This window comes from Pleurodeles waltl, chromosome 9 (genome assembly GCF_031143425.1).
Source record: "Pleurodeles waltl isolate 20211129_DDA chromosome 9, aPleWal1.hap1.20221129, whole genome shotgun sequence".
NCBI classification, from domain to species: Eukaryota; Metazoa; Chordata; class Amphibia; order Caudata; family Salamandridae; genus Pleurodeles; species Pleurodeles waltl.
This window is the reverse complement of record NC_090448.1, coordinates 630,048,454-630,192,632: the sequence shown is the minus strand read 5'-3', so window position 1 is coordinate 630,192,632 and position 144,179 is coordinate 630,048,454. Positions and strand designations below refer to the sequence as shown.

General features: G+C 44.3%; 1 long non-coding RNA gene across 1 annotated transcript; it reads right to left on the bottom strand.

Annotated features, from left to right (window-relative positions):
• Positions 1–60,725: 60,725 nt before the first annotated feature.
• LOC138258687 (uncharacterized) lies at positions 60,726–114,839 on the bottom strand. The gene is made up of 4 exons (XR_011198501.1): positions 114,777–114,839; positions 113,948–114,075; positions 81,982–82,169; positions 60,726–61,493 (listed from the first exon to the last, which is right to left on the bottom strand). It is a non-coding gene; the product is annotated as an uncharacterized lncRNA (long non-coding RNA).
• Positions 114,840–144,179: the final 29,340 nt, after the last annotated feature.

Here is a 144,179-nt window from a genome sequence, read left to right as displayed (position 1 = left end):
TTTGGATTGGGTGGATTGGATTGGGATGGGGCAGTTTTGATTGGTGTGAATGGACAGGTTCGGAATGGAATGGATTGGATTAGAGTGGAGTGGGTGGTTGAAATGGGGTGAATTGGGATGGAATGTGGTGGATTGAATTGGGGTGAGGTGAAGTGGACTGAATTGGAGTGAGGTGGGTAAAAGTGGGCAGATTGGCGTGGGCCGTATTGGAGTGGGGCAGATTGCTTTGGTTTGGAGTGGGGTTGATTGTTGTGGGGTAGATTGTTTTGGATTAGGGTGGGGAAGATTGGAGTGGGGCATATTGTTTTGGATTGGATTGGGGCAGATTGTTTTGGGTTGGAGTGGGGTGGATTGTTTTAGATTGGAGTGGGGCAGATTGTTTTGGACTGGAGTGGGGCAGATAGGATTGGGCTGGATTGTAGTGGGGTAGATTGTTTTTGATTGGAGTGGGGCAGATTGGAGTTGGGCACATTGTTTTGGACTGGAGTGGGGCAGATAGTAATGGGGTGGATTGTAACGGGGTAGATTGTTTTGGATTGGAGTGGGGCAGATTGTAATGGGATAGATTGTTTTGTTTTGGGATGGGGCAGATTGGAGTGGAGTATATTGTTTTGGATTGGAGTGGGGCAGTTTGTTTTGGACTGGAATGGGATGGATTGTTTTAGATTGAAGTGCAGCAGATTGTTTTGGACTGGAGTGGGGTAGATTGGATTGGGGTGGATTGCAGTGGAGTCAGATAGATTGTTTTGGATTGAAATGGGGCAGTCTGGCGTGGGGCCGACTTTTTATAATTGGAGTGAGGCAGATTGGGGTGGGGCAGATTGTTTTTGATTGGAGTGCGGCAGATTACAGTGGGGCAGATTTTTGCGGATTGGAGTGGGGCTCATTGTTTTGGATTTGAGTGAGGCAGTATGTTTTGGATTGGACTGGTACAGACTGGAGTGAGGGGGATTTGAGTGATGAAAATTGTTTTAGATTGGAGTGGGCAGATTGGAGTGGGGCAGATTGTTTTGGAATGGGGCACAGTGGATTGGAGTAGGGCAGACTGATTTGGACTGGGGCAGATTGTTTTGTATTGGAGTGGAGCAGATTGAAGTGGAGCAGATTCTTTTGGACTGGGGTATGGCAGATTGTTTTGGATTGGAGTGGGGCAGATTGATTTGGATTGGAATGGGGTAGATTGAAGAGGCAGACTTTTTTGGATTGGAGTGTGGTGAACTAGAGTGGATTGGATTTGTCTGAGTGGTTTGGATTTGAGTAGGATGGATTGGATTGGAGTGTATTGGTTTGGGGGAGTGGATTGGATTGAGTGGGGTTGATTTGTATGTGGTAAATAGATGTGGATTGGTGTGGAGTGGAACAGAGTGGTGTGGACTGGAGTGGGTTGGAATGGGGTGTACTACACCATTATTATTAAAGCATAATTTCAGAAATTACACATAAGAAAAATACAATGTCACTTTGCAATATTATTCGCCATCTTTTGAGAAAAGTGCCCATGAGCACAAAAAAAAAAACATGAGTGCAAAGTGAGAAAAGAAGACTGCAAAATTAAAGAAAGTTAACTATAGGAAATAACACTACAATTTTGGTTGTCCTGGTCAGCACTTTTTTGCCAGTCTCTGCCAGTCACATGCCTTCTGTTTGCAGGGCACTAGAAGTTAAAAAGAACAAAATAGTACCTCAAGCATGTCAGGAGCAGCAGATGGGCCCTGATTAAGTTGAATCAATCAGTGCTTGGTCCCTGCTCCATGGAAAGGAACGGAAATTATGGTAGGCCTTCAGTGACCAATTATGAGGCTGTAAAGGGGCGTGCCAAGCAGGCAAACAAATGTAAAACAACGGGCGAGCTCAAATCCCTTATTGTTAACAACAGTGTCTCACAAGCGAAATGCATGTGCTAGCACATGCAATCGCAGACTTGACCCTAAAAAAAGGCAGTGGACTGGTACAATGTGCTGCATTAGCGTCGATTTGGCATGAGAGTGGCTAGTGAGTCCACAAGCAAACATGTGGTCCGACCCCTAGGAGGAAGTGAACAAATGAGCATCTGGTCTGAAAAAAGGGAATTAGTTATACAGAAACAGATGGTGATTTGAGAAAAAGAAGAGCACAACAAACTATTGATCTTAAATCAAAAAGTCAAGGTGTAACAATGTATCAGAATAGCATGAGTGAGACACTTAGTAAACACAGTTTTACAATTTTTTAAAACAGCGGGGCATCATGCCACAGTGCAACTCGGTACAAGTATGGCTTACTGATAGACTTTCCAGTAGTCATGCTCCATGTTATTGACGCCCAACACAAAGCATTCGGATGTATTATAAGGTATTCCAAACAAATTATTTTATCTCCAGTTTTATCTTAGTTTGTCCACATCTATTTAATTATTTTTGAATAAAATGTATTGCTTCATTATTTTGTCAATAAAAAATAGGCTCTGAATTTTTTTTAGCATTATATTATACTTATGTACTCTTTTATATATTTTTATTTATGTTTCTAACACCATTTTCCAATGGTGTTTTATTTTGAGTCCCTACCTCCATTATTTACAATGGGAGGGTGTTACAGGACCAAAGGTTGGCCAGGTCAGGTGCTGGACTTATTACTGTTCTTTTTTAGTAGTAAATTGCACTCAGAGTTTGTGAATGCTGAAAAGTATCAATTTTACTCAAAAGAGTAAACTTATTTAAAGAAGTCAGTTACCTTTCCAGATCAGGCCCTGAATATCCATTTTCCTTTCTTAATCTCAATACATGCTATTCAATATTCCGATTTCTTTTCTATCACTCAGTAATGGTTTATCCTTTTACCATAAGTCATCGCATGATTTTTCAATTCTACAGCTCAACATAAATTGATCCTTAATTCTCTCTTCCATTGCCATCCAAATAAATGCAGCGCCTGCCAATACCATGCATCAGCTTCATTCTGAAGCAAAAAGACACTAAAGAGATGTGTCACCACAATCAATTGCCCAATTTATGTTTATATTTATGTTTTTTTGTAACCTGGACTCCCCATTTAGGGTTCAGTTTATCTGCCCTATTTTAAAGCACAAGCACTTTATGATATATAAAGATGGTCTCGTATACCTGCAACCTTTAGCCACTCCAGATATTTACCTTTCTGTTGTGAGCTATATTAAGGCTGCAATAAAATTACGGAAAACATATGGCACCTAACTGACTATTAAGATTGTCCTAATATATGATGTGTTTTAAAAGTCGTATTTATGGTCTATCTATTGGTGTTGGGTTGGGGGCTGAAACTGTGGTGTATAACATTTGTATAACATTTGCTTCATAAATGTTGTTTTGATTCAATTTTATTATTCGTTGTGAAGATGTTTTATTGTTTGTGCTTTTATGGTCGACAATTGGACCAAAGAAATATTTTACGATGATGATGACATTGAAGAGAATCTCACCTTTCAATCTTGAAGTATTATTTCACTTAGAAATGAGATTCCATAACATATCCTTCGCCTATCCCAGGAATACTATGTGGGTTTAGGCATGCCAGTGGCGCAAAATGGCAATCACATTCCACAAAGCACTCGGCTGCAATACAAAGGGCCTCATTCCGAGTTTGGCAGTCTTACAGTAAGACCGCCGCAGTGGTGGCTACAAAAGACCGCCATGTTGGCGGTCATACAGACAGCCGTATTATGAGTTACACGTGGAGGAAGCTGAAACCCCGCCAAAACTCCGACACTGCCAGGACTCTGGAGGGTGGGAAAAAGGCGGTTGCACCACCAGCACAGCCAGCCCATCAAAAATCCTCCGAACCAATTACAACCCACAAATCACAATAGTGGTACTCCCATGGCGGAAAACCAATGGCGGTGCAAACCGCGGCGGTCGGTGGTCTATACAGTAATACACTACACAACATTGGATAGTTAGAATTCCACACACCTGACACACATCCACACATCCGACACACCTACAAACTGCACTATAAAACACACCCCTTCACACCCCACAATACTTTGCGTCAAAAACGCCATACATAGCTAGACATAGGCCACACACCAAAACTTAGGAACCATAGAATAGGCACTCTTCACCAGTCCAAATACCACCCATCCCACAGCTGCACATCAAACTTAGCAAACCAAATTTCACCACACATCACAAACCATCCGTCACCCACTCTCAACTCAGCACCCACACCTCATTACCCGTTGATATACCTTTTCATGTCGTCCACCACAACCATGTCCCCACAAAAACATCCCCGCTTTATAGACAAGGAGTTGAGGGTTGTGGTGGACGAAATCATCAGAGTAGAGCCACACCTATTTGGATCCCAAGTCCAATAAACCTCAATTGCCAGGGAAATGTAGATGTGGCAAAACATAGTCGACAGGGTGAATTCTGTAGATAGGTATCCACACACAAGGGAGGATATCAGGAAGAGGTGGAATGACCTCAGGGGGAAGGTATGTTCCATGGCCGCTAGGCACCAGCTGGCGGTCCGCAAGACTGGAGGTGGGCCCCCACCTTCTCCCTTAACGTTCACATCATGGAAGGAGAAGGTCTTGGACATCCTGCATCCTGAGGGCTTGACAGGAATACCTGGGGGAGTCGAGTGGGGTAAGTCATAACACTGGAAATGTCACCCTAAAGTTCTGTCTTGCATGCTCACTGATCACCTTTTGACATCTTAACAGCCAACACCCTCACCGCCCCTGTGTCCAACTGTCCAAATAGCTCTCTCTGCCACACCACATGTCAACTAAACTCACCTGGGGGCACAGTGTCTGTGTATGGCCTGGTTAGTACAGGAACTGACATCACTACAACTCCCAGCAGTCACTGTTCTACCATTAAGAAAACCAGAATAGTTTACTATAATTAAAATAGCCGTGCATGTCAACTACACAATCAACTCCTGAATGATACACAAGTTCACAGTCTAGGGCAATGACAGCAATGCTATGGGCATCTTCAATTACAATACCGCCAACACACAGCTACTGCTGTGTACCCTGATATAATGGCCTTTTTACTTCCCATCACCTATTGACAGATACCCACCTGGGGGGAAAACACATATCTGTTGTGTTCTGTACTAGGTATAATCATATATATATGGCCAGGTACAATGGTCACTCCGAAGCTGATGGACAGGTCAGTGTACTATTTCATTCATCAGCTGTCTGGTGACTCAATACTGAACTACTGCTAACTGGGAGGTAACATGAACAATATCAGGCTACACAGCAGACAAGATATGAGTCATCAGCATACCTCCAACTACCAAGCTAAACTAATAGCCTGTAGTAAGGTCTATGACATAGGAAAAACCTGGATTCCATACAGGTGTAATCCAGATTAGAAAACAGGTGTCACTGTCATTTTAGGGGATCAAGTAAAGCCTTTCTATACATGGCTCAACGCATATCTACCTGTCAAAGTATGATATCACATGTTGCATTACAATCTTTAACAGTCTGTTCCACTTCTTTCACAGGTCAACTACCCATTGTGACCATGGAGAAGACACCTGAGACAGCCACCTCTTCCCTGGATGAAGCCCTCAATGAGGACAACACCCCTGGGTGTGAGGACAATGAGGACGACTCTGGCCCATCTGGGATACATGGTCAGTCTATACCTTTCATCCTCACCCTGCCACAACTACTCCTCCTAACCATGTTGCTTCGACATCCCAGGCAACTATCCGCCCCTAAACCTTTATCACAAGGACAGTTATTACCATCATAAGCCCCCAGTGCAGGTACCAGAGTCAACACTAGAGAACCCAGACAATGAAGGACCTTGCACCAGTGGGAGTGGGCAAACTTTGCCAAGGACACAGGCTTGTGGGGGTAGGGTGCATGGGAGAGATGGTGTGGTCCAGCAGATTGAGGCTGCTAGGGATACAAATGGCCAGGACACCATGTCTTGGGAGCCTACCAACAGTCCCAAGGTGTGATGGGCCAGGAACTTTGCCACGATGGGGGGAGATAAAGCAGCTGACTGCAGAGAGACAACCACCAGGAAGTCATGCAACAGTGGGAGGCCCACAATGCCAACAAGGTCTCCCTAACACTGGTGACGAGAGACATCAATAACAAATTGAGTAGGTTACGTTCACTACAGCAGACCTTTTCCATTGGCCATGTTCCATCAGGCCACTCTACATCTGTGGCAGCCAATGGAATGGAGGCTCTTCAAGTAGTTTATGTTCTCTACAGCAGACCTCTTCCATTGGCCATGTTCCATCAGGCCACTCTACATCTGTGACAGTCAATAGAATGGAGGCTCTTCAAGGGTAAGGACATGCCTCAGACACCCCTGTCTCTGTAGCTGAAGAACCCCCACAAACATGGACATCCACCCAAATATCCAGGAGGAGCAGATGCCAAGACCTCAGCCACTGCCAGGAAGTGACCGTTTAATCATTGGTTCCCCTGGTGTATGACAGATAGACCCGGTTGACCGTTATTCCACCACTCTTCATTTTCTAAAGGCACAAGGACACTGGACTTGAGACTCCAAATGTTGTTGCAGTTACTCTGATGATTACATCCACCATGATTCAACCCTTCACTGTTTGCACTTTATGATTTCATTCAAACCCTTATACTTACCTGTGCACTAAATTAAACACAACGAAAACACATATCATCCTAGAAAGTCATTTCTTAACTATACTGAACTGTTAACTGTGGGAAATGTTGCATGCACATGATATTCACATATTTTCCAAATCAATTAAGTCCCATCTCACATGTACTGTTGAGTCATGGTCTGATATATGTATACTTGTAAAAATGAACACACTCCTTTTCCCATTTAGTGCACTTTCCAGCACATTGGTTGATAACATGCCATGTATAACACCGTCCAGTATAGCTTCACAATGTAAAACTAGGGCAAGTGCCCATTAGACACTGACTGTAGGAGGCTAGACTGGCTTGTAGTGGGTACCAAGGGGTACTTGCACCTTGCATCAGGCCCAGTTATCCCTTATTAGTGTATAGGGTGTCTAGCAGCATAGGCTGATAGATAATGGTAGCTTAGCAGAGCAGCTTAGGCTGAACTAGGAGACAAGTGAAGCTCCTACAGTACCACTAGTGTCATATGCACAATATCATAAGAAAACACAATACACAGATATACTAAAAATAAAGGTACTTTATTTTTATGACCATATGCCAAAAGTATCTCAGTGAGTACCCTCAGTATGAGGATAGCAAATATACACAAGATATATGTACACAATACCAAAATATGCAGTAATAGTATTAGAAAACAGTGCAAACAATGTATAGTTACAATAGGATGCAATGGAGACACATAGGGATAGGGGCAACACAAACCATATACTCCAAAAGTGGAATGCGAACCACGATTGGATCCCAAACCTATGTGACCTTGTAGAGGGTCGCTGGGACTATTAGAAAATAGTAAGGGTTAGAAAAATAGCCCACCCCAAGACCCTGAAAAGTGAGTGCAAAGTGCACTAAAGTTCCCCAAAGGACATAGAAGTCGTGATAGGGGAATTCTGCAGGAAAGACACAAATCAGCAATACAACAACGATGGATTTCCAGTCGAGGGTACCTGTGAAACAAGGGGACCAAGTCCAAAAGTCACAAGCAAGTCGGAGATGGGCAGATGCCCAGGAAATGCCAGCTGTGGGTGCAAAGAAGCTGCTACTGGACAGTAGAAGCTGAAGATTCTGCAGGAACGACAAGGGCTAGGAACTTCCCCTTTGGAGGACGGATCTCGCACGCCTTGGAAAGTCGTGCAGAAGTGTTTTCCTGAAGAAAGACCGCCAACAAGCCTTGCTAGCTGCAAATCGTGCGATTAGGGTTTTTGGATGCTGCTGTAGCCCAGGAGGGACCAGGATGTCGCCAATTGTGTCTGGGGACAGAAGGGGCGTCAAGCAAGACAAGGAGCCCTCTCAAAAGCAGGCAGCTCCCGCAGAAGTGCCAGAACAGGCACTACAAAGTGGAGTGAAACAGTGCTCACCCGAAGTCGCACAAAGGAGTCCCACGTCGCCGGAGGACAACTTAGGAGTTCGTGCAATGCAGGTTAGAGTGCCGTGGACCCAGGCTGGACTGTGCACAAAGGATTTCCGCCGGAAGTGCACGGAGGCCGGAGTAGCTGCAAAAGTCACGGTTCCCAGCAATGCAGTCTGGCGTGGGGAGGCAAGGACTTACCTCCACCAAACTTGGACTGAAGAGTCACTGGACTGAGGGAGTCACTTGGACAGAGTTGCTGGATTCAAGGGACCTTGCTCGTCGTGCTGAGAGGAGACCCAGGGTACCGGTGATGCAGTTCTTTGGTGCCTGCGGTTGCAGGGGGACGATTCCGTCGACCCATGGGAGATTTCTTCGGAGCTTCTAGTGCAGAGAGGAGGCAGACTACCCCCACAGCATGCACCACCAGGAAAACAGTCGAGAAGGTGGCAGGATCAGCGTTACAGAGTTTCAGTAGTCGTCTTCGCTACTTTGTTGCAGTTTTGCAGGCTTCCAGCGCGGTCAGCAGTCGATTCCTTGGCAGAAGGTGAAGAGAGAGATGCAGAGGAACTCGGATGAGCTCTTGCATTCGTTATCTAAGGAAATCCCCAAAGCAGAGACCCTAAGGCCCATATTTATACTTTTTGACGCTAAACTGCGCTAACGCAGTTTAGCGTCAAAAAATTTTGCGCCGTCTAACGCCATTCTGAAGCGCCATGCGGGCTCCGTATTTATGGAATGGCGTTAGCCGGCGCAAGCGGACCGGCGCTGCCTGGTGTGCGTGGAAAAAAACCACGTACACCAGACAGCGCCGGCGTAGGGGGAAAATGGCGTATGGGCGTCTTAAAATGGGGCAAGTCAGGTTACGTCGAAAAAATCGTCGTAACCCGACTTGCGCCATTTTTTTTCTACGCCCATCCCCCATCAACATGACTCCTATCATTGTAAAGATAGGAGTCATGCCCCCTTGCCCAATGGCCATGCCCAGGGGACTTCTGTCCCCTGGGCATGGTCATTGGGCATAGTGGCATGTAGGGGGGCACAAATCAGGCCCCCCTATGCCACCCAAAAAAAAAAATATATATAAAAAATAATACTTACCTGAACTTACCGGAATGTCCCTGGGGTGGGTCCCTCCATCCTTGGGTGTCCTCCTGGGGTGGGCAGGGGTGGCAGAGGGGGGTCCCTGGGGGCAGGGGAGGGCACTGTGGGCTCATTTTGAGCCCACTTGTCCCTTAACGCCATCCCTGACCCAGGTGTTAAAAAGCGGCGCAAATGCGCCGTTTTTGGCCACGCCCACTCCCGGGCGTCATTTTTGCCCGGGAGTATAAATACCACGTAAAGGCCTGGGAGTCATTTTTTAAGACGGGAACGCCTCCCTTGCATCTCATTAACGCAAGGAAGGGGTTCACGCTAAAAAATGACGCACACTCCGGGCACTTTGGCGCCCGAAGCGTCTAACGCCATAGTATAAATATGGCGTTAGTTGGCGTTGGTTTTGCGTCGAATTTGCGTCGAAAAAAACGACGCAAATTCGGCGCAAACGGAGTATAAATACGGGCCCAAATAGCCAGAAAAGAGGGTTTGGCTACTTAGGAGAGAAGATAGGCTAGCAACACCTGAAGGAGCCTATCAGAAGGAGTCTCTGACGTCACCTGATGGCACTGGCCACTCAGAGCAGTCCAGTGTGTCAGCAGCACCTCTGTTTCCAAGATGGCAGAGGTTTGGAGCACACTGGAGGAGCTCTGGGCACCTCCCAGGGGAGGAACAGGTCAGGGGAGTGGTCACTCCCCTTTCCTTTGTCCAGTTTCGCGCCAGAGCAGGGCTAAGGGGTCCCTGAACCGGTGTAGACTGGCTTATTCAGAAATGGGCACCATGTGTGCCCATGAAAGCATTTCCAGAGGCTGGGGGAGGCTACTCCTCCCCTGCCTTCACACCATTTTCCAAAGGGAGAGGGTGTAACACCCTCTCTCAGAGGAAGTCCTTTGTTCTGCCATCCTGGGCCAGGCCTGGCTGGACCCCAGGAGGGCAGAAGCCTGTCTGAGGGGCTGGCAGCAGCAGCAGCTGCAGTGAAACCCCGGGAAAGGCAGTTTGGCAGTACCAGGGTCTGTGCTACAGACCACTGGGATCATGGGATTGTGCCAACTATGCCAGGATGGCATAGAGGGGGCAATTCCATGATCATAGACATGTTACATGGCCATATTCGGAGGTACCATTGTGAAGCTACATATAGGTAGTGACCTATATGTAGTGCACGCGTGTAATGATGTCCCCGCACTCACAAAGTCCGGGGAATTGGCCCTGAACAATGTGGGGGCACCTTGGCTAGTGCCAGGGTGCCCACACACTAAGTAACTTAGCACCCAACCTTTACCAGGTAAAGGTTAGACATATAGGTGACTTATAAGTTACTGAAGTGCAGTGTAAAATGGCTGTGAAATAACGTGGACGTTATTTCACTCAGGCTGCAGTGGCAGGCCTGTGTAAGAATTGTCAGAGCTCCCTATGGGTGGCAAAAGAAATGCTGCAGCCCATAGGGATCTCCTGGAACCCCAATACCCTGGGTACCTCAGTACCATATACTAGGGAATTATAAGGGTGTTCCAGTAAGCCAATGTAAATTGGTAAAATTGATCACTAGCCTGTTAGTGACAATTTGAAAGAAATGAGAGAGCATAACCACTGAGGTTCTGGTTAGCAGAGCCTCAGTGAGACAGTTAGTCATAACACAGGTAACACATTCAGGCACACTTTTGAGCACTGGGGCCCTGGCTGGCAGGGTCCCAATGACACATACAACTAAAACAACATATATACAGTGAAAAATGGGGGTAACATGCCAGGCAAGATGGTACTTTCCTACACAACCCCCCCCCCCAAACGAAGGACAATAAGACTAGCCATGACCTGATGAGTCTTCATTGTCTAAGTGGAAATATCTGGAGAGTCCATCTGCATTGGAGTGGCTACTCCCAGGTCTATGTTCCACTGTATAGTCCATTCCCTGTAGGGATATGGACCACCTCAACAATTTAGGATTTTCACCTTTCATTTGTTTTAGCCAAAGTAGAGGTTTGTGGTCTGTCTGAACAATGAAGTGAGTGCCAAACAGGTATGGCCTCAACTTCTTCAGTGCCCAGATCACAGCAAAGGCCTCCCTCTCAATGGCAGACCAACGCTTTTCTCTAGGGGTCAACCTCCTACTAATAAAAGCAACAGGTTGATCCTGGCCCTCAGAATTAAGTTGTGATAGGACTGCCCCTACTCCTAATTCAGATGCATCAGTTTGGACATAGAATTTCTTAGAGTAACAAGGGCTTTTCAGGACAGGTGCAGAGCACATGGCCTGCTTCAGCTCCTCAAAGCTTTCTGACAGTTTGCTGTCCATAATACCTTTTTAGGCATTTTCTTGGATGTGAGGTCATTAAGAGGGGCTGCAATGGAGCCATAGTTCTCAATGAACCTCCTGTAATACCCAGTGAGGCCTAGGAAGGCTCTCACTTGAGTCTGAGTAGTAGGGGGAACCCAATCTATAATAGTTTGGATTTTCCCCTGAAGTGGTGCAATCTGTTCCCCACCAACAAGGTGTCCCAGATAAACCACCTCCCCCTGCCCTATCTGGCACTTTGAAGCCTTGATAGTGAGGCCTGCCTTTTGCAGGGCCTCTAAAACTTTCCATAGGTGGACCAGGTGATCATCCCAGCTGGAGCTAAAGACAGCTATATCGTCCAAATATGCTGCACTAAAAGCTTCCAGCCCTTGCAGGACTGTGTTCACCAACCTCTGAAAAGTGGCAGGTGCATTTTTCAATCCAAAAGGCATTACCGTGAATTGGTAATGGCCTCCAATGGTTGAAAATGCAGTTTTAGGTTTAGCATCTTCTGATAATTTGATCTGCCAATACCCTGCAGTCAAATCAAAAGTGCTTAGATACTTGGCAGATGCCAGTGTGTCTATGAGCTCATCTGCCCTGGGTATAGGGAGAGCATCAGTTTTGGTTACCTGGTTGAGACCTCTGTAGTCTACACAAAACCGCATTTCTTTCTTTCCATCCTTGGAATGAGGTTTTGGTACAAGTACCACAGGAGAAGCCCATGGACTTTCAGAGTGCTCAACCACTCCCAGTTCTAACATTTTCTGCACCTCTTGCTTTATGCAGTCTCTGACATGGTCAGGCTGCCTATAGATCTTACTTTTGACAGGCAAGCTGTCTCCAGTATCTATAGTGTGCTCACACCAAGAAGTGGTACCTGCCACAGTAGAGAAGAGTTCAGAAAACTGACCCAAGAGATTTATGCAATGGTCTTTCTGCTCATCAGTAAGACAATCAGCCAAAACTACACCTTCCACTAGAGCATCTTGTTCTGTGGAAGAGAAGAGATCAGGTAGAGGATCACTGTCTTCTTCCTGTCCCTCATCAGTTGCCATGAGCAGGGTGAGATCAGCCCTGTCATAGTAGGGTTTAAGGCGATTGACATGGAGCACCCTGAGGGGACTCCTGGTAGTGCCTAAGTCAACTAAGTAGGTGACTTCACCCTTTTTCTCAACAATTGTGTGGGGTCCACTCCATTTATCTTGGAGTGCTCTTGGGGCCACAGGCTCCAAGACCCACACTTTCTGCCCTGGTTTGTACTGAACCAAAACAGCCTTCTGGTCATGCCATTGCTTTTGGAGCTCTTGGCTGGCCTGAAGGTTTTTACTGGCCTTTTTCATGTACTCAGCCATCCTTTATCTGAGGCCAAGTACATAATCCACAATATCTTGCTTTGGAGCTTTTAAAGGTTGTTCCCAACCCTCCTTGACAAGTGTTAGTGTACCCCTAACAGGGTGTCCAAAGAGGAGTTCAAAGGGGCTGAAGCCCACTCCTTTCTGGGGTACCTCCCTGTAGGCAAAAAGGAGGCATGGTAAAAGGATATCCCATCTCCTGCGGAGTTTTTCAGGGAGTCCCATAATCATGCCTTTGAGAGTTTTGTTAAATCTCTCCACCAGTCCATTTGTTTGTGGATGATAGGGTGTAGTGAACTTGTAAGTCACACCACACTCCTTCCACATGGCCTTTAAGTAAGCAGACATGAAATTGCTTCCCCTGTCTGATACCACCTCTTTTGGGAAGCCCACCCTGGAAAATATTCCCAGGAGGGCCTTTGCCACTGCAGGTGCTGTAGTGGTCCTTAGAGGAATTGCTTCAGGATATCTTGTGGCATGGTCTACTACCACCAAGATAAACCTATTGCCTGAAGCAGTAGGAGGGTCAAGGGGGCCAACTATGTCAACCCCTACCCTTTCAAAGGGAACCCCAAACACAGGCAGTGGAATAAGGGGTGCCTTTGGAGTGCCACCTGTCTTGCCACTGGCTTGACAGGTTTCACAGGACTTACACAATTCTTTTGTGTCCTCTGACATTCTAGGCCAATGAAACAAGGGAACAAGTCTGTCCCAAGTTTTCATTTGTCCTAAATGTCCAGCTGGGGGAATGTCGTGGGCTAGAGTTAGGAGGAACTTTCTGTACTCCTGAGGAATCACTAACCTCCTGGCAGTTCCAGGTTTAGGATCCCTTGCTTCAGTGTACAAGAGGTTGTCCTCCCAGTAAACTCTGTGAGAGTCACTGACATCCCCATTAGCTTGTTTGACAGCTTGCTGTCTTAGACCCTCTAGTGTGGGACAGGCCTGCTGTGCCACACTCAGCTCCTCCCTGGCAGGCCCCCCTTCACCCAAAAGCTCAGCAGTGTCTGCTTCCAGCTCCTCTGGTGTAGGTTCTGCACAGGGTGGAAATTCTTCTTCCTCAGAAGTAGAATCCACTGTAGAGGGAGGGATAGTAGGTAGTGCTTTACTTCTACTAGCCCTAGCTTTAGGGAGCACTTGGTCCATTGTTCCAGGATCCAAGTCACCCTGTCCTTTTTGCTTTTTGGCCTGAGCCCTGGTTAAAGCAAAAATATGCCCTGGGATGCCCAGCATTGCTGCATGGGCCTCCAACTCCACATCTGACCAAGCTGATGTCTCCAAATCATTTCCTAGTAGACAGTCTACAGGTAAATCTGAGGCTACCACAACTTTCTTTGGACCAGTAACCCCCCCCCCAGTTGAGATTTACAACAGCCATGGGGTGGCTAAGTGTGTTGTTGTGAGCATCGATTACTTGGTACTGGTGACCAAGTAGGTGTTGTTCAGGGTGGACCAGTTTCTCTATCACCATTGTGACACTGGCACCTGTGTCCCTTTAGGCTTGAACCTCAACACCATTTATTAGGGGTAGCTGCTTGTACTTATCCATATTAAGGGGACAAGCAACCAAGGTGGCTAAATCAATAGCCCCCTCAGAGACTAACACAGCCTCTGTGGTCTCCCTAATCAGACCAACCCCAACTAAGTTACCAAAAGTGAGCCCAGCTACTCCCTTGGATTGGCTATTAGTAGGTTTGCTCCCACCACCACTGCTATTAGTAGGGACACTAGGTGTAGCAGTAGGGGTTGTAGTGGTAGGAGGCTTGGTGCTTTTCTTTGGACAACTGGGATCTGTTGTCCAATGGCCTTTTATTTTACATAAATAGCACCATGGTTTCTTTTCTTTGTTTTGATTAGAAGAGGATTTGGGCCCACCACCCCCACCAGAGTGTTTTTGTGGGCCTGATGAAGACTCATTTTTAGATTTGTCCCCACCCTTGTCAGAAGACTTACCATCCTTCTTCTTGTTGCCATCTTTGTCACCCCCTGTATGAACTTTTCTGTTCACCCTTGTTCTGACCCATTTGTCTGCCTTCTTTCCCAATTCTTGGGGAGAGGTCAGATCAGAGTCCACCAGGTACTGGTGCAACAAATCAGACACACAATTATTAAGAATATGCTCTCTCAGGATCAAGTTATACAGGCTGTCATAATCAGTAACTTTACTGCCATGTAACCACCCCTCCAAGGCCTTCACTGAATGGTCAATGAAATCAACCCAGTCTTGTGAAGACTCCTTTTTGGTCTCTCTGAACTTTATCCTGTATTGTTCAGTGGTTAAGCCATAACCATCTAGGAGTGCATTCTTAAGAACTGTAAAATTATTGGCATCACTTTCTTTCAAAGTAAGGAGCCTATCTCTACCCTTTCCACTAAATGATTGCCATAGGATAGCAGCCCACTGCCTTTGAGGGACATCCTGTACAACACAGGCCCTCTCAAGTGCAGCAAACCACTTGTTAATGTCATCCCCCTCCTTATAAGGGGGAACTATCTTGTGCAGATTCCTGGAATCATGCTCTTTTGCAGGATGACTATGGGGAATACTGCTGCTGCCACCATGGGTTTCAAAACCCAACTTCTGTCTTTCCTTCTCTAGTTCTAAGGACTGTCTCTCCAAATCCAGCTGTTGCTTCTTAAGCTTCAGTCTGGTTTGTTCCACTCTCAACTTATTGAGTTCCCTTTCTAACATTCTGTCATCAGGGTTGGTGGGAGGGACATGTCTTGAAACAGAGGTATGATGAGAATTGACAGAAGGAGACCTATCCCTTACAGAGGGCACCCTAACAGCTTGGTTAACAGAAACATCACTTCTACTGTGGTGAGAAACAATACTCTTGCTATGATGTGAGATAACACTATCTGTATGGTGTACCTCTACATCAATACCAACTATGCTAGACTGTCTAGTAATGGGCAGGCTAGGAAGTTTCTTTCCTGAATCTTTTCCTAGGGGAGTCCCTGGATCAGATTGGGAACCATTGGCTACTTTTTCAACAGATGGGCCCTTCTGGCCTTATCTTGTTCTCTAAGCATGTTAAGCAATAATTCCAAAAGAAGGATTCTTCCCTACACTCAAACCTCTCTTTATGCAGAGACTCCTTGCTCCTTTCCAGCTAAGGTGATCATATGCAAGTTTGGACAGATCAACATTTTGGCCTGTGCCAGACATTTTTAGAGAGAGTTAAAGTGATAGAAAAAGAGAAAAAAGTTTTCAGAACTTTTGGAAAGACAGAAAAAAAAACTTTTTAAACTTTTAAGAACTTTTTAGAAAGTTTAGAGGTACTTTTCAGCACTTTAGAAAAGAGGTGAGAAAAGAAATGCAAAACTTTTGGTTAGGTGTACATACACTGAACTTGTTTTGTATATTTTTCTCTTATGAAAAGTACAATGACAAAAGTGGTAAGTAGTCTCAAAGCACTTATCCCACCGCTGCACAACCAATGTAGGAGGCTGGACTGGCTTGTAGTGGGTACCAAGGGGTACTTGCACCTTGCACCAGGCCCAGTTATCCCTTATTAGTGATATACTAAAAATAAAGGTACTTTATTTTTATGACCATATGCCAAAAGTATCTCAGTGAGTACCCTCAGTATGAGGATAGCAAATATACACAAGATATATGTACACAATACCAAAATATGCAGTAATAGTATTAGAAAACAGTGCAAACAATGTATAGTTACAATAGGATGCAATGGAGACACATAGGGATAGGGGCAACACAAACCATATACTCCAAAAGTGGAATGCGAACCACGAATGGACCCCAAACCTATGTGACCTTGTAGAGGGTCGCTGGGACTATTAGAAAATAGTAAGGGTTAGAAAAATAGCCCACCCCAAGACCCTGAAAAGTGAGTGCAAAGTGCACTAAAGTTCCCCAAAGGACATAGAAGTCGTGATAGGGGAATTCTGCAGGAAAGACACAAATCAGCAATACAACAACGATGGATTTCCAGTCGAGGGTACCTGTGGAACAAGGGGACCAAGTCCAAAAGTCACAAGCAAGTCGGAGATGGGCAGATGCCCAGGAAATGCCAGCTGTGGGTGCAAAGAAGCTGCTACTGGACAGTAGAAGCTGAAGATTCTGCAGGAACGACAAGGGCTAGGAACTTCTCCTTTGGAGGACGGATCCCCCACGCCGTGAAGAGTCGTGCAGAAGTATTTTCCTGAAGAAAGATTGCCAACAAGCCTTGCTAGCTGCAAATCGTGTGGTTAGGGTTTTTGGATGCTGCTGTGGCCCAGGAAGGACCAGGATGTCGCCAATTGTGTCTGGGGACAGAGGGGGCGTCGAGCAAGACAAGGAGCCCCCTCAGAAGCAGGCAGCTCCCGCAGAAGTGCTGGAACAGGCACTACAAAGTAGAGTGAAATGGTGCTCACCCGAAGTTGCACAAAGGAGTCCCACGTCGCCGGAGGACAACTTAGGAGGTCGTGCAATGCAGGTTAGAGTGCTGTGGACCCAGGCTGGACTGTGCACAAAGGATTTCTGCCGGAAGTGCACGGAGGCCGGAGTAGCTGCAAAAGTCGTGGTTCCCAGCAATGCAGTCTGGCGTGGGGAGGCAAGGACTTACCTCCACCAAACTTGGACTGAAGAGTCACTGGACTGAGGGAGTCACTTGGACAGAGTTGCTGGATTCAAGGGACCTCGCTCGTCATGCTGAGAGGAGACCCAGGGTACCAGTGATGCAGTTCTTTGGTGCCTGCGGTTGCAGGGGGACGATTCCGTCGACCCACGGGAGATTTCTTCGGAGCTTCTAGTGCAGAGAGGAGGCAGACTACCCCCACAGCATGCACCACCAGGAAAACAGTTGAGAAGGTGGCAGGATCAGCGTTACAGAGTTGCAGTAGTCGTCTTCGCTACTTTGTTGCAGTTTTGCAGGCTTCCAGCGCGGTCAGCAGTCGATTCCTTGGCAGAAGGTGATGAGAGAGATGCAGAGGAACTCGGATGAGCTCTTGCATTCGTTATCTAAGGAAATCCCCAAAGCAGAGACCCTAAATAGCCAGAAAAGAGGGTTTGGCTACTTAGGAGAGAAGATAGGCTAGCAACACCTGAAGGAGCCTATCAGAAGGAGTCTCTGACGTCACCTGATGGCACTGGCCACTCAGAGCAGTCCAGTGTGTCAGCAGCACCTCTGTTTCCAAGATGGCAGAGGTTTGGAGCACACTGGAGGAGCTCTGGGCACCTCCCAGGGGAGGTACAGGTCAGGGGAGTGGTCACTCCCCTTTCCTTTGTCCAGTTTCGCGCCAGAGCAGGGCTAAGGGGTCCCTGAACTGGTGTAGACTGGCTTATGCAGAAATGGGCACCATGTGTGCCCATGAAAGCATTTCCAGAGGCTGGGGGAGGCTACTCCTCCCCTGCCTTCACACCATTTTCCAAAGGGAGAGGGTGTAACACCCTCTCTCAGAGGAAGTCCTTTGTTCTGCCATCCTGGGCCAGGCCTGGCTGGACCCCAGGAGGGCAGAAGCCTGTCTGAGGGGCTGGCAGCAGCAGCAGCTGCAGTGAAACCCCGGGAAAGGCAGTTTGGCAGTACCAGGGTCTGTGCTACAGACCACTGGGATCATGGGATTGTGCCAACTATGCCAGGATGGCATAGAGGGGGCAATTCCATGATCATAGACATGTTACATGGCCATATTCGGAGTTAACATTGTGAAACTACATATAGGTAGTGACCTATATGTAGTGCACGCGTGTAATGGTGTCCCCGCACTCACAAAGTCCGGGGAATTGGCCCTGAACAATGTGGGGGCACCTTGGCTAGTGCCAGGGTGCCCACACACTAAGTAACTTAGCACCCAACCTTTACCAGGTAAAGGTTAGACATATAGGTGACTTATAAGTTACTGAAGTGCAGTGTAAAATGGCTGTGAAATAACGTGGACGTTATTTCACTCAGGCTGCAGTGGCAGGCCTGTGTAAGAATTGTCAGAGCTCCCTATGGGTGGCAAAAGAAATGCTGCAGCCCATAGGGATCTCCTGGAACCCCAATACCCTGGGTACCTCAGTACCATACACTAGGGAATTATAAGGGTGTTCCAGTAAGCCAATGTAAATTGGTAAAATTGATCACTAGCCTGTTAGTGACAATTTTAAAGAAATGAGAGAGCATAACCGCTGAGGTTCTGGTTAGCAGAGCCTCAGTGAGACAGTTAGTCATAACACAGGTAACACATTCAGGCATACTTATGAGCACTGGGGCCCTGGCTGGCAGGGTCCCAGTGACACATACAACTAAAACAACATATATACAGTGAAAAATGGGGGTAACATGCCAGGCAAGATGGTACTTTCCTACACTGACCCCGCTAGTGACTTACCCTGAGTTGGATGGGTGTTTGAAGGAAGCACAACAGCCACAAAGAGATAAGTATAGGCCTAAGTCATGTTTGTCACTGTTCCAGGTGATTTAGTGAGGGAACTGGATGTTGGCTCTGACAATGTGGTAAGTGCAAAGTGTCACAGATTTCCTGTGTGCACATTGATGTACTGTACCCATCTATGGCACACAGGTGTGCACATACAAACAAATTTAGAGGCATGTTACTCAACTATGTTGTTCCCTCAGTACAACTGCATTTAATGGTGCACATATGACTGTGTCATATGTGTACCAATGTACTGCATTTTCTACATTGGTGATTGTAGTTACCCACCAACAGGCAAATCCTCCCAATGTAATGGTGATAAGGTGTGTAGGTCCTTGAACTCTGTCCTCTGAAATGTCTCAATATTCATGTTTATGTGCAACATAGAGTCAGACATATACCATTCATCACTAGTTTTCTAATGCTTTCTGAAAAGTAACAGCAGCATGTGTGGCTGTGATGGGCATCTGACATGTCACATGACGTACATTGTTAACATCTTCACACAAGTTACACAGTATTTTCCCTTGGTAAGTGTGGGGTGTACATAGACATTTGTGATGCCTCATCAGAGTAGACAACATATATGTTGAATACCATTGATGTGTTCCAATATTTCTATGGGCATACCTATATAGATATCAGAAGCTAGGAATGTTAAAACCTTGCTAATGTTCTGTGAGTGGAAAGTGGCCACACAGCATTATCCTTGGGCATACAGTTGTAAGCATTACACATAGGCAATGGTAGCCTATTAACAGGTAAATACTTGACAGATATGTATCAGCATCATGTATCATTTGAAAGGTTCGGGGAATATTTAACAGTGCAAACAGTTATGTATAGGTGCATTTGCTATGAAGGATGTGGCAAATGAGTTCTGGCTGTTCAGGAGCCTAATGTTGGCATTGATACATATGTGGTGCTGGTGTGGTAGTTCACATACACATGTGAGTGGTGATGTAAGTGTATCTGGACTTGGGCCTTGCATCATGATAGGTGTACCTGTCATGTTAGCAACACATGTGCCTTGGTACACAGAATCCCCCACAGATAGATGTAAGGCTTGGCATATCTGATGCATGTACCCGCTCAGCGATGTACCCGCTCAGCCAGTGGCCCAAAGATGAACTAATTGCTGAACAGGAAGGTCTGATTGTCATCTCACAGCACACTTTAGTTGTCCATATTTCTAGTGCACTCTTTTTGACATCTTGAGGTTGTATGTGGGACATATGTTATAGCTAACTTGCCCCTTACTTGACTTATGATGTTAGTTGTCTGAAGACCAATGACCTAGATGACTTGGTCCACATAGCTTTTTCAATCCTTGATATATCATTGTTGGTGCATGTCTGTGTGATGTGTTCTGACTCCTTTATCTTCACTTGCAATATATGGCCATTTTAGGTCTTATAGGTTTGCATATGTCCATTGTGTATGTTTATAAGTATGGGAAATTAAGTGGGTATGGTTTGTCTACACAAGGCTTGCTTGCCTCTACTTTACAACAGGTGTCATAGCCTGGTACATGACATCAGGTTAAAATATTTGTATGTGTTGATGATCAGTGTTAAGCAATTTCACGTATCTAAACTATTGCTTCGTTAGTGCCTGGCCATGTTGTTGTGGATAGAGTGCCAGTATAATGTGGCAAAGTGACCTTGTAATGGTATGGTTAGTGTGATTGGTCTACTTCATTCATGGTATCATAGGTGTCAGTTCGGTAGCTGAGCTGGTGTTTGACAATGTTCATATTGAGGGTGATACATCAAATTTTGTAGTGTCATGATGTTGGCACTTTACTGGCAATACCTCGGGGTACTGGTCACCGGGATGTAATATGACTTATGTGTACTGTATGATGGAAGTGTCATCTTGTGAATGTGATGACCATACCTGACTTTCTATTTATCAGCATCAACACCGGCAGGCAATGAGACGGGGCACAGCCAAGTGGGGAAGCTTCTGGCCATGGCACCTCCAGTCAAAAGAACACCAACAGCGTGGGACCCAGTGGCCTGGAGGTGCGAGGGGAGTGCCACGCGAAAGACCAGCTCCAGTACATCTTCTTCAGAATCCTCCTCCAGTAGCCACTCCCTAGTGGTGGCTGACCCATCGGGGACCACCACAGCACCAAATCTGTCCGCCAACCTGCATTCCATCACAGCCCTCCCCATAGTTCCCACCCAGTTGGCTATGCCCGCTCATCCAAGAGGTTGATCTTCTCCTTCACCGCAGGCACCTCTGCCCCAGGCCCAACCCCACCCCCTGTTAGCCCTGCTGTCCTCAGTGAGGAGGCTATTGACCTCCTGAGGTCGATCTCTGTGTGTCAGTCGACCATCGTGAATGCCATCCAGCGACTGACAACTCAAATCCAACAGAGCAATGTGTTCCTGGAGGGCATTTACAGTGCACTGGCTGGCCTACAGAGATTATTTCAGGCTCTGACCTTCATAATGACGGCAACCACTCACCCTTTGTCTACTGGCCCCCTCCACCTTCCTCTTTCCGGTCTGAATCCCTCATTCCCTGATGCAGCCAAAGCACATAAAAAGAGAGGCATGCATCCACCTCAACATCCAAGGGTAGCACAGACAAACATAAGCACCACAAGACACACCACCAGCACACACACAGAAAACATCCACCTGCAGACACAGCAACAGTCACGACCTGCCCTGACACCCCCACCCTCCCCAGCATCACAGACACAACACCTGGCACACCTGCAGACACTACCCCAACATTAAGTGATCTAGCCACCACACCTAACCTACCTGCAGACATCACCACAGCAGACCCTCAGACATCCACCCCAGTCACCACACCCGTGGATACCACTACCACTGACATGCCTACATGCAGCACATCCACCTTACCTGAAGTCACCACCCAAACAGACAGCCACCCACCCACCATGGCATCCCCCAGTACCTGCCCCCCACAGCCCGAGACACATAAAAGCCCTCACTCACCCATCCTACAGACACACACCACCCACAAGCATATCTCCCTCAAACATGCACCAAAAACATATACACTGACACATTATACAACTACTCCCTCACCCTCCACACCCAAACCCCCTTCAGACGACTGTACCGTGTGTCCAAGAAATCTTTCCTTTCAAGTTTGACCTTTTCCCTCCTCCTCCTCCCTCTGTAACACCCCTAAAAGGTCTGATTCCCTTTTCAAGTCCATCCCTTCCACCTCTGAGGCCGCCCCTATCCCCGCTAGCCCCCATGCCCCTCCCCGCACCAAGAAGAAGTCCAGCCCTCCCAAACAGATCTACCCCTTCACCAGACTAAGCCTACCCCCTTCTGAAGTCCAAACCTAAACCCCCTCCCAAGCCTAAGCCCAAACCCACCTCCCCCACCACCACTACTCCCAAGAATCCCTGAGGTGCCTTTTTGCCCCCTTGATACCCCTACCTATGGAGGTCAGATGGCAGTCAGGAGTCAAGTTGGGGCACTATTTAGTGCCTTTGGTGCTATTTTTCAACAGCTGTGGACTGGCCTATGGCCTTGGACAATGATGTTAACAAAATTGTTCATATAAAGTTTGAACCAACCAGTTGTTGGTTTCAACGTTCCATCTTTGTCCTGCATTTCCTTTCCTAGCTTTGAGTTGTTCCTGGCTGACATTGGTTGTGTGGCAGTATTTGTGTGTGTGTGCTGCTTGAGCCTTCCGGTGTTGTCAGAGCAGTCTGTGAGGTTGTGTGCAGTGTTTTTATTACCCAGGGCCTGTGTGTTTTGTGTGATGGCTATGTGTATGTAGCTGATTTGTTGTGTTCATGGTGGTGTGTTGTGTTAGTATTCATTTGTGTTTGTTGTTGTGCTGTTTGGCTTTGTGCATTTGGCCTATTTGAATCTGCGTGTATTGTGCATGGCATAATAAGGTTTGGGGTACTGTGTGAGGGTGTGATGTGTATGTCGATTGCTAGTTTGTATGATTGGGTAATTGTGTGTGTTTGATCACACATGGTTATATATTGTGTTGTATGTGTGTGGAGTTCCTGGCCAGCATCAGTAGTGAGTGTTTGACATGTTTCTATTTGTGCAGTTGTGGTGTTGTTGTTACAAATTGGTTGTATGTGAATTGGTGGGGCTGGCCCTGTGCTGTAATGCCGTGCATCAGTGTGTGTTCTTGACGTGTGGGGTGTGTGTGTGCTGGCTGCACTGTGCGTGCTTTGTATGTGTGTGTGTGTTTGCGGTATGTGTGTGTCACTGTACTGTTACTTGTGAGTATTGCCCTCACACCCCCTCCTCCCTCTGGTATGTTTTAAGACTGCACAAAGGTTAACAAATAGCAAATGTGACAGGTGAATGTGTGTACTTGCGGTTGTTGTCTTTCAGCGAGCAGGAGCAGCGGGTTGACGTCTAGCTGTGGTTCCATGGTGGCTCCGCATTAGTATGGCTTCCTGGAGGTGAGTATCTCCTTTTATCCTGTTCATTTCCACAGGTGTTCCGTAGTAGTCCGACAGCAGCGGTTCTGTTGGTGCTGAGCAACCTCATAAACATAGTCTCTGCCGGACTGATGGGGGCTCTAATCAACCGCGGCAGTCTGACTGCACTGGTGGTGCCGGTGGGATTCTGTATGCATCACCGCCAGTGTCATAATTTGGCTGTCCTCTCCGCCAGCGTGTTGGCAGTAATGCCGCCAACATGGCGGTCCTTAGACCACCAAACTCGTAATGAGGCCCAAAGCATTCATAGAAATGTGGGCCTCATTTAGAAGAGGTGTGCACCACCAGAGCGCTTCCATATGAGTATGGCTTCCTGGAGGTGAGTATCTCCTTTTATCCTGTTCGTTTCCGCCTGGTGTTACGTGGCAGTCTGACCGCAGCAGTTATGTTGGCGGTATGCAACCTTGTAATCAGTCCAAGGGAAACATGGTCTCTGCCAGACTGATGGTAGCTCTAATAAACCGCGACAGTCTAACCGTACTGGTGGTGCCAGCGGTGTTTTGATGGGATTCTGTACACATCGCTGCCAATGTCATAATTTGGCTGTCCTCTCCGCAAGCCTGTTGGCAGTTGGACCGCCATCGAGGCCCAAAGTATTCATAGAAATTAGGACCTCATTTACAATAGGTGTGCACCACTAGAGTGTCACTTTTTATGATAGTCCGGTGGCGTGGGCCTCTCAATCATATCTATATGTCAATGCAAATCCACCCTTGTGTGGCTTTGCATGGCCTCATAGATATGGAGTAAGGCAAGGCAGCACAAAGCACTGCCTTGCCTTACTCTACGTCAAGGAGGTGTTCCATGAGAGATGCGCAATACCCATGGGTTTTGACGCATTCCCAGATTTACAAGAATCTGAAAACCTTGGAATGAGTCAAAACTATGCACCTCCCCAGGGGAGGCATAAGGAGAAGAAATAACTTTATTTCTCCTTGTTTTATCCACTTTCTATCTGTGCTGCATTGTGCAACACATGTAGAAAGCGGAAAATGCCTCCATTGTACCTTCTGCACAAAACAATCACGGCCCAAATGCACCACGATGCAAGAGTGCCTGCATCAAGGCTAGGGACCAGTTTGTGCACCGGTGCATACAGACGGGACAGGAATGTGCTGTATTTCATTATTATGGTGCATTCCTGCCCTTTCCTTTTGATGTCGGCAGTGCAACAAAGTGAGTTGCTGCACAGCCCTGTGGCAAAAACTAGTAAATGAGGCCCTCAGTGTTTTTTTCACTGAAATCCTAAACCACCATTCATATCTCCCCTTTTTGTGTGGTCTCTCTTTCTACTTTTTGAAAGATGCTCTCAGAGACATTCCATTGACACCACCACCACTTTCTATGCAGATTGTTCAGGTTCAGAATACCATATAAGGCCTAGGGTAGGGGCTGAAGTGCAACTGCTGAGGGGAGGAAAATACCAGAATTGTCCTGTTTATGATTGGCTGCAATGATAGGAAGGGTGTAAGCCTATGGCCAAATTTAAGGGAAAATTATGGTGCACTTCGCTGCGCCAAATTTGGCAGCAGTGAGCACCGTCATTTTCAAAATGCCGGGATGCGCCATGTTTACAATAATATGGCACACCCCTGTGTTTCCCCCTGTGCCGGCGCAAAGTTTGCTGCTGCACGCCAACGTAACCACCCTTTCACCATAGTGCAGGGATGGCTGCGTTGAGGGGGAGATGCAAAATGCGCACACATAGAAAGGGCAAAAAAAAAGGAGAAATGAAAGCATTTCTCCTCGTGCCACTCTAACTCCACCACTAGGAAGGTGTTAGATTTTGGCGCTGCCTCAACTTTACAAAAACACATAAATCTGGGGCAGCGTAAAAATGCAATGGGGTTTTGCTGTGGCACACCCACAGCAACCGATTTGCAAACCCCTTCCACGCAAAGTGCTGCGTGTGAAGGAGCCGCATTTACAAGGTGGCATTAAGCCACAAAAAGTGGCTTAATCGCTACCTTGTAAATACTGTGCAGTGCATAGCACCACCGGAGCATCACTAAAAGTGACGTTCCTGTGGCGCTAGGGGCTCTTAAATATGCCCCTATGTGTCAGAGGTAGATGGATATCTTAACATCCCCCAAGTTACTGGCTGCAGATAAAATTAATACAGAAGTGGGATTAAGGATAGGTTTAGGGGGAGCTCTGTATAACTGGGAATGCAACAAAATATTGCATCATAAATATCGAGCTACATAAATATTGAGTTTTAATATCGTGACACATAAAAATCATGTTGCAGAAATACTGTTCAAAAGAATATTGTTTTTAAGTAAGTAATATCATGTTCAATATTATCTGCATGGTTAATATAATTTTCAATAATATCTGTATTGTTAATATTGTTTTCAATTATATAGTTGCATATAATATTGTTTTCTATTATCTTTATCGTTTACATTTAAATTGTATATGTTATATATTGCTTGTATAATTGTTAATAATTTTAAATATAGTTTGTAATTTATCATTTTAAATTTAATTGTTACTAGTAATTTATAGTGTCAGCAGGTTGTGAGGTTTGCAGGGGTACAGGTTGGGAAGTTAATTAAGTATAATTAATTATATTTTTATTATTATTAACTATTTAATTGAAAATCAATTATTCAATTAATTGATCAAAATGTAACTAGTGTAATTATTATATTTGAAGGTTATATTTTAGGTCAGGTTGTTGGATTTGTAGGGATAAAGGGCGGGAGATTATTTAATTAAAAATGATTATTAATTTATTATTCATTATTCAATTGATGATTAATAAGTAAATAGTGTAATTAATATTTTTACATTATATTTTAGGGTTGGGTTTTTGGGTTTCTAGGTGTATAGGATGAGGCGTTAATTAATTATTAATTGATTAATAATTCCCTATTATGAATGTATTATTAATTATGTAGTTGATAATTACTTCTGCAAATTACGTAACTAATATATTTTTAAGTTATAATTTAGGTGCCGGTTGTTGGTTTTGTAAGGGGTATAGGGTGGGAAGTTAATTAAATAATAATGAATGAACAATTATTTTATTTTTATTAACATATTAAATTGATTTAGCATTATGTAAACTGTTTAATAAATATATTGTCATGTTATATATTAGTTGCAGGTTGTTTATGTTTGAAATAGGGTGGGAAGTTGTCACGGCAGTAATTAGTTAACAAATAATTATAAATTTATTAATAATATATATTTTTGTGATAAACCAGTTTTATTGATTATTGTAATATGAACATCACTAGCACAGGCTGTCTTAGGAACATTACAACATTACAGATTCACAAATAACACTTTATCAGTAAGCATCAAACACACTGCAATAGGATACTTTATTCTCTGGACTCCAACCTGAGAAGTGTTTATGGGAGTTGTTTCAACCATTTCACCCATATGTGTTTGTGTTTACGAGGGCAGCCCCGGGCCTCATAAACAGTTTTTTCTTGTTTTGCACACCAATCCACCCCTTGGTGCCATTTCACTATGGATGGAGATGTGGCAGATCTCCAGTGGGTTGCAATGTCTCACTATGCCACCAATAAGGCTATACCCATAAAAGTATGTTCAGCTTGTGTTTCTCCAACCCCCTCCAGGACTCCTAGTAAAATCACGAAGGGGGACAGTGGTATTTCCTCTCCCAATACCTCAGTAAGCTCACATGTTATTGCTGTCCAATATCTCTGAATGTGAGGGCAGGTCCGGGTCATACAGTAGAAATTGGCGGTAGATCTTTTACATCTGGGACATGCAGGATCTGGAAGGAGCCCGGCACGTTATAACCTGGCTGGTGACAGATATGCTCTGTAAAGGTAGTACCTCTGAAGGTAGTACCTCTGTAGTATCGCAAACGAGAGGACATAGTTGCACTTGTGGGTGCCATCAATGTATCGCGCCAATCACTGTCATCGATGGGGCCTATCCATTGTTCCCATTAATCTCTAATGTGGGTCAGGTCCCCTGAGGTGTTAATTATCAGTGTTTTTTAGTTTTGGGATACACCGCCCTATCCCAGTGCCCCCATGAGAATTTTAGCTTCTAATGGACTGTATTCTAATAGTGCTTCTACATGTGTGAGATGTGTATGGAGACCATGGCATAGTTGGAGATATTTGTAGAATTGGGTATGCAATAATTGATACTCTGTGCGGACGTCATAAAAGGAGCCCATCTGGGAGCCGGCCAACACATCTCCCACCTAGGATCTGCCCACCAGATCCCATTTATCAAAACCTTGCAGCTTGGCCACTTCCCACAACCATGTACTATGCCAAAGGGGTGTTTGCTGTGTCAAGGTATGGGTCCAGTGGGTGTACCTTAAGGTTACTCTCCAAGCTAAGAAGACCAATCTGGTCACCGGGGCCATGTCACTAGAGAGTGTGCAGCAGCACAGTAGGCCCTGGATACGGGGAAAAGAAAGTTAGGTGAGTTTGAGTCGGGGAGCCAGTCGGACCATCCCCCGTTAAACCAATCGCGTAGAACCAGGAGTTGGGAGGCCAAATAGTAGTAATAGAGACTGGACATGCCTAATCTGCGTTGTACAGGCCCAGTTAACAATGTTGTAGTGCAATGAAATGTCGAGCTCCATGCCAGAGGAATGTTGCGGCTGATTTATTCAGGGCTAGAGACCATGTATATGGTTTGGGAATTGAGATGTTTTGGAACCCATACAAGAAACATGGCATGACCATCATTTTATATAGGGCTATTCAGCCAAGAACTATGATTGCTTATTTATTATGTTAATTTTGTTATTTTTTTAGTTTAATTTTATTTTAAATTTGGGCTGCTAGGTTTGTTGGAGTAGAGTGTGGGGATTTAATTATTCAATCAATTAACAATATTTTTATTATTTCATATTAATTTTTAACAATTATGTAAATAAAATGTATGTGTATAATTTTTATTTTAACAGTTTTATATTGTTGGTGAACCTAATGGAGTTTTTAAAATATGTTATGTGTTAGAGGTGAACTTCTTTCTTTACTGTTGCACAGAGTGAAGTGGTAACAGTAAATATTATCCCTCTGGAGTCCAACGTTTTCCCAACTGTTGCACAGACTTGAGTAGGAATAGTACATTTTACCCCTTCAGAGTCCAAGGCTTTCCATACTGTTGCACAGTCTGGAGTGGGAATAGAATGATTTACTCCTCCGGAGTACAGTGCTTTCCTTACTGTTGCAAAGGCTGGGGTTGGAATAGTAAATTTTACCCTTCCAAAGTCCAACGCTTTCCCTACTGTTGCACTTCTGGAGTGGAGATGCTACACTTTTCCCTCCTGGAGTCCAACTCTTTCCTTAATGTCGCCCAGACTGGAGAGGGAATAGTAAATTTTTCCCCTCCGGAGTCCAACGCTTTCCCCACTATTGCACAGACTGGAGTGAGAATAGTACATTTTACCCCTCTGGAGCCCAATGCTTTCCTTACTGTTTAACAGACTGGAGTGGGAATAGTACATTTTATCCCACCAGAGTCCAAAACCTTCCCTACTGTTGTACAGACTGGTGTTAGAATAGTAAATTTTACCCATCCGAAATCCAACGCTTTCCCTACTGTTGCACAGACTGGAGTGGAAATAGTAAATTTTACCCCTCTGGAGTCCAATGGTTTTTCTACTGTTGCACAAACTGGAGTGGGAATAGTAAATTTTATCCCTGCAGAGTCCAACGTTTTCTCTACTGTTGCACAGACTGGAGTGGGAATAATATTTTTCACCCTCTGGAGTCCAACCCTTCCCTTACTGTTGCGCATACTGGAGTGGATTAGTGAGCGTTATGTAATTCTTTCCCTATTGTTGCTCAGACTGTAGTGGGAATAGTACATTTTACCCCTGCCCCCCCCAGGCCAACTCTTTCCCTACTGTTGCACAGTTTGGAGTAGGAATGGTACATTTTACCTCTCTGATTCCAAAGCTTTCCCTACTGTTGTACACATTGGAGTGGAAATAGCATATCCATTTTTCTCTGCCTTTACTTCCTTTTAATATTGTTTATAAGTATAGCTTCTTTTTTTTTAGTAAATGCCCCTTTATTTCAAATTTGTTAATTTATTTCAAATTTTGCATTTGATTTGTCATTTTTATGTTTTATAATATATATAATATATATAATATATATATTTTATAGTAGTAAATTAGAAAAACACAAACAATTGAATATGTTGTATAATATATTTTAGTATGTGTTATGTTATATATATGTATATATAAACATTAAAAACATATATTTTTGTGTACATGTTTATATGAGTATATATGTATATATATATATATATATATATATATATATATATATTTATATATATATATATATATTATTAAATGTTGCTTAAATTTTGTTATTTTACATTATATTAATGTTATATTTTCACATATTTAAGATTTACTATATTAAATTGCATATTTATAGTAAAAATCGATATTTGTGTGTTATTTTTATGATATTGGTGTGACACAAAAATGTATTTTCGATATTTTTGCACTCACCATCATGAAGATAGGGAAACGATGTCTGTGTCAATGTTTTTTGACATGATATTTGTGTGTCACAATATTTGTGTAATCAATATTATGTCCGTGATCTGTGTAACTAGCTGAACCTTGCTCACTTCCCTTTCTGTTGAGGGGAAAATATTCTTAGTAGGTGAAAGCAGGCCAGCTTTAGGTTGAGAAACTTTGGGGGTCATTAAGAGTCTGGCAGTCGACTTGACTTGCGGTGAGTAGACCGCTGCGGAGCTGATGGTCTCCCCACCAGCCCCATTGCAAGGTTTCCACCAGGCTGACCTGCGGAAAATTAAGGTTTCAGCTGATCAGCCCAATGGAAACCTTGAGGCGACATTGGTCTCGGCTCCACATGGAGTCCAGCACCCTTAGAATGCTCACTGTCTGCAAAGCCATGGGTACGGGTCAGCCCTGTGGAAACTGTGTGGTGGCATTGGTTTGGCTCCACATGGAGCTGAGGCAAATGCCATTGCACGGGGGGGCCCTAGCAGTCTTGGAATGTGCACTGACTGCCCATTTGTAGGGGCCCTCTGTGGCCCCCAGCACTGGCTTACCACCAGCCTTTCATGACAGTCAGGCCGCCATAGAAAGACTGGCGGTAGGTAGAGCTGTAATCAAGTGGCGTGTGTGAGAGAAACTTGCACTGCAGCTTGTATGCTCTGCCTCCTCTGCATGTGAAAGGAGCTTGAAGTGCTGCTGAGTGGGCTGTTCCTGCCTTAGGTTAGTAAGGAAACATATATTGCTGCTGCCTATGGGGTATAATTGTGTCTGTATGTTGGTCACTTTGTCATTTTGCACTGTTGCCGCCAATCCTGTGTAGCTGTAGCATGTCAGGGACCCTCACACTACTGTTATCCAAGCTGTACCTTTCTGTGAGCCTAATGTCTCCTGGCTTGCTACCACCTGGTTCTGATCTGGTGTATGAGTGAGGAAAGCATACACTGCTGTTGTCCATGCTGCTCCTGTTCTGTGTGTGAAAGTACTTGCACCTGTATCTGCAAAGTGGCTTTCCTGTGAGTGGGAAGGTTGATGAATGTATTGCTTTAAATATTCTGTGCAGTGCACTGATACTCTTTTTGGATAACTTTATGTTTTGGGGGAAATTAACTTAACTTAAAAAAAATGGCATCTGTAAAAGAAGACGGACATTACAAACGGGATGAGAAATAGAAGGAGCCCACCAGGACCAAGTAATGGTCCACCATATGGCAATTGTTTAGCATATTGATTGGTAAAAAAAGTTTTGTTTAAAGTTGTCACATGCAACCTGCATTGGAAGGAGTTCAAAAGAGGTACTGGGAAAGAGTACTTATTTGGCATGACAGGGATGATGAAGCTTCTTTGTTCCTGGTGTGGAAAATAACTTGCTTGTTCTAACTGAAGATGTGACAAGGAGAAGGATTCTATGACAGGTGAATGAGTGAGAAACGTATACACTGCTGTTGCCCGTGCTGTACCCGTTCTATGTGTGGAAAACCTTGCACTTGTATCTGCAAAGTGGCTTTTCTGTGAGTGGAGAAGTTAATGAATGTATTGTGCACTAACACTCCTTTTAGATAACTTTATATTTAGGGGACGTTAACTAAACCTTTTAAAAAATGGCATCTGGAGAAGAAGACAGATATTACAAACTGGATGAGGAGCATAAGGAGCCCACCAGGACCAAGCAGCAGTCTACCATATAGCAATTCTTTAGCAGATTGATTGGTTAAAAAAGTGTTGTTTACAGTTGTCACATGCAACCTGCATTGGAAGGTGCTCAAAAGAGGCACTGAAAAGAAGTACTTATGTGGCTTGTCAGGGATGATGAAGCTCCTTAGTGTCTGGCATGGAAAATAGCTTGCTTGTACCAAGTGAAGATGTGACAAAGAGGAGGATTCTATGACAGGTGCAGGACCCTGAGTGCAAACTTCTTGTCACTGACCAGAGTGCAATATCTTTTTTAATCTATGTTTAGATTCCCTGTTATTTAAATTGAATCCCCAAAAAATAAATACAACTCCAAAACATTTTTTAAAAAATATAAAATCTCAAAAGGTTCTTTTTAGAACCACCTTTATTGTTTAAAGAATAGAAAATAATTTTATGTTGTTTGCTATGTTTGTTTCTTACCGTTGTTATAGCCCTACCGCCTGCTGTAAAGGCCCAGTTCACTGTTATAGGCCCAACCTAAAGGAAGTAGCACTTTAATGGCCACAATAGCCAGCATCATACGGCTATAACTCTATTAGAACATTCTGGCCCAGGGCAACAGAATGTCCTAATATAGATTTATACCCTCTCGTACCAGGCTGGATCAGCCATTAAAGGTCGTGTCCAATGTTGTAGAACGGTGCAAAAAGTGAAGGTCTATACCAAGTGAGTGGGACTTTTGTGGCAGTAAGACCCACCTAACGTGGAACAGAATACTATGAGAACATTGTATGCCATAAAGGCAGAACATCCTAATGCCCCCTTATAACCTACTGTAGCAGACTATAGTCTGCCCCAACATTATCAGCCCATGCTTAAGGCAAAGGACTATAACAAGGAAATGGGACTGGAGTGACCTGTATAACCTACTAATGCAAGCTATAAGGCATTGGAAATTCTGCCCTATAAGAATGGAGTGTCTTAATTAAGGACAGAGGGTAAACCCAGATTAGGGGTGTTTCCTAAAAAGGATAAGGGTCATCACTCACTGAAATGACAAACTTCATCATCTAGCCCCTCCTCACTGTGGTTAGCTAATGATGGTTTCCCAGTTAGATCTTCAAAAGGAGGAAAACATGCCTTCCTAACGGTGAGGTGTATAGGACCTGGGAAAGTAAAAATGCCTGAGAGAAGAAACATTTTAAAGAAATATATTGGTATTTCTGTCTTCTGGCTAAAGTCAGTGTGCTTGAAGATTTGTGCAATAGTATTGATACCTTGCTTATCACCTCCTATATCTTTAGACATTCACAATTAAGAATCAAGATTGAAGGGATTGATTTTGTCCTTATGGTTTTTCCTTCCTAACAGGGACCATTCTTAGGGAGACACTTGACCCATTTTGTGTGTGTTTTAAAAGTGGGGTGGATCGTGGCTGCAGGGAAATGGCGCTCCTTCTGTGGGCATTCGGTATGGAAACTTGAGAGACCTTTGAAATGTCCAGTCCTTTGCAGAGCACAAACCTAACAAACTGATCTGCAAGATACGAACCCAGCACACAACATGGCATTCTTGGAACACTAGCACACTACTGTGGTCTCCAGTTTATTTTACTTTAATTATTGCTGCATACTTCCATGCAGTAGCCTACGTGCACTGGAGGCACTAACCCAGTGCAATGCATCTAAAGGACACTCAGTGACCAAATTAGTTGCATCTTTAAGACTAAAATCCACTGAACTGCACTACATCATGTGAACCACAATTCTCTACTTTGCTCTGCTTGTCACTTCTTTGACAACAACTATATCTCACCCCTTCCCCCTAAGAACTCTAACAATCACAGTGTATTACATCCAAGGGATACTAACCTATCACACGTCACCACATCCTAAGAATGCAAACAAACTTTTCTGCAACAGATGCTACATACACTAATCCACCACAATTCCCAGAAAGGTTTCCAGGGGAAGCTAAGCAACTACTGCATACTTCGGATAAATATCCAACCTACTGTACTGTACACCCTGGATTTACACATGTAACATTGTTCTGCTTCCATGACACCCAAAACCACTGTGATATACAGTACTCTCAGGGCCTTATAGGTGCAATAGTAGTTCATACATCTCGCACTACACCACTACACCATACTGTATCCCAGGGGCTCTAATCCACCGCACTGGAACCTAGTGATCCTACCAGACCGTATTGCACTTCACCTCATTCATACTAACTTGCTACACTAAACTTAATTCTAGGAATGATGTACCACCATACTGCATTGTATGCACACCAGCCCACTAGACCTTAACCCAGTATACTTAATGCCATCTCAAAGGTTTTTACGAACTGCACCTCACGAGTCCCAACCCCGCAGACCACTGCCTACTCTCAAAAAAATAAAACTGAAACGTTTCATTTTTTGCTTTTTAAATGCATCCTATTTTCCTTTAAGGAAAACGGGCTGCACTTAAAACAAAAAAAAGACTGCTTTATTTAAAAGCAATTACAGACATTGTGGTCTGCTGCCACTAGCAGGCCACCATCCTTGTGATTTTGCGATTCCCAGAAGGTTGCAAATTTCGACCTTCCTATTAATATTAAGGAGGTAGGTCTATTTGCGACCCACTGGGAATCACAAAAGAAACTCAATGGAGTTTTGTACATTTGGATTTGCAATTTCCTAATTGTGATTCTCATGGAATCACAATTAGAAAATCAAAATGCCAAATGTTAGTACATGTGGCCCTTAGATCTTCTACTTGATGTTAGTTTGGATAAAACTTATCCCAGAGTTTTAATCGTTTTCCCTAGCGCAAATATGCAGTTAAGGGGATCATCGAAAATTTATCAGTAATTGACATCTGAATGGTACTGCTCCGAAGTCCTGAATAGTTTTCCATTCATGCAGGTAAGAGCAGGCATCACGCTAGGCTGGATTTTTTTTTTAATTTAAGAGGCTTTGAAATGGTATCTTCAGGTGAGCTTAGACAACGGGTCAAACCATTTTTTGGTTTCCTTGGAGATAAATCAAAGGGTTTTGCTATTGGTGCCCAGGCAAATAGACCTACATAGTACTCCGTTTATGCAGAGATTGATTGATTGATAACCAACATCAGTGGGTTCCTAGAAGTTCACTAAGATTCTGTGTCTAGTTTTGCCATAGTTGTATTGCTAATAAGAAATTATTTATATAATCAAAGTAATATGAATGCCACCAAACTTACCAGCACTATAGGAACACTGACCCACCCCAGTGCACTGCATCATAGGCTCAGGAATTGATCGTATTGCTCTGTGGCCAAGAAACAGGAACCTTGTGCACAGTATCATGAGGAGATTGATGCACAATACTGCACCGCATCCTAGGGGAACAAATCCACACTAGGTTCTAGCTTCAATAATCGACTAGACATAGCTGCATCCTATGATATGAGTTATCATAGTACACAGCATCATAGGAACACTAAACCATCACACCTATACATTGCACCTTAAAGACTCTAATATACCACAATACATTGAATCATAACAGTGCTCCAGAATTGCAACTGGAGACTGTTAGACCTGACAGCCTTAGGGTAGTTTTTCCCCAAACATTTTGCCTGCCTTGCCTCACTTTTGTTGATCTGTTTTTATTCGTCTTAGGACTCTGGGCAGTTTACTATTGCTAGGCAGTGCTAAAGTGCGAGTGCTCATTCCCCTAAAACTTGGTAGCATTGGTGTATCCACAATTGGCATATTTCATTTACTTATAAGTCCCTAAAAAAAGTGCACTCTATGTGCCCAGGGCCTGTAAATTAAATGTTACTAGTGGGCCTGTGGCACTGATTGTGCCACACGCTTGAGTAGCCCGTAAACATGCTTCAAGACTGCCAGTGTACAGACAGTATGTGCAGTTTCACTACCATATAAAAACCACTACCAAGCATTAAACCCATCTTTTTTTTATACAGAAGACACCCACCTAAGGTAGGTCCTATGTAGCCCAAATGGAATGGGATGGTGTAAGTAAAAGGCAGGACATATACTTTTTAGTTTTACATGTCCTGGTAGTAAAAACTCTCAATTCGTTTTTCACTACTGTGAGGCCTATCCTTCGCACAGGATAACATTGGGGATTCCTTAATACATGTATTAAGCACAATTCCTCATTGAGAACGAATAGGACTGTTGTGTTTGGTACCTAAGGACTTATAATAATGAATCCTCCATAATGGTAAAGTTGAACTTCTGGAGCTGACATTTTTCTGCTCTTAAGCCCTATGTACCTGCCTCCAATACATGTCCGGGTTGGGTGATAGCTGGGTTCTGTGTATTTCCTCTACATAGTAATGCACAAAGGAAGGCTGATAGGCCATGCTGGCAGGATCGGAGGGAGGAGCTTACAGTTGCACCTGAATAGGGCTGTACCTGTCCCCACACAAATATCTGCATGCCTGCCTGTAGTGCATCTGAAACCAGGGCAGGAAAGAGAGGACCTTTGTGCACTTCAAAAGTCCCTCTTTGAAGTCACCTGACTTCAAAGGCACTATTGGGTATAAGAACTGGACTTCTGACCCTACCAAATCAGTACACTTCTGAACCTGTGGATACTCTTATTGTTATGCTGCTGTTCGGCACTGCTGAATGAAAGTTGCACTTTGTTAAAACCGCTTTTTTTAAGCCACAGAATAAGAACATGTAATGAGGCCGGAAAACTACAAAATCGGCTTAAAAGAATGCAATAAGACTAGCTAGATTTACCACGCCAGTAAATCTGAGAGGGGAAGCACCATCTATTTCAAGAAATTGTAGAAGTCATAAATTGGTCGATAATGCAGCCTTTTATTTTTTCCTTCTTAATGCTGTAGTTTTTTAACTTTAGCATATGATAGGACTGCCTCACTCTTACAAATGTTTTGCAGTTACTCTGAATATTTGTCTCAGAACACCCATATGCCGGGACTTTAATATTTAAAAAAACATTAAAGGCATTACAGACCTGTACTATTTAGGAAAAGAGAGAAAGGACTCACTAGCCATGAGCAAGACTTGTTAAAAGTCAAAACGCGTTGGTGGTTGCTGCAGTAATAAAATAAAGCATTTAAAAACCTCCTGGAGTGCAGTGAATATTTTCGATATTGATGTTAACCGAGGGTGGTCTCCTCAGTCATCAGCACCGGCAGTGGAGTGCGTGCAACGAACAATTGTTTTCAGACCAATTTGGATTGAACATATATATATTATGAAATAGTAATTGTACATATTTCTTAGAGAAATACACATATTTAGATATCTACACATAATCTGACTATAAATGTTTACCAACACAGGCATATGCAGTCTATTGCTCTTTGGACATGGTTGTTGGGAACGCAAGAGCCAACTTTTGAGTAGTCTTCTGAAGACAAGATAGTTATCTGTGAATCTTATATTTGGGGGTAATGAATTCCATAGTTTGGCCGACTGAGCAGAGAAACATTGTACCACCCATAGGGGCAGATTTATAATATGTGGTGCTGCACTTCTTCTTACGCCCCTTAGCGCCCCCCATAACGCCACCATGTGTGCGCCCTTTTTAAAATACGGCGCAGCATGGGGATAGTCATAGGGAACTAGCGTCATCATTTTTACGCTAGTCTGGAGCTTTGCAGGATTAGCGTCAATCATTTTGACACCCACCGAAAACAATGGGAGCCTCCCTTCAACACCTGCTCACAGCTGATAAAAATGATTCAAAGAAATCTTGTAGAATTCTGCGCACCATTATTTGGCTACCCATCCTGGTGCCGGAATGCCCTCCTTGCATACAGTATGCCTGGCGCAGGCATAATGTGGTGCAAGGGGTTACAAAGTGGCACAATCCAAGCAGTGCACCACTTTGTAAATATGGTGCAGCATCTTTGGTCTTCCAATGCCACATTAGCGTCAAACAAATGACCCTCTTAAATCTGGGTCTTTTTTCGAATGGTGGTGCTTTAAGGGGGGAGGTTTCTCTGTTGAATGTATTTGGTGATTTTATTCTTGATGAAAAGTGGTCCTGTTCCATGTATTAATTTGTGGGTGATACAAAGCAGCTTGAAGATGGATCGTCTGGCAACCGATAACGAATATAGTGGCGTCAGGGCAGGGGAGATGTGGGCTTGTGGCTTTATATGTAGTAGTAGTCTGGCAGCCGAGTTCTGAATGTGTTGTTTTTTCATAGTAGATAGGGATGATCCATAGTAGAGGCCATTGGTCTAATCTAGTTTAGATAGTTCAAGAGAGATAGTAGCCTGGACCTTTTATGAAAATCCAAGTTGGGGGGAAATACGTCGCAGAGTTTTCAAAGTGATGAAGCTTGATCGTGCTAATTTGGCCACTTGGCATTCACTATTAACTTGGAGTGCATGGTAATTCCAAGGTTTTTAACTTTCCTAGTCACTTAAGGAGGTGGTCCCAGATTGTGAGGCCAGGCGCACAGTAGATCATAATTATTCCAGTCACCATACGTGTGAGTATTTCTGTTTTGGAAACATTCAGTTTGAGATGTCTCCAAGTGTTTCACTGAACAACGACTCTGAGACAACTGAAGATTTGTGAGTTTCCAATGTCTTTGCGGTAGGAATATTTGTGTGTCATCTGCATAGTTGTAGCATGTGAGTTGAAATTCATTGATCAGTTCCAGGAATTACATCATGTAGATGTTGAAAAGCATAGGTGAGATGATTGATCCTTGAGGGAGCCCTGCTTTTGTGAAGTAGGATTTGGACGAGAAAGGGGGCGAATAGATGACATTTGTTTTGAAGGTAGGAAGTGATCTAGTCGAGAGCAGTCTCTTCTATGCTGGCTTTGTGGAGTCCTTGAATTAGGGTGTCATAGACAACAGTGCAAAAGGCAGCTGAGACGTCCAGAAGTAGTGCAGCAACTCCATTGCAGTCAACTCTTTTTAAGATCATCCCTGATTGAGATGAGTACACATTCAGTGCCTCTACCTGGGTGAAATCCAGTTAGATAGTCTGAAAGTATGGAGCTATCTTCAATGAATTGTGACATCCCGGCAAATGCTGCTTTTCTATCAGTTTGGCCAGGAAAGGCCGATTTGTAATCGGTCTGTATTTGTTGGGGTCTTGTGGGTCCAGGTTTCTTTTCTTTAATAATAGATGAATGTATGCCTTTTTAAGGTCTTCAGGAAAGGTTCCCATAGTTAAAGAATTATTGATTACTCTTCCTACTGGTTTGGCAGCAGAAGTAGATAAAGAATGTTCTTGAAGATGTGTGCTGGACAAGAGTCGGAAGGGCAGCCTGAAAGCCTGCTTGCTGTGACCAAATGTATAAATTCACTTTGTGATATTTGTTTGAAGGAGTGAAGAGGCTGGGTTAGCTTTCTCTTGGAGGATATTTTAGGCAAATGGTTGGTACATGTAGTTTTCCTTTGTTTGAACTAGAACTCCAATGTGTCTACCTTAGTTGTGTAAGGATTTGCCAATTTGCTTGTGAATTCTTGAGTAATGGGATGGGTTCCTTTCATGCATTTAGGTTTTCGAAATTCATTGAGAAATTTATACAATTCTTTATTTGCAGATTTAGCATTTTGAATTCTGTCTGAATAGTACCTTTTTGAGCCTTTTTGATTAATGATTTGTATACTCTGTTGTGTAGGTGATGTTTTTCTTGAATGTTGTTTGTTTTCATGCAAGGTTTGTTACAGTCTTCTGATTTGTTGTTTTATCTTTTTTCGTTCTGTATTTCACAAAGGTATTGCTTTTCTTTTGTTCTGTTTCATTTTTTTTGTGGTATTAGGAAATTGAAAGCTTCCTGTAGCCACTCATAAAGTTTTGGAACAGAATTCATTGTGTCTAGATCTGTGTTGGCTGTTAGTTGTGTTTCTAACTTTTCAAAATTGAGTTTGTTCCATGGTTGATAGATGTATATACATAAGGTGGTCTTGGGTGTGTTGGTTTGTGGTATTTTATTTTGGAAAATGACCAAATGGTGGTCTGACTATGTGACTGGTGTGATGCTTTGAATGGTAACTAGTTCTGGGTTTGCATAAATTACATCTATGATGTGTCCAGTGGTGTGTGTGGGATTGTGTACAATCTGATGTAGGTTCAGTGCGACTAGGTTAGTGGTGATAGTTTTTGGATGGGGCATATTGGGTTTTTCAAAGCAAATGTTTAGGGCCCCATGAATGCAGAGGTTGGAGTATAATGTTACACAGTTTGAAACTGTGTCTAGAAATGTGCCTGGGAATGTTGAATTGTTAGACGGAGGTCTGTAGAGGAGGAGAAAGTTACAGGAGGAAGTTGGAGTCGGGTTGCATCTGGCGATGAGGGCCTCACAACCTTGAATGGAAATGTTTTCTGGTTTGCTGAGATGTATTGCTTGTTTGAATAGAAAAGCTAGTCCACCTCCTCTTTTGCCTATCCGGTTTTGTGTGATCATTTGATAACCGGGAGGAATGGTTTCATGCAACACTGGGGCCATGTCATCTCCCAGTCATGATTCTGCTACGGATAGTACGTCAAGTTGAGTGTCAGTGAGCAGGTCATAGATGTGGTGCTTGTTTTTTGAGAGCGATTGATCATTTATGAACAGGCAGTTTAGAAAATGTGTTGTGGTGGTTGTGTAATTTTGTTTTGGAAAGGGTGAGCAATCTATTTTGAGCTTGTAACAGCTGTGTTATTAATTATGATGACTGTATGAGGTTTATAATAGTTTTCTATATTGTGTTCCTCGTCCAGCAGGCTTAGGAGGCATTTTGTTGCATCTGTGTGTGTTGGTGGTGGACTTGGTGGCTGAGAGTAACATGATGCGATTACTTCTTTTGTAGAATAATCTTGTTGTGTAATAGACACAGGGATGCGAAGTTGTTAAGAGTGGCAAGTTGTTTATTTTGTTTGTGTCTGTTTACAGTGGCAGGAGTATGGGTTAGGGGTGGTGGAGGAGCATGTGGATCATAATCTAAGGCTCTATATTGTGCATTGAATGAGAGGTGGGTGAACAAATTTGCTGTGTTGCGGTGTATGTGGTAGATGTTGGTGAAGAGTGAGAAATTTGGAGTGAATATTTGGTCAAGATTAGATTTTTTTGTGTAGTCATGAGGGTGAGAGGGGGTGTGCATGGAAAGTTTTATGAAAGTTTGTGTTATTTCGATATGCCCATGTGTGTGTGATTTGTTTAGTTTATAAGGAGTAGTGAGAGGAGATATTGAGTTAGTGGTTTCCTGTAAAGGATTTGAATGTGAGTTACTGCTGGTGAGTGGTGTTTTTATAGTACAGAGGGTGTTGTTGTGTTTTGGAGACGAGTGTATAACATGTGCAAGAGGTGATGGACAAGAGTTAAGAGTGTTTGTGTTAGATTTGATCACTGGAAGAGGTCATATGTGTGGTGGAGTGGAGTGTAAGGATTGTATGATTGTGTATATTTGGTACAAAGATGAAGAGGGTGTTGGTGGATGGGGGTGTGATGGAAGGCTGAGTATAGGTTTTTTCATGATAAAAAGGGGTCTGGTAAGAACAAATAGAGGATAGTGCTGGTGTTTTGTATGAACAGGGAGTTTGTGTCTGGTTGGATGCAAGTTATGTATAATGTGTCTTTGTGTTGTGTGGGCGATGTGTGGATGAGTTAGTGGTAATGGACAGAGTTGTGTTTGGTGTGAGAATGCAGGTGTCTTAAAGTTGTAGTTGTGGTGGATATGTGTATAGGTGTGGCGTTTTGTGGTTGTTGTTGAGATATTGAAATCTGTATGAGGTTTGATTGTGGTGCATTAGTTGGATGCATTTGCTGATTTTGTGTTTGGCTGTTGACTGATGTTCAGGGTTTAAGGTCCTTTCTGAAAGATGGAAAATTGGGCAGCATTACTCGCCCTAGACCCGACTAGTCCCGAGCAGGCCCAAACAGTTAACTGCCCTTGTCATCTCCACCCTTAGCCTCGACGCCCGGGCTGAGATTCCCAGATCCCTAAGCTTAATTAGCCCTATTGGCCAATGGACCCCTAGACCTGACCCTAACCAATCAGATTTCTTGCCCTAAACCCTAGAAACAATGGGAGACCTGGCCCTATTAACCAATCACAACCCTAGCCCTGACAGCCAATCACAACAGTAGCCCTAAAACCTCAGTCCAATGAGAACCCTAGCCCTAGTCCCAATCACAGCCCTAGCTCTGTATAATTACTTCTTAATTTGTGACTTTTGAGTCAGCACTCATATTTAAGCAGAGGTCATGGAAACATGTAATCTGGATGGCACATTCAAAACTACAGAGCCAAATTGTGTGCTTCTTTCCTGCTTCATTGTTTCCCAGCCTGCAGATGATGCCCAGCCTTAACCCCTTAACTTCTCCCCCCTCTCACAGTGCTTTGCCTTTTTTGGCTATTTGGAGTAGTTTGCACTTAGGGATCCATGACATTTTTCCAACTTAATGTATCTATGACAAATTTGCATCCTTTTTTCCATCCAAAGGATTCCAAAGGGACCCATGGTTTGTGGATTCCCCTGGAGGGCTCCAAGAAAATAGGCAAAATATAGCTACGTTTTGAGGGTTTAAAAAAAATAAAATAGGAAAAAAGTGCTCTAGATAGAAGTGTTTTTTTTTTTCTTAAAAAGGGCATCTACAAACAGTTTGTTGTGCTAAAGTCACCATCTTCCCAGCTTTCTGGACATTGCAGACCTGAACAATAACCCTAAGTTTTTTATCACCATTTTGGCATTTTCCAAAGAGGAAGCCCATTTTTCCTTTTTTTGTGCTATCAACCTACTTCCAGTTTGTGGTGGAAACCAGCGTGAAACTCATTGGTGATCCAAGAAAGCTTTAGATTTCTAAAAGGTAGACAAAATTCCAAATTCAGCAAGGGGTTATATGTGTGGCTCCCTCAAGGATTTTCCAAAGAAACTAAGGCCCTCATTCTGACCCTGGCGGTCAAAGACCGCCAGGGCGGAGGACCGCGGGAGCACCGCCGACAGGCCGGCGGTGCTCCAATGGGGATTCCGACCGCGGCGGTAAAGCCGCGGTCGGACCGGCACCACTGGCGGGCTCCCGCCAGTGTACCGCCGCCCCATTGAATCCTCCACGGCGGCGCAGCTTGCTGCACCGCCGCGGGGATTCCGACCCCCCCTACCGCCATCCAGATCCCGGCGGTCCGACCGCCGGGATCCGGATGGCGGTAGGGGGGGTCGCGGGGCCCCTGGGGGCCCCTGCAGTGCCCATGCCACTGGCATGGGCATTGCAGGGGCCCCCGTAAGAGGGCCCCTACATGTATTTCACTGTCTGCTGCGCAGACAGTGAAATACGCGACGGGTGCAACTGCACCCGTCGCACAGCTTCCACTCCGCCGGCTCGATTCCGAGCCGGCTTCATCGTGGAAGCCTCTTTCCCGCTGGGCTGGCGGGCGGTCTGAAGGCGACCGCCCGCCAGCCCAGCGGGAAAGTCAGAATTACCGCCGCGGTCTTTCGACCGCGGAACGGTAACCTGATGGCGGGACTTTGGCGGGCGGCCTCCGCCGCCCGCCAAGGTCAGAATGAGGGCCTAACTGTTTAAATAAAGAAGTATTGAAAATGAGTAGGAAAAATGGCAATTTGTGACACCATTTTCATATGTAACTTTTTGAGACAATGTCCAATTTACAAACGCAATTTATCATTATGTCCACTAGGCTCTTCTAGTTGAGGCAATATATAGTTGAGGCGATATATAGGATTTGTAGGTTCCATAATAACCCAAAGTACCCAGAGTCAACAACTGAGCTGCACTGTACAATTTTGATTTTTTATTATACTGAGTATAGACCAATTCATTTGGTGAAATATGAAGAGTGAAAAATGGGTATCAAGGAAATCTATGTATTTAAAAAAATAGGTAAAAGATGTGGAGTTAAGAAGTGCGGGTTATTTGCACATGTCTGAGTGCAGCGAAAACCATTTGGTAGTAATAGCTCTACTATTCTATGCTCCCACATGTCTTCTGATAAAAATGGTACCTCACTAGTGTGGGTCAGCCTAGCACCTGTGACAGCATATAGCCCAAAACGCAACATAGATACATCACAGTCTTCCACTCAAAACTGACCATTTGTTTTTGCGAATAGCTTTGGAATTTGGGCTCTAGCTCAATCTGCACAAAGGGAAATCGGGAAAACTTGGACATTTTTTAAAACAGGACACCTGTGGGAATCCAGGGTATGGTTAATTGCATGGCTCTCACCAGGTGTTTTGTGATGGAAAATTCTGGAGCCTGTGGAGACCCACAATCTTCCTTCCACCCAGCATTCCCCCAAGTCTCCCAATAAAAATGGTACCTCACTTGTGTGGGTAGGCCTAGTGCCCGCGAAAGGAAATACCCCAAAACACTATGTGGACACATCAAAATTCTCAAATACAAAAATACCTGTTTTTGTGGGGGGGACCTGCGTTTGTGGTCCTGGGCTCAGCAGCCATCTAGGGAAACCTACCAAACACAAACATTTCTGAAAACTAGACACCCGAGGGAATCCAAGGAGGTGTGACTTGCGTGGATCCCCTAGTGTTTTCTTACCCAGAATCCTCAGCAAACCTCGAATTTAGCTAAAAAATGACATTTCTCCCACATTTCTGTGGGGGATCACAGCACCTGCACAAATTTCCTACCACCTGACGTTCCCCTCAGCCTCTCGGTAAAAAAGATACCTCACTTGTGTAGGTGGGCCAAGTGCCTGTGACAGAGAAGAGCCAAAAACATGTAAAAAATGAGGGGGAACCAAAGCAGGTCCAAAAGGGCAGTTTGGAAAAAAACGTTTTCAGGCTGACAAGTGGGGCAGATTTTTTAACGGTATAGATGCGATAATGCTGGGTGGTAGGAATTTTGTGGATTCCTGCAGATTCCGGAAGGTTCCATCACAAAAATGTGTGATTTCCAGCAAAGTTGGAGGTTTGCAGGGCATTGTGGGTAAGAAAATGGTGCAGGGTGCATGTGAAGCTCACCACCCAGTACTCACCCAGATGTTTAGTTTTCAGATGTGTCTAGGTCTTGTGGATTTTTCTACATGGCAGCGTCCCAAAGTCCAAAAAGTGCAGCCCTCACCATTCCAAGTGGGACAATTTTGAGAGTTAGACAAGCTCTCATGGTCCAAATGTAAAACCAAAACCCAAAATAATCTAATTTCCTCTTGCTTGCCGTGGGATAAGATGTTTTAGTGTGTGGGGAAGAGCTGAAAGGCTGTTACCCCCATCCAGTTGGGGTGGGGGCATAACCATGCCCATACTGGTTGGTAGCCACCACCCCACTATTTTTTATTTATTTTTTATTCCCTGGCATCTAGTAGGCTTTCTGCCTCCCCAGGGAGAGGACCAGGGGTAATTGCCCCATCGACCCACCGGTGGGCAGAACAACTTTGGCCCCATTTATTTGGTTGGGGGTATGGCCATACCCCCACCCTCTTTGTTTTTTAAATAAATGTTCCCTGGTCTCTGGTAGGCTTTCTGCGGCGGTAGGCTTTCTGCGGCAAGGGCGGCAGATATGGCCAACAGTAATGTGCCCCGATGGGGAGCGACCCTTGCCCAAGGGGCTGCCCCCCCAAACAAAACACACACATACACACACACTAATCCCTAGTGCCTAAGTGGTTTCTACCCCCCGGGGGCAGATCGGCCTAATAAAAATAGGCCGATCTACCCCCAAGGGGAGCAGAAATGGCCTAAACGCCCCCCCACAAAAATAAACACATAAAAAAAAATCCCTGGTGCCTAGTGGTTTCTGCCCCCCTTGGGGGCAGATTGGCCTAATAAAAATAAGCTGATCTACCCCCGAGGGGGGCATAAATGGCCTAAAATAAATTTGTCCACAAGGGGAATGACCCTTGCCTAAGGGGTCGCTCCAAGTGCGTGAAATTGACACAAAGAAATAAAAATCACTGGTGTCTAGTGGTTTCTGCCCCCCCCAAGGGCAAATTGGGCTAATAAAAATAGGTCGATCTGCCCCCAAGGGGGGCAGAAATGGCCTAAAGTTACTTTTGCTCCCAGGGGAGCAACCCTTGCATAAAGGGTCACTCTCCACATCTAAAAAACATAAAATAAAAGAAAACAAATATTTCACACCCCTCCACGTGATTGGAGGAGAAATGCTATTTCTCCTATCTTCCAGCGTAGTGGGGGCAGCCTCTGATGATGTCAGCGCGCAATTGCGCGCTGATGTTATCAGATGCCTTGGGGAAGCCGGGGGGGGGGTGGGGGAGGAAGGGGAAGCATCCCTGCCAAGGGGAGGGGGTGCCTGGCCATTGGGGGGAGCACCAGTGCTCCCAGAGGGCCCATAGCAGGATGTAATGGTTACGTCTTCGGCAACCAAGCAATGCAAACAAGGATTATTGATCTTCCTTCTTCTTCCTCTCTCTCTCTCTACTTTCCCTACTAGTAATTTTGTAGACCGTGAAACTTTATACTTTGTTATTGTTACTAACATTCAGAGTTGTTACTTGAAATGCCAAAAGTTTTGATAATACCATAAAAAGGCAGAAAATTCTTTCTCATCTGGCTTCCTACAACCTGGATGTAGTTTTTGTACAAGAAAACTCATCTCACAGAGATTGCGGCCTTCAAACTTAAACAAACCCAGGTGGATTCAGTTTTTGTTTTCCCTCTACACAACAAGAAGTATGGTATTATTATATTGTGTCACAAAAAGTTAAAATGTACACTTCTCACTCAGGAAAGGGATACAGATGGGAGGTGGTTGATTGTTAAATTTCTGATTAATACTATTCCCTCATCTTGTTTAAGATATATGGTCCAAATATGCCAGACTATTTATTTTGACCTACTATTGCTAAGAAATGCATATAGTTTCAGGATTATTTTTTTATTTTAAGTGGTGACTGCAGTCAGATTATAGACCCATTTATTGATCACCAGTCTCAAGTTTGTTTTACTCCTTACAAAACTCACAAACAATTCCAATCTGTTATCTCCCAGAACCATTTAATGGACACATGGAGTCTATGCAATCCCACTGAAAAATAGTTTTCTTCCTCCCATGTTTCCCTTTTGTGGCTGGATCATATTTTTCTCAGCAATTCCTTAGCACAAAACCTCATTTCAGTCAATATTGAGCTCATTGTCATCTCTGATCATGCCCCAGTTGTTGCTGGTCTGGGTGTGCTCCCACTATTTTCCAAATCAAATAGATGGAGGTTTAATAATTCTCTTCTACTTGATCTTATTTTCCTTTCATCATTTACTTCCTTTGCTGAGGATTTTTTTGCAATCTATTCAGGAGCAGACACCATCCCTCGATTATTATGGGACAAGTTCAAGGTGACAGCACGTGGCCATATTTTGGATTTTGTTCCTAAAAAGAAGAAACGTTTTGCTAAACAGCATAAATCGTTATTAGAGACAATCAAACATCTTGAACATCAGTGCTATACTTCTCCTTCAGATTCCATGGTACAAGAACTTGTCTGAACTAAATTACATTTTAATAAAATCACTATTGATAATGCTTCATCCATTTTGCTTTGCAGCAGTGCTTGCTATCACTGAGGAAGTAATAAATCTGGTAAACTCAGCTAAATACCTTAAAAGTAGGAAACAGTGGTCCTCTATTGAGTCTATTTAATCAGCTGACAGGAAACGGTTATTCAACGACCAAGATATTTTATAGGAATCTATGAAATTTTATAAGCACCTTTTTACTCTTGAATCTCTGACACATCCTTCTATGATAGAAGATTATTTTAAGGCTTCTCCTTCTCCTCCCCACAATAAACTTAACTTCTCTTCACTTGAGAAAGACTTATCTATCTCAGAGTTGTTTAAGGCACTATCTATCCTTAAGAAAGGTAACAGTCCAGGCCCGGATTCATTTACTGTGGAATTTTACCTTCACTTTTCAAGTTTACTGCTTCCTAAATTGTTGCAGCTTTTTCAATTTTTCTACATTCTGGTGCACCGGGAAGAAACTTTCAAAAAGCAATGATTTGCTTGATTCACAACGAAGGTCGAGATCAGTCTCAATGTAAAAACTATCATCTTGTCTCATTGTAAATGTCGACTATAAAATTTTTGCGAAGCTACTCACCCTGCATCTTGAACCTTTTTTACCTGAACTGACAGGCAAAGATTAGTCTGGTTTTGTTAAGGGCCATTTGACATCGGACAACTCTAGATTATTTTTCAACGTTTTAAATAGAGCTCCTTCTCTCTCCTACTCTTTAGCTGAAGTAGATATGAACGCAGAGAAACCATTTGAGAAAGTTGATTGGACCTTTTCATTGAAATTTCTTTTTCGGCATGGTTTTGTCCCTAATATTAGCTCTCTTATCTTTCTTCTGTATACAACTCCTATGGCTCGTGTGTTGATAATTGGTCGAACTTCTCAATTTTTCCCTTTACATCGTGGATGCATCAAGGTTGTCCTTTAACTTCTCTTTTGTTTGTTTTAGCCCTTGTTCCTTCCTTGACTCGAATTAGGACCAATGATCTTATTTATGGTTTTCAATATGGAGATCAACATTTAAAACTTTCCACCAAGGCGGATGATATTCTCCTCTTCCTTTATAGCCCAGATGTTACGATTCCTGCATTGACTCATGAAAATATGAATTTACCTTTGTCTCAGGCTATAAAATCAATTCGGACAAAACTGAAGTTTTACCGACTACTAAACTTTGTACTAAACAATCTTTCGACTCTACCGGATTTCACTGGAATATTCTTAAGGTTAAATATTTGGGAATATGGTTTACCAATTCTATTTCAGATTCAGTTAAGATTAACTTCTTCACTGCTAAGCCTTTTCCCCCTTCTATGTGAAGCCTTTTTTTGGCTATTTGGTGTAGTTCACTCTTAGGCCCCAATAACAAAAGCCCTTTCCCAAGAGGCCGCTCCCCCTCCCGTGGTGTCTAAGGGAGTAGATCCCTGCTTGGGGATCAACTACCATACTCCCACCTCCATTCAATCAATCAATCAAAAAACATTTATAAAGCGCGCTACTCACCCGTGAGGGTCTCAAGGCGCTAGGGGGAGGGGGTTACTGCTGCTCGAAGAGCCAGGTCTTGAGCTGCCTCTGGAATGCGAGGTGGTCCTGGGTGGTCCTGAGGTTGGTGGGGAGGGAATTCCATGTCTTGGCCGCCAGGTAGGAGAGGGATTTCCCACCTGCCATGGTGCGGCGGATGCGAGGGACGGCGGCGAGTGCGAGGTTGGCGGAGCGAAGTTGACGGGTGGGCGTGTAGAAACTGAGGCGACGGTTGAGGTATTCGGGTCCCTTGTTGTGGAGGGCTTTGTGTGCGTGGGTGAGGAGCCGTAAGGTGATCCTTTTGTTGACGGGAAGCCAGTGCAGGTGTCTCAGGTGGGCGGAGATGTGGCTGTTGCGGGGTATGTCGAGGACGAGGTGGGCGGAGGCGTTTTGTATTCACTGCAGACGTTTCTGGAGTTTAGCAGTGGTTCCTGCGTATAGGGTGTTTCCGTAGTCCAGGCGGCTCGTGACGAGGGCGTGGGTCACAGTCTTTCTGGTGTCGGCGGGGATCCAGCGGAAGATCTTTCGGAGCATGCGGAGGGTGAGGAAGCAGGAAGATGATACGGCGTTGACTTGTTTGGTCATGGTGAGAAGCGGGTCCAGGATGAATCCGAGGTTGCATGCTTGGTCTGAGGGGGTTGGTGCGGTGCCTAGGGCCGTGGGCCACCAAGAGTCGTCCCAGGCGGACGTTCTCTAACATATATAGCAAATCCTGTTGGTCCTGTGATCATTCTCATGGTAATTTGATGCATCTTCTATGATCTCAAATTACAACTATTTTCAAACTTTGTCTCCTATGTCAATATCACTGTTGTTTCAAGGAAGCTTATCAGATATCATAAATTTAATCCATATTAAAATGGTTTATCTTACCTTATTTTGGCATTAGCTTTTCAACAAATTACTGTGAACGGGAAATGTTCTGCTAATATTTCGGTCAAAGCATTGTGGTAAAATCTTTGTCATCATCATAGACTAGATATCACATTTGCTTTTCTGTGTAGACCACATATAAATAGAGACTTATATTGGTAACCTTTAACCAAATATTTAGATATTCATGCTAAACAACAGGTTATCGCTTCTCATTCTGAAAATGTAAAGCCTTCGCAATGTGTTACATTGTCTGCTTTTATCCTATTACATTTTATGACATGTTTTCATGCTTTGAATCTTTATTCTTTCATTGTTAACTATGTTCTACATTTATTTCCAGTATATTATTTACTGCTATTTGATACTCAATCTCAAGTTGTTGGTTTAAGAGTCACCTCCCTTCCTCCCTTTACCTTTCTCTTCTATCCTCCTTTCTCTTAGATATATAAAATTGTAAACAGCTTTGCTTTTTTATATAATATTATTTTCTATAGTTGGATATTTGCACAGGTTATCATTATTGTTGTTTAACTTAGTGTATTCTACTCTCAATAAAGCTGATTAAATTAAACAAAAATCACTATGTGTCACTTATTTGTCAATTGAGGGGCTTCCACATAGAAAGCATATAGTGAGAAAATGGTGAGTACAATCAGTTATGCTACTGTTGGAGATGAGAACCCCTTTGAGGCATTCTTCAGTCATTGACCCATGTTTATAATGGGAGACTGATGGAGACACTGCTGTTACTGCTGGAGTAATCTGAAGACCATTTAGGAGTCGAGTAGCTGGTATTGTATTGGCTTGCTTTGGTATTTATATAATACTTTCGATACAAGGACTAAAATCATTTTTTATTTATTGAGCATCTAGGTACTCTTGGGCCTAGTCGCACACTACATTTTGTAGTACAGTTAGTAGTACTACAGATGTATTGACAAACCTATGCCTCCACCTCTCCAATCCTATCTTTTTCTATGTGGGTTTTCAGCGCCAACTGCCTCAACAGTCTGCCCAGCCTGTTGAGCCTCTGCACACTTATGCATATGTTTTAGAAGTAAATGTGGGAAGGACAGGGGAGAGTTGCTAAAAATGGGGAATACTTGCTACAAATAAGGAGGGTTTAAGGGAGAAGTAAGGAAGGGTTAGGAGAGGTTTAGGAAGGGGTTTAGAGAGAGACATGCACCCACCCACAAAAGAGTAAACCCATTCCTTTTCACAATCTTCATTTCTAGCATTACTACAGCAAAAAAGGACCCAAAACAGTCATGAATGCATTCTAACTCAGAGTTGGAGTAAGTCCAGCGCCATAAATGGGCAACCACTGGTACCACAACACCCTTCCTTAGAAAATAGGGGTTGAAGACGTCTACACGTTTAAGTAACTTTCCACTCAGAAATGGTGAATAGCCCAATGTAGTAAAACTTCTCAAAAGTGTAAGAGTATAGATACATATGAACATTTACTCACATGTGCATGTATCTTTGAAAATAGGTTCCTCTGTATCTATAATTTATACAGGTCCTCATTATGACGCTGGCAGTCTTAAGACCTCCAGGGCTGCGGTGGTAGTCAGACCGCCGTCAATGTGGTGGTCCGACAGCCACATTACGACCATGGCAGCTGCGCCAAGGTCGGACTGCTACCACCGCCACTTCCTTCCACTAGAGGGACTAGCGGTGCTGGCGGTTCTAATCCGCCAGGACAGCGCAGCAAGCAGCGCTGTCCTGGAGATTACGAGTCCCTTCACGGCTGGCGATTACATGGCAGTAGCCCCGCCATGTAAAGTTTGGTGGAGACAAAGTGCACTTGGCATGGGCAGTGCAGGGGTCCCCATGGCCGCCCGCATTGCTGCCGGCTCAATTACAAGCCTGCGTCAATGTTGTTGGCTGTTTCCCGCTGGGCCAGTGGGTAACTCATAATGGGGCCTGCAGGAAGGGGACCGCACTGACGGTAACCTGACCGTGGGAGTTTGGCAATGGCCTTTTCTGTTCGCCAAACTCATAATGACCCCCATAGTGTTTTGTGTCCCTGAAAACCCGATGGCACAGTCTTATTTTCATCTGAATTCTAGTCACCCTCGAGTGCATGGTTGAAAGAATGTTGGTAGTGGCTTGACCTATGTGAGGAAACGTTGGGTTCAATCATGAGTTTTGGAGATAAAGTATAGAGTATAGTATAGACACATGGATGTTACTGAGAGTTAATCTATGCACAATGTTTTGCATCAATTTTGTCTATCAATTTTTTTAAACATTTTTGATTGCGTTTTACTGTTGCAGCACATTACCAATGAATACCAAGTATGTTTGACATCAGGTATTCATAAACAGAAAATGTTTGCGTTCTTCACAATGTAGATATAACTAGCATTGTGTTGCTCTTTGCAGGTCCAGACATTATTTGCCAAACATTGCTTTATATTTGTCCTTAAATCTTTACATAACATCTCCCCAATTTCCCTCCACTCCTTCTCCCAGTCCATGAATTGCTTTATGTCTCAACGCAAATGGGTTGTGATAGTGCTCCTGACACGAGTTGTGCATGTTTATCTATATAACCACTTATTTTAAAGTTTTATGTGAACGGCTGTTCATGTGGTATCTGTGTTATGGGGTGGTTAGTTGCTGTGGGCATTTAGATAGTGCATTCAGTGTGGTGATGTTCCATCCCAATCATTAAGGATCCCTGTGTGCTGCCCGCTTAGGCAAGGAGGGGAACTAACCACTGGTATGTCATCTTCTGCCTTCAGCACTCAATAGCTACTCTCAGGCTCCTGCCACCTCCAGTGATCTCTGTCCTCTCTTGGCATCAGGTTGCCAATTTATAAACTCAGCTTTCCAATTAACCACTGTATGGCTCCCTACTGCTTCCCAGTTCATTGTGACTTGCACCAAAGCCAGATCGATAAATTTAGCAGTGACTTTACATTTGGCTGAGAGGGGAAACTGGCCTAAACATTGGTGACCTAGCGATGTGATCAACTTTCATCATTACTATTTCTGTAATGATGGTCCATTATTCGTGAAGATGTGCCCAACTCTATACCATGTGAAACATTTCAGCTCACTCTACTCCAGTCTGGAGCACATGGCTCTAGCGTTCAGGAAGATTTGTTTATTTTGACAAGTGCCAGATATACTCTGTGTAGATTAGAAAAAAGAAGCATTAGTTTAATTCTAGTGTAGAACCTTAACCCAAACCGCATCTCTGAGGAGTTCACTATGTCATCCACCCATTTGCCTCTTAGCGTGTGCAAGTGCGAAGTCATATCTACCCTTAGGCCTCTATAGACACTTAATTTCTTTATATTTGCCTGTGGTCGTGCGTAATACATGACATCCCTAGTATGTTTTAGGTTCATCGGTTCCGGTCCTCAGTTCTTCTTCAGTGTTTCCACCACTGTTTCATACAATAGAAATTGACCTGCTGGTAACTCATTATCAGTTCAAAGCTCTTCAAACGACTGGATCTTTCTGCCCCTGAAAAGACCACCCAGCTTATTATTTATTGCTAGCCGTGCCCAGTCTGCCAATCTCCCTTGGGCAATAATCTGCATAATGGTCGCCATTATTTGTAGTGGGTGTGCTGGGTAATAGGGATTTTTTGCTTTAGATTTCTGCAAGCTTCTTGGGCAGCAGTGTTTGGCTACTGTCAACAGTTTATTCTGTGCTGTTCGTGCAAATTTTTAGTGCTAGTGTCAACTGTGCTAGCCCTCCAGTGATGGTGCGTTCACATCCATCAGCACCTTGTTCTAGTATGCACCCATCTCGTGAGCTATTGCATGTGTGTGCTAGGTAATACATTTCCAAGTCTGGGGCTGCCAGTTCTCCATCTGTCACCTGAGGCTGCCGTTTGGATAGCACCACAGTTCGCTGTCCTTTTCCCGAGAGCAGATGAACAAGTAATATATATATCTAGATCCGATAACTTGCTTCTGGGGACTCTGACCAGCAGGGTAGTGAAGAAATTCAACAATGCGGCAATGCTTTCATTTTTGCAATAGTCATTTTTCCCGCCACCGACGGTGGAAGCATATTTTAAAAGGTTATTACTGTTCAAAGGGAGGTAATACCTTTTCCAACATTTCTCTCTGATAAATACTGTTCATCTATGTACAATTTGACCCATGTGTATTTTAAGGATGTTTTTTCCCACTTAAGTTCCAGTGTGGGTAAGTTGTCAGCTTTAAGGGTCTGAGTGAAAAGATGGTGCTTTTTTTCTACAATTCAAGAGGGGGTGGTATTTAGGAAAATGGCGCTCACCCCTTATACATATATTGAATGTCACCTCTTCTATATCTAAATTCGTATTGATGGTGCAAGAGCTAGGTGCCTCCCGTAAGACCTAGCTAGTAAACAATCCAAGATTGTAAACACATAGAGAAGCCAGGTTTTCCTGTCTTCTCTATGCTTTTTTGCAAATTTATGCATAAACCGGATATGGTTACAAATGTATTTAGCAATTGGATGGCTTTTTCCAATTCTGACCTTACGTCATAAAGGAAATGCAGCATACCATCCGCTGTGAGAAACTCGGGTATTAAATGACAGGGGTGTGAGCCCTGGTCAAGAAACAGCCACAATCCCTTATCCTTAAATAAACCTGTGCTTAACATTGGGTAGCTTGACACAAACATCAGCAGGCTTAACTTAGAAGCAATGAGTCAAGTATTCATGCAGTACAAAAACAGTTATAAAGTTAAAAGGAAACTCTCAAACCAATTTAGAAAAATAGAGAAAATGTTAATAAATGTTGCAATACCAAAACAACAAAAATTCAATCAATAGAACAGGAGTTCTAAATTTTCAAAAGTTTTTAGTAAAAACATTACACCTAAAAGATCTAAGCACCAAACACGGACATCTAATAGTGTGAGACAGGGTCAAATTCTAAAAATATGGCCGACCACAATGGAGGACGAAGTGGATTGGGTCCAGTCGGGGCTTAACTTCGGACTTAGAAGAAATTTTGAGAAAAATGTTCAGAGAAGGCAAAGTTCAGAGGGGCAAGGATGCAAGAGGTGTCCAAGGAGAAAATGTCCTCATCAAGGAGCCTTGGGTTGAAGCCGCAGTGAAGATTTCTTTGTTTGGACTTACTCTCGTTTTTGGCAGAGGGCTGTAGCCAAAGACATATCCACGACGCCTGATAACCCTTTAGCGAAGGACTGCTAAACTGGATTTGCTGCTGCGGAGATGAATGTAGCAAGTGAAGCTGTGAAGCTGTGATAGACGAGCAGGTTGGACCCAGTGTCCTCCTGGACCTCAGAGACGTTTTTGGCCAAAAATGTTTCAAGTCCTCAGTTTTAGGATTCAGCCATATGGGCACCTTCAGACCACAGCTAGGGGCCCAGGACTGGTGGGACATTACTTAAGGGTTCAGGACTCACTCAGGTTCAGTCCAAATGTGTGTTCAAGATGGCAGGGGCCTTTTGTGTTCCAGTGGCTCCAAACATGAGGCCAGCAAACTTGCCCTTGGAGTCATTTTGGTAGTCCTGGGTTCAGGTGAAGTTGCAGGGCTCAACAGCAGGACTGGCCTCCGAGGGTTCAAGGCAGGCTCCAGGGTGAAAAATGGTCTTTCCAGGTACACCAAGGCAGTCTTGAAGGGTGCACAGCAGGTAATGGCTGCAGGCAGTTCTCTGAGAGTCTGTCCACAGGTCCAGTAGTGAACTGAAGACTTGGGCCCATATTTATACTCTGTTTGCATAGAATTAGCGTCCATATTTATACTTTGGCGCTAGACCCGTCTAGTGCCAAAGTAATGGACTTAGCGTCATTTTTTTACAGTGAAAACCTACCTTGAGTCAATGAGATGCAAGGTAGGCGCTCCCAGTCAAAAAATGACTCAAAGGCCCTAGTGCCTTATTCATCCTCTCATGCAAAAATCACGCACGGGAGGAGGAGGACCTTAAATAATGGCACCATTATTTAACACCTGGGTCAGGGAAACAGTCCACAGGTGCCCTAACCTGCCCCCAGGGACAACTCCACCCACCCGCACACACACTTGGAGGACACCTAAGGATGGAGGGACCCATCCCAGGTAAGTCCAGGTAACTAACTAGACTAACTTGGCCCCCCTACATGGCACTGTGCCCAGTGGCCATGGGCTGGGAGCCATGACACCTGTCTTTACTAAGACAGGAGTCATGTCCATGGGGGTCGTGCGTCAAAATAATGATGCTAGTCAGATTAGAGTCATTTTTTTAACTCTAACCTGACTAGCGCCATTCTTTCCCGCACAACCTCCAGTTTTTCCCTACACCTCCCCTACCCGGTTAGCGTCAAATATTTTGGCGCTAACCGGGCCTTAGCACTGGCTAGCGTCATAGCTTTAACATGAAGCCCGGCTGGCGTCTAGTAATGGCTCTAGACGGCGCTATACTTTCTGACGCAAACCTGTGCTAATGCAGGTTTGTGTCAAAAAGTATAAATATGGGCCTTGGTGTCTGATGTTCTATTTTTATGCTCTGGTGCCCTCTTTCTGGAAGGTTGGAGAAGCTTCTAGACAATAGCTTTGAAATGCATGGAATTTCCTGACTCCCCTGCCCTGGCTGTGTCATGTGGTTCCTATTATGATAATAAGACTGAGGCCCATATTTATACTTTTTCACATAAAACTGCGCTAGCGCAGTTTTGCGTGAAAAAGTAAAGCGCCGACTAGCACCATTCCAAGACGCTGGCTGGGTGCCATATTTATGGAAATGGCACTAGTCGGCGCTAATGCCCTGTTAATGTTCTCGTAAAGGACGCTAACATGGTGGGGGAGGCGTAGGGGAAACCGGAGTTGTGCACCGAATTATGGCGCTACACTGTTTAGAGGCAAAAAAATGCCTCTAAACAGTGTAGCGCCATTTTATGGCACACAACCCCCATGTACATGGCTCCTATCTTAGTAAAGACAGGAGCCATACCCACCACCCCAATGGCCATGCCCAGGGGACAAATGTCCCCGGGCATGGCCTTTGGGGCTAGCACCATGCATTGGGCCCAAGTCAGGGCTCCCAAGCATGGAAAAATAAATACTTACCTGGACTTACCTAGGATGGGTCCCCAATCTTGTGGTGTCCCTCTGGTGTGGGTGGGGGTGTCCCTGGGGCAAGGGAAGGGCACCTGTGGGCTATTTCCATGGTCTCTGACCATTGTAATATGCCTACAGGTCCCCTAACGCCTGCCCATACCCAGGCGCTAAATAATGGCGCTAAGCAAGCTTAGCACCATTATTTAAGGCCCCCATCCCCGTGCTGGATTTTAGCATGGGGGGATAAATATGGCGCTAAGGCCATATCATCCTTTTCTGGACGGGAATGCCTACCTTGTATCTCATTGACTCAAGGTAGGTTTTCACGTCCAGAAAACAACGTTAACTCCATAACTTTGGTGCTAGACGTGTCTAGCGCCAAAGTATAAATATGGAGTTAGGTTTGCCCTGAATTAGCGTAATATAAATGACGCTAATTCAGCGCAAACAGAGTATAAATATGGGCCTGAGTGTTTAGGATGGCAGCACTGCCGAGCATAGGAGACTGGGTAAGCTCAAACCACTTTGGAAACTGTCGGTCTAACTCCTGGCTAGCCCGCAGTGCCTCCCCCAACCTCAGGAAGGAAAAGATAATTTGTGGCAACCAAAACCTCACATTCTGACTCCTCAGGGAAGTTGTGGAAATAGATCATACCCCTTTTGCTCAGTTACTCAGTGACTCACACATGTCAAGGCAGGACACAAGATGCAAACTGGATTTCAATGCATTTATTGAATCAATTGCGTCCTAGTGCAAAAAGCATGAGTTGCGATAATAAGGCAGATGAAACATAGTATGGTACTCATCATTACAACCAGTGTGAAGATGATAAACAATCCCACAATTTTGTATGGTTCTAGAAAGCCTAGAGGTTCCTGCTTAAACTCTATGTCTAGATCTGTTGTTGTAACCCTTCTGCCTGTCCTGATCTAAGGGAGTAACCCCCGACTCCATACCTGAATAGGATGGGAATGGTCTGCAGTTTGTCTGGATGTCAATCCTCTTCGGAAGCTGAAGAGTCAGCACCAGGATCAGCGAGGCTGGCTGCAATATGGTGTGCGTCCGAGGACAATTACGTCCGGAATGCCCTCTGCCCTCCTTAGGCCTATCTGGTGTTTAGATAATAACCCATACAAGATTTGTGGAACAGGCCTGATGTACTGATGTGTCTAGTGAATAGGGACTGGCAATACAAGTTAGCATATCACATACCTTATATGACAGCCCCGAGCAGGGCACAGAGTGCACGTTGTACAATTGGCTGATAAAATGTGCAACACATATAACTCTGTCTTCTTGGAAAGAAAAATAACGAGCAAAAAGTTGACTGTGCTAAAAACATGAAAATGAATAAAACGCATACAAATGTAAAAAGCACAGGCTATGGGCCTCATGCTAAAATAAGGGTGCCCAACCTAGGTGATAAAGAAGTCTTACAACAGCTCCAAGCTCGCTGCAGTGTGGAGGTGATAGGTCCTTTGTGTGAAGGCAGAGTATTCCCTATTCCGTTGCAAGTGGGGCTGTGCTAAGCTCCACCCCATATCCTGCCAACAGATAACCCATCCAGGCACACCAAATGGCTCTATTGTGTGACTGTCTGGGGGAAATTTACAGTCTAACTGTACATTACACACAGTCACGTGACCCAAGACAAGATGCAGGCACAAAAAGGCTAAGGGCAGTAAAAAGCCAACTTTCTAAAACCAGCATTTTCAAAATTGTAATAAAAAACCCAACTGTACTATTAAATAGAGTTTATTTATTTCACTGTATAAGACTCCAAAATGACCCCACCTGTTTTGCCTCCCGCATGTGGGGATGAGTACAAAAGGTGGGTCCATCTAATAAATCTCTCTCCCATCCCCATCTTGTTATTTCATATAGATACTCCCTATTCAAGCTATAACATTATTTTTCATTGTTTACTGACATCACCCCTGCATACTCATCAATACATTTTACAGCTAGTATTATATTTATCACTATCCTGATGTTTATTGCAATGTTTTGATCAGGTATGAAAAAAGGCTGGTGAGGGATTATGAGTCATTGCATATATGGTCATTGTTGGGAGGCCAGCACTCTACTGAATGTTTTATAGTTGATATTTAACATAAACGAGGGCTTGTATACCATTAAATTGTGTGGAGCCCCTCTTATTGTCTATCAGCTATACAGGGGAAGTAGCCATTACTGGCATCTGTATAGTCGACAGGTTGATGCTGTGTATTGGGCCGCCAGGGGCTTTTTGAGCAAACAGGGATCCTCATATAATTTGAATCAATCTGATAGTGCTGATACATATCTAGAATGACATTAAGAACTGTATAGTATCACTTTAATCTATTTGACAAAGGAGTTGTAGTGCCAAGCTACTGTATCTACATTTCTGGTACATTGGTGTTTGCCACATAAATTAATGACATGTTACCTTACTTTAAGATTCTATATTACCTTTGGGTAGTTGACTGTTTGAGAAAAGATCAAGGTTGTTAAAACTTTTCTGTATTCTTGGTGATTGTTAATTGTCCTTATTTTCTTGGGCATGGTTTCCATTGTTTACAGGTTTCGACAAAGAAGGAACTACCACCTGTTCTGGTTCTTCTGAAAGTAGGCATTTTTTGCAGAGGTGCTACTCTTTATCTACGGCACCTACTGTGGATGTAGAGTTAGAATTTGGATTGTAGAAAAATCAGTTGAAAGCTATGTTTGCTAAGGGAGTTTTAATAACATTCGTACAGCCTGTACAGTGACAACATTGCACAGAACATGAAAAGAACTAAGGTGCATTTCTAGTCTAAAATGTGTCATATTCTGAGTTATAGACTTGTGCACCGACTATGAATTGCATGTGACAGTGTTAGCGCATCAGACCTTATTAAGTAAACTTACAAGGGATACGTGTGTAGGCCGATGGACCTTTTGACTGCGATTCGAGTTTTTCCCACCATGTAACCCCGTACCAATACAAAACAATAACAAATAGCAATCAATGACATCAATAATCAATATGAGTCAGTAATTTCCACAAACCATGACCTTGCAGCCATGAATAACCACACCTTTATATAAAAGTTAGAACTTTTATTTCCCTATATTAACAATGCTTATATCATGTAACTTTAGCTCAAAATCAAATGATAAACATACTGGCTGACCAAAGCAGCGAAAGAATAACAATCTAATCAAAGCTTGAGCTACTACACACTAAGATTACAGTACAAATGAATAACACCAATAACTGAGCAAACGAAATAGTGTACATTTGGATTTAGCAAGGAAAAGACATCAAATGTTGTTAAATGTAGCAAACTTCATCAGAGAGGACCCTAACTAACATCAGATTAGAATAGCATGTTTGGACTTCATGCAAAACAATTTAGGTACACAAATTTGGAAAAACATCTAACTATGGCTCTATTAAAATAGCGGTTGGTACCTAGAAACAAAGCAAATAGGCATAACAATCAGTAACATTGTCATATACCTATCCTCAATATGGTTCAGCAATAGGACATCAGGATTCAGCATCAAAGTTCAGAAAAAGCAAAGTCTTTTCATGCACTTCGGAAAAGAATAATAACTAAATGCTCAAAAAGAATGAGGAGAATGGGTTCTCTCTCCTCTCGGTGCAGTCCAGCTAAGTTAGGTTTCCTAAAACTACTTCCCACGTCTTTATTCGTACTCATTTTCTAGTATGTGGTTCACATGTCGATGATTGGCTCCTCTTCTCCTGGTCCCATCCTTCGGCTTGTCAGGTATCAATACTGTTGCAACTTATACTCCAGCCAGCGCATCCATTGTCTTCTCCTGGGAAGGTCAGTATTACACATACTACGATATACAATGTTTCCCTATCTAGTACAGCATCTTCTAGCAAGCAGTTTCTCATGAGAATGAACTTCAGCTAAGAGCACATGGTCAGTACACTGGAAAATCACAATTTGATCCTATAAACAGCCATTTTATAAAACACCAGAAAGTGCAGCTTGACATGAGGCCATGCAACTAGGCCCAAGACCTTGCTAAGTTAAGGCCTACGATTAATGAAGCTAATGCATAATACATAACCTTTAATATAACATAATACTACATTAATCAAACATAAGCTCAACATTTCATATTATTAAGCCATTTACAAGTACACTTTGTGAACACTGACGGCCACTCAGGTGGGCTCAACATCAAATGTGTGCATTATTTTTCTCTAAGTTAATCCATTTTCTATGCAAATCCAGCACTCAGAATACATGGATATTTGTTAATAAAATTCAGTGTTAACAATAGCAAAGAACAACCCTAAGCCTGATTAGGTTAAATGTACAGAAAATGAGAAGTGGAAATAATGGCTTCTCCAATTATAAACATGGATATTCAAGAATTTGAAAAAATGTAAAAACTAACTACATTATTGTTATTGTTAACAATTCAAACCATTGTTGAGGTGAACCCGTCATTTCCCTCCAAATGCTTACCTTGACAATATACAGATAGTCAGCATTGGGGACTCGAAATTCGTGCATGTTGATATTAGTGATCTTGATTTTGTTACATATAACAAACAATCTCTAGAAAGGCTTTCATCATGGAGTCGGTGGCAGCCCTTGTGGAAGGTAGCCATGAGGATGGCACGTTTCGTTTTGACGTGTCATTGCATCGCCATGACCATCCCACTGAATAGCTAGAACATCTATAGTGTTTCATGGCTGGCAAATAAGTTAAAAAACCTGGGCTAGACAAGTCCCACCTCAGACTGGGAAGTGTCCTTGGACATTTCGCTCTAAAATATATCAGTCTCTACAACGGACTTGAACAAAATGACTGGGTGCCATTTTTTTTTCAATGTTTTTCAATTTTTTCTCTGGATTACCTTTCTTGTTTTGGCCTTCTGGTTGACATATATTGCGTGTGAATATTCCCAGGTAAGAGCGACAAAAATCCACCTTTAACCAATGCCCGAAACACTGTAATAATTAAAAAAAAAAAAAAACAAGGAAACTGTAAACGCCTTGAAGTAAAGTAGTTTTTGACAAGAGTAATGGTTGAATATTAATTGATATGACAGTGTCTCTTGACAATAATGCAAGTCTCACTTTAGAGCTAAAGTCCGCTTTCCTCGGCATTATGGTCATCAATGTAAGGCAATAGTGTCAACATACTAGTGCTGCGTGGCTAACACACTATATGATTCTGGTGCCAACACATCATGTTTCTGTGGACAAAACTGGGAAAAAACAATAGGCAACATCCAAGGGTTCTGCCATCAACCCTCTTAGGCTCTCTGCTCAACAAGTTAGAGATCTGTGTTTAAGCTGTGAATTATCGTTTGCCCTTGAATAATGGTTTATTACCAACTCCATGCAAAACATTTTATCGGCCTTGGAAGATTCAAAGACTGAGATGCCTTGCCCTCATTTAAAGCTGCCAAGACTTGAAGCTACTTGTCATTTTAACTATCGAATGACAGGATATGTGAGGAGAGGGCTCTCTACCCAATTTGCCTTCCCATTGCTATCCATTTACCTAACCAGTGCATGCCAAATCGGTAGGCCTCAGTTAGAAGCCAGGAATAGTCACTAGGGACCAGCTGCTCATGTGTGGCACAGCCAAGGGCATGCCCGATGTCTTTCAAGTTAAACTGAGTCAATAGGGGAAAGTTTCCTTTGCACTTCTGTTCGTTGCAACACTTGCAAAACGCTTTCATGTAGCCAGAGCTGCTGACTCTGTAAATGGGGAACCAGGTTGGAGTATCAACACCGGCTCAACACCATGTGATTCTGGCCAAAATCACTTAGGCCCTCATTACAACCATGGCGGTCGGTTTTAAAGTGGCGGTAATACCGCCAACAGGCCGGCGGAAAAAAAATGGGATTACGACCACGGCGGAAACCGCCAACATAGACAGCCACTTTAACACTCCGACCGCCATGGCGGTACAAACAAACAGCGCGGCGGTTACAGCCAACAGACAGGCGGAAGACAATGTAATGTCCACCCTATCACAAGATACCAATCCGCCACCTTTTCTGAGGCGGAACAAACGCGAAAAAAAACACGGCGGAAAAAGTACACAGAAGGGGAAATCACTTACCTCTCCACACCCCACGAGAAACCAGGACGCCATGGAGCCAGAACTGCAGATCCTGCCGGCGATGGTCTTCCTGCTCCTCTATCAGGAGCTCCAGAGACGGCGGCGACGGTCACAGTGAGTACTGCACCTACAACACAGGGGAGGGGGGAGGGGGGGAGGGAAAAGAGAGTGACACACACACGCAACACACAACACCCTCACCCTCACCCACAGCACCATACACACAAATACATGCTGCAACATTACATATACACACCCCCCACCCCTCCTTGAATAACGCAAGGACAAAAGGAATTGATTTGAACGATTGTAATTAATAAAAATCCAGTACTCAAAACTCTAAATACAGTATATTCATTTATGTACACCAACTACACAAGTCTGGATAGTGCACCAATCATTGTCCGTGGACCACTGGCCCAAAAAATGCATGGGCGAGGTCCACACTAGATACCTGACTCAAAACGGAGAGAACACTGGAGGGGCGTCAGATGGAAAATAAACAGGCCCCTCAGGGGGAGGGGGAGGTTGGGCACCTCAGCCTGATGAAGGCACAACGCCACTGCTCCACAAGGGGGCTCCATGCCTATTGCTGTATCCTGGGGAGTGCAAAGCCACAGTCTCTCAAGTCTTTTGCAGTGGGTGGGTTGCCCACTGCTTTATCCTGGGGAGTGCAGAGCCACAGTCTCTCAAGTCTTTTCAGTGGGTGGGTTGCCCACTGCTTTATCCTGGGGAGTGCAAAGCCACAGTCTCTCAAGTCTCTCAAGTGGGTGGGTTGCCCACTGCTTTATCCTGGGGAGTGCAAAGCCACTGTCTTTAAAGTCTCTCCAGTGGGTGGGTTGCCCACTGCTTTATCCTGGGGAGTGCAAAGCCACATTCTCAAGTGTCTCAAGTGGGTGGGTTGCCCACTGCTTTATCCTGGGGAGTGCAAAGCCACAGTCTTTCAAGTCTCTCCAGTGGGTGGGTTGCCCACTGCTTTGTCCTGGGGAGTGCAAAGCCACAGTCTCTCAAGTGTCTCAAGTGGGTGGGTTGCCCACTGCTTTATCCTGGGGAATGCAAAGCCACAGTCTCTCAAGTCTCTCCAGTGGGTGGGTTGCCCACTTCTTTATCCTGGGGAGTGCAAAGCCACAGTCTCTCAAGTCTTTTCAGTGGGCGGGTTGCCCACTGGTTTATCCTGGGGAGTGCAAAGCCACAGTCTCTCAAGCCTTTTCAGTGGGTGGGTTGCCCACTGCTTTATCCTGGGGAATGCAAAGCCACAGTATCACAAGTGGATGCCTTTCTCCACTGGTTCTGGAGGGGGCTTTGTGCCCAGAGTGCTTCATCCTGCCAAGGACAGAGGTAGTGGATGTGTTTCTCCACTGGTTCTGGAGGGGGCTTGGCGCCCAGAGTGCTTCATCCTGCTAAGGACAGAGGTAGTGGATGTGTTTCTCCACTGGTTCTGGAGGGGGCTTGGTGCCCAGAGTGCTCTATCCTGCCAAGGACAGAGGTAGTTGATGTATCTCTCCACTGGTTCTGGAGGGGGCTTGGTGCCCAGAGTGCTTCATCGGACGAATGACAATTGGGGATGGCAGCCATGTCTGCGGTGGTGCCACTGGCTCAGAATGTCGCACGGCTGCTGGCGGTGCTTGCAGCAGTGTCAGTCGCGGCGGTGCTTGCGGCGGTTTCAGTCGCGGCAGTGCTGGCAGCGGGCTCTGTGGCGGTGGTGCTGGCTGCGGGCTCTGTGGCAGCGGGCTCTGTGGCGGCGTTGCTGGCTGTGGGCTCTGTGGCAGCGGTGCTGGCTGTGGGCTCTGTGGCGGCGGTGCTGGCTGTGGGCTCTGTGGCAGCAGTGATGGTGGCGGGCTCTGTGGCGGCGTTGCTGGCTGCGGGCTCTGTGGCAGCGGTGCTGGCTGCGGGCTCTGTGGCAGCGGTGCTGGCTGCGGGCTCTGTGGCAGCGGTGCTGGCTGTGGGCTCTTTGGCAGCGGTGCTGGCTGCGGGCTCTGTGGCAGCGGTGCTGGCTGCGGGCTCTGTGATGCGGTGCTGGCTGTGGGCTCTGTAGCAGCGGTGCTGGCTGTGGGCTCTGTGGCAGCAGTGCTGGTGGCAGGCTCTGTGGCGGCGTTGCTGGCTGCGGGCTGTGTGGCGGCATTGCTGGCTGCGGGCTCTGTGGCGGCGGTGCTGGCTGCGGGCTCTGTGGCAGCGGTGCTGGCTGCGGGCTCTGTGGCAGTGGTGCTGGCTGTGGGCTCTGTGGCGGCGTTGCTGGCTGTGGGCTCTGTGGAAGCGGTGCTGGCTGCGGGCTCTGTGGCAGCGGTGCTGGCTGTATGCTCTGTGGCAGCGGTGCTGGCTGCGGGCTCTGTGGCGGCATTGCCGGCTGTGGGCTCTGTGGCAGCAGTGCTGGTGGCGGGCTCAATGACAGGGGTGCTGGCGGCGGGCTCTGTGGCGGCGGTGCTGTCTGCGGGCTCTGTGGCAGCGGTGCTGGTGGCGGGCTCAATGACAGTGGTGCTGGCAGCGGGCTAAGTGGCGGTGGTGCTGGTGGCGGGCTCTGTGGCGGTGCAGGTGGTGGTCCCTCAGTCGGTGCCACCATGCCCTCTCCTGACCTGCCCTTTAGTTTCTGGCCCTTCCCCACCCTGGGTGGTGGCGCAGCTGTCTTGCCACTATCGCCTTTCGTTTTCCTGAGCCCTTGGTGGCAGGTGTTTTCTGCTTCTCCCTCCGGGATGTGGGCAACTTTCTTCGTTTTGCAGGTGGTGGAATGTCCTTGCCCTCGCTCCGCGGCACACTGGCAGCCCTGATGGTTGGCGCACTCCAATAGCCCGCAGTTGCTGGCACCTCTGTGCCTGGGGACGTGGTGGCTGAGGTGCTGGGTTGGGACCTGGAAAGCCTGGCCCTAGGGTACGGACGGGGGAGGATGTGTAGGGAAGAGGTCCATATTAGCCAGGAAAAGTTTTTTAGACACACTGGGATGTGAAGATGGAGGGGGTTTGGGAGTGGAGGAAGAGGTAGTGGTTGTAGGAGGTGTACGTCTGCTGAATTTGGGTGAAGGTGCATGGGCTGGAGACTGTTGTGAGGTGGATGGCTTTTGGGTTGGTGTGTGCCTGCGTTTGTGTACTTTGGGAGGAGGGCTCACAGACACACTGGTAGAGGACACAGGGGATGTGTGAATGGTAGTGGGGGTGGTGAGTGCACGTGAGCGGTGTGTGGTGATGGGCGTGCTGGTGATGGAGGTAGTGGCTGAAGATGTAGTGCATGCAGGTGTGAGTGGAGACGAGACTGTGAGGGAGGAGGGAGACGTGGAGGAGGGGGACACAGTGGAGGCAGTGGATGTTGGTATGTCTGCATGGGTATGGTGCTTGTGTGAGTGCCTGTGGGACGTGTGGTGCTTATATTTGCCTGAGCCACCCTTGTGTGTTGAGGTGTGTGCATGGTGGTCTGATGGTGTGCTTGGGATAGGGTGAGGTACAGTGGATTGGGTCTGGGTGGAGGAAGTTGGAGGAGGGAGGCTGGACACAGGGACAATGGCTGCCATCAGTGCTGAGGCCAGAGCCTGAAATGCTCTCTGTTGGGCTGCCTAGCCGGAATGAATGCCCTCCTGGTATGCATTTGTTTGTTGCAACTGCCTGTCAACACCCTGGATGGCATTCCCAATGGTAGACTGCCCAACAGTGGGGGATCTCAGGAGGTCAATAGCCTCCTCACTGAGGGCAGCAGGGATGACTGGGGCAGGGCCTGAGGTGCCTGGGGTGAAGGAGATGATCACCTGGGTGAGCGGGCACGGGACACATGCTGAGGGGTTTCTGAGAGGGGGTGCTGATAGGGGGGGTGGCGGCTGTACCTGTTGATGTGGGGGCACAGAGGGGCCTGCCACCGCAAGGGAGCTCCCATCAGAGGAGGAGTCGCTGTCACTGCTGTCACCTCCTGTCCCCACCGTGGAGCTCCCCTCGCCCTCCGTCCCACTTGTGGCTTCAGGCTCTATTGTTTCACCCTCCAGGGCCAAGTGGGATGCAGCTCCCTCCTGCTCCGTTGCCACTGCTCCTCCGTCTGATGATGCTATTGCACACAAGAACAGGGAGACCACAAAAAGGGGGGGAAACAGAAGAAGGACATGTTCAGTGCATGCAGCACCACTACCGTTGGCGGACACTACAGACACAGCAGACCTCTGCACTACGCCATGCACTTAAAGTTCCTAGATTATTCACAGGGCCATGGGGTACAAGGCCTATGCCCGATGGCTGCACACATGGAAGTCACAGGAGCCTGACTAGGTGTAGATGGCACTAACAACTAGTGGGGTTGGGGTGCCACTGAGCCTGCCTCACAAGGGTGCTTGCCTACCAAGCTCGCCCTGGCCTAGGGGAACCCACTGGCCACCTCCCCTACCCAGACACCTCATAATGCGCGCAGAGTCAGATGATTGTGACTGTACTCACCCCCTTGTGGCTGCTGTGAAGCCCTCAAGCGCCCATCCAACTCCGGATACACCACCGCCAGGATCCGGAACATCATGGGGGTCATGGTGCAACGGGCACCCCTCCCATGTTAGGAGGCCATCCCCAGCTGGGCCTCCGCGGTTTTCTTGCTCCAGCGGCGAATGTCCTCCCACCTTTTCCGGCAGTGGGTGCTCCGTCTGTGGTGGACCCCCAGGGTCCAGACGTCCTTGGCGATGGCACACCAAATATCCTTCTTCTGGTGGGTGCCGACCTAGAGGAATAGTACAGGGGAAAAGGATAATCTTTACTCGTCCGGACCGTCATACTCATTGGCCCACGTTCCCACCCTTGCCCTGACGCACATACACTCACTGTCCGCTCATGCAGGCCTCAGTCCCCCCACCCCATGTATCTTCCATCCACACCACTCCAAACAGGCGTTGCCCATGCAGCATGCTCCCAGTGTACTCACCTGTTTGTCTGGAGGACCGTAGAGTAGTGTGCCACTATGGAGGACCCCATCCACTAACTTCTCCAACTCCTCTGAAGTGAAGGCAGGGGCCCTTTCCCCAGACACATGAGCCATCGTTGCTTCCAGACCCAGGTCACAGCAGCACTTGAAGTGTAGGTCCTCTCCTGTCGAAGGTCAGGTATCAAGTGAGTGAACGGACAGAAAATGGTGGTCACGTGTCACCGCCGACGTACATCGTCATTGGCTCCTGGGACCCATAGGGTCCAATGTTAACCAATGCAGGATTGCGCAGCGGTCTTCGACCACCTACCACAATGGTGTTGAACGCCAGCGCAGTTACCTCACATCCCCCTGTCTCACCTTACAGGTCAGGCAGCCACCATTTCAGGGTGCCACATGGCATTAATAATAACTGCGTCACACCTATCTAGGCCTTGCATACACACAGTAACAGGCACATTGCGGATTAATAAATGTGTGCAAATGACATTTTGTAATACCTCAGTGTTGGCTGACTCTCTGCTCGCTGTTCTCGTCCATAGGGCACGTCCACTGGGGCAGGTGATGAGATGGCGGCATCCTCCGGTGTAAGGCCGCTGGTGGACCTGTCGACAATGGAAGAGAGACACGTAATAGCCACCTACAGACTTGATCATGCAACAATACATGAACCATTCAGTTGGAGCCAGACCTGATGTCAGCTATCCGCCATCCCACAGGGATCCCCCCTCTATTGCAGGTCCTGTCAGTACTCCATTTCCTGGCAAGTTGGTCTTTTTAAACAACAGTGGCCATTGCATCAGGGATGTCCCAGCCAATGTTCTCTAATGTGTTGTCCAGAGTGTTGTCTGCCCTGCTGAAACACATGCTCAGCTACATCATTTTCCCTCAGGTGAAAGGTGACTTCAATGCCCTGGGACATATCCCCAAAATCATAGGTGCCATTGATGTGACACATGTGGCCTTGGTACCCCCCCACAGGAGTGAACAGGTGTACAGAAACCGGAAGAGCTACCATTCGATGAATGTGCAGATGGTGTGTTTGGCCGACCAGTACATCTCCCATGTGAATGCCAAGTTTCCTTGCTCAGTGCATGACGCTTACATTCTGAGGAATAGCAGCATCCCTTATGTGATGGGGCAACTCCAGAGGCACCATGTGTGGCTAATAGGTGAGGACAAGGACCCTATACCCTGTGAATAGGTGTCTGGGAATGGGGTTGCCCCTACGGGTTAGCGTGTGTCTAACAGTTGTCCCTCAATATTTTCAGGTGACTCTAAATACCCAAACCTGTCATGGCTACTGACCCTAGTGAGAAATCCCAGGACAAGGGCAGAGGAACGCTACAATGAGGCACATGGGTGAACTAGGAGGATTATAGAAAGAACCTTTGGCCTCCTGAAGGCCAGGTTCCGGTGTCTCCATATGACAGGTGGTTCTCTCTACTACTCACCAAAGAAGGTGTGCCAGATCATCATGGCCTGCTGTATGCTGCACAACCTGGGTTTGCGACAATAGGTGCCTTTTCTGCAGGAGGATGGTCCAGCTGGAGGTCTTGTGGCAGCTGTGGAGCCTGTGGACAGTGAAGAGGAGGAGGCAGAAGAAGAGGCTATCGACAACAGAAGCAACATTATCCAGCAATACTTCCAGTGAGACACAGGTTAGAAGATATCACTGCCTCCCACATCTCATACTATTGTTTGACCTATCATTAGTCTGTCGTTTTCACCCAGTGTATGGACCCTGACTTGTCTCTTTGCCTTTCCATTTAACAGATGTGGGTCCCACTTTGTGGCCTCTGCTATATTTCCTCATGGACTAGAGCTGTGTTACATCGGTGTGTTGACATTTAAATTGGCATTGCTTTATTCTATAGTTATTGCAATTACACATTTATGAAAGCACAGACTGACTCCAGAATGTTTTGTGATTGATGTGTGTTTATTTTTGTGCAAGTAAGTGGAGGGGGTTGTAAAATGGTCAGGGGTGATGGTGGAGGAATGTCCATGGCAGAGTCCAGTCTATTTGTTTCACAGGTGCATTGTCCAAAGGGGCATAGGAAGTGGAGCAAGGGCATTTTAAGGATGGACAGGGTGACAAAGTGGGACAGAAGGATGACATTCAGGGGGGTCTCATTTCCTGGCGGGGGTCTTGGCAATGTTCTCTGTCTTGTTCCTGCATCTTAGGGACCGTTTGCAGGGTGGCTCTCCATCTGCAGGGGATGGGGTGCTGGTGTTGTGGTCCTGTGGTGGTGCCTCCTGTCCACTAGCGCCGGCAGAGGTGGTGGGCGGTTCATCATCCAGGCTAGTGTCAAGGGCCCCTTGTTGTGCCACAGTGTCCCTCCTGGTGTTGACAAGGTCCTGCAGCACCCCTACAATGGTGACCAGGGTGGTGTTGATGGATTTGAGTTCCTCCCTGATCCCCAGATAGTGTTCCTCCTGCAGCCGCTGGGTCTCCTGAAAGTTGGCCAGTACGGTTGCCATCTCTCCTGGGAATGATGGTACACTCCCATGATGTTGGAGAGGACCTCGTGGAGAGTGAGTTCCCTGGGCCTGTCCTCCCCCTGTCGCACAGCAGTCCTCCCAGTTCCCCTCTTTTCCTGTTCCTCTGTCCCCTGAACCATGTGCCCACTCCCACTGCCCCCAGGTCCCTGCTGTTCTTGGGGTGGTGGGTTTGCCTGGGTTCCCTGTAGTGGTGGACACATTGCTGCTTGACGTGTCCTGGGGACAGAGGGATGGGCCCGCTGGGTGGGTGCTGTGCTGGTGTTTCCTGAGGAGGGAGGCTCTGTGGTGGCTTGTGCCATTGTCAGGGGAAACGACTGTCCCGAGGTCCCAGATGGGCCAGGCTGGTCATCTTGATCCAGTTGTGCAGAGCTGCTGTCATCACTGTGGGCCTCTTCTGTGGGGGGGGCTGGACATGTCTGGACCCTCTTGTCCGGTGACGTTGGGTAGGGGTCCTGCAGGGGTATAAAGGCATGATTATTGCATCTGTGAGTGCCATTGTGCGCGATGGGTGAGTGACCCTGTACTCCAGTGCTTGCATTCTTGTCTAGGTCCTTGTGTGATATTTGGTTTGGGGTCTGTGTGGGTATCTGTTGTGGACATGCTTTGGTGATGGGTGTCCATGCTTTGGTGTTGCATGCAGGGCTTGGTGTTGGGATGTGTGGGTTGTGATAGTGGTACATATGTGAGGTGTTGGAGTGATGGGGGTGAGGATGGGGGTATGTGATGGCATGCAGGTAGGGTGGGGGATATTATAGTTAAGAGTTGCCTTACCAGAGTCCATTCCTCCTGCCACTCCTGCGAGGCCCTCAGGATGCAGTATTGCCAAGACTTGCTCCTCCCATGTTGTTAGTTTTGCGGGAGGAGGTGGGGGTCCACCGGCAGTCCTCTGTACTGCAATTTGGTGTCTTGAGACCACGGAACGCACCTTCCCCCGTAGGTTGTTCCACCTCTTCCTGATGTCATCCCGTGTTCTGGGGTGCTGTCCCACTGCGTTGACCCTGTCGACGATTCTGCGCCATAGCTCTGTCTTCCTAGCAATGGAGGTGTGCCGCACCTGTGATCCGAATAGCTGTGGCTCTACGCGGACGATTTCCTCCACCATGACCCTGAGCTCCTCCTCAAAGAACCTGGGGTGTCGTTGAGGTGCCATGATGTGGTGAGGGTGATGTGTGAGGTGGTGTTGGTTGTGATGTGTGAGGGGATGTGTTTGTGTGTGTTGTCTGAGGCATGTGGATGTTGTGTGAGTGATGATGTTGTGTGCCTGTGGATGCTAGTGTTGTTTCTGGTGGTTTCTCTCTCTGGCCTTCTATCGCAATTCTGGTCGTAAGGGTTTGTGATGATGCGGGTGTGTGTTTTATATTGGATTGGGTGTGTGGGAGTGGTGTGTGTATGTGTATCAGGTGTGTGTATTTCGAATTGTCCAATGTGGTTGTGTTTTGTAAATGTGTGTGTAGTTTGAGCGCGGTGGTGTGTACCGCCAATGGAATACCGCGGTTGAAAGACCGCCACGTGGATTCGTGTGTCATGATAGTGTGGGCGTATTCCTGTTGGCGTGACGGTGGAGGTTTTGTTATTGCCAGTTTATCACTGACCTTTGGTATGGCGGACTTGTGTGGGTGTCTGGATTTTGGCGGATTCCAAGCTGTGGGTCGTAATAGCTGTAGCGGTATTCCGCCGCCGCAGCAGTGTGTTGGCGGTCTTCTGCACGGCAGTAAGCGGGATTTACCGCCAAGGTTGTAATGAGGGCCTAAATCTCCACCTACCAAAAAATTAATGAACTGGTGCTAATGGAAATCGTCCCAATACCCTCGGGTGAAGTTAACCTTGTATAAAACTGAAAAAACCCTCTAAAAAAGTGGGAAATACCTGACATTAATGTTTTAGCGCTTTCTGCAATGCCGATGTAAGGGTGTAAATTAAGCTGTTGAAGGTGTATAAGAGTTGCAGAGATGAAGAAGCTTAACAGCCATCTTTCAAAGAATGCCCACTCACTGCACAGATTCTACGGAAGATCATATGGTTTGAATATTGGCTATGCATTCGTCAGGGTTTGATAATTTCAGCACTTGCTATTGTCAGAGCTACTGAAATGGAAGTCTACTGTAAAGACAAGAGTTATTTTTAGGTCGAGTGCGCAATCGCTCTGTATTGTAATTTCTCTGTGGGCTTTTAACCACGCCCACCGCACGTCCATCGCTGTCACTGTTACCGCCATCGACCCTGTTGTGGAGGGGAGAGGCACGCTGCGGTCGCGATCGATAGCGAGACCTCCGCTTGCGCCGAGAGAGACAGCGACACTGCTTTACGATTGCACATGTGCCAAAGAACCACAAGGGTCTCGCACCCGTTTATTTTATAGCCTGCACTCCGGACACCGTATGTCGTCACGGAGTGGGCAACAAATTATAGAGGAGCCCGAGTGGCTCTCTACACCTGTTACATGGATAATTGCATGAATGCCGATAGTATGAGAGCAAACTTCTTTTTCCCTTTGTGACTCTTCTTTGCGATCATGCTAATGGCAGCCGTGGCACTTTGAATCGACCTGTTTATGTCAACTGTTTTACTTTCATTTTCAGTTTATGTGTCAGTAAAAGTCCAGTTAGGCATTCACAGCGCTAATAGCTAAGGTATATTAAATGTTTTTAGGGCTAAAAACATATAGCACCAGTCTAAGGAATCAAAAGTCTGTTGGAGTTCCAATGATAGGCAACCGGCGTTTGGAAATGGCTTGTGATATTTCCATCACTTGATAAGAATGTCTCATGTTCAGGGAGGTGCTCCAACTTGGGGTGAAGCCACATTGATTAATATGGGCCAAATCAGGAGGCACTGGGAGTAGCCATAGGGTAACACTTTGCTAAGAATTTTATATTCAGAAGTAAAGAGGGAGAGTGGTCTATATAAAAATAGAACGTCTGGGGCCTGGCCAGGTTTAAGCAAGGATGTGACTAGGGCTTGTTTAGTGGTTGGAGGTAAGGTCCTTGCTTCTAGGGATGCTGTGTATGATTTCTCTAGCCATGGGACCAGTCGGGAGGCATGGTTGCGTAGAATTCAATGGGCAAACCATCTTTGCCTGGTGTTTTCCTTTGTGCCCTCTCCTTTATCGCTTTTCGTAATTCACCTGATGATAAGGGGGCCTCTACAATGCTTGTTCTGTCTGAAATAATTGAGGGAGCCTGAGGTTACAGAGGAAATCATCTCTGTGGGAGGGAGTTAGTTTAGGTCGAGCCTTGACGAGCTCGGTGTAAGAGAAATAGAAGGCATTGTTAATCTCCACTTGTGTAGTGCAATTTGTTCTAGACAGTGTTATAGTGGACAGGACCGGAGCTGGGGACATTGGAAGTCATATCATGTGGGTGAGTAACATGCTGGCCCTGTCACCCTCTGAGTGGTTCTTTTGTGTGTATGACCTATGGTCAGATAGTCTTAGGTGTTCTAGTAATTCTGCATGCATATCCTACTGTTTTGGAGGTCTTCCAAGTGTGTGGGGTCATATATGGACGTGCGCTTGTGGAGTCTCCACTGTGTTTCTATATGTTGCAGGTCGCAGAGTACGGAATGCCTAGTACCTATTGTAGTAGCTATGGATACACCCCTTATGAAACCTTAAATGCCTCCCATTCTATAGGTGGCGTGGAGGCCATGCCTTAATTATCCATAAATTAGGAGTTGATTGCAGCACCTTGGCTGTCACAGTAGACTGCATCTTCCAGTAGTGTTGGGTAAACGCAACACACAGGAATAGGTGCCAGGACTCTGCCCCAGGTCAGGCCCAAGTCTAGTGGGTTGTGATCTGAAAAAGCCTTACCCAGGTAAAAGGCACTGGTAAATTGTGAAATTGTGTGGTATGAACAAAGGATCCAACCTAAGTGTGCATGTAGAGTATGTGGGCGAGAGAAGAACGAGTCTTCACGCATAGCTCTGTTATATTCTCTCCAAACATCGACCAGGGACCTATTTGACACCCATCCAGAAGGGGCTTTAGACTGTTTGGTGGCCCCTGTATTCGGTAATGGGCAATGTGAATTGACTAGATTAACATCCATGACTGAAGTGAAACCCCCTTCTATCAGCCAAGGGAGATGAGACCATTATTCTAGGATTGAGACTATATGTTGGAGAAAGACTTCTTGTTTAGTATTAGGTGTGTATATATTACCCTGGACCAACATTTCCCAGACAAGGAACCCACAGACAAAGACATATTGCCCATTCATGTCAATTTCCGTGGCTTGTGTGTCAAAGGGGATTCCAGCTCACATCCAAATGCCCGCTCCACGGACAAACCCAGAGTAAGTAGTGACAAATAGTTGACCCTGCCATGTGTTGTGCAGTTTAGTGGCTTCAGCAGCAGAATGATGGGTCTCTTGCAAGTAAACTATATGTGCCTTGCAATGGTGGAGTTGTGTCAAAATGATATGGTGCATGTGAACTGACCCATACCCTTGACAGTTCAAGTTAACATCTTATAATGCTGAGGTGTGGTTGACATGATAACATTTCACATTTTACCTGTTTGGCAGGGGCCTACATATTGAAAGGCAGAGGAGATAAGAAAATAAACATATGAACATACCTCAAATACTAGGTCCAACGGAAACCACTTGTTGGACAATGGAAAAACTAAAAACAGTTAACAAAAACAAAATATACAAAGTGCAACTGCTTGTGAAGGGGGCCAACATGTGCATCTGGGGAGATTGTTTTCAGTTTCTGTTGAAATAGATATAAATGCTCTGGTTGGGCGCCATAAGTTCAGATTGATAAATACCAGTATATATACCCACTGAAGGGTAGTTACTGGTGTGTTGACTCACATAAACTGCATGCATATAACATATAACGCGCTGATAATGACTCCCCGGAAGAGATGTAAAGGTAAAAATAATCGTCAATACCATGCACAATCTGTAACACTTAACAGCAAAATATAAACACTGACCCTTACAAACATGGCTGTGTATCATCCACCTGTCACCTCGTGGGGGTAGCAAGAGTAAGCAAGGAGGTGGGAGTGAAAAGGGAAAAGGGATTAGCGGAGTGGAGGTGCAAGGGTAAAGTGAAGAAGGGTTACATCAGAGGTAATGAAGAAGAGGGATGAATATCATAGAGTAAGACTTATATGAACACACTGCCAGACATAGAAGTGAGAGCAACTGAGAAGGTCAACCATTAATACAGATCAGTTCACTATATCCTCAGTCTGTGGCATAATAATAGGGAAAAGCACCATGCTTTCATCTGAGTCTGAATCTGAGGAGCAGAAGGATGGCTGACAATATTGTGATCCCATTGAAGACATTGTCCCAAGTACAGCTCTCCTACCCTCGAAGGCCTACAGTGAAGATGGTGTTGCCTAAGGGTGTCATTTGGGTCAGTTTATGTTTGTGTGACCGAGGAGGTTCAGGCTGTTTCCTCTGTGGTTGTTCCGGAAGAGGCGGGCACCCTGCATTGGGATAATGTTGTTCAAGCCAGCCACACACAGCACCTGGGGTGTCAAAGAATACAGTATTTTTATTCTGTGTCACTTTTAGGAGGCTTGGTACATTGAGGCGTATGTGAGTCCACTGTATAATCTAGGAACAGCAACACTGTGACATTTTCCAGTGTTATGGGAGCTGTCTCTCTGGCCTTCTGAAGGAGGGTTGAGGGTACGGGCAATTATGGGGCATGGTGGCGCTCCTGAGGTAGTGCACCTCGTTGGTACCCTGTGTACGCATTCCACAGTAAACATTATTGTCTTGTACGTGGCCCTCAGCATCCTCCACCCTATCTTGTAGGGCCTTTAGCTGTCTCCAGAGGGTCACAATTGTAGTAGATTATGTGGCATGTTGAGGGGCTAGTGTGGCTAATATGGTTTCAGCCACCCTCACTTTCTTTGTGAGTTTGCAATGGTCATCTCCTAAGATTCATAGATTGGCTGACAGGGTGTCAATATGGTGTTCAATGGCAGAACAAGAGTCACGCATTTCCTGGAGAATCACATCCAGTTTGTCCTGGGGTAGCCCCATGTGTACAGCAGCACAAGTGGAGATTTACCCATGCTGAGATGTAAGTAAGGCAGGGCTGCATGGATATCATGCCGTCTGGGGTTTGCACCTGGATGTGCAAAAGAGAACTTGATGAGTCTTTATGCAGTGGTAGCACGCTGGCGGGAATGATAGAATACACTGTAGGTCTGAGCCCTATTCCAGGACATTGTGGAGGCAGAAGTTTGGTTTAACACGTCTGTGGGGCTTTAATATTGCAACACAGGGGCTCTGGGTGTTGATAACTACATGTGATCCTGTTCAGTTCATGCTGCAAGCCAAGCGCAGGGTGAGGATAATAGGATAATGGTGCCTTATCACCAGGATGCAGTAGATCATGTCTGTATCCCAGTCACAAGGTCACTGCATTATGAGAGTGATGACAGGCCATAAGGCGGAGAAACTGGGTAGTATCTGTGCAGTGTCCACAAGTCTTAAGGGAGAGCGTGATAAATCTCAGCAGCCATCTGCAGCCCTAGCAACTGTGACTAATCCCAATGACCAGCCATCCACCAGACACCAAAAGGCCTAAAATCTGTAGATCATTAGCTCCAAGGGGGCCAGGAGTGGTCTAATTGCCCCACGGGTAGATGCACATTAGTCTCCCTGCTGTTACCACTACCTCCCAACTTACTGTTGGTGCTGAATGATGGGCAAAACACTTGACTCACCCAGTGTCAGTGGACTTTGTTTATTTGGTCCCTGGTCATTCTTGTGCAGCTCCTGAGTCTAAGAGCACCGGCTCTCCTAAGCCTAGAGTGTGGACGATTGCCATTTTCTCCTTGAAACACCACAGCGGCTGACAGACCAGGCGGTAGCTGCTTGCAGGTAAGTGTGTTTGTCTCTCCCACGATTCCCCGTCCTGCAAGCGCCTCAGTCACCTCTGTGCGGCATAACCAGCAACAAGTATGCCAGTCTTGGCCCTCCACGTGGTGTCCTAGAATCTCACTCCTTGGACGGTGGTAGCAGCAATCCAAGTTGCGTAGGCCAGGAGGGGTGGCATGCTGATCTACTCCCATAGAGCCGAAGTATTATCTAAGGTGGGGAGGTTTGGTGCGGAAGGGGGATCCTGGGGCCGTCATGATCAGTGTCCAGCAGTTGAGCTAACGCCCTGATCTAAGCAAGGGAGAGCTCTGAGCAAGCACATTACTATGGATAGCTAGGCTGCAACGCATGCCGCCATAAGTGAAGATGAGGCAGCGCAGCTATGGGGCAGCCAAATTGCTCACCGTGGTTGTAGGCAGACACGGCTCGAGTTCCTCCTCACTGTCCGGTGTTGAGAGCCCGCATGTCTAGGATTGTGACAGTGGATTGAAAAGGATATTTGGGCACCCGCCCAGATCACTAAGAGACATCTTTGGTGGTTGGCCACACCCTTTAACTCTGGCTAATGACAATGCATTTCCTGGTAGTCGTACTTTTTGGTTTGCAAGAAATTCACTGATAACATCATCTTCTCCAAACCACAGCTTCACTATCACTTGCTCAGTTGGTTTACTCTATGTCTTAAAATGGCTCATAAGTATGCAGAAGGAGAATTTCTGACACCATTGACCATTGCTTCAACTGGGAGAACAAATCACTCAATAGTTTTTAGGTTCTACAATTAGAATTCCACATCCCCAAACACCAAAATGATTATTGTGCCACGTAATAGTACATTGTACTAATTACAAATTTCTTGAACTCGGGGTTAACATCACTCTATCCAGAGAGGTTTGTGACAATATTGAAGTTTTAAAATTGAGCTTCACTTATATCGACTCAACAATATTGATGACCAACATTTCATCAAGGTAAACAGTTATGGACTTACGAATGGCAAAACTATACTTCCCTGTGTAGGCTTATAATGGTCATATAGTGGCAATCAATATCGTGGAGTCGATGTATCCATAGCGCAATATTGTTCAACTCAATATTGTGGCATACAACCATGACCAAGTAAGCTAATCTCTCTGGTTGATTTAAATCAGGTATGAACATCTGAACGAATTAGCAGTAGGGTACTGGTAGGTAGCAAAAACTCTGTTGTGATCAGAACTTTACCCTAATCGGAATCCTCATGGCTCCTCCCCACTAATGATTACCTAATTTCTCTTTTTGAAACTTTGGAGAATATATGTGAAAAGTATGTCTTTCATAAGGTGAATGTTGGGGGGGGTGGAAGTGACATTAATATTTTCAACCTTTGATTGGATCTTAAGGTCCAAGTTACTGGAGATTATGACAGAGCTTGGACTCAACCCAATCGGTTACCGTTATAGGCCTACACAATGACAACTGTGCACTCATGCTCATAGCAGAGGATATGAGAGGTCAAGACACTTTGTAGTCAATAGAGGAATGGGCGGAGGGTGAGGAAAATGAGTAACAATGCTCTAATGGTGTCAGTATCTTCCCCAGGCTACAACAAAATGACCTATTTTACCATATTTAGAGGTTCTTACTTGACTCTGTGATGAAAATACATCTGCCAGTACTACAGTTAAAGGCTGAATGGGCCACCATACTAATACGGCCGAATAGACATTAAGCTTTATTTCCCAAGGACAATTTACAAGTGTAGATTTACTCATGTGTAAACTTGCACATAGTAGTAAATTTATAATTGTTATTACTAGGTGCAGGTTTACTTGTCTCCAGAACCCTCAAAATAGATGGTGGAGTCTCCTAGAACAGGATTTACAAGTGTAAAGTTACTACACTCATAACTTTTCACAAGTAGCGGAGATCTCAGCCACCTAGACAGCTTTCCCCCTTCAATAAAGTACAACTCAAAAATAAAGTGTAATAATTATTCAAGAAATGGTAAAATATAGAATAAAAATATTTTAAGGTCAATAGACATGTAATTTGGCTGAAAATAATAATTATTAACCTCAACAAATGTTACAACACAATACGTTGTCAAGTTAAATGTTTAATAAATAACTAAATAAATAAAATATGTTAATTAATGCTTTCATTCCTCTTTTTTAATATCTTTTTTTTAAAGTCCTACCCTCACAATATTTATTTTTTACACTTAAGTATATTTTAATAAATATGATTTCTTCACTTCACTACAATTAATTTTAATGTTTTATAAAGCAGTTTAAAAAGTGTATTTGTTTATTTTTAAACAACATTTTTAATATTAATTTATTTAATTACAAATTCTAATTTCATACTGAATCTAACCTATAACACTACACACGTGTGTGTGGGTGTATATCTATATATTCACTTAAAAAAACAAAGGTTACAGGGAAGTTATAGTTCGGCTCACATTTCAAATGTACAAAACCATAGAGGGTCAGCTGTTATAGTAAGAGTAATTTCAAGTTACTATAACTTGTGCCCTAAGGTAACTATAAGTCGTGCCCTCGCCATGCACAGTTTTCTCATCAATAATTTTACTTCCACTGTGAAAGTAATATTATTAATGATGTCATAGAAGTAATGAGTGATGTAATATCTGTGGTAATTATCAGTGCATGGTGAAGGCGTGAGTTATAGATACCTAAGGGCACGAACTATAGTTGTTCAGTCCTCATGACCCTAGATAGACAAATTTGGATTTCCTTTAATTTCTCAAAAACTACTGAACGGGTTTACACAAAATAACAAAAAGTGTGATTTCTGGACCAAAAGCTCCCTTTCTTCTACATTTAGTGTAATTCCATCCATCAGTTTGGGCTGTAGTTGTGTTTGAAAATCCCTATGGGAACTATCATGGGAAACATACTTTTTTATTTGACCTCCCCATTTTCTCAGCCCCTGCTTGACGGATCGGCCCAAAAATTTCCAAGCAGAAGAACCAGCAGGCACTTTTTTGGAAACTTTCATGAAGATTCATCAAACACCACCAAAGATATATCCATGTACAAAAACGCTTTTTCCAAGGAAACTAGGTAGTAGATGGTTATAGTTAAGGCCATGTTTCCATTTTAAATGCCATTTGATAAATCTTCACAAATTTTTCAAACAAAAAGTGTTCTTGAAAATCTTTGTTGTACAAGGGAAGTTTCGGGGTCATCCATCAAGCTGAATTTAATGATGCCTCGACCCAGGAGGATGGGGTCCCTGGGGATGAGATCGGCTCGGGGGGAGGGGAGAGCAGGCAGGCCATGCACAGCAAAGGGTTGGGTGGTTAGGGGGGTTGGGCACAGGGCCTGGCTGCATGGAGTCCCTGAGTGCATGTATGACTGAATGAAACTGTGTATGAATGAGTCTGTGGTTTTTCTTTCAAATGTTTCCATATGTGCGAAGAATTCAAGAAACATTGTGAATTTTCGCGAATATCAAGCATGGTGATGCAAAATTATTTTAAACCCATAATTTGCCCCTAAACCACACCTATATCACAACCCTGGGGCCAGAGTACCTTGAACCTAACCCCTTATGCCACTTTCAATTTGGATTTTCACCCCTGGCGACCCTGTCCGGTGAAATAAAATGGCAGCTGCAACTTTCTAGTCAGGTTGCGGTCAGCCAATTGCACTGCTTCTTTTCGCACGTGTATTTGCAAAAATTCACAAATTTTGCAAATTATTACTGAAATATTCGTGAAGTCATTGTGGCAGGAGATATAGAAATGTATTTTCCCTTTTATATTTAAAAAAATACTGAACGGTATGATCTGCGTACCCAAAGCTAGCTTTCTGTCAAATTTGGTGTAATTCCGTCTAGCGGCTCCGGCTTTTGGAAAATTTTGTGAAGATTCGTAAAACGGTGCAAAAGATGTAGGCAACGCTTTTTCTTTAGAAATATGGTCCTAACTATAAATACCTAGTGTCTATATGTAGATATATATAGATATTCTTACTCCAAGGCAGCGTAGTTCATAGACCATAGTTTACATGCAGCTCTTTGTACAAAGCCAGAGGCCGTTATGCTGAAATGCCTTACTATTTCTCACAATAAACTATATATATAAATATATATATATATATACATACTTGTTTTTTTTTATGATGCTAACATGGCTCAATGAGGCCAAATTTGCCGCGCCATATTTACAAAGTGGCGCAATGTCAAAAAACGCTTTTTCTTCCAAAATATGGTCCTAACTATAAATACCTAGTGTCTATATGTAGATATATATAGATATTTTTGCTCCAAGGCAGCGTAGTTCATAGACCATAGTTTACATGCAGCTCTTTGTATAAAGCCTGAGGCCGTTATGCTGAAATGCCTTACTATTTCACACAATAAACTATATATATATATATATATATCAAAACATATTCTTGTAACCACAAGAAAGGTCAGGACACTTCCAGTCAAATGTACAAAAGTTTTACTATCACACAGATTCTTCCTCCCAACGCGTTTCAGCCGTAGCCTTGTTCACGGATCTGTGAACAAGGCTACCGCTACGGCTGAAACGCTTTGGAAGGAAGAATCTGTGTGATAGTTGTGGTATACAGCTTATGTGGGCTCAGCAGGGGTGGAAGCTCACACAGCTCTGCCTCAAGCTGAGGTCACATATGACCTCATGATGGAATGTGGAGTGTTGATCTTGTTGGTGGAGAGCAGAGAGGAGAGCTGTTTTACAGGGCTGTTGGTGGATGGGGTGCTTCAATAAAGGACCTGCATTAAACTTGAAGAATCTGAAGGAATTTCTTTCCACACTGGCGACGAGGGTCTTTGGAGCATCTTAACACAAGCTGTCACCTCAAGGAAGTCATCTTTGAACTCTGGGAGTCAACAGCGTATTCAAGCTTCCTTTCGTCTTTAATAACAATTTCTTTTATATCCTGAACTCATTGGATTACAAGGTACCTTTATTTGTTTACATCTGCTTACTTGATTTTCTATTAAATTAATTTGCCTGCACTCTCCTGCTTCAACGGCTAACGGCTCTCTGACCTCGAGCCCTGGAGCGCGCGCTCTACTTGCTTGTGCAGCTTTAATGCTGCACTCGCGTTGTTCTACTCGCTCTCAGCACCGCACCAGTTATCTCACCTTGCTTCGGCTCGCGCTCCTACTTCAGCCGTCTTTTTCCTCGTGCTCAGGAGTGCGCGAGTACCACCACGCGTGCTGAAGTTTTCTTTTCACTCACGCTCAGGAGACTGCGAATAACACAATTAGGAGCTGTCTACATTTCCACGCTGCTTTCCTGAGTTCTGACGTGCTCGTCAGAGGATTTTCTTCTATAAAGGAAGTGGAAAAAAATACATAGTGAATGATAAAGAACAAGGACTACTTCCTATAGAAAATAAGCCTAATGAAACAGTTATATTAATGGATATGGATCGGTCTGCATGAGAATTTTGGTATACTTATCAACTAAGACTTTTTGACTTAAAAAAACTTTTTAATTTGTTTTAACTTGCTGTGTGACATAAATTGTGTTCAACCTTCTGCAATTTTCTGTTTTGAAGGAAAATAAAGGGAGAATAATTAAAGAACAAGAGAATTCCTAAAAAAAAAATTAAAAAAAAAAAAGTACTTACTGCAAGTTTATACAAACCAAACATAATGCAGAATATTCCTCCACCTCCTTTCTTTTTAACCACACCTGGCGAACAACTGATAAAATGGTCCAAATGGAAGAAAACGTTTCTTCATTATTCCAGGGTTTGTGGAACGAATTTATCCAATGAGAGAAAAACAGCGCTTCTTATGCATTGTCTGGGTTGTGAGGGTCAAGAAATATTCGAAAACCTTCCGGATCCTCATGAAGAGGCTACAGATCTTAATGAGTTTGAGATGTGTTTGAAGAAGCTTGATCTACACTATTTACCTAAGGTCAGTACTATTTTGGAGCGGTATCATTTTGGCATGAGGGAGCAAAGACCAGGTGAAAGCATTGCGGAGTATGTTACTGCCCTTAGAAAACTTGCTTCTACATGTAAATTTGGAAGCACTATTGAAGAAAGGATCCGTGATCAGTTTATGTTAAGGTGTGCTAGTGATAAAATCAGGCAGGAGTTGTGGACCAAGGATGATCCAACATTGCAAAAGGTCATCATCCTTGCCAAGAGTGTGGAGCACACCTTGGCCTGTGTTGAGGAACTGGAAAAGGGTAAAAAATATAGATGTGAACAAAATCACCACAAACAAGGAACCTACAGGTGCAAAAGGCAACAGTGTTGAACGAGAAGAAGACAAAGTTGATAAAGGTGTTGCGAACAGGTACAAGGATGCAAAATGATTCCGTTGTGGAAACATAGGACACTATGCATCGTACAGAAAATGTCCAGCTTTAAACTCAATCTGTAGGTTGTGCAACAAGAAAGGACATTTTGGTAAATGCTGCAAGTCTCAAAGGAGTCAGACGACAGTAAAAGTAGTCGAGGACTGCATATTATCAGTTTCCATGGGCATGCAAAAGAAGAAGCATCCAAAAGAGATAGTCACAATTCTAGGAGTTTCAAGTGAAATGTTGTTCGACTCTGGGGCTTGGTTGACGTTGATCTCCAATAACGTTTTTGATGAACAACTGAGTCACAAAGTAAAGTTAAAAGATCCTGACGTGGTTCCGGGGGGTTATGGAGGTCAAGTCATTGATCTAAGAGGTTACTTTGAGGCTGAGATTGCTTTCAAATCAAACACTGTCAGTGGGAAGGTTTCTGTTCCTGTCAAAGGAGACAGAGGGGGTTATTCTAACTTTGGAGGAGGTGTTAATCTGTCCCAAAAGTGACGGAAAAGTGACGGATTTACCACCAGCCGTATTACGAGTCCATTATATCCTATGGAACTCGTAATACGGCTGGTGGTATATCCGTCACTTTACCGTCACTTTTGGGACGGATTAACACTCCTCCAAAGTTAGAATAACCCCCAGAGTCTTAAGTTGGCCTCATCAGAAAGGTCTGAGGGTCATTGTGGATCCTAACGCTCCTTCTCCTGTCATGATCAAAGAAGACTATGTTAATACTTTGCATCACATATGTGAGTTGGGTGTACAAGAACACGTGTCTGTGCCAGAATTTGTTGAGGAGTTCAAAGAAGTTTTTAATGAGAAATAAGGCTGTTTGGAAAAATACACTCATCAGATAAGATTGAAAGAAGGTTCGGTCCCGGTGGTGTCTAAGGTGCGTCCTGTACCTATTTCTCTAAAAGATGATGTGGAGAAAGAAATTAAAAGATTGTGTGATGAAGGTATCATTGAGCCTGTAGAGTCATCTGAATGGATTTCACCTATTGTTGTGGCAAGGAAACAGTCTGGAGAGCTGAGACTGGGCATTCACCTGAGGAACCTCAACAGATATGTGGTCAGCGACAGTTTCCTTTGCCTAACATCTCAGAAATGGTCACGATGCTGTCCGGTTCCAAATACTTCAGTAAATTTGATCTGACTTCTGCGTACCATCAGATCAAATTGCACCCGGATTCGCATGACTACACTACTTTCATCACTCCGTCTGGCACATTTAGATTCATAAGGATGCCTTTTGGTTTAGTTTCAGCAGCTGCTGTATTTCAAAGACTTATGTACAATCTGTTTGGCTCCGAACCTGGAGTGAAGTGCTTCCAGGACGATATTTTGATACATGGGAGCACTTTGGATGAACATAATTTGAGAGTTAGGAAAGTTCTAAGCATCCTCAGAGACCATGGCTTGACTCTCAAGTTAAAAAAGTGTTTTTTCGGGAAAACTGAAGTTGAGTATCTTGGATATAAGATCACAGCAGGGGGTTACTTCCAAAGAAAGAACTAGTAGAAAACATTTTAAACCTGCGTGTTCCTGAGAAAAAGGAAGAATTGTTATAGTTTCTTGGGATGATAGAATTTCATGCTAATTTTTTACCCAATCTAGCATCGAAAACGGTCTGCATGTGTAAACTTTTGAAGAATAATGCAGAATTCTTGTGGTACAAAGAGTGTCTGAGAGAGTTTGAGGATATCAAGGCAGAGTTATCTTCTATTGGGTCTTTGAAATCATTCGATCCTGATAAGAAGTGTGTGATAATGACTGATGCCAGTGAGAGAGGTCTTGGGGCAGTATTGTTACAGGAAATGGACAATCATGACCATAAACCCATAGTATTTTGTTCGAGGACGCTGCGGAGACCAGACGTCAACTACTTCACCATAGAAAAAGAGGCTCTGAATGTGTATTGGGTGATTAATAAACTCAGGAATTGTGTGTGGGGAAGAGAGTTTCAAATCTTTACCGATCACAAACCTTTTGTGGAGGTGTTTATGAGGAAGGGTCTGGACATGATTTCAGGGAGAATTAGTAGATGGGTTATCAGATTACAATTATACTGTGCACTATGTCCCAGGGTCTTACAACAAAGTTGCGGATTGTCTATCCAGATTAAGTTCAGAAGTAGAAGAGTTTCCTGAGAAAGAGGGACAAAAGGATGTATCTGTGTGCAGCATAACTGGAAGTGTAGTGGAACAAGAAGAGTGGGTAAAGGCTGTAGCAGAGGATAGGGTATTGCAACAGGTGTGTGAGGAAATCAGATTCGGTTGGAGCAATAGTGTTAAGCAGGAGAAGGATCTGTGTGGATTCTGGAAAGTGAAAGATGAATTGTCAGTGGAAGATGGTATCCTGTTACGTGGATTAAGGTTGGTAGTTCCAGAAGGGTTGAGAGGGAAAATTATTGAGCTTGGGCATGAAGGGCACCAAGGAATGAGTAGAATGAAGGCAAGGATTCGTCTTGATTATTGGTGTCCAGGAATGGATTTGATGGTAGAGAGAGTGGTAAGAGAGTGTGTAGACTGTTGCAACAGTGACAAGGTTTACAAGACCAGGGTGCCTCCTGTGTGTGTAAGGGACATGCCGCACAAACCATGGGAAATAGTGGCTGTTGACATTGTAGGACCTGTGCATGGAAGAGGTGGCTCAAACTATCTTATTGTTTTGATTGATCAATTTTCTAGGGGGGGCAGAAATTGACATTTGCGCACCACGGAGACTAGTAGGATAATCAAATTTTTCAAGGATATTTTTAGGCATGAGGGTTTACCCAATACTATCGTGACAGACAACAGACCACAGTTTGTTTCAAGGGAAATGGAGACTTTTCTTCAAAAGTTTGGCATTAGGCATAAGAGGTGTTCACCATATCATCCAGAAGGGAATGGTACAGTGGAGAGATTTAACAGGTGTGTGAAGTAATGTATACAGCTGGAGGTTGCATCTAATAGGGACTGGAGAGACGGTCTGAAAATATTTCTTTATGCTTACAGGGTAACACCACATTGTACCACGGGTAAGGTTCCTTTTGATCTTTTCAGAGGTCGCAAAACCAATACTCCCCTTTCACCTGCGTGGGTGAGTTGGGGTAGAAATGATAAGTCACCTGAGAGTGTTGTGGATGTGGAGAATGAGTATGAGAAAGTATGTGTACAGAAGAGGAAGGTGTACTATGATGACAAGAAAAGTTCACATGACATTGATGTAAAAATTGGGGATAAAATTCTCGTTTAAAGACAACTTTGTATAAAGGCAGGAGTACATTTTTAGGACCGTTTGAAGTTATTAAACTTTTTAGGAATGCTGTGAAAATTAAGGATGGTAGAGTGTGGAATCTTAATATAGTTGTCAAATACAAAGGGAGAAGATCATTTTTGCTGTTAGTTGTTTTCTTAGTTACTTTGTGTTCTTATTTTTATTTTATTTTAAAAAAAAATTATTTATTCCTATGTAGATACATGTATATAGTTTCTTATGGGTTTCTTTGTAAAGAGGGAAGGTGTGTGGTATGTAGCTTATGCTGGCTCAGCAGGGGTGGAATGCTCACACAGCTCTGCCTCAAGCTTAGGTCACATATGACCTCATGATGGAATGTGGAGTGTTGATCTTGTTTGTGGAGAGCAGAGAGGAGAGCTGTTGTACAGGGCTGTTGGTGGATGGGATGCTTCAATAAAGGACCTGCATTAAACTTGAAGAATCTGAAGGAATTTCTTGCCACAATAGTAAAACTTTTTTACATTTGACTGGAAGTGTCCTGACCTTTCTTGTGGTTACAAGAATATGTTTCGATTTATTTTATGGTTATTCCCGAATCCATGGTTGAAACGCCACGTTTTCTGAGCCTCAGTATTTTGGGACTTTCTTTCGGATATATATATATGTTTTTTTAATGATGCTAAAGTGGCTCAATGAGGCCAAATTTGCCGCGCCATATTTATCAAGTGGCGCAATGCATGCAGTGCGCCACTTTCTAACCCCTTGCGCCACATTATGCCTGTGCTAGGCATAATGTATGCAAGGGGGCATTCCCCCATTAGGGGGACCACAAAAATGGTGCAGTGGAATCTAAGAGATTCCACTGCACCATTTTTAGTTGCTATTTTTAACGCCTCCACAGAGCAGGCATTAAAAGGGAGCATACCATTGTTTTCAATGGGCCCCTATGTACTGTGCAGGATTAGCGTCAAAATTTTATCGCTAAACCTGCACAGTACATCAATAGCGTAAAAAATGACGCTATTGCCCCTATCTGGATCATGGGGCGCTGTATATTAAATACGGTGCACACATGGTGCCTTTAGGGGACCCTAAGGGGCGCAAGAAAAGTAGTGCTGCATTGTAAGCAGCACCACTTTCCTCAAATTTGGGCCTCAGTTTTGGCAACTGGAGTAGCTATATTTCTCCCACTGAGGAATTTCTAAAATAGTTTTGCCATTTGTAGTGTGTCATGCTTTTGTACTGGAATGCTCGCTTTGCTGACCTGGGGAGATTCCACGTTTGATTACGTGCAGTCTCCTGAAGTCAGTTGAGCCTGGTGTATTCCCTGAACGGACCTGTTCCTTGCGTTTCTACTTATAATAAAAGTTGTTCCTTACTTGGCCTTCAACGCTTCGTGTTTACTACTACAATTTGGCGACGAGGGAGCCGGATGCTTCGAACCTCCGTTGTTTTTTTTCCAGTCCGGATTGTTTTTTTTTTCTTCTGAATTCAAACTCGCTTTACTGCCTGTGGTGCTGCCTGACCTCCGCCGTGGGACATTCCGTAGGTGTTTATTCTCATTTATAATATATATATATTTTTTTAATTTCTAAACACCGGACGTTGGTGTCAGGCGCTTACGAGGCGCGAGTTCAGCACGAGCGTCTGTTTTCAACAGACGCTGCACGTGCATTTTCCAGGACTGACGCCGCATCCGCTGTGTGTTGCTTTGGCAACCAAAATGCTAAGGAGACTGACGCGGCGTTTGCTAGCATCTCCCTGGTGACGGAGACGTTAGCCTTTCATTAAAAAATATATATATATAGAGGAAAAGGATACGCGGAGCACGGAGGCGGATTCTGAATACATTTGAGTCAAAATAGAAACATGGCAGCATGGTTGTTGATTTTACAGTGCTATTTTTTGATCTTACTTAAAGGAAAGAAGTATAATTGAAGCTGGACTTGATTTGTTAAACAAGTCTAAAAAGAAATTATAATCTACTGTGAAGAAGGAAGTAATAATTGAAGCTGGTCTTGATTTGTTAAACAAGTATAAAAAGAAATTATAATCTACGGTGAAGAAGGAAGTAATAACAGGTCCGGGAAGGGAAGAGCAATTAATAGTCGTACAATTTGTGTTCCTTACATTTGCCTCGGATATGGCTCAAGCTAACTTTACAATCGTTCCCCCACAAGCATTTTGGGCCATGGGTAGTTCTCCACCCATTAAGTGGCAAGTTTGGAAGGACTATTTTCTAAATTATTTAGGTGCTATCGATGTTGATAACAAGATGTCTGTGGAACAGAAAAAGAGAATTCTATTGCGGTCTGTGGGTCCTATGGGCCTGAAAACATATAGTAAAATGTCTAAAAACCCTGTAAGTGGTGATGTTTGTGCTTTTAATGCTGCGATGCTTGATCTTGACAAGTATTTTGCTCCAAAAGTCTGTATGGGAATCGTTCGTTATAAATTTTTCCAAAGGAAACAGGAAAAAAATGAGCCGGTGGATGACTTTGTTGCAGACTTAAAGAAATTGGCCTTAGACTGTAAATTTGGGACAATTCATGATGAACTTATTAGAGATCAAATTGTCATGCACTGCAGCAATCAATCTATTCAAGAGAGACTTTGGATAAATGGCGATTCTCCTCTGGAAGAAATGTTAGCCATAGTAAGGAAAGCAGAGATCTCTGAAAGATGTTTATCCAAATTAAAATCTACTGGAAAAAATGAGGATGGTGTTTATAAAGTGACCAATCGGAAACCTGGAAAAACATTACAGAGTGGGGAAACTGAAAGAAGGTGTTACAGATGTGATAACAAAGACCACTTAGCTCACTCCAAGTCGTGTCCAGCATTAAAATTGAAGTGCAACAAATGTGGAGTGGTGGGCCATTTTGCAAAAGTCTGTAAATCTAAAAAGAAAATAGTCAAACATATATATGAAGGTGAAAACGTTGTAAAATGTGACACAGTGGAAACGGATCCCAGAGGGATGGATGAGGATAAGAATTTCATCCTTCATATAATGGAGGTTAACACTAAGGAAAAACCCATATGTGACATGGAAATTGGTGGAGTACCAGTCACAATGTATGCAGACTCTGGTTCACCATTCACAATCGTGAATGAAGATGTGTGGAACAAATCTTTCGTGGATAAAATTGGCAAGCAGCTTTCCCCACCTGACATTCAGCCGGAAAGTTATACAGGAGAAAAAATAAACTTGTTAGGTTTTAGGTGGTTGGTTTTCTCATTCAAGAATAGGAGTGCAAGAGGCAAATTATATGTGGCCAAAAAAGGACCGACTGTTCTAGGCTGGAAAGATCAAGGACAATTACAGATGATTCTGGATCCAAATGGTAAAGACAAGGTTTTAATGGTGAACGACGAAGACTACTCTTTGACCTCCTTGATGGAAACCAAATTTCCAAAAGTATTCAATAAGTGCTTGGGAAAACTTACCGGTTTTGAACATAGAATCATATTAAAGAAGGAAGCTGTACCAAAAATTCATAAAATCAGAACTGTACCAATTATGATCAGAGAAGAAGTTTCCAGGGAGCTGGACAAATTAATTTCAATGGATGTGATTGAACCAATTGAGAGTTCGGAATGGATTTTGCCTGTAGTTATAGCTCGGCGTAGTAATGGAAAAATCAGTTTATGTGTGGACTTAAGATATTTAAATAATAATATTCTGATTGATCGTTTTCCTCTACCCAAAATCACGGAAATGGTTTCTAGTCTGGAGGGAGCTTGTTGGTTTTCCACTATCGACTTGTCTTCTGCATATCATCAGATTTCCTTATCGGAGGACTCCAAAGGTCTAACAGCCTTCATCACACCCTTTGGATGCTTCCAATACAAGAGGATGCCCTTTGGTCTTGCGTCTGCGGCAGCTGTTTTTCAACGTCTTATGCACAAACTTTTTGGGAAAATCAAAGGAGTTATGTGCTTCCAAGACGACATTTTAATTTTTGGAAAGGATAAGGGCATGCATGATGAGCGGTTGGAACATGTGTTGGATGTGTTGGGTAATAAGGGGTTGACTGTTGAACTGAGTAAGTGCAAATTTGCAAAGAGGAGTGTGGAATATTTGGGACATGAGATAAGTGGTGAGGGTGTTAAACCTAAAACTTCTTTGGTGAATGCTATAATTGGGGTGTCTCCTCCTGTGTCTAAGGACGAAGTAAGATCTTTTTTGGGCATGGCGGAGTTTTGTGCCAAATTTATTCCGAACTTTGCCAGTAAGGTCTACAATTTAAGATCTTTGCTTAAAAAGAACTCTTCATTCATGTGGAATGAAGCATGTAATCGTGAGTTTGAGTGTGTGAAAAGGGAATTGAGCAAGGCTGCATGTTTGGGAAGTTGTGACCCTAAGTTGGATACTTTTGTTACCACGGATGCAAGTAATAAAGGCTTAGGTGCTGTGTTGTCTCAAAAAGATTGTAATGGTAAGGAAAAGATTATACTTTTTGCATCCAGATCGTTGTCTCCTCCAGAAGAGAAATACTCAGTTATAGAGAAGGAGGCCTTAGCTTGTGCTTGGGCTTTAGAGCACTTCCGAGCATTTGTGTGGGGAAAAGACATAACCATTTGCTGTGACCACAAACCTTTGATTAAACTTCTTACGAGTGAAGGAAGTGTACTGGCTTCGGCTAGAATTTCAAGGTTGTCTATGCGCTTAAAGGATTACATTTATCACATCGTGTATGTACCTGGGAAGAGTAATGTAATGGCTGATTGCCTTTCTAGATTACCTAATTTGTTGGGGAGGTGCGTTGATCACCCGTGGTATGAATGGAATGTGGCTCTTATACATGATTCTGGTAGTCCTGCACTTAACGAAGATAGCTGGAGGAAGGAAATGGAGGTGGACACCAATTTACAGTTGATTTTAAAATATGTGTTAGAGGGATGGCCTAAGAAGGATTTGTTACCTGAACAATGCAGAGGTTTTTGGGAGGTCAGGAACGAACTCACTGTTGTAAACAATGTTCTTTGGAGAGGTGATAGAATGATTCCTCCATCAGGTTTAAGAGAAGTAGTCTTAGATTTATGTCATGAGGGACATTTCGGCATTGTTAGAACTAAGTCAGTAGTTAAAGAGTTGTTTTGGTGCCCAGGAGTTGACAAGTCGGTAGAAAGATTTGTCAGAACTTGTCATGTATGTTCCTCTGCTGACAAGAGTTTGTGTAACCTTAGACCACCTATGCATCAAGCGTTCGTTACCAGGCAACCATGGGAATATGTCGCCATTGATCTCTTAGGTCCAGTTGGTAGCTCTCAAGAGTTTGTAATAGTCCTCATTGATTTGTTCTCCAAGTGGCCAGAAATTGGTATTTTAGAAAAAGCAGATACAGTAAACGTGCTGGAGTTTTTGGATAAGGTTTTCCTGACAGAAGGCACTCCTTCTAAGTTGTTAAGTGATAATGGTGTGCAGTTTATGTCGGATGCTGCAAAGAAGTATTTTTGGAGGGTGGGTATTGAACATAAAACCACATCTTTGTATAATCCCAGTGGAAATGGCACCGTAGAAAGATTCAATAGAGTCATTAAGGGTATAATTCAGAGTGCTATAAATGTGGGAGAGGATTGGCACGTTGCCATTTTTAAAGCAGTATGGGCGTATAGGATTACTGAGAACGTGACTACTGGACTCAGTCCATTTGTTATTATGAGGGGAAGAAGTCCCAGAGGCAAACATAACCCTTCTTGGTTGGTTGAGACAGGCATCCAACATCGGTCAGTGGAGAGTGTAAGGGATTGTTTGGATAGATCTCTTGAGAAATCAAAGTCTTATTATGACAAGCTCCATCATGTCAAGCCTGTTGAAATCAATGTTGGTGATTGGGTTAGAGTAAAGAAACCTTATAAAGTCAAGAAGGGTGAAAGCCAGTATTTAGAGCCTGAACGTGTTATGGAAGTTTTGCACAATGCCGTAAAACTGAGTGATGGTAAGGTGTGGAATCTTAAGCGCATTGTTTTACTTAGGAATATACAGGGACCGGGGTGGAATGAAGTCCACATTAACAGTAAGAGAGGTGTGAAGGGAAGGCCTGTACGGGCTGAATGGTTGGAAGATGAGGTTACGTGTCACGATGCCGCCCCGTCTCCACAAATTCTTCGTGATGGTGTCTTGAGTGAGGAGGTGGGTGTGAGTGACTCTATGGCTGAGTCAGAGAATGGGAATGTGTCTGAGTGTGCACTTCAGTGTGACTCTGTAGAAAGGAAAAGGAAAGTGATGCCTCCTGGTTGGTTGAAGGATTACGTGTTAGGATACTTAGCTGACGTCTCTGATCTTCATGTTTAATTATTTTCTCTTTTATTGTTTATTTTATTTTCCTTGTTTTTTTTTCTTTCGCATTTATTTTCTTGTTGTTGGAAAAGAAGGGGGATGTGTAGTGTGTCATGCTATTGTACTGGAATGCTCGCTTTGCTGACCTGGGGAGATTCCACGTTCGATTACGTGCAGTCTCCTGAAGTCAGTTGAGCCTGGTGTATTCCCTGAACAGACCTGTTCCTTGTGTTTCTACTTATAATAAAAGTTGTTCCTTACTTGGCCTTCAACGCTTCGTGTTTACTACACCATTCTTAATTTTCCGTTCTGTAGAGCATCACCTGGAATGTTTACATCCGTGTTTTTTCTCCTCAGATAACGCCACTTTTCAATTTATGAAGATGTGGCCCTTGAGTCATTCTTTATCTTAGTACTGTTTGCAGAGTCAGTCCAAATTCATTCAAAGGCGAACCTGGGAAACAAGCGGATTTTTTTTTTGCGTTTAAAGCAGGTAGTGCACTTTCTCTTGTTCTCCTGGGCAAAGAAGAAGTCTTGGGCGAACCACACGAACTGCCTACGAACTGGGCAGTTCTTGTGGTTTGTTTGGTTCTCACTGGGCCACTTGTTGGCAAGGAGAACCCTACAGACTTTTAACATTGCCAGCAAAACAGGCAATTCGTAGGTCATTAGCAGGGTGACCAGCTGCCCTTTGTTTTTATTTTTTCTATGGGAAGCGAAAGTAAATCTGTGAAATTTCACTTCATTGCATCCTATTTCACTTCAACTCACCAAAAAACAAAATAATATTTAGCACGCCCTAGAGGTGATCCCTCCTGGCCAGAAGCACAGGGTGGAGATTAGTGCAGACTTGTTTGTCCATATTTTGTCCTGTTATTGAAATTGTGTTACTGCATGATGTATTAAGTAAAATCAATAGGTCAGCCTCTACGGGGTTAGCATTTTTATTTTGCCATTATGAATGTCAAAGCTGAAGTGGCATCTCCGACTCTGTATTAACTCAGATTGAATCCATCGGCTGCACCAAACAGTTATGTATTGTGAAGACTGTTTAAGAATCAATCAATATAATAACAGATGAAGGTCATTGAGACATCACAGACTAGGTAATGCGACAAATGTACATAATCTGGGACGAAAAAAAAAAATCAATTTAGAAATATTAAGTAAAGACCTTGGAATTCCAAGTGTTGTACTAAATACCGAAGCTCCACAATTTCCTCTGACAGGCACCAGCAATCATTTTTTGGTACAGGGACTTATATTTTATACCGTCAGACTTTGAACTAGATAGAACAAACGAACGAACGAGAGAGGGAGAGAGAAGAAAACAGTGAGTGAGCTAAAAAGACAGGGTGTGTAGGGTGGGTGAAGAAAGAAGCAAAGGAAGGACTACGCCTTCTGTATTTAGCAGCCCAAGCATATTTTTTCAGTCGCTCGAACAGACAAGGGCATTTGTAGCAACCCTCAAAGTTCTGTCCTGCGATTGTGCTCTGGTTTGTGAATGTCCACCAGCAGTGTTGTACTTGAAGTCTCTGAGCCAGCCAAGCTTAGCAGCTCTTTGCCAGAACAAACGTTTCCGCTGGGTTGCTGACAGCTTGAATGATGTGGCCAGAGCGCTTCTCAGTGAACCCCTGGACTTCCTTCCATCAACACCTGACAAAGGATTGCTGTCTGGATTATGTGCGGTATCAAATGTTGATAACAGGCATCTGGCAGACCGGACAAGAGACTGTGGAATGTGACCTAGCAGACAGGTGCGTTCGTCCAGTGCTTAATTTGTGGCAGTGGTCGCAGGTTGAGGGAGGGGGTCCAGCACTCACTTTTGGGGGCTGGGGTTATTTTCTCACCATCAGTCATTGACCCAGAGCAAGAGAAAGAAAAGCAGTAAAGGAAGAAAGAATGGGGTGAAAGAGAAAGAAAGGAAAACAGTGAGAAAGGGCGACAGCAAGGCGGAAACACCTGCAGGGAGTGGAACAAAGAGGCGGAAGTGTAGGATGGTGGGAGAAAGATACATGAGGTGGAACAAGACCAATATGTTTTGGTATACAGCATCCTAGGGCAATTGCAGCCCTGCCGGCGGTCTCTGAGAAACCCCCCGAGTCTCTGCACTAATGTTTATTTTTACAAATTAACCACTGCCTCACCTGAGCTTCGTACATCCTCAGCCATTTGGGACGGGGACATTCTTCCCCACTGGCACAAGGAATGTTTCCATGTGCCTAGAACTCTAGCACTGACTACAGTATGCAGTACTGCTATTTTATGAGCCGAATCCAATGACTTAGTGGCAAGAAAGAAGAACAACCAGACCTACTGAATCTGGGACAAGGACAGGAGCTGCTGGGTGCATTCACTTTGTGAGCACATCTTAGGCAGCAGAGAGCAGGAGACACTGGCAGTGCGATAATAGTTGGCGTATTTTGTTGTGGCCTAGCAGCCATGTGCCCTAGTGCAAGCAATGAAACTAGGATCTGGCTCAGCTGGTAATTAACTACTGCTATAAACGAGGTGCAGCCCACCCACCACACCCCTGGATCCCGGTGTTACTGCACCTGCTGCATAATGCAATTTAAGAGGTCTTCAAGTTCCTCATTCTACTCGTTTTTCATCCTCAATTCCCCGTCTCCACTCTACTCTCTGCCCAATCTACTTCATCCATTTATTGTTGGCCTCTTTATTCCCTTCCTCACCCACACTTCCCACTCTTCTCTCACTCATTCTCCTCTTCTTCCTAATTTCTTTCCTTATTTCTGGTTTCTGCCTCTTTGTCCACTTTGCTCATCCTTATCTCCTTTCTCTTTCTTGCTCAACCTTATTTCCTCATCCTATTTTGTCATCTTTTCCTTCCCTCCTCCCCATTCTTTCCCCTTCTCCTGTTCTTTCACCTCTTTCCGCTTCCTTCTTGATTGCTCCCTTGTTCTCTACTCCCTCTGTACCCCTCACTCTGAAATTAAACACAGACAAGCTCCTGGCATGCACAGTCTGTACATAAAAATCTAAACAGGCACCTTTAAAAAAACATTAGCTAGCCCAAGGCATCTGTGCCACTCCCCCCCCCTCACCCCACCACCAGCTCTGAGCCCAATGCATGGCATTGGCTGAACCAATGGTATTTATGCGCCTCCAACGTGGTATGGCAATTCTTGAGAAATTGCAGCTTTTGTTAGAGGGTTGGACTAGCCTATAGGTCAATTTCGTTAGTGCCCGAAGGGCTAGTGTAGCCAATCAGTGGATGAACAGTTTTTTGCCTGTTTGTCAGGATGTTTTATGGTCTGCTCGCCCGGTTTTTCCTGTTGATTTCTCCTGCATTACCACAAAGATTGCCTCCAAGAAGCACAGATGGATGCAGTCTTCCTTACCTTGCAAAACGCCTATACACCTTGCCTTGACACGTTTCAATCTACCTTGATTGCAAAGTGGGATCCTTTTTTAGCTATCTGATGCAATAACGGGGGAAACTTTCAATTTGGTGCTAGAACCTATTTTCAGTCCCAGTTCGACCTTCTGTTGTTGTTGATCTTGCACAACTGTGTGAGGGCCCAGCTCAGAGAAACGTTATGGAAATCTGGAAAAGGATAACCAATTGTGGACGTCCGTCTTGTCCTATTTAGAGTGTTGATGTCAGTACGCTCTAAATACGGCGAACGGGACATCCGCCAAAGTCTAAATAAGGGGCATGTTATTTAGTCCACTACTTATTACACAAAGTCAAATGCTTAAACGGATATGCAGCTGCAATGGAAAAGAACTTCACAGTGTTCTACTTGGAAATTTCCATTGTCCTTGTTAATACAGAAGAAGGAAACTTAATGAGCTGAGACGTTGGAAGGAAAGATCGTTGCATTATTTTACATATTTATTGTATTTATCCAAATAGAATTAGGGTTAGCCTTTTACCTTATTCTGTTAGTTGAAAAGTGCACAGATTAGCTCAGAAATCGTCCTAAAGGACAATACGTTGCTTTAAACAGAAAAATAAAACAGAGACAAATTTTCGCGATAAACATTTCATTTTGTTGGAAATAAATTTATATTTTTCATGTTATACTACACTAACCTAAAACATTGTGTACAAAAAATATGTATTCTTGTGTATTATACATAAGATAAAGTACCTACATCTCTACATTATAGGGATATTACAAGTCACCTAGGAGTTCTGTGGCCGTAAAGATTAACAAGGTCTCAGGCCCTAATAATTTCACTGAACCCCGAGCTAACTTGTAATACCATCCTTATAACAGACCATTGGGCGTCCATCATTCTGAATATAAAGTGTGTTTCCAGCTTGGCAATAGAGCCCACATGTTGAACCCGGTTATGTCTGGGCTAAGAAAATATCGCTAACTGCTGGATTACACTGTTTATGTAAATCTGCATAATCTTGCATAATTTTTCCACAAATTAGTGTAATCACTACAGCAAATTTTGCGAGTTATGGACAAACCTATTCATCCACGTGTCCATGAAGGCCCAGGCCCCTTCCCTCATTTCCCACATTTGCACTTACTAGGCCTCCTGTAGAGCTCTCTGTGTTTCCCTTTTGTAGAGTATATTGCAGAGGACTGTCGCTGAGTGGGGAGGAGGATCAGGTAAGCCAGACTGGAGGGGGTGTGACTTCAGGCAGGTGTGACAAGCAGGCAGACAGGTAGTGGCTTCCATGGCCTGCAGTCAGTGATATAGCACCTGTGCTATGGGCCATAATTCAAGCAATGAAATGTCCCTTTATTGCTCATTCAATATAAAAACACAGTAATAATCTGGATGATTTGGGCCACTCAGCCCTCGGAGTCCTGTGCAAATCCACTTGTTGCACCGCTGATACATGTACCCCTTCTTTATGCAGTCTGCATGCGCTTTGGAGGACTGCATGCACAGGAGAGAAAGTAGGTGGAAGTGTGGAGCACTTAAGAGCAGGGACGTCTTATTCGCAATTGCAAAGGAGCAGAAAGATAAAACTATATTTCTTTATTTTTTTATCTTTCAGCTGCTGGCTCAGCCAGCAGCATATGAAGGGAGGGGCGGGTTGGGCCATGGGAGGCGGGAGGAGGGAGGAGGAGAAAGTGCACCTAAATGCGCATGTGTGTGTTTGGCTGGCCATCTCAGGCCGGCCAAACACACACATGCACTTAGGTTTCTCCAGCCCAGATGTGTGTTTACAGCCGGGCTGGAGAAACTGCACAAACCCCAGGGTTGTGTCTGAGTGGCAGTCCAAGTTGCTCAGACCAATCCTGAAGCTGCTTTCATTCTAGGTTCAGCATGAAAGCACCTCTAGGATTGCTGGGGAGCCTGTGCTGGTGTTCCAGTGAATGATGGGACACCAGAAGAGGATTAAGGCGGCAGGTGGTGGCGACGACGGGAAGAGATATATATGTTTTATTATTATTTTTAAAATATTTTATTTATTATTGTATTTGTAGGAAGTTGGCTCTGTATGTGCTATTTCAAAGTAAGGAATAGCATGCACAGAGTCCAAGGGTTCCCCTTAGAGGTAAAATAGTGGTAAAAATAGATAATACTAATGCTCTATTTTGTGGTAGTGTGGTCGAGCAGTAGGCTTATCCAAGGAGTAGTGTTAAGCATTTGTTGTACATACACATAGACAATAAATGAGGTACACACACTCAGAGACAAATCCAGCCAATAGGTTTTTATATAGAAAAATATCTTTTCTTAGTTTATTTTAAGAACCACAGGTTCAAATTCTACATGTAATATCTCATTCGAAAGGTATAGCAGGTAAGTACTTCAGGAACTTCAAATCATCAAAATTGCATGTATACTTTTCAAGTTATTCACAAATAGCTGTTTTAAAAGTGGACACAGTGCAATTTTCACAGTTCCTAGGGGAGGTAAGTATTTGTTAGGTTAACCAGGTAAGTAAGACACTTACAGGGCTTAGTTCTTGGTCCAAGGTAGCCCACCGTTGGGGGTTCAGAGCAACCCCAAAGTCACCACACCAGCAGCTCAGGGCCGGTCAGGTGCAGAGTTCAAAGTGGTGCCCAAAACACATAGGCTAGAATGGAGAGAAGGGGGTGCCCCGGTTCCGGTCTGCTTGCAGGTAAGTACCCGCGTCTTCGGAGGGCAGACCAGGGGGGTTTTGTAGGGCACCGGGGGGGACACAAGTCCACACAGAAATTTCACCCTCAGCAGCGCGGGGGCGGCCGGGTGCAGTGTAGAAACAAGCGTCGGGTTTTCAATGTTAGTCTATGAGAGATCTCGGGATCTCTTCAGCGCTGCAGGCAGGCAAGGGGGGGATTCCTCGGGGAAACCTCCACTTGGGCAAGGGAGAGGGACTCCTGGGGGTCACTTCTCCAGTGAAAGTCCGGTCCTTCAGGTCCTGGGGGCTGCGGGTGCAGGGTCTCTCCCAGGCGTCGGGACTTTAGGTTCAAAGAGTCGCGGTCAGGGGAAGCCTCGGGATTCCCTCTGCAGGCGGCGCTGTGGGGGCTCAGGGGGGACAGGTTTTGGTACTCACAGTATCAGAGTAGTCCTGGGGTCCCTCCTGAGGTGTCGGGTCTCCACCAGCCGAGTCGGGGTCGCCGGGTGCAGTGTTGCAAGTCTCACGCTTCTTGCGGGGAGCTTGCAGGGTTCTTTAAAGCTGCTGGAAACAAAGTTGCAGCCTTTCTTGGAGCAGGTCCGCTGTCCTCGGGAGTTTCTTGTCTTTTCGAAGCAGGGGCAGTCCTCAGAGGATGTCGAGGTCGCTGGTCCCTTCGGAAGGCGTCGCTGGAGCAGGATCTTTGGAAGGCAGGAGACAGGCCGGTGAGTTTCTGGAGCCAAGGCAGTTGTCGTCTTCTGGTCTTCCGCTGCAGGGGTTTTCAGCTGGGCAGTCCTTCTTCTTGTTGCAGGAATCTAATTTTCTAGGGTTCAGGGTAGCCCTTAAATACTAAATTTAAGGGCGTGTTTAGGTCTGGGGGGTTAGTAGCCAATGGCTACTAGCCCTGAGGGTGGGTACACCCTCTTTGTGCCTCCTCCCAAGGGGAGGGGGTCACAATCCTAACCCTATTGGGGGAATCCTCCATCTTCAAGATGGAGGATTTCTAAAAGTTAGAGTCACCTCAGCTCAGGACACCTTAGGGGCTGTCCTGACTGGCCAGTGACTCCTCCTTGTTATTCTCATTATTTTCTCCGGCCTTGCCGCCAAAAGTGGGGCCTGGCCGGAGGGGGCGGGCAACTCCACTAGCTGGAGTGTCCTGCTGGGTTGGCACAAAGGAGGTGAGCCTTTGAGGCTCACTGCCAGGTGTGACAATTCCTGCCTGGGAGAGGTGTTAGCATCTCCACCCAGTGCAGGCTTTGTTACTGGCCTCAGAGTGACAAAGGCACTCTCCCCATGGGGCCAGCAACATGTCTCGGTTTGTGGCAGGCTGCTAAAACTAGTCAGCCTACACAGATAGTCGGTTAAGTTTCAGGGGGCACCTCTAAGGTGCCCTCTGTGGTGTATTTTACAATAAAATGTACACTGGCATCAGTGTGCATTTATTGTGCTGAGAAGTTTGATACCAAACTTCCCAGTTTTCAGTGTAGCCATTATGGTGCTGTGGAGTTCGTGTAAAACAGACTCCCAGACCATATACTCTTATGGCTACCCTGCACTTACACTGTCTAAGGTTTTGTTTAGACACTGTAGGGGCACAGTGCTCATGCACTGGTACCCTCACCTATGGTATAGTGCACCCTGCCTTAGGGCTGTAAGGCCTGCTAGAGGGGTGTCTTACCTATACTGCCTAGGCAGTGAGAGGCTGGCATGGCACCCTGAGGGGAGTGCCATGTCGACTTACTCATTTTGTTCTCACTAGCACACACAGGCTTGTAAGCAGTGTGTCTGTGCTGAGTGAGGGGTCTCTAGGGTGGCATAAGACATGCTGCAGCCCTTAGAGACCTTCCTTGGCATCAGGGCCCTTGGTACTAGAAGTACCAGTTACAAGGGACTTATCTGAATGCCAGGGTGTGCCAATTGTGGATACAATGGTACATTTTAGGTGAAGGAACACTGGTGCTGGGGCCTGGTTAGCAGGGTCCCAGCACACTTCTCAGTCAAGTCAGCATCAGTATCAGGCAAAAAGTGGGGGGTAACTGCAACAGGGAGCCATTTCTTTACAGTATTATTATTATTATTATTTTAATTATTATTTTTAATAAGAAGTTCATGTACATTGGGGGCCTTGCTACTGCCCGAGGAAAATGGCTGCCTAATCGGAGAGCTCTGCCATGCCGAGGGACAAAAACAGCCCGCTTTGCTGATACACCGCCTCCATGAACACTTTAGACAATGCTCGGCATACAGGAAGGTGTGGTGCTTTCAGCGACCCCCTTTTGGTGAAAATACTTCTAGAGAAACACCTCTTATAATCAAGTGCTCAAGAAGCTGCCTCACAACGCCTAACCCTAAAATGGCTGACAGCAGGACTCTACGTGAATGAATCTCTACTCGACTACCCCAGTGTCACTATGAACATCCTACCCCTAGAGGTGAGCACTTACCAGCACTACTCTACAATGCTCTATAGGGGTAGGAACCTATAATATATAAACTAACCTACCAACCAGAGCAAATATTGCACAAGCCCTCACATCCCATGCCTGACCCTAAGTTGGCTACCTTCATTTATTACAGCTCTCTCTAAAGCATGCTCCAGAACTTTCTTACTTCTAAACTACACACATTAGGATCCTGAATTTCTCCACCTTAACAGCAACCCAAATTGCATGCAGGAAGTGGCTGAGAATAATCCCTTACACTCCAAAGTGCTGTACCTTGCTATTCAACAATCTGCATTGCTGCACCATTATAAAATTATTTAAGTGTTACTAACCAAAGAAGGATATTGACTTCTGCACTTCACCCTGCCTCCCAACATTTGGCGCCTCCGTCAAACATCTCAAGGACTACCAAAACCCCAGTAAGTGCACACAAAGCAAAGAATATAGTAAGGCCCGCGGACTCCAAACTGCACGACCCCAATGAAGCGAGAGGAGGTCTGAAAGACACCAAAGACACCAAACGAGCTAAAAGAGACACAAGCAGGACTCCCCTGCGCCCCAGCCGCAGACTCCCTTATAAAATCTAAATCTGAGAATTCCGCAAATCTAGACCTAATTATGCAAAAACTCAACATGGTACACGTGCTTGCTCAATCGACAAAATCCACCACAGAAACTATACAGAGTGACCTTTCATCTTTGAAACAAGAAATGATACAACTGGGTGGCAGTATCTCTGAAATAGAACCATGGATAAACCTCTTGGAATACCACAAACAACTCTTCTAAAACTTTATCTACCACCCCCATGAGACTGGCTCCAATGGAAAGGAAAATTACAAAGTTTGAAGGTAGAAACCGAAGAGGCAACTTGCGCATTTTTTGACTTCCTGAAGGTAGCGAAAACCACGCTCCTTTCTGTGCAACTTTAATTGAAAAACTTAGAGAAGGACTTTGAAATAACCTAAGCACACAGAGTGCCCACGCATAAGCCCGAAAGCAGCAAATATCCAAGAGCCCTCATTTTTAGAGCCCTTCGCTACTCACATACTAAAGCCATCCTCAAACAGATGAAGAAAACACCTTGTCTCAGCTCTTTTACTCTGACTCATTCATCTACAACTGAGGTACCTTAATCATTCACCACAACATCAAAAACCGCTCTGTCACAATACATACAATGACCTCACCATTGCAAACAAATATACTGATCTCTACCCTCTATTTTTGTAAATGTGGACTGACTCCTCATGTTATACCCTACACTACTGTTCCCACTTGATTTGATGGTACCATACAATAAATTGTTTCTTTTCATTTATGTTATTTAACTTCCCAATTGTATAAAATCCCAATAAAACACTCTTAAAATAAAAAAATAATAATTTTGTACACAGGAAAGTGTTGTTGCTGTACATTGTTTCTGTTTTGCCTGTGAATACTTTTATCCAGCTTGTTTTACAGAATGTTAAAAACAAAAGAAATTTTGAGCTAAATGATAAATGACAAAAAGATGGGCCTCGGATTTACTTGTTTGACTGCTGTTCGTTTGCCACCGCTACTTGTCATAAGGTTTTGTTCCCTACGACATGTGAAGTGGGGCAATGTACAATTTTTTTTCTGCCTGTCTTTCTTACCTGTTCGACTAATGTTGAAAGGGAAAATTCAAAATAATGTGAGATTACTGTAGTTTAACTTGAAAGTACTTCTCACCATTACATTTAGGGATTATATAGGTTACTGTTCTAACTCTGGCTCTAAAATGCTTAGAATTTGTTAGACCTGACAATCGAAGAGTGGTCTTCCCCCATTTTTTGCCTTCCTTCCTCCATTCTTCTGATCTCATTTTTGCTAGTTTTAGGACTCTGCACACTTTACCACTGGCTGATCAGTGCTAAAGTGCTTGTGCTCTCTCCCTTAAACATGGTAACAGTGGCTTATATCCAATTGGCATATTTATTTTACCTATAAGTCGCTAGTAAAGTGCACTAGAAGTGCCCAGGGCCTGTACATTAAATGCTACTAGTGGGCCTGCATTACTTATTGTGCCACCCTCATAAGTAACCCCTTAGCCACGTCTCAGGTCTGCATTGCAAGGCCTGTGTCTGCAGTTTCCCTGCCACTTTGACTTGACATTTAAAACAACTTTCCAAGCCTTAAATTCCCTTTTTCTTACATATAAGTCACCCTTAAGGTAGACCCTAGGTAACCCATTGGGCAGGGTGCTATGTAAGTAAAAGGTATGAAATTCACTTATAAGTTTTGCATGTCCTGGGAGTGAAAAACTCCTAAAGTCATTTTTCAATACCAGAGGCGACTTCTCCACTAAGGCGGAGGAGCGTTGCACTGCTGGATTTTCCAAAAAGGAAAAATAAAATGATAATAACGTACACTACGTTATTATAGTTTTATTTTCCCTGTAGTAATGGGCGGGGCTGGGTTGGAAGGAGGAGGCCGGAGGAGAGCTTTGCACCACAATAAGTGCACATGTCTGCTTGGCCGGCCATATTGGGCCGGCCAAACAGACATGCACACTTTGCATGTTCTCTAACCGGCTGTATTGCACTGCAGAATGGAGAACATGCGCTGGCTCCCATTCCCAGTCTGAGTGGCGAAGCAGGCCACTCATGCCAATCACAACGCTGCTGTCATGCTGGTGGAGCCTGTGCAGCCAGGAAGTGGAACAGGATGGAGGGGAGGCAAACGTGTCTCCCCTCAAAGTTAATTGTTTTTTTTGTTTTTTTTAAACCCCTCCATCACATCATGCCCTCTCCCGCCCGCCAACCCCGTTCAGTGGCAGCCACCACTGTTCACTACTGTGAAGCCTGCTCCTCTCATAGGCCAGCATTATACATTTCCTTATATGCTTTTAAGTGGTCATTTCTGATCTGAGAGGAATAGACTTGTCATGTTTGGTATGGTTGGAATGGTAGTGAGAAATCCTACTTACTGGTGAGTTGGGTTCTACATTACTGTTTTTGAAATGGCACTTTTAGGAAGTAGGCATTTCTGCACTGACTGCTCTCAGTGCCTTACAGCCTGTCCCCAATCCACGTCTGGTCTGTGCTGGTTGACAGTTCCCCTTGTGAATTCCACCCAGTCAGCCATATACACAGGTCACTCAGCTGCATCTGCATTCATCTGTATACTGATGGGTCTTCCTGGGCAGGAAGGGTTGAGGGACTCTCACTTACACTTCAAAGGCCAGTGGCCGGACCTCACCCAAGGGACAGATAACCCCCCACAGGACTCCTGACAGACAGGGCTGGGTTGAAAGGAGAACCTGCGCACTTCAAAACCACTGTTTGAAGTTCCCCCCACTTCAAAGACACTTTTGGGAATATACACTGGGTCTGTGACCCCACCAAATCACACACTTCTGTACCTACAATTGGACTCTGTCAGAGGGACTGCCTGGCTGCCCAAAGGGCTCATCTGGACTGCTTTGCTGGAAAGACTGATTGCCTGCTTGTTGCCTTGCTCCCTGCTGGCCCCTGACTCTGCTGGAAGGACTCTGCCTTCCCCCACAGGTGCTCGCTCTCCAAGGGCTTGGATTGAGCTTGCCTCTTGTTCTGAATTCTCAGGGCTATCAAAGACTTCACAAAAGAGAAGAAAATCCAGCTCATCGGAAAATCAAAGCAGCACCTGCAAAATTCATTGCAACTCCTTCCAGATTGATGCAGCACCTGTCTCAAGGCTGAAGAGTCGCTGCATCACCTGTCAGAAAGATGCAGCTCCTGTTAACTGTTCACAACGCGTTATGGATTTTCCACGCATTGTCCTTGTGTGTCAAAATATCCCTGCATTGCAGAGAGGAACCCAGGCTGCGCTCCTTGAAACCAACACATCGCCTTTCCGCGTGGGAAGAGACAATGCATCGCTTTACTTATGAACGCATCTCTTCCTCTGCAACATTATTTTTGACGCACCCCAGGTACTGTGTGTTAAAAGGATACAACCACTGATTCTTAAGAGACTTATCCAAACATTTAAAAAGTGATATCTTGACTTGTGCGTATTAGATTCTAATCATTTTGGGCTTATTTTATTCGGATAAAAATTAGCTTTTTTCTCAACTGGTGTGGAATACATTTTGTGGTGTTTCAACTGCGTTACTGTATGAGTTATTGCACAAATACTTTACACATTGCCTTCTAAGTTAAGCCTGCCTGCTCTGTGCTGAGCTACCAGGGGTAAGCACAGGATAATTTAGGTTGTGTTGTGACTTACCCTGACTAGGATTGTGGTCCCTACTTGGACAGAGTGCATACCTCAGCCAACTAGAGACCTAATTTTTCACAGAATTAATATACTGTTACCAGATTTATAGAAGGTTGGTACTAAGCCATGCCAAAATGTGCATTAATTCCATTCATGCTTGTATTTGCATGGGGTAGGCGGAAAGCACCAATGTCTGAAAGAAAGGCCTAGAACACCAGCTCTTATTTGGCTCATAGACTTGCTGAAAATCTTATTGGGTGCTGATGCTGCCTTGACAAATCACGAGGCACATCACAAGACATGTAGGTGGTTGCTGGAGCATCTAGAAAGTGCAGAAGGCACTAGCACTGGACGAGCAGCAAAAAGAGTGGAACTTTAATGCCTTTGTGATGGTTCTTTATGTTTTTATCACTATTAACAAAAAGGAAATCATCACTGCGCTCATGACATGTGACTCATCCATAATATCAAAGCATCACTTCTGTCATTAAACACCTGTCCTTTCTTCATCCATGGTTCAGTCTTTGCTGTACTTTTACTCAGCACCACACCTCGGCTTATCGACCATTATGAGGACATGAAAGTGTTCAGTCACAATAATCCTTTTAAAATGTGTTTTTCTCATTGGGCCCATTATATAGATGATGTTTTTATCCTTTGGCAGGGTACTCTCACCATAGTAGCCCTTCACCCATGGCTGAGGCCTGCAATTTCAGTGTCTGCGAGTGAGGTTTTAAACTGCAATTTCGACCTGGCAAGTGCACCCACTTGCCAGGCCCAAACCTCCTCTTTTATTACATGCAAGTTATCCCTAAAGTAGGTCCAAGATAGTCCCATGGGCTGGGCACAGGGTATTTAAAAGAAAGCACACGCAATGGTGTGTTTTACATGTCCTGATAGTAAAATATTGCTAATTTTGTTTTCACTATTGCAAAGCCCTTCTCTCTCAAAGAGTAACATAGGGATTGCCTTAACATATCTTTTAAGAGTAATGTTCTATTGGGAGCAGACAGAGGTGTGGAGTTTGGGGTCTCTGAAATCACACTTTAAAAATACATCTTTTGGTGAAGTTGTTTTTTGAATGGTAAGTTTGAAAATGCCACTTTTTAGAAAGTGGGCATTTACTTGCTTCACCATTCTGTACCTCTGCCAATCTACTGAATACACATCTGGGTCAAGATGACAGGTGGGCTGTTTGTGCATTCACTGTACACAGTTATACAAAGGGAGCTGTGTGCCCTGTATATGTTGATGGCCCATCACTAGGCTGTTTGGTCTCCCTGAGCTAGAGCGGTGGGAAGAGCTAACACTTGCACTTGAATAGGGCTGTGCCTGTCCTCTCGCAAAGAAGTCTCCAACCCCCTGGAGTGTGTCTGGGGGAAGGGCAGGGAAAGGCAGGATCATGTGGACTACAAAGACTTCTCTTTGAAGTTTGCCTACTTCAAAAACAGAAATGGGTATAAGTACAGGGCCTCTGACATCACATAGTTGAACACTTTTGGACTGAGGACATTCAGCCAGGAAGACGAGCTGAATGCTGTATGAACGACTGTCACTCTGCCTGTTGCTTTGTTGTGCTGGCCTGCTACTTACTGGTTCTTTCCTGGGATTGAAAGGACTGGACTTGGCTTTCTACATCCTGCTTTCCAAGGTTTTCCAAGGGCTTGAACTGAGCTTGCCTCCTGTTAGGAAGTCTCAGGGTCATCAAAGTCTTCACCTGCCAGCACCTGGGCTCTCTTGCTGAGAGTCCTGACTTGCCAAGTGGTGCCAAATCTAGTTCCTAGACCATTGGAAGTGAGCTCTGGTGCAACCAAGAAGAAGCTAAGCACATCAACTACAGAGCGACTTCGGAACTGGAGCCGCTCTCTGACTCCATGCCACTGCCTGCACTGGAGCCATGGTCCTTGCTGATTACAATAACCACGACCTGCAACACAGGCCCGACACCGCTGCAGCACCTCTGAAGTACCGCCACAGCATGAGTCCTGAGTGCTGTGTCTCTGACGACCATGACACCCGACTCTGACTCCGCCGCACCTCCTTGGCCCTGTGGTGTGATTGCGGCACCGCAAAGTCGACACTTTGCATCTTGGCCTGCTAGATTCATCAACCCTTCCTTGCCGTAAGGAACTGATGCCTCACCACCAATGGCAAATTACCTTCCCTGCAACTGTAAGGAACCAACGCCTCACCTCCCCCACCTAGCAGTAAAGAACCAATGTAAGGAACCAATGCCGCACCGGCTGCAGGGACATCTCTCCTCCCCGACACTGTCTTTGTTGCCTCCACATTTCCAAGGTGCTGTACAGGGGTCCGTGCGGCACCATGACCAGCCTGCACTCCCTAGTGAGTGATGTCGGACTGTTGGAAGCGACTCCGTCAGATGCCGTGATAGTTCCAGTTGGAGCTATTGTGTTTCTAACCACTATCCGAAGATTTAATCTTTGAAAATTTGTATCTTTACTTGTGGCTGTTGGATTTTTGTTGTTTTGGTCTTGTTTTACGCAGATAAATATTGGCTATTGTTCCAAACTGGTGTGGAGTACTTTTCTGATGTTTTCAATGAGTTGCAGTGCATGTGCACAAATACATGACACATTGCCTCTGAGATAAGCCTAACTGCCTCAGCCAAGCTTCCCAGGGGGTGAGCTGGGATGTCACCTTAGCTGTTTGATTTCCTTAGCGTCACCAGATTGAGGGTCCCTACTTGGACAGGGTACAGACCACTGCCAACTAGAGACCCCATTTCTAACAAATTGATATTTTGAGAACTTGTTTTGAGTTTTATTTCCCATGCCTCATGCACTCTGCTGTTGTCCATTTCTAGACACCAGATCATGCGCGGTCAGAACACAAATCTTTTTAGATTGTCTTGGCCACATACCTGTGTAAGTACAGCTATTCAGCCACTGATTGGCAGCATGCACCCACATTTCTTTTCCTTTTCTTTAAGTAATTTTTCCTTACTCTGGCCCCTCTTCTCCAGTTTTCAGAAATATTTGGGCCCACACCACTGATCCTTGCACTGTGCTGACATTAAGGAGAGTGAGTTTTTCTCCTTGCTGCGTTTTCACCTTGGATTTACCAATTATAATAGGAGGTGTTAATATGTATTTAAGTAGCTATTTTTTTATTCCTTCCCATCTTTGTTTTCCTATAGATTGATTCCCACACGTTTTCAAAGACGTTGATGTGCTACAGCCATTGTTCTTATTTGGTATGTTTTGCCTTTTATTCAATATATCCTCTTGCAAAACCATTTTTAGCATACAGTAAAGTGTACCATTTTTTTATCGAACTTTTGGACAGTTTATTTGTTTTATTGTAGGCTGCTACCATCTTGGTTTTGATGATGATCCTGTTTTACTCATCTGTGGAGTTGAAATGTCGACTTTTACTAGTGGACTGATATTGAAGATATATATTTTCACACAATGAACCATAATATTGAGTCTTTCTATTGAAGTTGTGTTTAAGATCAGCCCCTAGAGCAATTGTTTTCAAACTTTTTTATGCCCCGCCCCTCCAGGTGGAAAAGAAAATTATTGGGCCTCCTCAAAATTTTTGACAATTATTCTAATAAGTTGCCAATGTTTAAATATGTCTAGGCTTATTTAAACATTGCAGTTAAGTTCTGTTACCTTTTAAAAAATGAAATAAATTATTTTCTGCTTAAAACAAAGCACTGTTAACTCCACAATGCTTCTTTTGGCCAGAATCTGGCACCCCGCTGGGATCACTTCAGGCCCCCCTAAGGGGGCCCGCCCCCCAGTTTGAAGACCCCTGCCCTAAAGCGTATATACTGTAAGTAAGTACTTGCACACTATATTCACTTTGTGCTGTGCAGTCTTTTGGAGCCCCTATAATACGAACTATCGACAATGGCTCTGCCATTGTGATACATTGCATGATAAACGAATTGTATTTATGTACTGTACCCACATTAGATTGTACAGTTCTCATTGGCCTAGGGAGGAAAAGCTTTCTCCTCTCTCCAAAGGGATCACTTTGTTGAACATCTGATGAATTACCTATATCTCCAGGATTACCAGGTTGCCCTTTATTTCTATATATGTACTTTTCATGAGCAGCAACAAGCTCAATCAAGAGCACATCCTCCTTAAGTGGTGCTTTTAAATTCAAATTTACCTTTTCTATTATTGATGCTTAGTTAGCAGCAGTCAATGGTTTCACACATTCAGTCTGATTATTGATCCAAGACAAATTACCTATGGCTGAAATTCTTGTCCATTTCCCTCAAATTTCAGTAACATTCTATGTACAGGCCACTGGGTGGGGAACGGGGGCAGTTATCATCAAATTCACAATTTTCTCTTGTCCTCCTCCCTTACCCATAAACAATTTATCCAACATAGGCTATTAATTAGCTTACTCTATCACTATTCAGAGTATGACATGAATCTTTTTCCAGACTGTAACCTTTGCGAAATATACAATCAGCGCTACTAGGATTGTGGCTGGGACAACTTATTTAAGCAGCATGAAAAGGCAGAATATGCAGCATAATGCAACACATTCCAATTGAACATGATTTGTTATTTAGTTATTTGAATACATATTAATAGTTGTTTTTATGAAATCCCCTTATAAAAAGACACATATAAAACATTAAAAAATATTCTTATATAGAGAAAACACTACAGACAGATGATCACACATCTAATATGTGGTACCTCCATAATCATGCAAAAAGTTGATGTTTTAGGTGCTTTCCTTTAAAGTGGTACATGTGGAAGTTAGAATGCCATCTCCGATGTGATCCTTGTGATGATTTATGGTACCCTATACAGTTCAGAATAAGCTTGATTCAAATAGCAAGGTGCACATAAGCACATCTGTACTTGAGGGTGCTAGATTTGAAATTAATTTCTGTGTTTTATTAATGTGATGGCGCTTGTGATTGTTCGTGGTTCAGGGTATCTAAATAAAAATGTTATAGGAGTTATCTTTGTTTTCTCTAGGGCGACAAGATGGTCGCACCCAAAACAGTGATGATATCACCCTCATTAAGAGGCTGTCGGTTCTAGGACATCCATCCCTCCGGTGGCAGTCAGACCACCGTGGCTGTGGTGGTCTGACTGCCACATTACAACAATGGCGAGCAGACCCACCTTAAGACCGCAACTCCCACCAAGAACATGGTTCCTGACTTGACGATGGCAGTTGGGCCCCTGCACAGTCCTTGCCCATGGCATGGGCAGTGCAGGGCCCCCCTGCCCAGTGGCGTCAGAATGTGCACTGAGGGTGCTGGAGTGCTAGGATATTGGCCTCGTCTCCCTTAAAGGAAATATTATTGAATAGGTGTTCAGTTTTGGGATTAAGTTGTGTGGACGGTTTTTAATATTGGTTTGTAATTTAGTGCAACATGTGTCTTAATAATCTTGGACAAGCATACCATGAAATGAGGTTGTTCAGCTTTGTACGTGTACAATACTTTGCAACTAGAGAGATACAACAAACTATGTCAAATCAATGCTGCATGATTATGGAGGTACCATGTATTCGACGTGAGATCATCTGTCTGCAGTGCTATCAATATATGTATATGTATAAATGTTTCCTATGTGTCTTTTTATAAGGGGATTTTATTACAATTTGTAAATATCATGTTTTGTAGCCCTGAAGAAGTCCCAGGATGGGTTGAAACATGTTGGCATACAGTGAACATTTTTGAAGAGGAATGCAAATAAAGGAAACTTTTTTACATCAACTGAAGAGTCTTCTCATCATGTAGCCGTGTTCGAAAAATTCATGACTTTATTGATTGAACTTGATACTATGAGTTTTATTGACTTGGATTCATTTCGAGTGCTGCATCATAGTTTTGTTTATGACATTATGGGCATTTGACCTATAAGGGAGGTTAGAAGGAGTTACCTTCCAGATCTGTACACCTTCAACTTTGGAACGCATACCTACAATTAAGGCTGCCATGATAAATATTGCCTCAGTCATCCTATAAATGATTAGACATATTAATAATGTCTGAGCAACGTTTTACCTTACTAGTATCAATTTAACACCTAAAAGTAACATAAAAGCAACTGAAAGATGACCATTTAATGTTTACAAATAGTTGCCACTCTGTCACTTTTGTAGTTACATTTGACCAGTTTAAGCTGCAAACAAGTTTGTCAAATAATGTCAACAATTATGTAATTCAAAATGTCATGAGTGAGGTGACATGTTAAATCAAAAGCAGGGCATTGTGGGGGCACTCATTGTGAGCTCAATAAAGTGTAACTGGTGATATATATTTTTTTGCATTTAAAATGTGACATCATGACTGACATTTTCACCTAACTATAACATTACTTTGACCTTGTTTCAGTGAATTTCTAGATTTTTTAAAGGTAAACTTAGATATTGTTATCATTTCTAACTATAACATGTTTTGTATTGTTTTTTCAGTATCTATATGTACTTGTGAGTATGACTCTTTTCCCTCATGCTTACAACTCAAACAGCTCATCAAATGCACTCCAAACTTGGCATGAAAGTAGACCTTTACTTAGAAAGTATGATTTTATTGTTTAGGGTAAATCTGTTTAGTAGTTTTGAGATTGAAGCAGTTAAAAATGTTTCCTCGTTGGTTTTAAAGTGTTAGCACTTTTGTATATCCCTACCATTACCATTGACTCACTAGTTTTTTCACAGTCATGGAGGGTCAGCCTCCCAGATGCCTGTGCCCAGTGGAGAGATGGCGGGGACACAGCAGCAGGTGAAAATGGAGAGTTTTAAAAGGCAGAAACACTAAAAAATAATGTGATTAGTGAATCATAAGGATATGGCAGGTTCACAAAGATCACAGGTTGTTAATGCAGCATGGGACTGATAAAACATAATAAATATAGGTTTATGGTCTAAGGTTGACCCTTTTACAGATAACATCAACATCAAAACAATCAAGCAATGGTGGGAAAAACATAAATGGTCTTATTAGACCCCAGGGCTGTTAATGTATGTCTTGTAAACATGACTGTCTTTGTTGCACCCACTTAAGCTTGTTCGCTTTTGCATATTTACTATCACTCTGTGTCACACATAATTGATCTTTGCTGCCATGAATCTGGTCTATTCCGCACCTCATTCCAGAACTCAGCAAGATGAGTAGTGAGGCTGACACGCCTCACCAAAAACAGGGTAGCTTGTGATTTCAAACAGTACACTTTTGAGTAGTATATTTGAGTAGTATGTTTGTGGACATTTATTATAATGTAGTGAAATGCACCATTCCATCATGGTGCTTGTTTTTCCATTATTTTTTGTATTTCTTTCACCTGTTTGTCTCTTCTATATTTTTTCACTTTGTTCGTTCAAATTTAGGAAACTTTGACCAATGGTTATGTGATCAAGGCTGATGAGGCAGAAATGCGCCGCAGGTGTTCTGTCACAATATATTCACATTGCTAGCCATCTGCTCTAAGATAACACAGTTATTGGTGTATGTTCACTGAAAAAACAACAAAGTTTAAAGTTGCACTATAGTTACACTTTAGATAGGTGTTAGACTGAGACATGAGCTAATGTTAAAATACCCCCCAAAATACAAAATTAAAACATTTATTGTTTAGTCAAAAAATATAACTTCCATTCCTCATAGTGCCATAGCATTTGGCCAGGCCCTGCACCCATCCCTGTGCCAATGTCCACCCACTTTCTCAGTCTTTATGTTTAGATTTTAAGATGCGATGAGTGAGGTAGAATGTGAAACCATAAGCGTGCAGTATATATAAATATATGGATATAAATATTCATTCATTTAATAGATTAGCTAAATTATAACAAACTCGAAGTTGTTTCATTAAAAACATTTACTCTTAGTTATAAATTACTCATACCTATTTGAAATAATTAAATAATTCGTTTACTAATTTTTTCATACTATGGTATAATATTTTACTACATTTAACCTAAAACTTCAATAAGAATTTCATTATTAAAATATTTTTTTATCAAATAATATATCATTAAGTAATTTGAAAATATTTAAATACATTGATATTGCAAATTAGTCAAATAATACAATTTTGAGCAAATTGGAACCATTTAAATGAATCACTTTAAAATGTATTTTTAAATTAAATAAATAGATATGTTTAATTTAAATTAATGATTTAGCATTTTTCTATTTAATAATTTACTTCTAATTGAAATAATAAATTTGTGAACTACAGCTTTATTACATGTTTTAATGTAAACTATATAATTAATAATTGCACTATTTCTAAATTAAGCTATTACAGAAATATATTTAAATAAATAGTGTCAACATTTCTTTTTTTAAAACATTACCCATCCTATTCCTCATAAATGCACAAGTCTGGAGAAGAAAATTGTATAGTAATTTTAGAAACAAAAAACAAATTCAGAAATCCAAAAATTTTAAAACCTTCATATATATTGCATTTCACAAAATACATTGCAGAATATAAATCACAGTATTAAAGAATGAAACCCAAATTGCAACACAACAAATAATATTATGTATAGCATCATTAAAAATAATATTTTAAACCTTACAGTTACTGTGCAAAAAGCAATATACATACCCTCAATAGTTCCTTCTTCTACATTTCAACTCAGGTGATTGTTGACCCTTGTAAAGACCTGCATTAAATGTGCAGATAATCTGTTTTAATCCTTCCAGAAGTTTGTCAAATGTTCACTTCCCGGTGGACTGTAAAACCAATACCATTGAGTTGTTAGTAATTATCACATATTAATTGCTAAGGAAGGAGTAAGTTGGCGATGTGTACTGTATAGTTATTATTAATAAAAACATTAATGTAGATATACAGTACTGTCCACATCTAGGGCCTCATTTACAAGCTCTTTGCCCCACTGCTGAGTCAATGTTTTTTTGACTCAGCGGTGGTGCTAGTTGTGCACTACACTGCTCCATATATACAAACTGATGCATTAGGCCCAATGAGTCAGTTTGTAAAGCCCTGCAATCACATTATACCTGCACCTGGTATAATGTATGCAGTGGCGACCGGCAGCTTTGGGAGGGGGGCGGGCGGGGCACACACACACAAACACACACACAGACTCATTCTTTCACACACAGACATGCACGCTCATCCATTAACAACACTCATTCCATTCAAACATGCACGCACGCACCAAACATTCATTTTACAAGATCACACACATTCATTCTTTCACACATGCACGCACGCACATCCATTAACAACACTCATTCCATTCAAACATGCACGCACACACCAAACATTCATTTTACAAGATCACACACATTCATTCTTTCACACACACACGCACGCACATCCATTAACAACACTCATAACACTCAAACATGCACGCGCGCACCAAACATTCAATGTAAAACATAACACACATACATACACACACACTTACCTTCAGCCTCCAGGTCCCAGGAGGGTTGGTACTGCTGCCTTCCCTCATTGCCTCACAGTCCCAGCCTCGTCACAGAGTGGGATGGGGTCAGTGAGACTGCTGACCCCACCCCACTCTGTGACGAAGTGTCACTGATTGACACTCGCCCTGGGCGCTTCAGAGCTTAAACTGAAGCACCCAGGGAGAGTGTCAATTGGTGACGCTTTCCTCGTCACCCAGGGGAGGGCCTTGAGGCACCTTTGCTGGGCAGAGGAGGTCACGCCCATAGGAGCTGCGATCTCCTCAGCCCAGCAAAGTTCAACCAGGAGTCTGCGCAAATCGCGCATGTCTGCTCCTGGCTGCCTGACCTGAACATGAAGAGTGTCTGTCTGGCTGACATTTGTTCAGCCTGACAGACACTCTTCATGGGGTGGATGGGGTGTGGCCCCTCCGCCCTAAAGGACGGGCCGCCACTGATGGTATGCAGCATAGGCGTTGCCACGGGAAAAGCTACACAGAACTGATACAGTGAAATTCACAACATTTCACTGTCATTCTGCGACTTCACTGTGCCACAATTTAAAGCCAGCTCAGAGCAGGCGTACAATTGATGCAGGGCTTTTTCCTAAAGGAGGCTCCTTGCATTTTTGGAGTTGCATCAGTTTAACATTTAACAACGCTACTTCAGCAATGCATGAGTTTAGCGCCAACAGATGTGGCAGAATTTCTGATGCATCTGTGTAAACGTGGGCCATGGGGCTCTGTATTGTAAATACAGCGCATTCATGGCGTCATTAGGGGATGTACGGGAAGAGCATGAAATCTGACACATCAATGGCGATGCATCAGATTTTTGTAAATGAGGCCCCTTGTGTAGTGCCTACACTAAAGAATGTATGTAGCACATCTTGCAGCAATGCCTGTCCCCACCTATAACTCTACACACATTTTGTTTGCATTTATGTAGGGAATCCCTTGCCTTTTCTGAGAGTTTGAATCAATAAAAACGTTCATATCTATTAAGCTCTTAGCAGACTTGTGAGTTGACCAGTCTGTCCATGGGAATAGCATAGCCAATGTGTTTTGGGCCCTAGTGCAAGCAAGAAAATAGGCCCACCAGCTGCTCTTTGGATTGTAAAAGATACAAAATAATCAGAGCTGAATGGGTTCTTCAGGCCTCTGGTGCGTGGCGCCACTGCACCTATTGCACCAATGGAAGCTACTCCCCTGATCTATGAATGTGGCGTGCAGTTGCTCTCAACCCTGCCAGGCAACATGAGGAGTCTTCGCTACTCAAAATATAAGCTGCAGAACTGTGTCAGAGAGGGCTGCAGGCCAGGTCTAATTTTCAAACTCTATTTTTACATTGCTTTAATTTCAAACTGCCAGCACTATTAAATTTGGAGATAAGCAGCAGTCCAATTGCATTACAAAATGTATGGAAACTTTGATCTTGAGTGCAAGTGGGGCAGGGTCAGTGAGCATGGGGCGGGGTCAAAGGCTAGGCAAAAAGATTAAAATATTCTGCAACTATTTCTTTTGTGTGTTTTATCTTCAAAACACACACCTTAATTGAAAAATGAATACAAGTTAAACTATTCAGTGGAAAATGCACTATGTTACATTATGAAACCTCTGATGGTTAATGTGATCACTGCAGATGTCTGTGTCTGTAGCTAGAGAGCCACAGAACTAAATCTTGGCTGGTGCATGAGGAAAGAGGGATTTGTTTATTTTTAGTGCTAGAGGTCCCAGCCTGTGACAAAAAGTACTATAAATATGTAAGTTGTTATTTGAAACTTGCATTACAAACAGAATAAGTTAGACTTCCCCAAATGTTCAAAAAGATTTAGGTTTAAGATTAAGACGTGCTTCCAAAATATTGATTTGAATATTATGCAATCAAACTGTATCTAATGCAAACATTTTCATAAGTGTCCATTTAAATTGACATTCCACAGTTCACACCCATATAGTATCCCTAAAAGGATTAAAACTATTCCATCAAAGCTTCAAGAGACTACATCAATTAAAGCAAAAACAGGCATCCAAGCAGCCTTTACATTTGCAGATTAGCCAATTGCACACAAATACACTTCTTTAAGGAAGCAGAGACATAGGCAAGTAGCTTGTTTCTTGTTTAGCTTTCCCACTCCCCTTTCCGCTTCACAGCACAGTAGACTCCATCACTTACATTTCAGCTGCCAAATCTCAATTGTCTGAATTACAGTCCTGGAATGGTTGCCTTTCAGCAAAAAGTAGATGAACTGGTTTTTTTTGTTAATTAAAAAAGTATGAACACTTCGTTCTCCACAGGTCCCACCCACTTCGACCTTTGGACATAAGGAAATATGACATTGTGTCGGGAGCTTAGAGGGGTCCGTTTTTATACAACATTTTCACTCAGTTGCTTAAGGCTAGTGAGTGTCTATTGAAAGCAACTTTGAGGAGGGCCACAAGGAAGAGGGTAGCTCTGGAAAAAATAGCACAGCTGAGCAGGGCCTCTTCCATGCCATGCTGGAAGACTCATTGTCAATCTTTGTATGATTTTGCAATGTACAGCGGCCACTAAGGCTGCCTCAGTTGCTTATTTTGTGCTGGGAGGACAGTCAGCTGAGCCATGCTCTAAAAATCAATCTATAGTCAATTTAATTGATTTATAATATAAATAATACTGGATGGGGGAAAATGGCCCACAATCTGGTTAATGGGTGATAACCTCTTGGGCAATGGCTGATTTTCTGTGCTCCCAGCACCACTGTGCTGTCACCTATGCAGATCTACTCTTTCACCCAGATTTTCTTTTTCTGCCTTAACGACACCTTGTAAATAAAGCCCCTTCACACACAGCACTTTGTGTGGAAGGGGCGTGCAATGGGTGTTGCTGTGGGCGTGCCACAGCAAAACCCATTGCATTTTGATGCTGCTTCAGATTTACAAGCTTTCGGAAACCTGAGGCAGCGCCAAAATCTAACCCTACTCCAGGGGTGTCATTAGCATGCCGCAACAAGAAGAAATGCTTTCATTTCTCCTCGTTTTTTGCTCTTTCTAGGTGTGCTGCATTTTTGCAGCCTTTTAAGCGCACGTGTTAGTGAGACTAGGAAAGGGCTGCTCTGTTGTTTAGGCAGATGTGTTGACATCTCTGTTAGGGAGGGAAAGCCAGTGTCAAACTGGTTTTCCACAGGGAGTGAAGCCCCCGGGTAACTCCTCCTTTGCGTTGGGCAAGTGAGCCTTACACATCAAGTGAAGGGTGGGTCTTGTTGGCAGTGGGGAGAATATTGCACTCTGGGATAGCTAGATGTCACACTTCACAGGAAGTCATCATCAAGCAGGAGGATATCTGTTGCCTATTGGCTAGTTGGTCACCCCGCCCTCTTCTCTTGTAGTGGGCATAAAAGTGGCACCTGTGGCATCCAGACCTCAGATCTTAGACCTCAGATCGCTACTGGCCTGGAAAGAAGACCAAAGAAAAGCTGCCCTGCTGCTCCCTGGTCCCCACAAAGAGAGGCCGCAGCAACGACTGGACTGCACCTGCTGTACCTAAAGAGGGGCAAATAAAAGACTGTGCCTGTGGTGCCTAATAATGAAAAAATTGCTCATGTGTGCCAGAAAGAAGAAGTGACATCAAGAGTCAGTTTGTTGATTCCTTGTTACAGCCCCAGGGACATGAATGCTGAGAAGCCTATCCCCTTGAGACCCTAGTGCCAAGAAGTCTGATTGATGCTGAACACTGACGTGCAACCTGGGAGACTTAGACCTAACCCTCATAAGGTGCCCTCAAGCTTGCTTGACCCATGAAGGCTGTCAGACTGTACTCTAGTTTCCCTGTAAGGAAGTTATTATCAGTTAATGGAAACTGCTGGGTTAGCAGTAACCAGAAACCAATAGACCAGTGGCAACTGGACCTCTGCTGGTCTTTGCCTGAACACCCTGGGAGATCGGCCTTTGAGACCAAAGAAGCCCTCCCCCACCAAACTCAAGGATCAAGAGGGGTGGCCACAGGAGGATCCACCACTCTAGTCCAGCATCCCAGCATCTTGAGCAACCTGTATCCCTTGCATCAGGACCACTTCTATTGACTTGAATATCGGTCTCAGCTAAGGATTCAGAACTGGAATGGAGGCTGCTAAAAGTGACAGGTAGCTGACCCCCTGGACCTATTTGATCTCTGTGACTGGTCCCCTGTCGGAGATGGCCCGTCCAAGAGTGTCCACATAGCCATTTTACACTTGCTTGCTGTAGCTAACCCTAAACCGCTATTGTGGTCGATTACAATGATTTATTGCATTGAGTGAAATGCAGTGATTTATTGTTTCTTGTAAAAATCATATCTCTGGACCCCTCAAGTGGATTTTTGTTGCTCATGTGTCTATTTAAAGTTAAAAAATATACCCTATTTTTATATGTTAGTGTCAGATTTTTATTGAGGCGTGCTTTCACCTTATTTACTATTTTGGTACCTTTTAGTGCTTTACACATATTCCTTTGATGAAGCCTGACTACTCTGGGCCACAGCTCCCCGGGACTAAGCTAAAGTTTTACAGAGTAACCTAACCTGACGTGGTACAAAACTCTGTCATTATTAATCGGTGAAGTCGCACAACCACACCATATGATAATCCATGGTTTTACAAATCAACCAAATCAGCACCATCAAATCAGGAAAGTTACTGCATCCTGCAGTGTGTTCCTGTATTGCACAATCACAGCTGACCTGAATATCATCTTTAAGGAGTACAATGCTTGCTTTGACAGGGCTGATTCACTTTTCTCAACACTTTGGACATTCTTGGACATTCCTAGAGTGTCTAGATGGCTACATGTCAGCAGGACACTACTTTAAGGTTTCTAGACTTTGCTTTTACATATCAGTGCATATGGTAGTAATACTCCTGACAACAGTGATGAATAAAAGCAAGGCTCATCTAGTCATAATAGACATTCCACTTTCATCCTCTGCAGCAGTGCTGGAATAACGTGGGATGAGGATGCATTTTGGATTTGTCAGAAATTCTTGGGCTGGATCCAGGATAAGTCTCAGTCCCAGTGAATCATCCCACATCTGTCCAGATACAGTGTGTGAATATCAAGAGCAGGACACAGTGACAACACTCATTCATTGAGTGTCCTGTTTTAGATTCTGCAGACTAAAGGAGGAATGCAAATGCCTCACTAAACTGCAGACCAACTTCTTGGTCCATTTTGTGTCCTAGCTGCAGGTGTTTAGGAAAATGGAGTATAATGTGGGGTGGAGGTTAGTTGTCACCATGTAATACTCTACCAATACGCCAAAGATGGTTCTCGGATTCACAGTAGTAAATCCTTAGCTCAGTGTTGGTAGTGGCATACAGCATTCAGGCTCAACTTAGAGGAACATGTACTAAGCATTTCAGAGCACCAACAATCCAACACCAATTCATAAAAATAGAGCTTATTGTTATCCAAATTCAGACACCAAAATAAACAGAATTGCATTAGGATAACCAAAGTTATGAATGTTAGAAGCAAAATTAAATAAGAGCAAAAATGGCATTTTAACGTTCCATTGAAGTCTAAGGAGAAATACCACTGGTTGCAAAACAGTACTTAAAGAACAAGTTACGTGCAAGGGTTAAGGTTTGTACAGTCCTTAGGACAAGATCACCATAGGCAGTTCAGTTTTACCTGGCCCGTGGTTTCCGGGTGCAGAGGTGTCCTGGCTGTTCGTGGTTCTGAATGTGACTCCAGGTGGTGCTGATTTTACCGCTTACACAACAGTGCTGACAAAAGGATGCACAATCTCAGCTGGGGCTGGGCTACAGATGTCAGATGCAGGTAGCATGTTATGTCCTACACTTGCAGTGTCAAGTGTGGGGGTTAGTTACTGGACTGGCAACCAACAAGCCTTGGCAGCAGAAAAGGTGCAGAAATCCTTTGAAAATTTCATGGATTCAGGGGGAGTGACATAGCGGCCTGAAACTTGGGGTCCCAGAAGACACTGGACCACCTGGCTTTCATCAATGCCATGGCAGGACTGATGGCCTTGAATATTCGGATCCTGCAACTGTTTTTAACTGTAGTTTGCAGGGGACTAGTACCACTAGTCTAAGGGTGACTTAGGGTGATTCTGGCTTCCAAAAGGGTCCCTCTGGTCAGGAGTGTTGAGTTTCAGCCAAAGACGAAGGATATTCACACAGTTCCCAGTCTGTTGCCTCACGGGCAGAGTATCCCTCTTTTGCTTTGGTGCAGTGGGCAAAGTCCAGTTGTCTGTGATGCAGGGCTCCTCCTGGTCCTTCTTCAAATGTGGTCAATCAGATCTGAGGTTCTGGTGTCAGGAGTGTCCCTTCAATCCTGGATTTAGGGAGATAAGGGTGTGGAGACTGGTGGACAATGGGCAGTTAGCTCCTGCAGCTAATCCACCCCTGAGGTGACCACATCCATTGGGGGAAGTCACCTTTTGCTTCCCAGAATCACCTATTCTGCCACTCCTAAGATTGCAGGAATCAAAATTGAGTGCACAGACTGAGCTGCTCATCGTAGAGGTGTAGGCAGCCTGCTGGGGATGCACACTGTCCTACTTACCTGATTTCCCACCTGAACAGGAACAAATGTGCCTGGGGACAGCGGGAGGGCTGTTTCCTCTGCTGGGGAACAGCACAGATGGTGATCACGGGCGGTGAAGCCTTTGCAGCTCACCGCCCTGATGTTTCTATTCACTAGCCCGGCTGGGTGCGGGATGTGTGACTTCCTTCCTGCTTCAGCCTTCGTCCCTGAGCCCTGGGAGTGTCCACACTACATGGCAGGCCATCAGAAACCTGTCCTGGCAGCAGCAAGCATGGGAAAAAGCATGGGCTGACAGGCACGAAGATGAGTGGCAAACAGATGGGCAACCTCCAGCGTGCCACCTGGGCGATACCAGAATGGAGCAAGCAACATGGGTCTACCCAGGCCCAAGTCCCATGTTATCCTATGTACCCGCCTGCACTTATAGTGTACTTTAATGGAAAGGACTCAATAGAGATATACAGGCTCATGCTTACATGCCTGCACCTTAAATATGATGCACCCTGCCTCCTGGGCTGCAGAGGCCTTCCTTAGGGGTGTCTGGCATATATTTAAGGCAGTGTATGGGACTGTGTACTCATGGTGAGGGTACAGTCAAAGTCGATCAGTTTGCACCATTCTGGTAGTCTTCAATGGCAGGTCTGCCATCAGCAATTTATGTGGGGCACCTAGGGTGGCATAAACTTGTGTTGCAGGCCTGGGGACTCCATTACCACATATGCACTGGGTACCCTGTGTACCATTTACTAGGGGCTTATAAGGGGGTAAAGTCATTGCCAATCATGGAATTATGAAGTCGACAAATCAATTTAGGGATAGAGCTCAGGCACTGGGGCCTGATTAGAAGGCTTCCAGTGCACTAACACAGTCATACACATCAGCATTGTGGCAAAACGTGGTGGGTGGCCAAACATAAAGGGGCACTTTCCTACAAGGTGCTCCTACTGAGCACAACTGGACTCTAACTCCTGGCCCATGAGGGTACGCATTATGATGCATTCACCATTTTACTTTATCAGTGGTCAAGACATGAACTGATCTGAGCACTTTTTAGACTTTAAACTCAACACATATGTAACGTACTGAGGTCTTTGCAGGCTCTGTGAAAATTGTATACCTGTCTATGTGTTTAATACACTTAGAATATAATACAACCCATGTACAAAAGACGGTCTAGAAATTCCTTATAGCACTCGAGTTGTGATGTCTGTAGTTACCAGCATTAAAGAAATGGTGAATTCTGAGTTCGGTGCCTTCTTCCAGAGCCAGCAGCCTGGCTGAAAGGAAGGTCACATAATTACATCTGCAGTTTAAAGAAGTAAAACAGGAACTGGCTTTTCCTTCTTCTGATATCTTTTTCTAGAAGAGAAAATGTGATCAGCGGAAAGGAGATATTTATTGTGTTTCATGCTAGGGGTCATTGCAAGAAAGATGTGACCTCTGTAGGTTTCCAATCAATCTGAGCTAGAGCATTTTAACCTGATTTACATTAAACTGATTCCAAAATGTTTTTGCTACAATAACTTACTGTTTTTTGTGTGTTTTATTTTGTACTTCATAGATTCCGCTTTTCTTCTTCTAGTCTGCAGTGAACAAGAAGGAGCTAGACATCAATGAGTTACAGTTTTTGGGGAAGGACAGTGGTATAATCATGTCCATGTATTCTGCGTACATTAAAAAGATATTGTAAGTCACGTTGGAGTTCCATGACCTTATAAAGGAACTTCTCAGTGTAATTGCAATAACCTTTTAATGGCATGTGGTACTATATCCAATGTATAATCATTTCAACGCCTGACATTACATCATGGCACTAAGAAGTAAGGGCCACATGTAGGCAACTCCGAGATTGCGACTCGGAAATTACGAGTCTGTCCGACTCGCAATTTCCGAGTCACAATTTCGGATGCAGAACGGTGTCTCAGACACCGTCTGCGACTCGCTATGGGGTCGCAAAGACCCACCTCATCAATATTCATGAGGTGGGTCGCATTTTGCGACCCCATAGCGAGTCCCTGCCCTCACAGGGATGGTGGCCTGCTGAAGTCAGCAGACCTCCATGTCTGTGACTGCTTTTTAAATAAAGCAGTTTTTTTTTTTTCATTTTGCAGCCTGTTTTCCTTAAAGGAAAACGAGTTGCAAAATGAAAAAACTTCCGAAACCATTTGGTTTCGTTTTTTCAGAGTAGGCAGTGGACCACTGCCTGCTCTGAAAAAATATTTTTGTCGACATTCACAAAGGGGAAGGGGTCCCATGAGGACCCCTTCCCTTTTCACGAATGAGTTACCACCAGTGTCACACTGGTGGTAACTGCGAGTTGCTTTGCGACCGCATTCGCGGTCACAAAGCAATTCTGAATTGCGATGCGAGTCGCAAATAGGAAGGGAACACCCCTTCCTATTTGCGAGTCGCATTCACAAATTGCGAGTCGGTACTGACTCGCAATTTGTGAATGTGCATCGCGTTAGGCCGTTTGCATGGCGCAAACTGTGATTTTCGCAGTTTGCGTCATGCAAACGGCTTGCTACATCTGGCCCCTAGTGTTTAGTTCGACCCAACAACTGATTTGTTTAACTTTATTATAAGGAAAAATTTAGCTAAAGCAGGTAAGATTTCTAGCGTAGGGTTTGTAGGTTACATAGAGCTATTTGAAGCTTCAACATCACTAATTTTGATATTTTGCCAAGATTCTAAGTTGTGACCTGCTGGTAGTACGAGGATCTCTGTAAAAACATTGCTAACCCACTCAGCTAGCTTAGACAAAATACAAATCTCTGACATAAGTTTTGCATGCTATTCTCTGAATTTGGCACAGTAAGCCTCCGTGCTGTTTTATGATGCATCAAGCCTGTGACCATAGATGGCATAGATGGCATAGACTTCTCTCCAGCAGGTGCACTAGCCACTAGAGTAAATTTACTGTTAAACTCTAAAATAGGGTAACCAGATTTGGAAACAAAAAAACACAAGACTACAATTTTGCTTCTACGGTAGGCTACAGAACATTTTAACTGACAAATTTACATTGTGGAAAATGTAAACCAATGTGTTAGTAAGGGCAGATGCAAACAATATTTACACACAGTATAATCTTTAGAATTACATTTATTTCTGATATGGGCTGCTAATTAGTCTTTGCCTGGCACACATGACATACTGCCATCTGTGTTTTGTCAAATCTCTTTGAAAACTGGGACACGTATAAAATTTACAAAAGTTGGCAGGAACAAATTGTGAAAAACTGTGACTTATCTGACAAATCTGGGACATCTTCCCACCATACCCTAAATCTTGATGGATACACCTACTACCTACAGTTAATGCCTTACACCTAGTGTTTCAGTGGATATTTCCTACTGCTGATCACAACCGGCAATAGGAAAACGGGGTGGCTCACATACCATGGGCAGATTTAAGGAAAGTGCTGCTGCACCCAGTGCAGTGGCCCTTTCCTTGCGCACCTTAACCCCACTCTACTGCCACCATGTGTGCACCATATTTAAAATATGTCGTCCAATGGTGCAGAGTACGGGGCAATAGAATTGTTTTTTTATGCTATTGATGTACTCTGTAAGAGTACCACCAACATTTTGGCCCTACTCCTGCAGAGAACATAGGGGCCCATTATAAATAATGGTATGCCCCCTTTTAAGGCCTGCTCCGAGCAGGCGTTAAAAGAGTAAAAAAAAAAATGGCGCAAGGAAATCTTTTAGATTTCCTTGCACCATTTGTTCGACACCCCCCTTGCATACATTTTGCCTGGCACATGTATAATGTGGCACAAGGATTTACAATCATTGCACTACTTTGTAAATATGGCGTGTGGGAAATGGCACCTTAATGCCACATTTGTGTCAAAATAACTGCTGCAAATGTGGCGCAAGGTGGCGCGAGGGGCTTATAAATATGCCCCTATGTCTTCTGAAGCTCCCACCCCAACACCAACATAAAAGTCAAAAAGCTGCTAAAACTGAAAAGTAAAAACCTGGCTGGTGTGGAGGAGGTATTTGGCTGGCCTGGGAGAGATGGTAACCAGGTGTTCCCTCCACACACTTGCACTATGTAAGCTCTAAACATTTACAGCCTGTAAAGATACCTCCCACAAAGGGCCACCACAACTTTAACTTAAAAGTGACACCCATCTGTGCCAAGACAATATGGGCAATGGCTGCCTAGGGGCATTTAGTAATTTAGTTAGTGGGCAAGGTAACTCCACATACCTATCCATGACTAAATGCAGGAGGCAAGGAAGTGTGTAATACCACTGCACTTCATGTTGTGCTTGAGGAGCATAAAAGTAAAAGTTAAATTTAAAGTGTCTCGTACCATGCCTCACCCTGGGCTGTTCGCTTGCCCATGCAAATTTAATTATGGGGGACCTTAGGATTTTAAAAAACACATGTGGTGGTGGAATAGGGATAGTAATACAGAGTTATAACAGTGTGAGAAGCATCACCATCTTCAAAAAGCAATCCACCCATCAAGGAGATGGTTAGCCGAATACAGAGGTCTTCCAGGCCGGTGAGTCTATCTTAGACACCCCATAGTTATCCCTGAACACTGCCTTGCAACCAGATTAACCTGTATCCCCACAACAGGGGAACAACGTCTAATACCAGTGTAGAAGGAATAGCAGATTGTACCTTTATATGCTGAGTATGAGCAGGAAGATGATGGATTTACTCTATTTCATCAAAATGTCTTAATGACCAATGAAACAATGGACTTCACAAATGAAGGGGGATCTAATACGTGTAAAAGGATATCCTATGGATCTAGGAGGAGTAAAGTTCTCTCATCTACAAAGCATAGGCCCCTGTTAGAAAACAGCATGTCATAAACCATACATGCAGATGCGCAGAGTGTAGCATGCTGTTTATCACCATTTGTGGGGGAGGGGACATGCATCATGACCCACTCAAGGCTTTGCCTTGCATGAGTCATGGTCCATCCTGATGCTGAACAATGTTAATAAAGAACACGTTATTTACCTTTGGTAATGCCTTTTCTGGTAGAAACTATCAGCCTCATTACGAGTTTGGCATTCCCAACACAGGACAGTCAAACTCGCGGGAAGGATGCCACTCCCACAATGGTGGTGTCCTCCCTGCCATTACAATGTTTCCAACGGCGACAACATTGCAATAGAACATTCTCATGGGTCAGACCGGCAGGAACAGTGCTACAAGATAGCACTCAGCTCCTTTAAAGGAGCCAAGTGCTTTCTCACAGCACAGAGGGGGCTGACCAGCACCCTCGGAATGAGCACTGTTTGGATGGTGCTGGGCAGATGGGGCCCTGCACTGCCCAAGCCTCTGTGGCCCCCAGCACACCCTCACTGCCAGCCTTTCCATGTCGGTGAAACTGCCATGGAAAGGCTAGCGGTGAGGGGAGTTGCAATCAGCCAGGCAGCGCTAAGATCAGCGCTGCCCTAGATGAGTACAACTCTGACTGCCGCCATGCCATGGGGAACCATGTTCCCAGCAGAGACGGTGGTCCCCTGGCAGGTCCGTCTGTCAGGGTTGTAATTGGGCAGTTGTACCACCCGAAGTACGGTGGTCCGACTGTCAATGCGAGTCGAGTGTGGCATTCGTTGGACCGTCACACTCATAATGAGGCCCTATATCTAGCTGCAAATTCTTACCTTAGAATTTCCTGGATCCAGAAAAGTTTTCATGATCAGTACCTCTGCATGCCAGTAGGTGGCGTTGTTCAGCCCTGTATGCTTAATTGGTGGCGTCTGCGCTGGAAATAGCATACTTGGCAACTATATAGGCACCAGTTAGGTGTGCTGACATCAGCTTTTTTTCACGGCTCTCCATGTCAGAAGGGCAAAGCAGAAAGGATGGGTGGATTGATAAGGAATTTGAGACTAGAAATAGGGCCTGATTATGAGTGTGGCAGTATTACGCAGATGCGGTGGTCCGACCTCCACATAACAACCGTGGTGGTTCGACCGCCAGAGAACCACCAGGATCTTGGATCCCGGTGGCTGGGAGTGGCGGAGATCCTATTCTGCCAGGGCAGTGCTGCAAGCAGCACTGCCCTGGGGATTACGACTTCATTCTTGGTAACACCATCATGCAAAGGCTGGCAGAGAACAGGTGCAGGGAAACTTGTTCATCTGATAGAGACTTCTAGCCTTAGACTCCTTGCCATGAATAGATGCCCAAGCAATGCCATCCCCGGAAGTGGGTCTACAGACCAATTTCAAACAGGGAAGTTCTTCAGGACTGAACAGACGAAGTGCCCATCCCATGGACCTGACTATCGAGGCAGCAGTGCTCTGTGAACATGTGCAAGGAGGCCCACGTTGCTGCCTGGCAGATATCCTGGACCCGAACTCTGTATGCTAATGCAGTAGTCACAGCATTAGCACTGGTGGAATGAGCTTGCACACCCTCCGGAGGCTGCTTTTTGGACAGTGTTGGAGAGATTCCCATAATGCTGTGCCCATTGGAATTTCAGATCCTTCTACGAAGCCCGCATATACCAATGGGCATGCGTCACTACCAGGATGCAGGAGGCCATGAGTCCCAACGGCCTCAGGGTCTGTCTCACCGAAATCCAGAATAGAGGCTAAAACATCGGAATCTTAGCCTGAATATCATGGACTCGCAATTTGGGAGGAGGATATGCCCAAAACTGCACTGTGTCCATGTAGGAGGCTGGCCTCATGCAATACCACTTATAGTTAGACAGTCCTTATACACAAGTAAAGACAATACTCAGTGTTACCAAAAATAAAGGTATTTATTTGGGTGACACAGTACCAAAAATATCTTAGAGACAATACTCCTTCTGGAGGTAAGTATCATACACAATATATACACTAGACACAAAAATTAGACAAGTAAAAAGTCATAGAATAATGCAAACAATAGGAAATGCTATAGAATGCAATGGGAGAAAATAGGTCTAGGGGCAACACAAACCATATGCTAAGAAAGTGGAATGCGAATCACAAATTCCCCCCTAGACAAGCGTAGTGTGTGCAGAATCGCTGGGAGAATAAGAATACAGTAAAGGTAAGTAAATTACCCCACCCCAGAGCCCAGAAAAGCAGGAGTAAAGTACTGCAAGTTTCCTTAGGACACACTACACCTCGTCATTGGGACTTTGCAGCAGCCAACCAGGTCTGCAAAGAACAACTGCTAGATTCCTGGACCTGAAGACCTGCAAAAGAAGGGGACCAAGTCCAGAAGTCGAAAGAAGTTCCAGGAAGGACAGCAGCCCCTGCCAACCCAGAAGAGGGTGCAAAAGAAGAGTCCCAGGTTAGTCAAGGACTGCAGGAATGCACCCTAGGAAGATGCCAGCGGGTTCCTGCATGATGCAAAGGAAGTCCCACAATGTGAAGATCATTGGAAACATGATTTTGTGTTGGAAGTTGCCAACAAGCCTTGGCTGCGACAAAAGTGCATTTTGCATCAAAATGGTGCTGGATGGACCCAGGAGGGACCAGGGGGCCTCAATTCTGTGTGAGGAGGAAGAGAGGGCTCTCAGCACTTTGGAGAACCCTCAGGGTGCGAGCCAGCACCCCCAGGAGTCGCAAGATCTGGGGACAAAGGAGGTGCAAAACGCAGTTGATGCAGCACAACAAAAGAAGGTCCAAAGCTGCTGGCGAACAACTCAGCGAGTTGAGCATCACAGAATGGAGTGCTGGGGACCTGGGCCAGGCTGTGCACAAAGGATTTTTTCAAAATGTGCACAGAGGCCTCAGGAGGTGAAGAAGATGCAGTACAGAGGGGTACCATCGCTCTCAGGGAAGGCAAGGCCTTACCTCCTCCAAATTGCATCAGCAGGACCTCAGGACAGTCCATGTCGATAATGTCCACCCTCTGTGTCCTTAGGAGCACGCTCGTTGCTGTGAGAGGAGTCCAAGGGTACCGGTCATCGTCTTGGAAGGTGCCTGCTTGGAGCAGGGGAGTGACTCCGTCACTCCACAGGAAATTTCTTCGGCCCTTCTAGTGCAGGATGAAGACAGGGAGTCCCCAGATCGTGCACACCATGGAAACTGTAACTTGGGTTTAGTGCCCACTAGATAAGTATTATAAAATTAGATTTGCATTTTGCGGGTAGCAAGCAGTAAATAATTCATCTGGTCCACGTGCGATTCAAGTGCATTTATTTCCTATGTTAGATCAAACTCTTTTATGAACTCTTTTATGAACGTAGATCACATGTAGTAGTTCATTTCCTGAACGTAGATCACATGTAGTAGTTCATTTCCAACATTGAAGTGAACTTTGAGGTTGCGAAGATAGAAGAATAGTCTATTTTTCTTATGCAGTCATAGAGATCCAATATTGAAGAGGATCGTAAGGTTGCATGAAGTAGAACAGCCGACACGTGTTTCACCCCATGTGGTGTGTTCGCCTAGGGCTTTCTCAAGGCTGCGGGTAAAGAAAAGTATGCAGGTCAGATATTTAAGGCAACCTGCCCATTATGTGAGGTTAGTGTGATCATGCTGGGCTGTAACCCTTCCGTGCTGGTGAACGACATGATGAATCAGGGTGTTGAGATAGTGAGCATAACAGAGAAAGTACACGACCCTAAGATGATCCCAGTGAATAAAAAGATCCATTATCTAAATGAGAAGGCCATTGAAAAGAGCAGTAGAGTGTGATTTACTCTAATCATATCCTAGTTAATCAAGATTGAGCAAGTGTCAAAGAACCTGTGACTGAAAGTGAAGTTAGAGTACTATACAATCAGTAAGGAAACAAAGCAATGAGAACGGTGCTGGCATAGCGTTATTGAATATGGGTGAACGAACCAAGGAGTCCAGATATTCTCATAGAGTCCAGCAAGACATGCAGTCCTATGTAGAAATAGTAATGGGATATTCTTAGGTTCTAATACTTTCTCTGTTATGCTCACTATCTCATTCTTGGAAGTGAAAAAAAACTCCAGTAGGATGAAGCTGCAAGCCATAGCCGAAGAGGGTTCCACAAGGCCGTGTACCATAGCTCAGAGGTTTTGATGAACAAGATTTGCTGCTGCAGAGAAGAATGCAGTGGGACCTACCACAAAGTCAGGCCACTGGCAATGCACCTTAGGTGGATTGATTGGCAGGAAGGTCCCAGTCTTCTGTCGGTTCTTCTGGCACTTTTGAGTGAGATCTTTTCTTCTAAGTCCCAACATTTGGAGGCAGGGAGGAGCAGCACCCCTAACACCAATTCCAAGTGTCCAGGACCTGAAAGGTACTACTTGGGAGATAAGAATCACTCCAGCAGAGACCAAAAGTAGGGTTCGGGTCTCTGGAGCTTCTATGTCCCTATAGTTCACACAGGAGGCCAGCCAAATAACCCTTGGATTCACTATTGTTGGGGCTGGGACAGTGAGGGATATATGCAAGGATACAGTTAAGTATGGGGCTGTGGAATTGCTGAGATTTACAAGTGGAACCCTGAAGTGCCATTTGTTGTGTCCTTTCCAGCCCAGTAGCATACACAAGAACACGCCACACACGGAACTCGTAGTTAACATCTTTATTCATCAGCGTACAACATTCAAATGAGCTCTCAATATGCCAACAGCCATTAAGGACCACACCCTCACACCTCTCAGTTCTGAGACACTTCACCATTTACATGAGCAAATCCTGATTGTCAGTTGATGGCAGCAAACAGGATTAGAGCTTGTGCACTCCACAAGCAGATTTTAAAGAAGGGCTGAAGCCCTCAGCAAGGGTCTGCACCCTGCCTTAAGGGAAGGACTCTTCAAGTGCCTTCTAGTGGTCAGGGTGGCTTTCGGCACTACGTAAAAGAGTGGTGGGCAACTTAATCACTCCACGGTGATGTACTTTGCAATATGACTGCTGATTTTTGACTGACTCTCGACGCCGGTGTTTGCCCCGAGGTGATTGCCGTTTTCTTTTATTTGTTATGTCCCCACTCCACTCCACTTCCCACCTTGCCCACCGGAATTGTGCCACCGGCAACTGCATCACTGTTTAGTTGGGCGCAGCAGTGCTGGCGGCGAAATGCTCATCGGCAAAATACGCAGCACAAAGCCCCGTAACTTAACAAAACCATGGCGCTTATGTGAAATCTTCAGGTCGCAAGGTAGTCGGCGTCCTGCAACCCTTTGTAATATCACCTTCATTTTGCACTGAGACAGCTGTGCTACTCCGGCACGCCCCAAAATGCCCATTTGCATCATCTTGCCCCTTTGATTTCAATGAGCCACGATTCTTTTTGTGATCCCCGAGCGAATGGGCTACAGGGCTGGAAGGCAGCAGACATTTATCAAAGCATCCTCACCCACAGAATGCCCAAGATTATTTTTGTTCGAATCAAAAAAATTAGACAATCGGCAAATGGCATGGTGAGTGCAGGCATTAGTCTCCTGGGTCACTCTCTCCCCGGGTCAAGCACCCATATTCACTTGGATAGCATCCAGTCTTGCGCGTCTCTGTCCTTTGAAAGGATTGCAACCACAGTTGCGATCACACGCCTTTGATACATTTGATTGTGATACGGAAAAGGGAGAGGAGCGCCCCTTTCATGCAGACTGCTCCAGCATATTGTAAGAAGTCGCATTGTGTACATTCTGTCCAAAGCCGTTTCCGGTTCGCAATGGACCTTTCTTCGGTTGCATGTAACCTTTTTGCTCTGCGTTTGCAGACCTCGCAATCTGAGGAATTGCAAGCTCTGCAACCTCAGACGGCTTAGAAAGTAGGGCCCTATGTAAGGTAGGAAACAACCTTTAGTTCCAACTGCACACTGCTGCACTTACCAACCACTGTAGCAAGCCGCTCAGCTTTACATCTTCCTCCGTTGTCTTCATATCTAACACCCAGTAACAGAAGATTTCACTCAAAATCACATTTAGGTCGAAGTAGCCTTTATTTGGAGTGAAGACTGCGGAGATTCGTTTAGTATACTTAAAGAGTAATGGGATTTGTAAATGGCGCCGACACCCGAAAGACTCTTCTCGCCAGTAAGCAGTGTATGATTCCAGTGGTGACTTTCTTCCTTACCCGAGGGCTCTACGGCCTTTGGTGCTTAATGTGTACTTTGGCTCTTTCACTCAGTCATGGGCTTATAGAATTTTCCTTGGTTCATGGATCTGTTGCAGCCAGGCTTAAAAAGGCTATAACAGTGACCCAAAAAACCTACTGGTTAAGTGACTCAGCTCTCAGCAATTTCCTGCAGATAGTTGGCCTTCTGTTGTATGTTAAGCTCTTGGAGGAATTTGGCAGTCTGGCAGTCGCGTCTTTCTGTGCTGGCACCATCACTTTGCAATGACATCCTTGGAAACATCTGGCCATGACTCTAATTGAGCCTCCATACATTTTATCTTTCAGTTATGCTGTTTTCCACCAGAGTGATGCCAACTTCAAAACTTTTAGCCAAACTGAAAACTTGCTGGGATTTACAAAAAATGAAAACAACTCAAGTCATCCCTATTACGGCAACTGCTGGCTCTCAGTCCACCTACCTGTAGACGCTTTCCCCATATAAGTTACCTCTCCCCAAACCCCAGGGTGACTCAAATACCATTCACAAGGCAACAATAACTCAAGCCATCATGAACCTGACTACAGATAACTCTCTTTACCAGCCCTCCACCCTGAAAAACGCATAGAAAATCAGGTAGAGTAATTACTGTTAACTAGTACTTTTACTATTACTGAACGCTGCTCTTTGCCATGTTTTCCAGCCATTTTCCCTACTGCCGTGCCACTCACCACCTCAGCACCCCTCCCTCCTCCCAACCTACTTAATGAAGGCCCTGGCAAAGGCGCACACAAGTCACACACAGCAGGGGCACCACCAAGGAACCATGGACGTAGCCACCTTCAAGACATCCCTCAACCACTACCACCAACTCCTGAAAAACATTCATAGAAATGCCCTAGCTGATCGCGCTGAAGCTAGCTCCAACCACAGCAAAGAACTCTTTAAAATCATTAGGGAGTTCTCCAACCCCTCACCCACAGAAAACATCCTCAGACCCTCCCAGGAACTCTGGGACTCCCCGGCGCACTTTTTCAATGACAAGATCACCACCATCTACAAAAACTTTGAACCCCAACCTACTGCTGCCGACACTCTCAGCCACCTCTCTTCCTCCAGTGATATCCCCACAGACCTACTGACCAGCTGGGGCCAGATCACCACTCAAGACACTACTGCAGTTACGAACTTCATCCATTCTGGAGCACTCCACGACACATGTCCCTATCACTTCTTCAAACTCAGGAGCAAGATAATTAACAATGAGATCACCACCATCTTCAATGCATCCATCTGCACGGCCACCTTCCCGATGAGTGGAAAGACGGAAAAGTCAAACCCCTTTTCAGGAAACCTTTGCTAACCCAAGTAACCTCAAGAAGTAATGTCCCATCTCTCTGCTCCCCTTTCCAGTTAAAGTCCTCGAAAAGACCATCAACCGCTAACTCACGCGGCGCCTGGAGAACTACAGTCTTCTGATACCTCCCAGTCTGGATTCCTCACCAACCACAACACCGAAACCACCATGTTCGCCGCAACAGATGACATCAAAAATCTCCTGGACAGGGGAGAAATGACGGCCCTGATCCTTCTTGACCTCGCAGCTTCATTCAACACTGTATAAGGTGATACAATACAAGGTACTAGAATAAAAGAAAGGAGAGGAAGTAATGAACACATCAGTAAAGTAAACACTGGTAGCAGACCAACATTAATTAGTACCAATGTTAGGTAGAATACATAGAGAAAGGTGCTGTCCCAGAAACGTTTCAGGTAAAGGAGATGAGTAAGAATTAAAAAAAGAAAACTAAGTATGTTGGATTAAAAGGCCAAAAAGAGAAGAAGTTCTACAAAAGTGAACACATTTGATATGTGGGTAGATGCCATCTAGTAGTGTACAGAAAGTCACACAGGTACAACAACTTTACATAAATCTGAGATGCATATTTACATAAAAGGACTTCATAATACTTTAGCCAACGTGTGGAGGACATATATATATATATATATATATATATATATATATATATATATATATACATATATATATATATATATATATATATATATATATATATATATATATATATTGAGTAGGACATTAGGTTAATTAAGACAATGTTGTAATCCGGTCACTTTCCATTGACCGTAGTGAAAATAGGGTACACAGGATATTACTAATTGTTGTCCCCCCTTAATGTATTAATAATAGTGGCAGTTCATTTTTCAGACTCATCAACCGATACTATTTTAGGGTTTTGTTAATATCACTAGAGGCATTATTATATGGCGTGATTTTGGAGATTTTTTTTGTATGATCCGAATTTATGGGTTTGTGTCATCTTGCTTTAAACAATTATATTATATATATTTGCTGTGGCGTCAAAACATTTGGCATTGCACACACCTCAACAAAGAAAATTTACAATCCCTTCAGATTGGTGGGGTGCCCATAAGAGTTTAGCTACCCACAACCAAAAGAGATTATTTTAATTTGCTATTTTTTGTTCTACATTAAGATTTGGTCAGCTTGTGAGTGCGGCTCTCTGTACCCCCTTGTTGTAATTGTTAAATGCTGTACATCTGCCTCAATATTTTCATCATGAAGAGCTCGTTTTCTGAACTGTTTCTATGGTGACAAGTTTGCACGCTGCCTCCAACTGTTCTGCCACCAACACATTTTAGTCAGGTGACTGATGGTTACACTTGATGCTCAGAAAATTAAGTTGAAAAAAAAACCGAAGCAGATGGAGGAAAGCCTCTACCAATTGTAGGCGGTGATGACCTCCTTTTTCGATGCTCACTGAAGGGGAAGGGCAAAAATCAAGAAAAGAGGGCTCAAATATTAAGTGGTAATGACCACGGTCTAGAAGTAACAGCGGTGCCACAGATACAGCAAGCATGCAGCAGGATCAGATGCAAGAGCAATGTATATAACATGTTATTCACATATGTAATCAAAAGGCAAGTACTTAAATAATGCGTGTATCCGAGAACCGGTAGATGAAATCATGGTATATCTGCAAACAAACAACATCCATGTATAGAGAACAGAGAAAAAGGACAATACGCTGCGACTGTGGCTGTCCCTGTCTATTTACTGCACCCCAGGCGTAGAATTTGACTCCCACTTTATCAAGTGTCACATTTTATGATGTGTGGAATATCGAACTCGGATTAATTTAAACAATCACTGAAAATGCCGTTCAGAGGTTCGAAGCAAGCTTCACGAACGGCGAACACAGGTAGGTGCAGCATAGGCAGTAGCATTACACATTTCCCTGAGACGTGGAACGTGTACAAGACCCGTGACAAGTGTAAAAATACAAAAACACGCCACAAACACAGCACGTAAAACGCTGGTAGCTCCAGTGTAGATTTACTTAAAACAGAATAAAGCATGGGCTGCATACGTGCAAGGATCCCTCACATGCACTGTTGAGCTTCAGCACAGCCAGCGCTAGTGCCCACTTTTTAGCATTCATAAAACAGCATGAACCTCCATGTTGCAGGCTCCACTGACATACTACAAATTATCAAGGCACAGACAGTAGTGGTGCACGATTTTTCCTCTTTCCTTCTCTCTTCACACATGCACACACAGGTCAGGTATGGCAAACATTCGCCAGTTTCTGTGCGCGTGTTCTGTATGTGTGTGCGTCAGAGAGAGTGTGTGTGTGAGAGAGATGAACCGACAGTTCCCTTGCCTGCAGGGTAGCTTCTTTGGCGGGTTCACAGTCTATCTTGAGCTTCTTGTTTCATGGAGGCTCAACAAACAGCTAGGCTTCAAGAAGTAATTGAGCATGGAAACAGAAATCCGTAACTAACTGAGTCCCCCTAGTGAGGTTAGGAGGTGTAGTGACTTAATCTGGAAGATTTTGCAAAATGAGAAGCTTCAACTCCATGTGGAGGGATCACAGGTGCCTCAATGAATGTTGTCTGCATGAGCCTTTGGGGAATGGCTTATTTGTTGTCAGTCACACCATGGAAGGAAGAATATAAAAAACCCTCAATGGACTGTCTGGGACCCCTCATCTTCCAGATGGTTTAGTATAAAACCGCAGGAGCTGCTGCAGGGGCTGCAAGGTCTGTTTAAGGCCTGTTGTGAAAAGCGTACAAGTTTATTGCTACAGTGCAAATGGTGGACCCTATGAGAAGAGGCTCCTCAAGGTAGTGCTAGAGGCTTTAATAGAAATTAAAAAAATCCATTAATTAAAATAACAAATCCGAGTGAAACCAGGCTTAACAAAATGTCGCATTTAAACATGCACTTTTCTTTCTAAACTTTTCATGACCCGGGTTTGCTTGACTTGCTTGATTTGGTAACATTGAAAAATTCCTTCAAGCTTAATTAAACAGAAAGTGCAACAGAAACGTTTCTATCATAACATTTGCATGGCCTATGCATGACAAAAACTTCCTCCTTTTAACAAAGACAGCTATATCATTTCAGTCTTTCTATCTGACTGCCTTGCTTTGCAATTCCCCAAAAAGCTAAACTAATCTGAAACCTGCTTCTTTATGAACAGGTTTATGGTGTTAAGATGTGTGAGGATGAAATGATGAAGTGCAAATAAACTTAAAATGTACTAAAACGTATACAAGTTTCTTTTTTTAGAGAGTAAAGCACTTGAGAAAGAATGCCTGTTGTAAGTGTCCAGATAAATATTTTGTGAAACATTGGGTGTCTCATGTTTGGATTGTTCTTTGTTCAGAAAGTCACATCAACAGAAAGTGTGTCGTTCCCAGGAAAACAGCGACTCCTGATTGTATGTCTAATATCTTGAATGAAACAACTTTTTTAAAATATAGGACTTTGAGTATCAGACTCAGATTCTCGGAGCTCTTGACAGCGATAGATACCCTCTGCCTAGACTATTCTGTATTATATTCTGTCACAGTATTCTTTATGAGTACTGCGAGCTTTGGAGACTAGACTGTGCTCTTGAAAGTTTGTTGATAATATTAATTAAGGGCCTCATTATGAGTTTGGCAGTCCCACCACGGAATCGCCAAATTCAAGGGGAGTACGCGATCGCCACGTCGGTGGTGTCCCCTCCCCCCCAAGGGTATTACAATGTTCTCGCCGGTCATACCGGCAGGGGCAGCACTACGATATAGGACTCAGCTTAAGGGAGCCGAGTTCTACACCGTAGCACACACAGGGGGCCGACCAGCACCCTCGGAATGCGCACTGAGTGCAGGCAGTGCTTTTTGTGACAGTGCTGGGCAGGGGGACCCCTGCACTGCCCATGTCATGGGCATGGGCATGGGAAGAGCAGGGGCCTCCCTGTAGCGCCCAGCACTGGCTTTCCACTTGTCTTTTCATGATGGGGTCTCTGCCATGAAAAGGTTGGCGGAAAGTGTGGTTGTAATCAGCCAGGTGGTGCTAAGTTCAGCGCTGCCCTGGCTGAGTACAACCCCGACTGCCTTCACCATGTTGGGGAGAATGTTTGTGGCTAGGATAGTAGACTTTAGGCAGGTCTTCCCGTCAGTCGGACCTCCTGGTGTGCGGCAGGCCAACCATCACCGCTAGTCCTTGGACCACCACACTCGTAATGAGGCCCTAAATGTTTTACTAATTTAGAACAACAAAATAGGGATGGATTATGGAATACACTTTATGCTATGTTCTGTAAATGTAATTGATTCATAAATAAAGACTCAAAACCTATGTTAAAATATATATTTGAAAACTTAAATCAACTCTCATCGTTGACTCCTAAAGGAAGAGAATTTGTAATGGATCTATACTAGGAATTGTACCTATACTCATTCTCATTCCCAAGACCCTTCTCTTGGGACTTACGAGATGCAGTGTATTTTGAAATCTAGGATTCTCCACTCTCCCAGTAGCTTCCCTGTGCCCACTTGTAATAGGGCCCTGAAGACCACTAAATTCCCTAATTGCTGGTGCGACCATTCATGCAGCATTGCTGAAACATGGTAGATGGCTTGATCCTGCTGCAGTAATTCAAGTAAGTCTAATCCAATTCAGGGAAGTTGGCATGGATGGGTATCTAATTGCCTCATAGCTATTTACCCACAAGGAGAGTGGATTCCGTGTCTCACTAGTTTATCAGCATTGGTCACACACTTTGATCCGTTATTTCACATGGAAGGCAATGTAAACTGTATCAACTATTTCATTGTCTGTGTATGAGTCAGGTAGCCAGTTCACATAGGTCAGCAGGCTGTACGTTTATTGAAGAGCTACAGGTTACATAGTAGAACACCCTACCGGGAGACGCATCCTCTCTACTCAGCCCACTCTTTCTAACTGCCACCAATCCTTCCAGTAACCCACCAACATTCTATGACATCATAAACTGGCTGAGCAGAGCAGGGAAACGGGGGAGCTGTGCACAGAACACATTCCAAACACATCAGATTATAACTCATCTCCTTCGCTTGAAAAATAATAAAAATACAAACAGAACCATAAGAAACTCCAGGTTCGATAAGTCCGATAAATTGTTCACAGAGTGGTTGCATCTAGCCTCATCCACACGAAACAGAAAGCACACAGGTACAAAGGTCACACAGAACCCATCCAAACAAAACTTCTTCCGTGCACAGTACCCGGCGAACATGACATTATTTTCACACCAGTGACACACACACATACTTTCTATTGCATACTCCTGCAGGGTCAGGTACACACACGTCCATACACACTGTACTGCGCACTCTTGCAGAACTAGGCAAGTGTTCTTCACATAGTAACATATGCCCTCTATTGTGCACTCTCGCAGAACCAGGGACATACACTAAAAACACCCTCTAGTGCACACTTTTGCAGGAATAAATACTCAACATATCCTCTATGTTGCTTGGCAGGACCAGGGAAATATATTAAATACACACCTTCCACGACACACTCTTGCAGGTGTAGGGACAAGTACTATACTTATCCTCTACTGCATACTCTTGCAGGACCAGGGACACATAGTCAGCATATTGTTTACTTCACAGCCTTGCTCAGGACTAAGAACACCTGTGGCACACACCCTCAACGGTGCACTCTCACAATACCAAGGTCCTAAATGGCACGATACGTCTATTGTATGGATGCGAAACGTGGACTTAGAACAAAGGTCACAACATTACTTTCCCTACTGCAAAATTACTTGTAGCGCCTATCATAATCGCTAAATCCTCTTAGGACTCTAGCATGCAACAAATACAAAAGCAGTATTTTTCCGACAATGCCACTGAAAATAGGAATAGAAGGTGCACAAATGTACAGTGCAACTAACATCACATGTAAAGATTCAGCATAACAATGAAAAATATTCTCTGGCAGCAGATTGAAAGTCCTCCTCTCTTGTGAGTGACATCTAACCTGAACATTCACATAGTACACTGACTGTAGATCCAAAACCAGACAGTACCTTCAAAATGCTGTCCAGCATTCCCCATTGAAACTGTAGACCAGTACATAAACAAACAGTGGATCGTCACCCCAACCTGTCAGCAACTGCTCTCTTTTGTCAAAACAATCCATTGCTGCACCCTTTAACTGCTGTATCTCTTCTCTTTTGGGACACAGAGATCAAGTGAAAATGAGGCATGAAACACATGTGGAAGTCCTCTCTCTTTTTCCCAATGTTTGTTTAACAGGTCACTGGTGCTGCAAGGCCATGACTCCCTTTCTTTGCCTCCAAATAAATCTGCATTTGATATGGTTCCTAAGAGGCACTGCAGTTTTGATCCAAAAACAGTGACTGCCCGTCTACACTCTCCAGTCTATAAGGTGTCAGCCAACATTCAATACTAGTTTGAATCCGTTAAACTCCAATATTAGCACTGGTTAGATGATCATCTCTGTTTATCTGATTACATTCAGAGCTCAACAGGCCACATTCTTAAGTTGTCAGTCTTTAAATTCGTTGTCCGCAGGATGTCTGTGAGAAAAGACACTGGTGGGGGTTCAGGTCGTTTCTTTTTTCTCTTCTTACATATTCAACCTATCTCTCTCTTCTTTCTTATCATTAGTTCCCCTCACATGCAAGCTCACTTTCCAGGCATCGCCAGTGTTATAATAGAAGATTTGCTTTTGGTAAGTAGGAGTCAGGTAGCTAGATCACATAGGTTAACAGGTTGTTGGTTTATTCGGTTACTGAGTAGAACATCCAAACAGGAAAAGCATCCTCTCTGCTCAGCCCGCTCTTTCTAACTGTCATCCATCCTTGCAGTCACTCACCAACATTCTATGACACCATAAGTTGGCTGAGCAGAGTAGGAAAACAGAAGAGGTGTTCACAGAACACATCACAAACTCAGAAATTTATAACAGTTTTACTGCCCAACCATTAGTTTATCCACAAACATGTTCCCTTTTCACGCACATAAATTTTGCCACCTCATCTGCCCTTCAGCTGCATCACAATCTGGGCCCTCCCCCAAGGAACTGCTACTTCAATGATGTACCCCAGCACTCCGTGCCTATCATCACCCTGTACTATCTTTTCAACATATACCATATTCAGTATATATTGCAAATCCACTGCTCCCAAACCCTTTTAAACATGTACATTCTAATGTGACAAATGGGCTACAATCCAGCTAGTATTTTCTAGATCCCCCATCCCCCAACACCAAGTACCACCAGCCTCACCCAACAAGCCTCCACAAATAAGTCTTAACGGAGAGGCTTTACACAAAGCTCACCTACAAACAACAATCCACTTAATCTAAGATCCCAATAAGTACAATCTCAAAAAATTAACAGAGGCCTATCCTCTTGTGCACCATTCCTCATATAGTGGATCCCTACTTGCATTTCCTATACCGACCTATGTAAGAAAGAAAAGGAAAAGCAACAGCTCCTTACACACAGTTGACAATCTTGCCTCTCCTTTGCTGCATTCAAACAAGCCATCTCTATGTGCACACACCAATAGATCACAATACAGTACTGTAGTGTGGTCAGTTTTACGTATCCGTTGCGCATAAGCTTCAGGCTTTAGGCCTTTGTACATTTTGCCCTGGATGTATTTTATTCCTTTGCTCGTAGCTTAGAGCCTTCGTGCACTTTGCTCTAAATGCTTTTTATTCGGCTTCGTACTGTTATTTTTCAAATAGCTAGTTCTACGGTCTTGTTTTATATTTCATATCACACTGTTTAGCCTACTTCAGCACTGGAGTTCTCGATAACGCATTACTCTGTGCTTCAGTCAAGGATACAGTCTGGTACATTGCCGATAGACGTGGTAGGAGTTTAGTCTTTGGCATTCCTACGTAGGGACATTTTGTGATCACGCTGATATGTTAGTTATAAAACCACTTCCTTGTCCCAATACACGGAAGAGGGAGATTCCGACCAGGGAACCACAACTAGACGCTGACTGCCTCATTGCAGATGCTGAACCAAATCACAGGCCTTTGCTCAGGTATGAGGGTTGATGTCTTCCCAGGGAATCTGAAATGCAAGTTAGAAGCTGAACATGCTGTGCTCGAAATAGAACTAGCTGAGAGAGAGTAGAAATTGTTAACACCATGATAGCGTTATTCTTATGTTTCACTCTCCTTGTGACTATTTCAATCCTACTGTGTTGTATGGTTCTGGTTATTGCTGCTCACGCCTTAAAATCTAAAATGCAGTCGTTTTATTAAAACATTATATAAAACTTAAACTGCCTTTGTCATTTGTATATGAGATCATACTGTAAATGAGAGAGTTGGTTTGGATCTGAGTGACCACGATTTCCCTGAGAGGATCCAAAGATGTCATGCGCTCGGCTGCCCAATCATCCCTTCCCTTTAGGAGAGATGAGGCACAGCTAGTTAGCCAGAGCAAAACCGGATTGAAGGTAGCAAAGGTCCTTCTAAGTGGGTAAGACTAAGTCCCCCACAACAGGAACGACCCTGCTGCCCAGAAATCCAGTAGTCTCATTTAGGATAATGAGAGCACACGCGACATGCGCCGCCAACGATTGGTCTGGCTCTAATTTTTGGGTCCGGCTGACTCTCTCGGTCTCATATATATTTTGACTCCTCGGTTCCGTAAGCGGAGACGTCCGTGGGGCTGAGGATTTCCGCCACCACGGGATAGGTACATCCTATTACTTAGTGGTCGGTTGTTCAAGCTTGAACTGTGAAAGGAAAAACCCCGTTACTGGTGTGCCTTCTCTACCCAGGTGCTGGTTTTCTCTAGATGGCAAATCCTCTAGTGGTGCACGTAGCGCTTAATATGCGCCAACTGCTCACGGGACATCTGTTAGCACATGGCCTGACGGTCCAGGGGGGTCCGGTCACTTTTGTGGTGGACGCCCATGCAGCCTATAGAACAGAACTTTTTTATTCTTGGGTCGTATTTCCAGCAGTTGATGGGGGTACAAACACTTTTCACGAATACACTGTTGCGAATGTCCCTGGACAGTTCAGGGCAAATGCATACTTAGAGATACCTTTATCTTATCAAGAACACCATAATTGGCTTGATGGCACCCTCCCACACACAGTAGCACAGGTAAGGTTAGGTCCACTGAGTAATGATGGTCCGACCTGGCCTTTATTGGCTACTTACACACCATATCCTGTGGTTGCTAATTTGGCAGTGGCTGACGTGCGTCGTTTATATATAGACTTAGCAACTACATACAGAAGACTGGTTCAGTTTGTAATGCAGGCATTAAATACTAATGCAGCGCGTGCTGCTCCGGCGCACCCACAGGCAGTGGTTCCGGGTATCAATCCGGCCACTGTACACTCGGTTATGGGTAAGGTGCCGGCTAAACATGAGGAAACTCCATTTTGGCTGGCGCAAAAAATGAATACGCTGGAAGCAGTATTTCCCCATACGGGACCTCAGGATAAACATAGAATATTGACGATGTGTTTGCCGTATGGAATGGTTCCTCCGGTGTACCTTTGTTATACCTGGGGCACAGTGTTTGCCGCGCTCTACACTACCGCACACGGTACACCAACATTAGCTAATCTGCCGGAAGTGCTTAAACAAATTCAAGATGAATATGGGGCTGCCCCCGCCTTAGATTTAGGCATGCAATTGATGGGCAATTTTGCCACAGTTTCTTCTATTATTTTGAGTAATCTCAAGGGTGAGGCAGTAGCACTAGCAGTGCGTATGCGTCTTCGGGACGTTCCGCAAATTCATCAGGAGCGGGAACTCCAGAGAATAATAGCCAAAACATATTCCAGTATTGGTCGCGATAGCCTAGGGGCTAGACCGCAAAAACCCCAATTACAGGGTAAAAATAATAAAGATAATGCTAAGCACAGCAACCTGAGTGTACTAAAAAGCGCTGGGAAAAGAAACAGCAAACACCTATGAAAGATGGGGGACAGTCTCCGCAACCGGAGACCCCACAGAATAGGTATAATCTCAGGAATAGGGATAATTTGAAGACGCCTGATAGATATCAATATACTGATACAGGCCAATCTCGTTCCTTTCAGGACTCCTCGGACAAGAGAAGTGAGAGAGGTGGGCGGTCAGAGCGGAGAACTGAGTACGTGAAACCGAGACAGGAATCACAACGCTCAACGGAGGTTTCTATTAAACAGGAAGAGAAACCACTCCAACAAAAACAACAATTTAAAAAGAAGAAGGTGGCAGCAGTCTCAGTTAGACATGCCACTCAAGAAGAGAGTTCTCTTGACGAACAAGACATGGGCGTTGGCACTGTTAGACAGCGCGGCAGAGGTCACAATAGTTCGCCGGAGTCTTCTAGAGCATCTGGAAGTGAAAGCAACTGATGACTTCATACAAGTCGAAACGGCAGATATGCGAGTCTCTGATCCTGATAGAGTATATAAAGTAACTCTGCGATTAGAAGGGGACATTGACCGCATTGTACATGCCATCTTTTGGGACCATGTGGTAAAATCATATGACGTTCTGCTGGCCGAACAAGATTGGCCACCTGACTTTGTTCGCGACTGTCCGGTT